Source organism: Ranitomeya imitator, chromosome 5 (genome assembly GCF_032444005.1).
Source record: "Ranitomeya imitator isolate aRanImi1 chromosome 5, aRanImi1.pri, whole genome shotgun sequence".
NCBI lineage: Eukaryota > Metazoa > Chordata > Amphibia > Anura > Dendrobatidae > Ranitomeya > Ranitomeya imitator.
In genome coordinates this window covers 315,768,357-315,912,535 of record NC_091286.1, presented here as the reverse complement: position 1 = coordinate 315,912,535, position 144,179 = coordinate 315,768,357, and the positions used below count along the sequence as shown (strand labels likewise).

At 43.5% G+C, this 144,179-nt stretch overlaps 1 protein-coding gene across 1 annotated transcript; it reads right to left on the bottom strand.

Moving 5' to 3' along the window:
* Window positions 1-27,326: 27,326 nt before the first annotated feature.
* On the bottom strand, window positions 27,327-94,486 carry FAXC (failed axon connections homolog, metaxin like GST domain containing). Its single transcript, XM_069726328.1, has 6 exons — window positions 94,049-94,486; window positions 65,779-65,914; window positions 44,166-44,362; window positions 43,753-43,970; window positions 40,711-40,827; window positions 27,327-28,703 (listed from the first exon to the last, which is right to left on the bottom strand). The coding sequence occupies exons 1-6, from the start codon at window positions 94,309-94,311 to the stop codon at window positions 28,414-28,416; spliced, it is 1,221 nt and encodes a 406-aa protein (XP_069582429.1). The 5' UTR covers window positions 94,312-94,486; the 3' UTR covers window positions 27,327-28,413.
* Between the last annotated feature and the right edge of the window lie 49,693 nt (window positions 94,487-144,179).

Genomic DNA, 144,179 nt, shown 5'->3' with positions numbered 1-144,179 from the left:
GTCCCCTCATATATTTATACATTAAAATAAGATCACCCCTTAGTCTTCGTTTTTCCAAACTAAATAGCCCCAAGTGTAATAACCTATCTTGGTATTGCAGACCCCCCAGTCCTCTAATAACCTTGGTCGCTCTTCTCTGCACCCGCTCCAGTTCAGCTATGTCTTTCTTAAACACCGGAGACCAGAACTGTGCACAGTATTCTAAGTGTGGTCGAACTAGTGACTTGTATAGAGGTAAAATTATGTTCTCCTCATGAGCATCTATGCCTCTTTTAATGCATCCCATTATTTTATTTGCCTTTGTAGCAGCTGCCTGACACTGGCCACTGAATTTAAGTTTGTCATCCACCCATACACCCAGGTCTTTTTCATTGACGGTTTTGCCCAGAGTTTTAGAATTAAGCACATAATTATACATCTTATTACTTCTACCCAAGTGCATGACCTTACATTTATCCCCATTAAAGCTCATTTGCCATTTATCAGCCCAAGCTTCTAGTTTACATAAATCATCCTGTAATATAAAATTGTCCTCCTCTGTATTGATTACCCTGCAGAGTTTAGTGTCATCTGCAAATATTGAAATTCTACTCTGAATGCCCCCTACAAGGTCATTAATAAATATGTTAAAAAGAAGAGGGCCCAATACTGACCCCTGTGGTACCCCACTGCTAACCGCTACCCAGTCCGAGTGTGCTCCATTAATAACCACCCTTTGTTTCCTATCCCTGAGCCAGCTCTCAACCCACTTGCACATATTTTCCCCTATCCCCATTATTCTCATTTTATGTATCAACCTTTTGTGTGGCACCGTATCAAAAGCTTTTGAAAAGTCCATATACACTACATCCACTGGGTTCCCTTGGTCCAATCTGGAACTTACCTCTTCATAGAAACTGATCAAATTAGTCTGACATGAACGGTCCCTAGTAAACCCGTGCTGATACTGGGTCATGAGGTTATTCCTCTTCAGATACTCCAGTATAGCATCCCTTAGAATGCCCTCCAGTATTTTACCCACAGTAGAGGTTAAGCTTACTGGCCTATAATTTCCGAGTTCAGTTTTTGTCCCCTTCTTGAATATTGGCACCACATTTGCTATACGCCAGTCCTGTGGCACAGACCCTGTTATTATGGAGTCTTTAAAGATTAAAAATAATGGTCTATCAATGACTGTACTTAATTCCTGCAGTACTCGAGGGTGTATCCCATCCGGGCCCGGAGATTTGTCAATTTTAGTGATTTTTAGATGCCGCCGCACTTCCTGCTGGGTTAAGCAGGTGACATTTAATTGGGAATTTTTATCACTAGACATTTTGTCTGCCATGGGATTTTCTTGTGTAAATACTGATGAAAAAAAGTCATTTAGCATATTGGCTTTTTCCTCATCCTCATCCACCATCTCACCCAGACTATTTTTAAGGGGGCCAACACTATCATTTTTTAGTTTCTTACTATTTATGTAGTTAAAGAATATTTTAGGATTATTTTTACTCTCTCTGGCAATGAGTCTCTCTGTCTCAATCTTTGCTGCCTTGATTTGCTTTTTACAGAATTTATTTAATTTTCTGTATTTATTTAATGCCTCCTCACTACCTACTTCCTTTAATTCTCTAAATGCTTTCTTTTTGTCACTTATTGCGCCCCTTACAGCTCTATTTAGCCATATTGGTTTCCTCCTATTTCTAGTATGTTTATTCCCATACGGTATATACTGTGCACAGGTCCTATCCAGGATGCTAATAAACGTCTCCCATTTTCTTTGTGTATTTTTGTGTCTCAGGATATCGTCCCAGTTAATTGCACCAAGATCCTCTCTCATCCGTTGGAAATTTGCCCTCCTGAAGTTTAGTGTCCTTGTAACCCCTCTACTACACATCTTTTTAAAGGATACTTGAAAACTTATTATTTTGTGATCGCTATTTCCCAAGTGACCCCCAACCCTTATATTTGATATGCGGTCTGGCCTGTTGGTTAATATTAGGTCTAGCAGTGCCCCCCTTCTTGTTGGGTCCTGAACCAGTTGTGAAAGGTAATTGTCTCTCATAATTGTCAAAAACTGATTACCTTTGCTGGAACTGCAGGTTTCTATTCCCCAATCTATTTCAGGGTAGTTGAAGTCCCCCATAATAATGACTTCTCCTTGAGTCGCAGCTTCATCTATTTGCTTTACGAGGATATTCTCCATTGCTTCCATTATTTTTGGAGATTTATAACAAACCCCTATCAGTAATTTATTATTTTTTCCCCCTCCCCTTATCTCCACCCACAGGGATTCTACATTTTCATTAAATTCACCTATATTATCGCGCAGGATGGGTTTTAAGGATGATTTTACATATAGACACACCCCTCCCCCTCGCTTATCTGTACGGTCATTTCTGAACAGGCTGTAGCCCTGCAAGTTAACAGCCCAGTCATGGCTCTCATCCAGCCACGTTTCAGATATCCCCACCATGTCATAATTATGCTCCAACAACATTAGTTCTAATTCGTCCATTTTGTTGGCGAGGCTTCTGGCATTAGTATACATGCACTTTATGTTCCTCTCTGTACTTCTATTTCTTAAATTATTAACTGTTCTGACCCCAACCCCCATGCCACCGCCACCCCCAACTTCCTTATTTGTGCCCAGGTCTCTGTCTGCACTATCTTCCCCTCCTATAAAATGTATACCCTCCCCCCCCAATTCCTAGTTTAAACACTCCTCCAACCTTCTAGCCATTCTCTCCCCCAGCACAGCTGCACCCTCCCCATTGAGGTGCAGCCCGTCCCTAGCGTAGAGCCTGTAGCCAACTGAGAAGTCGGCCCAGTTCTGCAGGAACCCAAACCCCTCTTTCCTACACCAATTCTTGAGCCACTTATTAACCTCCCTAATCTCCCGTTGCCTCTCTGGCGTGGCACGTGGTACCGGCAGTATTTCGGAAAATACCACGTTGGAGGTCCTTGCTTTCAGCTTGCAGCCTAATTCCCTGAAATCATCTTTAAGGACCTTCCACCTACCTCTAACTTTGTTATTAGTGCCAATGTGCACCATGACCGCTGGGTCCTCACCAGCCCCTCCCAATAATCTGTCCACCCAATCAGCGATGTGTCGGACTCGAGCGCCAGGTAGGCAGCACACCGTTCGACGATCCCTGTCTTTGTGACAGAGGATCTGTCAGCTCTCCTGTGTGGTGTAGTATATAGAGGATCTGTCAGCTCTCTTGTGTGGTGTAGTATATAGAGGATCTGTCAGCTCTCCTGTGTGGTGTAGTATATAGAGGATCTGTCAGCTCTCCTGTGTGGTGTAGTATATAGAGGATCTGTCAGCTCTCCTGTGTGGTGTAGTATATAGAGGATCTGTCAGCTCTCCTGTATGGTGTAGTATATAGAGGATCTGTCAGCTCTCCTGTATGGTGTAGTATATAGAGGATCTGCCAGCTCTCCTGTGTGGTGTAGTATATAGAGGATCTGTCAGCTCTCCTGTGTGGTGTAGTATATAGAGGATCTGTCAGCTCTCCCGTGCAGTGTAGTATATAGAGGATCTGTCAGCTCTCCTATGTGTTGTAGTATATAGAGGATCTGTCAGCTCTCCTGTGTGGTGTAGTGTATAGAGGATCTGTCAGCTCTCCTGTGTGGTATAGTATATAGGGGATCTGTCAGCTCTCCTGTGTGGTGTAGTATATGTTATGAAAGTAAATTCAGTACCACAATGGACATAGAGGTCAGCGCACATACAGTGACCTGGCAATAACCCAAAAAACAAGAACGAGCTCTGAGACGTGGGAACTCTGTTGACCGCAATCCCTAATCCTCTCCAACCACACTAAAGGCAGCCGTGGATTGCGCCTAACGCTCCCTATGCAACTCGGCACGGACTGAGAAACTAGCTAGCCTGAAGATAGAAAATAAGCCTACCTTGCCCCAGAGAAATACCCCAAAGGAAAAGGCAGCCCCCACATATAATGACTGTGAGTTAAGATGAAAAGACAAACGTAGAGATGAAATAGATTTAGCAAAGGGAGGCCCAACTTTCTGAACAGAGCAAGGATAGGAAAGGTAACTTTGCGGTCAACACAAAACCCTACAAAAACCACGCAAAGGGGGCAAAAAGACCCTCCGTACCGAACTAACGGCACGGAGGTACACCCTCTGCGTCCCAGAGCTTCCAGCAAGCAGAAAAAAAACAAATAGACAAGCTGGACAGAAAAAAACAGCAAACAAATAGCAAAGAGGAACTTAGCTATGCAGAGCAGCAGGCCACAGGAACAATCCAGGAGGAAACAGGTCCAATACTAGAACATTGACTGGAGGCCAGGATCAAAGCACTAGGTGGAGTTAAATAGAGCAGCACCTAACGACTTCACCACATCACCTGAGGAAGAAAACTCAGAAGCCGCAGTACCACTTTCCTCCACCAACGGAAGCTCACAGAGAGAACCAGCCGAAGTACCACTTGTGACAACAGGAGGGAGCTCTGCCACAGAATTCACAACAGTACCCCCCCCCTTGAGGAGGGGTCACCGAACCCTCACCAGAGCTCCCAGGACGACCAGGATGAGCCATATGAAAGGCACGAACAAGATCGGGAGCATGGACATCAGAGGCAAAGACCCAGGAATTATCTTCCTGAGCATAACCCTTCCACTTAACCAGATACTGGAGTTTCCGCCTTGAAACACGAGAATCCAAAATCTTCTCCACAATATACTCCAACTACCCCTCCACCAAAACCGGGGCAGGAGGATCAACAGATGGAACCATAGGTGCCACGTATCTCCGCAACAATGACCTATGGAATACGTTATGTATGGAAAAAGAATCTGGAAGGGTCAGACGAAAAGACACAGGATTAAGAACCTCAGAAATCCTATACGGACCAATAAAACGAGGTTTAAACTTAGGAGAGGAAACCTTCATAGGAATATGACGAGAAGATAACCAAACCAAGTCCCCAACCCGAAGTCGGGGACCCACACAGCGTCTGCGATTAGCGAAACATTGAGCCTTCTCCTGGGACAAAGTCAAATTGTCCACTACATGAGTCCAAATCTGCTGCAACCTGTCCACCACAGTATCCACACCAGGACAGTCCGAAGACTCAACCTGCCCTGAAGAGAAACGAGGATGGAACCCAGAGTTGCAGAAAAACGGTGAAACCAAGGTAGCCGAGCTTGCCCGATTATTAAGGGTGAACTCAGCCAAAGGCAAAAAGGACACCCAGTCATCCTGATCAGCAGAAACAAAGCATTTCAGATATGTTTCCAAGGTCTGATTGTTTCGTTCGGTCTGGCCATTAGTCTGAGGATGGAAAGCCGAGGAAAAAGACAAGTCAATGCCCATCCTACCACAAAAGGCTCGCCAAAACCTCGAAACAAACTGGGAACCTCTGTCAGAAACGATATTCTCTGGAATGCCATGTAAACGAACCACATGCTGGAAAAACAATGGCACCAAATCAGAGGAGGAAGGCAATTTAGACAAGGGTACCAAATGGACCATCTTAGAGAAGCGATCACAGACCACCCAAATGACTGACATCTTTTGAGAGACATAGAAGGAAAAAACTCCGGCACACTACAAAGTCCAAAGAAATTTGCTTGTAATTTATTTATCAGCAGTTTTCAGCAATGCACAACACACCATCGGGTTTCCAGAAAAAGAGACGTTTATAAATACTTTGCGTGGACAAATGTAATATCTTCCTCAACGTTTCGGCTAGACAAGCCTTTTTCAAGAGATTAAGATGTCCTTCTGAAATATATACAGGCATAAGTATAATGCAATCCAAAGACGGTAACAAAACCAAAATAAAAAGAAACTGCAGAAAACATTACCTCATGTTTCCCTTATATAATGTGACATGATATATATACAAAAAAGATGTCATCGAGCTGATTAGAAATTCTATAAACTCAATGAATAATACTTATATTATAGGCTTGCAAACATAAAAATACAACTAATACGCCTATGGAGAACCATCTAAAGAGTCACCATATATGTAACAAAATAGGAGTCTGACTCCCTATATGTGAAAAGATACTAGCATCTAGGTACCTGGAGAAGTAAGAAAATGAGCGCTAATATAAAGGGTGCCAATATACCACCACCATGTGTGTAGACCAAAAAAGGAAAAAAACCATACTTGCAATACAGGGAACCGGGTAGGGAAACCCACTGTAGAGAAATATGTACAAAACTTGTAAATGGAAGGCAAAACGAGAGGTGTCTCAACAGAAGACACAGAATGAGCGCTGGAACAATACCTTAGTAGAAGCCACAAGACGGCGTCGCATACAATGCAGGGGACCGGAAAGCTGTGACCGCTGTTACGGAGGCATGTGTGCAGAAACACGCGTGCGGTCGGCTTTTACCTGATCCGGTACGAGTACTTCCGGGTTAAGGTAAAAAGGATACCGTGCGTCAGAACGGAAGGTGAAGACCGAGTGAGAGGTGAGAAGAGCCGGAAAGTACCGAGGTAGTGCGCACGCGCAGAAGAAGTCACGGCCCTTGTTCTATACACCGCTCGAATGCTGGAAAGAAAGAAGAGAGACACCATATAAGCGCTAGACTATGTAATGTGATAGATAACAAACAATATACAGCCAGGTACTACTATATTAAATCCAAACGATATTGTCAGACAATATTATTGATAAATGACCAACGGAGGATATAGAAAAAATATATGAGTATCACAAATATTGTATGGTTTTAACCTAAGGATAAAACCCATACGGAGGATGATTTTAACCCGTAGTCATCTGGAGAAGACAAAGGATCACATCAGTATGTTAGTATGAAACTTCATACTTCCTGTTTAAACCATGTGGAGATAATGTCTGTAGCGTGTAAATCCAAAAGGATTCACGCTCTTTTAACTGTTTAATTCTGTCACCCCCCCTCCTGGCCAACGGTACATGGTCTATCACCTGGTATCTCAATTGTGCCACCGTATGATTATGCTGTAAAAAATGGGCCGGAATGGGTAAGAGGGACCTACCACAACGGATGGTGGATTTATGTTTTGAAATGCGGTCCCGGACATGCTGGGTGGTCTCCCCAACATATCCGAGACCGCAAGGACACTTGATTAAATATACCACAAATGATGAGTTGCAAGTAAAATGTCCTCTGATGGAAAAACGTTTTCCGGAGCGGGGATGTGTAAAAGAATCCCCCTTCCCAGTGTTGAAGAATACACTTGTTGATGAGAGAATTAAAAGGGTGAAACGTGCTAACGAATGCTAATCTAGGTGCTCGTAGTGACACATCGGAGCCCAGCGTGTTCTGTTTAAATTTAAGGACATGATCGGTGTAGCCCCTACTACGGAATTTGGCACTCATCTCTGAGTGTCTGAGGCGACTGGTATCCGGAAAACATTACCTCATGTTTCAAGTCCTATGCGGCCTATTGGCGTCGATACATAGATGACGTTTTTCTTATTTGGACTGGGGACGTTGATACACTTTTAAGTTTCCACACGTATCTCAATTCGAGTTTACCAGGCCTTACCTTCTCATTATCATATGATTACACTTCTATGAATTTTTTGGACACTACAGTCATCATTAATGCGAGTAGAAATATCGAGACGGACCTGTTTGTAAAATCTACCGATAGAAATAGCCTTCTTAAATACGACAGCTGTCACCCCCATCATATTAAAAGAGCCCTCCCCAAATCCCAGCATGATAGGGTCGATAGGATTGTATCCAATCCGGATACCAGTCGCCTCAGACACTCAGAGATGAGTGCCAAATTCCGTAGTAGGGGCTACCCCGATCATGTCCTTAAATTTAAACAGAACACGCTGGGCTCCGATGTGTCACTACGAGCACCTAGATTAGCATTCGTTAGCACGTTTCACCCTTTTAATTCTCTCATCAACAAGTGTATTCTTCAACACTGGGATATTCTTAAAAATGGATATCCACAGGTAAAAGAATTTAACGTGAAACCAATTATCCGCAACAAACGTTGTTCTAATATTAGAGATTGCCTGGTCAGGGCGGATGTGGGAGCTAGCATCAGTGGACCGATACAAAGAGTCTTATCCACACCACGTAATGGCACTTTTCCATGTTTAGGGTGTCACCAATGCTCCAACATAACAAAGGGGGATTCTTTTACACATCCCCGCTCCGGAAAACGTTTTTCCATCAGAGGACATTTTACTTGCAACTCATCATTTGTGGTATATTTAATCAAGTGTCCTTGCGGTCTCGGATATGTTGGGGAGACCACCCAGCATGTCCGGGACCGCATTTCAAAACATAAATCCACCATCCGTTGTGGTAGGTCCCTCTTACCCATTCCGGCCCATTTTTTACAGCATAATCATACGGTGGCACAATTGAGATACCAGGTGATAGACCATGTACCGTTGGCCAGGAGGGGGGGTGACAGAATTAAACAGTTAAAAGAGCGTGAATCCTTTTGGATTTACACGCTACAGACATTATCTCCACATGGTTTAAACAGGGAGTATGAAGTTTCATACTAACATACTGATGTGATCCTTTGTCTTCTCCAGATGACTACGGGTTAAAATCATCCTCCGTATGGGTTTTATCCTTAGGTTAAAACCATACAATATTTGTGATACTCATATATTTTTTCTATATCCTCCGTTGGTCATTTATCAATAATATTGTCTGACAATATCGTTTGGATTTAATATAGTAGTACCTGGCTGTATATTGTTTGTTATCTATCACATTACATAGTCTAGCGCTTATATGGTGTCTCTCTTCTTTCTTTCCAGCATTCGAGCGGTGTATAGAACAAGGGCCGTGACTTCTTCTGCGCGTGCGCACTACCTCGGTACTTTCCGGCTCTTCTCGCCTCTCACTCGGTCTTCACCTTCTGCTCTGACACACGGTATCCTTTTTACCTTAACCCGGAAGTACTCGTACCGGATCAGGTAAAAGCCGACCGCACGCTTGTTTCTGCACACATGCCTCCGTAACAGCGGTCACAGCTTTCCGGTCCCCTGCATTGTATGCAACGCCGTCTTGTGGCTTCTACTAAGGTATTGTTCCAGCGCTCATTCTGTGTCTTCTGTTGAGACACCTCTCGTTTTGCCTTCCATTTACAAGTTTTGTACATATTTCTCTACAGTGGGTTTCCCTACCCGGTTCCCTGTATTGCAAGTATGTTTTTTTTTCCTTTTTTGGTCTACACACATGGTGGTGGTATATTGGCACCCTTTATATTAGCGCTCATTTTCTTACTTCTCCAGGTACCTAGATGCTAGTATCTTTTCACATATAGGGAGTCACACTCCTATTTTGTTACATATATGGTGACTCTTTAGATGGTTCTCCATAGGCGTATTAGTTGTATTTTTATGTTTGCAAGCCTATAATATAAGTATTATTCATTGAGTTTATAGAATTTCTAATCAGCTCGATGACATCTTTTTTGTATATATATCATGTCACATTATATAAGGGAAACATGAGGTAATGTTTTCTGCAGTTTCTTTTTATTTTGGTTTTGTTACCGTCTTTGGATTGCATTATACTTATGCCTGTATATATTTCAGAAGGACATCTTAATCTCTTGAAAAAGGCTTGTCTAGCCGAAACGTTGAGGAAGATATTACATTTGTCCACGCAAAGTATATATAAACGTCTCTTTTTCTGGAAACCCGATGGTGTGTTGTGCATTGCTGAAAACTGCTGATAAATAAATTACAAGCATATTTCTTTGGACTTTGTAGTGTGCCGGAGTTTTTTCCTTCTATATATTTTGTTTTCTCCTGAGCACCTCCTGTTTTAGTGAGCATCTTCGTGATCGTGATATTATTATCTTTTGAGAGACGGGAAGATCTGAAATAAAATCCATAGAGATATGCGTCCAAGGCCTCTTCGGGACCGGCAAGGGCAAAAGCAACCCACTGGCACGAGAACAGCAGGGCTTAGCCCGAGCACAAATCCCACAGGACTGCACAAAAGTACGCACATCCCGCGACAGAGATGGCCACCAAAAGGATCTAGCCACTAACTCTCTGGTACCAAAGATTCCAGGATGACCAGCCAACACCGAACAATGAACCTCAGAGATAACTTTATTCGTCCACCTATCAGGGACAAACAGTTTCTCCGCTGGGCAACGATCAGGTTTATTAGCCTGAAATTTTTGCAGCACCCGCCGCAAATCAGGGGTGATAGCAGACACAATTACTCCCTCTTTGAGGATACCCGCCGGCTCAGATACACCCGGAGAGTCGGGCACAAAACTCCTAGACAGAGCATCCGCCTTCACATTTTTAGAGCCCGGAAGGTATGAAATCACAAAGTCAAAACGGGCAAAAAACAACGACCAACGAGCTTGTCTAGGATTCAACCGCTTGGCGGACTCGAGATAAGTCAAGTTCTTATGATCAGTCAAGACCACCACCCGATGCTTAGCTCCTTCAAGCAAATGACGCCACTCCTCGAATGCCCACTTCATGGCCAGCAACTCTCGATTGCTCACATCATAATTTCGCTCAGCAGGCGAAAACTTCCTGGAAAAGAAGGCGCATGGTTTCATCACCGAGCAATCAGAACTTCTCTGCGACAAAACAGCCCCTGCTCCAATCTCAGAAGCATCAACCTCGACCTGGAACGGAAGCGAAACATCTGGTTGACACAACACAGGGGCAGAAGAAAAACGACGCTTCAACTCTTTGAAAAGCTTCCACCGCAGCAGAAGACCAATTGACCAAATCAGCACCTTTCTTGGTCAAATCGGTCAATGGTTTAGCAATACTAGAAAAATTGCAGATGAAGCGACGATAAAAATTAGCAAAGCCCAGGAACTTTTGCAGACTTTTCAGAGATGTCGGCTGAGTCCAATTATGGATGGCTTGGACCTTAACAGGGTCCATCTCGATAGTAGAAGGGGAAAAGATGAACCCCAAAAATGAAACCTTCTGAACACCAAAGAGACACTTTGATCCCTTCACAAACAAAGAATTAGCACGCAGGACCTGAAACACCGTTCTGACCTGCTTCACATGAGACTCCCAATCATCCGAGAAGATCAAAATGTCATCTAAGTACACAATCAGGAATTTATCCAGGTACTCTCAGAAGATGTCATGCATAAAGGACTGAAACACTGATGGAGCATTGGCAAGTCCGAATGGCATCACTAGATACTCAAAATGGCCCTCGGGCGTATTAAATGCAGTTTTCCACTCATCGCCTCGCTTAATACGCACAAGATTATACGCACCACGAAGATCAGAGCAAACAAATCAGATAACAATGGCAAGGGGTACTGAAATTTAACCGTGATCTTATTTAGAAGGCGGTAATCTATACAAGGTCTCAGTGAACCATCCTTCTTGGCTACAAAAAAGAACCCTGCTCCTAATGGCGACGATGACGGGCGAATATGCCCCTTCTCCAAAGACTCCTTCACATAACTCCGCATAGCGGCGTGCTCAGGCAAAGATAAATTAAACAGTCGACCTTTTGGGAATTTACTACCAGGAATCAAATCGATAGCACAATCACAATCCCTATGCGGAGGTAGGGTATCAGACTTGGGCTCATCAAATAAATCCCGATAATCAGACAAGAACTCAGGAACCTCAGAAGGGGTGGATGACGAAATAGTCAGAAATGGGACATCACCATGTACCCACTGACAACCCCAGCTGGACACAGACATGGATTTCCAATCTAATACTGGATTATGGACTTGTAGCCATGGCAACCCCAACACGACCACATCATGCAGATTATGCAACACCAGAAAGCGAATAACCTCCTGATGTGCAGGAGCCATGCACATGGTCAGCTGGGTCCAGTACTGAGGCTTATTCTTGGCCAAAGGCGTAGCATCAATTCCTCTCAATGGAATAGGACACTGCAAGGGCTCCAAGAAAAACCCACAACGCCTAGCATACTCCAAGTCCATCAACTTCAGAGCAGCGCCTGAGTCCACAAATGCCATGACAGAATACGATGACAAAGAGCAGATCAAGGTAACAGACAGAAGAAATTTTGACTGTACCGTACCAATGGTGGCAGACCTAGCGAACCGCTTAGTGCGCTTAGGACAATCAGAGATAGCATGAGTGGAATCACCACAGTAGAAACACAGCCCATTCAGACGTCTGTGTTCTTGCCGTTCAACTTTGGTCAAAGTCCTATCGCACTGCATAGGCTCAGGTTTAAGCTCAGGTAATACCGCCAAATGGTGCACAGATTTACGCTCGCGCAAGCGTCGACCGATCTGAATGGCCAAAGACATAGACTCATTCAGACCAGCACGCATAGGAAATCCCACCATGACATCCTTAAGGGCTTCAGACAGACCCTTTCGGAAAATAGCTGCGAGCGCACCTTCATTCCACTGAGTGAGTACGGACCACTTTCTAAATTTCTGACAATATACCTCTATTTCATCCTGACCCTGACACAGAGCCAGCAAATTCTTCTCTGCCTGATCCACAGAATTAGGCTCATCGTACAGCAATCCGAGCGCCAGGAAAAATGCATCGATATTACTTAATGCAGGATCCCCTGACGCAAGAGAAAATGCCCAGTCCTGAGGGTCGCCACGCAAAAAAGAAATAACGATCCTAACTTGTTGAACTGGGTCACCAGAGGAGCGAGGTTTCAAAGCCAGAAATAGTTTACAATTATTTTTGAAACTCAGAAATTTAGTTCTATCTCCAAAAAACAAATCAGGAATAGGAATTCTCGGTTCTGACATAGAATTCTGAACCACAAAGTCTTGAATACTTTGTACTCTTGCCGTGAGCTGATCCACACATGAAGACAGACCTTTAATGTCCATTGCTACACCTGTGTCCTGAACCACCCAAATGTCTAGGGGGAAAAAAAGGCAAAACACAGTGCAAAGAAAAAAAATGGTCTCAGAACTTCTTTTTTCCCTCTATTGGGAATCATTAGTACTTTGGCCTCCAGTACTGTTATGAAAGGTAATTCAGTACCACAATGGACATAGAGGTCAGCGCACATACAGTGACCTGGCAATAACCCAAAAAACAAGAACGAGCTCTGAGACGTGGGAACTCTGTTGACCGCAATCCCTAATCCTCTCCAACCACACTAAAGGCAGCCGTGGATTGCGCCTAACGCTCCCTATGCAACTCGGCACGGCCTGAGAAACTAGCTAGCCTGAAGATAGAAAATAAGCCTACCTTGCCTCAGAGAAATACCCCAAAGGAAAAGGCAGCCCCCACATATAATGACTGTGAGTTAAGATGAAAAGACAAACGTAGAGATGAAATAGATTTAGCAAAGGGAGGCCCAACTTTCTGAACAGAGCGAGGATAGGAAAGGTAACTTTGCGGTCAACACAAAACCCTACAAAAACCACGCAAAGGGGGCAAAAAGACCCTCCGTACCGAACTAACGGCACGGAGGTACACCCTCTGCGTCCCAGAGCTTCCAGCAAGCAGAAAAAAACAAATAGACAAGCTGGACAGAAAAAAACAGCAAACAAATAGCAAAGAGGAACTTAGCTATGCAGAGCAGCAGGCCACATGAACGATCCAGGAGGAAACATGTCCAATACTAGAACATTGACTGGAGGCCAGGATCAAAGCACTAGGTGGAGTTAAATAGAGCAGCACCTAACGACTTCACCACATCACCTGAGGAAGGAAACTCAGAAGCCGCAGTACCACTTTCCTCCACCAACGGAAGCTCACAGAGAGAACCAGCCGAAGTACCACTTGTGACCACAGGAGGGAGCTCTGCCACAGAATTCACAACAAGTATATAGAGAATCTGTCAGCTATCCTGTGTGGTGTTGTATATAGAGGATCTGTCAGCTCTCCTGTGTGGTGTAGTATATAGAGGATCTGTCAGCTCTCCTGTGTGATGTAGTATATAGAGGATCTGTCAGCTCTCCTGTGTGGTGTAGTATATAGAGGACCTGTCAGCTCTCCTGTGTGGTGTAGTATATAGAGGATCTGTCATCTCTCCTGTGTGGTGTAGTATATAGAGGATCTGTCAGCTCTCCTGTGTGGTGTAGTATATAGAGGATCTGTCAGCTCTCTTGTGTGGTGTAGTATATAGATGATCTGTCAGCTCTCCTGTGTGGTGTAGTATATAGAGGATCTGTCAGCTCTCCTGTGTGGTGTAGTATATAGAGGATCTGTCAGCTCTCCTGTGTGGTGTAGTATATAGAGGATCTGTCAGCTCTCCTGTGTGGTGTAGTATATAGAGGATCTGTCAGCTCTCCTGTGTGGTGCAGTATATAGAGGATCTGTCAGCTCTCCTGTGTGGTGTAGTATATAGAGGATCTGTCAGCTCTCCTGTGTGGTGTAGTATATAGAGGATCTGTCAGCTCTCCTGTGTGGTGTAGTATATAGAGGATCTGTCAGCTCTCCTGTGTGGTGTAGTATATAGAGGATCTGTCCGCTCTCCTGTGTGGTGTAGTATATAGAGGATCTGTCAGCTCTCCTGTGTGGTGTAGTATATAGAGGATCTGTCAGCTCTCCCGTGCGGTGTAGTATATAGAGGATCTGTCAGCTCTCCTATGTGTTGTAGTATATAGAGGATCTGTCAGCTCTCCTGTGTGATGTAGTATATAGAGGATCTGTCAGCTCTCCTATGTGTTGTAGTATATAGAGTATCTGTCAGCTCTCCTGTGTGATGTAGTATATAGAGGATCTGTCAGCTCTCCTATGTGTTGTAGTATATAGAGGATCTGTCAGCTCTCCTGTGTGATGTGGTATATAGAGGATCTGTCAGCTCTCCTGTGTGATGTAGTATATAGAGGATCTGTCAGCTCTCCTGTTATGATAGGCAATTCAGGAACACAATGTACATAGCGATCAGAGCACACACAGTGATCTGACAACAACCCAAAATAACAGAACGAGCTCTGAGACCCGGGAACTCTGTAGACTGCAATTCCTAATCCTCTCCAAACACAACTAGAGGCAGCTGTGGATTGCGCCTAACGCTCCCTATGCAACTCGGCACAGCCTGAGAAACTAACTAGCCTGAAGATAGAAAAATAAGCCTACCTTGCCTCAGAGAAATACCCCAAAGGAAAAGGCAGCCCCCCACATATAATGACTGTGAGTAAGATGAAAAGACAAACGTAGGGATGAAATAGATTCAGCAAAGTGAGGCCCGATATTCTAGACAGAACGAGGATAGGAAAGATAACTTTGCGGTCTACACAAAACCCTAAAGAAAACCACGCAAAGGGGGCAAAAAGACCCTCCGTACCGAACTAACGGCACGGAGGTACACCCCTTGCGTCCCAGAGCTTCCAGCAAAACAAATAGACAAGCTGGACAGAAAAAATAGCAACAAATAGCAAAGAAGCACTTAGCTATGCAGAGCAGCAGGCCACAGGAATGATCCAGAGAAACACAAGTCCAACACTGGAACATTGACAGGAAGCATGAATCAAAGCACTAGGTGGAGTTAAGTAGAGAAGCAGCCAACGACCTCACCAGATCACCTGAGGGAGGAAACTCAGAAGCTGCAGTACCACTTCCCTCCACAAACGGAAGCTCCCAGAGAGAATCAGCCGAAGTACCACTTGTGACCACAGGAGTGAACTCTGCCACAGAATTTACAACAGTACCCCCCCCTTGAGGAGGGGTCACCGAACCCTCACCAGAGCCCCCAGGCCGACCAGGATGAGCCACATGAAAGGCACGAACAAGATCGGGAGCATGGACATCAGAGGCAAAAACCCAGGAATTATCTTCCTGAGCATAACCCTTCCATTTAACCAGATACTGGAGTTTCCGTCTTGAAACACGAGAATCCAAAATCTTCTCCACAATATACTCCAATTCCCCCTCCACCAAAACCGGGGCAGGAGGGTCAACAGATGGAACCATAGGTGCCACGTATCTCCGCAACAATGACCTATGGAATACGTTATGTATGGAAAAAGAATCTGGGAGGGTCAGACGAAAAGACACAGGATTAAGAACCTCAGAAATCCTATACGGACCAATAAAACGAGGTTTAAACTTAGGAGAGGAAACCTTCATAGGAATATGACGAGAAGATAACCAAACCAGATCCCCAACACGAAGTCGGGGACCCACACGGCGTCTGCGATTAGCGAAAAGTTGAGCCTTCTCCTGGGACAAGGTCAAATTGTCCACTACCTGAGTCCAAATCTGCTGCAACCTGTCCACCACAGTATCCACACCAGGACAGTCCGAAGACTCAACCTGTCCTGAAGATAAACGAGGATGGAACCCAGAATTGCAGAAAAACGGTGAAACCAGGGTAGCCGAGCTGGCCCGATTATTAAGGGCGAACTCAGCCAAAGGCAAAAAGGACACTCAGTCATCCTGATCAGCAGAAACAAAGCATCTCAGATATGTTTCCAAGGTCTGATTGGTTCGTTCGGTCTGGCCATTAGTCTGAGGATGGAAAGCTGAGGAAAAAGACAAGTCAATGCCCATCCTACCACAAAAGGCTCGCCAAAACCTCGAAACAAACTGGGAACCTCTGTCAGAAACAATATTCTCTGGAATGCCATGCAAACGAACCACATGCTGGAAGAACAAAGGCACCAAATCAGAGGAGGAAGGCAATTTAGACAAGGGTACCAGATGGACCATCTTAGAAAAGCGATCACAGACCACCCAAATGACTGACATCTTTTGAGAAACGGGAAGGTCAGAAATAAAATCCATAGAGATATGTGTCCAAGGCCTCTTCGGGACCGGCAAGGGCAAAAGCAACCCACTGGCACGAGAACAGCAGGGCTTAGCCCGAGCACAAATCCCACAGGACTGCACAAAAGTACGCACATCCCGCGACAGAGACGGCCACCAAAAGGATCTAGCCACTAACTCCCTGGTACCAAAGATTCCAGGATGACCAGCCAACACCGAACAATGAAGTTCAGAGATAACTCTATTCATCCACCTATCAGGGACAAACAGTTTCTCCGCTGGGCAACGATCAGGTTTATTGGCCTGAAATTTTTGCAGCACCCGCCGCAAATCAGGGGAGATGGCAGACACAATTACTCCTTCCTTGAGGATACCCGCCGGCTCAGATAAACCCGGAGAGTCGGGCACAAAACTCCTAGACAGAGCATCCGCCTTCACATTTTTAGAGCCCGGAAGGTACGAAATCACAAAGTCAAAACGGGCAAAAAACAACGACCAACGAGCTTGTCTAGGATTCAAGCGCTTGGCAGACTCGAGATAAGTCAAGTTCTTATGATCAGTCAATACCACCACGCGATGCTTAGCTCCTTCAAGCCAATGACGCCACTCCTCGAATGCCCACTTCATGGCCAGCAACTCTCGGTTGCCCACATCCTAATTTCGCTCAGCAGGCGAAAACTTCCTGGAAAAGAAAGCGCATGGTTTCATCACTCTGCGACAAAACAGCCCCTGCTCCAATCTCAGAAGCATCAACCTCGACCTGGAACGGAAGAGAAACATCTGGTTGACACAACACAGGGGCAGAAGAAAAACGACGCTTCAACTCTTGAAAAGCTTCCACAGCAGCAGAAGACCAATTGACCAAATCAGCACCCTTCTTGGTCAAATCGGTCAATGGTTTAGCAATACTAGAGAAATTGCAGATGAAGCGACGATAAAAATTAGCAAAGCCCAGGAACTTTTGCAGACTTTTCAGAGATGTCGGCTGAGTCCAATCATGGATGGCCTGGACCTTAACAGGATCCATCTCGATAGTAGAAGGGGAAAAGATGAACCCCAAAAATGAAACCTTCTGCACACCAAAGAGACACTTTGATCCCTTCACAAACAAAGAATTAGCACGCAGGACCTGAAAAACCGTTCTGACCTGCTTCACATGAGACTCCCAATCATCCGAGAAGATCAAAATGTCATCCAAGTACACAATCAGGAATTTATCCAGGTACTCTCGGAAGATGTCATGCATAAAGGACTGAAACACTGATGGAGCATTGGCAAGTCCGAACGGCATCACTAGATACTCAAAATGACCCTCGGGCGTATTAAATGCAGTTTTCCATTCATCGCCTTGCTTAATTCGCACCAGATTATACGCACCACGAAGATCTATCTTTGTGAACCAACTAGCCCCCTTAATCCGAGCAAACAGGTCAGATAACAATGGCAAGGGGTACTGAAATTTAACCGTGATCTTATTAAGAAGGCGGTAATCTATACAAGGTCTCAGCGAACCATCCTTCTTGGCTACAAAAAAGAACCCTGCTCCTAATGGCGACGATGACGGGCGAATATGCCCCTTCTCCAGGGATTCCTTCACACAACTGCGCATAGCGGTGTGCTCAGGTACGGATAAATTAAACAATCGACCTTTTGGGAATTTACTACCAGGAATCAAATTGATAGCACAATCACAATCCCTATGCGGAGGTAGGGTATCGGACTTGGGCTCATCAAATACATCCCGGTAATCAGACAAGAACTCTGGGACCTCAGAAGGGGTGGATGACGAAATTGACAGAAATGGAACATCACCATGTACCCCCTGACAACCCCAGCTGGACACCGACATGAATTTCCAATCTAATACTGGATTATGGACTTGTAGCCATGGCAACCCCAACACGACCACATCATGCAGATTATGCAACACCAGAAAGCGAATATCCTCCTGATGTGCAGGAGCTATGCACATGGTCAGCTGGGTCCAGTACTGAGGCTTATTCTTGGCCAAAGTTGTAGCATCAATTCCTCTTAATGGAATAGGACACTGCAAGGGCTCCAAGAAAAACCCACAACGCTTAGCATAATCCAAGTCCATCAAATTCAGGGCAGCGCCCGAATCCACAAACACCATGACAGAATATGATGACAAAGAGCATATCAAGGTAACGGACAGAAGAAATTTTGACTGTACTGTACCAATGGTGGCAAACCTAGCGAACCGCTTAGAGCGCTTAGGACAATCAGAAATGGCATGAGTGGAATCACCACAGTAGAAACACAGACCATTCAGACGTCTGTGTTCATGCCGTTCAACTCTGGACAAAGTCCTATCGCACTGCATAGGCTTAGGTTTAATCTCAGGTAATACCGCCAAATGGTGCACAGCTTTACGCTCACGCAAGCGTCGACCGATCTGAATGGCCAAAGACATAGATTCATTCAGACCATCAGGCATAGGAAATCCCACCATGACATCTTTAAGGGCTTCAGAGAGACCCTTTCTGAAAATCGCTGTGAGCGCAGCTTCATTCCATTGAGTGAGTACAGACCACTTTCTAAATTTCTGACAGTATACCTCTATCTCATCCTGACCCTGACACAAAGCCAGCAAATTTTTCTCTGCCTGTTCCACTGAATTAGGCTCATCGTACAGCAATCCGAGCGCCAGGAAAAACGCATCAATATTACCCAATGCAGGATCTCCCGGCGCAAGGGAAAATGCCCAGTCTTGAGGGTCCCCACGCAAAAAAGAAATAATAATTCTCACTTGTTGAGCTGGATCACCAGAGGAGTGAGGTTTCAAGGCCAAAAACAGCTTGCAATTATTTTTGAAATTCATAAACTTGACTCTATCACCAAAAAACAAATCAGGAATAAGAATTTTAGGTTCTAACATAGGCTTCTGAACCACCAAGTCTTGAATCTTTTGTACATTTATAACGAGATTATCCATTGAAGAGCACAGACCCTGAATATCCATGTCCACACCTGTGTCCTGAACCACCCAAATGTCTAGGGGAAAAAAAAGACAAAACACAGTGCAAAGGAAAAAAATGGTCTCAGAACTTCTTTTTTCCCTCTATTGAGAAACATTAGTACTTTTGGCTTCCTGTACTGTTATGATAGGCAATTCAGGAACACAATGTACATAGCGATCAGAGCACACACAGTGATCTGACAACAACCCAAAATAACAGAACGAGCTCTGAGACGTGGGAACTCTGTAGACCGCAATTCCTAATCCTCTCCAAACACAACTAGAGGCAGCTGTGGATTGCGCCTAACGCTCCCTATGCAACTCGGCACAGCCTGAGAAACTAACTAGCCTGAAGATAGAAAAATAAGCCTACCTTGCCTCAGAGAAATACCCCAAAGTAAAAGGCAGCCCCCCACATATAATGACTGTGAGTAAGATGAAAAGACAAACGTAGGGATGAAATAGATTCAGCAAAGTGAGGCCCGATATTCTAGACAGAACGAGGATAGGAAAGATAACTTTGCGGTCTACACAAAACCCTAAAGAAAACCACGCAAAGGGGGCAAAAAGACCCTCCGTACCGAACTAACGGCATGGAGGTACACCCCTTGCGTCCCAGAGCTTCCAGCAAAACAAATAGACAAGCTGGACAGAAAAAATAGCAACAAATAGCAAAGAAGCACTTAGCTATGCAGAGCAGCAGGCCACAGGAATGATCCAGAGAAACACAAGTCCAACACTGGAACATTGACAGGAAGCATGAATCAAAGCACTAGGTGGAGTTAAGTAGAGAAGCAGCCAACGACCTCACCAGATCACCTGAGGGAGGAAACTCAGAAGCTGCAGTACCACTTCCCTCCACAAACGGAAGCTCCCAGAGAGAATCAGGCGAAGTACCACTTGTGACCACAGGAGTGAACTCTGCCACAGAATTCACAACACTCTCCTATGTGTTGTAGTATATAGAGGATCTGTCAGCTCTCCTATGTGTTGTAGTATATAGAGGATCTGTCAGCTCTCCTGTGTGATGTGGTATATAGAGGATCTGTCAGCTCTCCTGTGTGGTGTAGTATATAGAGGATCTGTCAGCTCTCCCGTGCGGTGTAGTATATAGAGGATCTGACAGCTCTCCTGTGTGGTGTAGTATATAGAGGATCTGTCAGCTCTCTCGTGCGGTGTAGTATATAGAGGATCTGTCAGCTCTCCTATGTGTTGTAGTATATAGAGGATCTGTCAGCTCTCCTGTGTGATGTGGTATATAGAGGATCTGTCAGCTCTCCTGTGTGGTGTAGTATATAGAGGATCTGTCAGTTCTCCTGTGTGGTGTAGTATATAGAGGATCTGTCATCTCTCCCGTGCGGTGTAGTATATAGAGGATCTGACAGCTCTCCTGTGTGGTGTAGTATATAGAGGATCTGTCAGCTCTCCCGTGCGGTGTAGTATATAGAGTATCTGTCAGCTCTCCTATGTGTTGTAGTATATAGAGGATCTGTCAGCTCTCCTGTGTGATGTGGTATATAGAGGATCTGACAGCTCTCCTGTGTGGTGTAGTATATAGAGGATCTGTCAGTTCTCCTGTGTGGTGTAGTATATAGAGGATCTGTCAGCTCTCCCGTGCGGTGTAGTATATAGAGGATCTGACAGCTCTCCTGTGTGGTGTAGTATATAGAGGATCTGTCAGCTCTCCCGTGCGGTGTAGTATATAGAGGATCTGTCAGCTCTCCTATGTGTTGTAGTATATAGAGGATCTGTCAGCTCTCCTGTGTGGTGTAGTATATAGAGGATCTGTCAGCTCTCCTGTGTGGTGTAGTATATAGAGGATCTGTCAGCTCTCCTGTGTGGTGTAGTATATAGAGGATCTGTCAGCTCTCCTGTGTGATGTGGTATATAGAGGATCTGTCAGCTCTCCTATGTGTTGTAGTATATAGAGGATCTGTCAGCTCTCCTGTGTGATGTGGTATATTGAGGATCTGTCAGCTCTCCCGTGTGGTGTAGTATATAGAGGATCTGTCAGCTCTCCTGTGTGGTGTAGTATATAGAGGATCTGTCAGCTCTCCTGTGTGGTGCAGTATATAGAGGATCTGTCAGCTCTCCTGTGTGGTGTAGTATATAGAGGATCTGTCAGCTCTCCTATGTGTTGTAGTATATAGAGGATCTGTCAGCTCCCCTGTGTGGTGTAGTATATAGAGGATCTGTCAGCTCTCCTGTGTGGTGCAGTATATAGAGGATCTGTCAGCTCTCCCGTGTGGTGTAGTATATAGAGGATCTGTCAGCTCTCCTATGTGTTGTAGTATATAGAGGATCTGTCAGCTCTCCTGTGTGGTGTAGTATATAGAGGATCTGTCAGCTCTCCTGTGTGGTGCAGTATATAGAGGATCTGTCAGCTCTCCCGTGTGGTGTAGTATATAGAGGATCTGTCAGCTCTCCTATGTGTTGTAGTATATAGAGGATCTGTCAGCTCCCCTGTGTGGTGTAGTATATAGAGGATCTGTCGGTTCTCCTGTGTGGTGTAGTATATAGAGGATCTGTCAGCTCTCCTGTGTGGTGTAGTATATAGAGGATGTGTCAGCTCTCCTGTGTGGTGTAGTATATAGAGGATCCGTCAGCTCTCCTGTGTGGTGTAGTATATAGAGGATCTGTCAGCTCTCCTATGTGTTGTAGTATATAGAGGATCTGTCAGCTCTCCTGTGTGGTGTAGTATATAGAGGATCTGTCCGCTCTCCTGTGTGATGTGGTATATAGGATGTATCCTGTGTGGTATTTTTAAACGGCATGGTGGACCCCAAGAATGATTTTTCTCTGGTGGGCCCAAGGTTCTCCAGTCCGACGCTGGTGCCATCTCTCTTTTTTCAACATAGGACAAAATATGTGTATTTGCATTAATTTTTTGGGAGAAATACTTCATTTTCTGGAACAATTTCAAGGTTGCCAACACTTTCAGCAATGACTGTAATTTTTGCAGTATTGGGGTCACTGTTCCATGCCACAGAATGAGGAGTTTGTGTAGGTCGAGTGTAGGTGGGGACGGTGCTGGAACTGTGAGAAGTCATATATGTCTTTCTTATAAACTCTGCAGACGAGTCCTGGCTGGAGAAGTTGTCATGTCGGTCTGGACCAGATGGAAGGCTAGAAAAATAAACGACCCCAATCAGAAAGAACGTCACCTGTCAGTCACTATACTGTTTCTCGGTACTCTAATCATTTATATGGTTGGCAGGATTGGTATTTACCACTATATGGTCACTGTATGAGGGTGATATCGGTCTTTTTAATAGTGTGTTTTTTTTTATTGCGGAATAGTTAATTGTAGTTCAGTGTGTTGTTGTTTAGTAATGGTAATATCTTTTCACTATGCAGTGGTCACTGCATATTGGTATGATTTGGGCCTATACAGTAGTTATTTTGGTAATATTTATTCCTCATATAGGACTAAACAGCAACAGTGAAATACGATAACTATAATATGTACATATAGATTTTCATTTAAGTGGTGGGGGGAGACATGTACTTTAGGGCTTGGGCCCCTGATCTTTTAAGACCCCAGCATGCCCCTTCTATTTACTTTGTTTCTGAAATAATGCAACTCTTTAAGTTGTGGAATCTGACCAATCACAGGAGCAGAAATCGATCGCGTCAAGTTCAGCTGCCAATAGCCACTCCTAGGGGCCTATTTAATTTCCTGTTTCCTGTTAGCTCTGTCAGAAATTATATAGGTTTACCTTGCTTTAAGAATTGCTGCTCTGTGTTCTGATCAAACTGATTTTTATACATGTCTTCTATTTAGCCCCCTGATAGTGGTCCTCACTGGTTTCACCCTTGAGTTGCCTGACTCTTTTTTGTCTATTGTTTCTGATTGACCTTTTGAACTCTTTGCGGTTGTCCTTATGTATTTGTATTTGATTTTGACCTTGTTCCTAACTTTCTGGTTCTTACCTGGCTTGCTAGTTTTCATCATGCTCACTCTAGTGGTCAGTATCTATTCAGTAGATAGAGATTCTACAAATTTAGCCCAAATGCCTACATATGTCTTAATGAAAGAAAAAGACATCCCCTATAATGCACTAAGCCGAGTGGCTAGCACCACGACTAACCAAGGTGGTCGATTGTGATTTGGTGCCGGGTGGCTAGCACCACGACTAACCAAGGTGGTCCATTGTGATTTGGTGCTGAGAGTCTAGCACCACGACTGAATAAGGTGGTCCATTGTGATTTGGTGCCGGGTGGCTAGCACCACGACTGACCAAGGTGGTCCATTGTGATTTGGTGGATTTGTTACATATAAACCCTTTGATGGATCCAAAGCGGGTTTGGACTTGCCTACCACAGTGCCAGTGTATGTGGTGAACCTGGACTCTGAGCTCCAAAGATTTGGCAGATGACAGTTCTATTTTGCGCTGTCTTACAAGCCAACTAACACTAATGTCTATATCTTATTGGACGATTCACAAAAAAAACTGTGACCTTATTGATGATGAGATGATATATCCTGTATGTGAAATATTAGCAAAAAAGATTGGCATAAAGATAACAGAGGAGGTGTCAATGTGGAAGAAAAGCAGTTCTGAAAGCTAAATAGGAAAGGGTTCTTTACAGTTAGAGCAGTCAGACCGTGGAATGCCGACCACGAAAGGTAATAATGGCAGACACTATAGCAGCTTTTAAAAAGGCCTGGATGATTTCCTCACTACACATAATTGTGGTTTATAGAAAATTTAGTGGCAAAAAATGTATAATTGGTGGAGAAAAGTTGAACTTGATGGATGAAGGTCTTTTTTCAACCTATGTAACTATGGAATGTTCTGCACAAAGAGAAGGGTGGGCCCTCTAGATGATCAAAAGGATTTCAGCTGTTCCGCCAATCCAAAATTATGTAAAATAATGAGTAAATATTAACAATAATAAATCTTTTATTCATATAGGACTATCCATTTCTTTAAGCCAACAAAGTGATACAGGCATAATAAACATCTGTAAATTAAAAAAAAATCTCATCAATCTCATTCCCATTGCATAAAGAGTTGTATATAAAGTCTATAAGGTTCTCTTCTCAGTAGATAGTGCGAATATGTGACCACACACCATCTACGTGGTAGACTCCACTAAACCTCCATAATGTGTGTCCTTCTAAGAAAGCAAAGACCTTCAGTTATGCAATGACAAGCACCAAGGAGCAGCACAAATCTCTTTTTTCCCCCCATATGGTGCTTCGGTTTACACAGATGTAACTAAATTGGAAAGTGGTAAGCAGAACAAAATATATTTTGAGCTGGAGAACAAATCGATGTTATGGCAGAACAGAGGAAAGGTTTTTCTTAGCAAGCAATGGCAGACTTCCTCAAAGATGATGACAAACAAGGCATATCATGAAGGTCTCTGTGAAATAACCATGTTGTCCGCAGTCCTTGCTGGTTCTTGATGCAGTGATGTGTAGGTCTTCACTTTTGGGTCCTGCATGGTTCATGCACTCGCACAGTATAGGGTGTTTCAGGGAGCACATCCACACAAGGATATTACCAGCATCAACACACAAATGTGTCCCACGTATCTAAGAAATTCTCGAGGAATGGTGTATTTCTCTAGGAAGAGGCAGTTCTACAGCCACGTTCTGCACAAAACCTATCTTTCTGTTCCCACACCTAAGAGCACTGTTTATAGGGATGGCGGTGCTACAACAGAATGTAGGTATGCCAATCACTAGGTATGCTTCTGTGGTGCCCGAGCCCACAAAGATCTGTACTGGATCAACTAGGCTTATATCATACTACTGGGAGAAGGAGTCTCCTCTGTTTTTCTAAAAAAATAATTATAAGTAATTCATGGGGTTGTCCAGTCATATGACTTATGCTACCTTATATGTCACCAATATTAGATCTACATTTCAAAAACCTGACCTGCACATCCAAACATAGACTGAGTGTGAACAGGTGCTGAACCCAGAGTCGCCAACTCGTATATAGTTAAATAAATAGGGCAGCACACTGCAGCGCCAAAACATGCAAACTTGAAAAAACGAAATTTGAACTGCATTACTGCACTAGAAATATGAACAATGAGAGCTTTTAGCGCACAAAAATGGCCAATTTTATGTGTACCTCGTAGCCACGTTAAGGCATCTCTCTTATACGAGGTCCTACGTTTGACCTACCTCACTGAGAATAAACGTCTCCATCTGAATGGGTACATGTAAAAACCTCTTCTTGGACTCAAATTCTCTCTCTATGTGGAGGGGTATTGGACCTACTATAATTAAAACACCTGAAGCTAGGAGGCAGGGAGTGCACGATCAGAAGGCTAGAGAATACATTTCAAAAACCTGACCTGCACATCCAAACATAGACTGAGTGTGAACAGGTGCTGAACCCAGAGTCGCCAACTCGTATATAGTTAAATAAATAGGGCAGCACACTGCAGCGCCAAAACATGCAAACTTGAAAAAACGAAATTTGAACTGCATTACTGCACTAGAAATATGAACAATGAGAGCTTTTAGCGCACAAAAATGGCCAATTTTATGTGTACCTCGTAGCCACGTTAAGGCATCTCTCTTATACGAGGTCCTACGTTTGACCTACCTCACTGAGAATAAACGTCTCCATCTGAATGGGTACATGTAAAAACCTCTTCTTGGACTCAAATTCTCTCTCTATGTGGAGGGGTATTGGACCTACTATAATTAAAACACCTGAAGCTAGGAGGCAGGGAGTGCACGATCAGAAGGCTAGAGAATACATTTCAAAAACCTGACCTGCACATCCAAACATAGACTGAGTGTGAACAGGTGCTGAACCCAGAGTCGCCAACTCGTATATAGTTAAATAAATAGGGCAGCACACTGCAGCGCCAAAACATGCAAACTTGAAAAAATACCCCTCCACATAGAGAGAGAATTTGAGTCCAAGAAGAGGTTTTTACATGTACCCATTCAGATGGAGACGTTTATTCTCAGTGAGGTAGGTCAAACGTAGGACCTCGTATAAGAGAGATGCCTTAACGTGGCTACGAGGTACACATAAAATTGGCCATTTTTGTGCGCTAAAAGCTCTCATTGTTCATATTTCTAGTGCAGTAATGCAGTTCAAATTTCGTTTTTTCAAGTTTGCATGTTTTAGCGCTGCAGTGTGCTGCCCTATTTATTTAACTATATACGAGTTGGCGACTCTGGGTTCAGCACCTGTTCACACTCAGTCTATGTTTGGATGTGCAGGTCAGGTTTTTGAAATGTATTCTCTAGCCTTCTGATCGTGCACTCCCTGCCTCCTAGCTTCAGGTGTTTTAATTATAGTAGGTCCAATACCCCTCCACATAGAGAGAGAAATTGAGTCCAAGAAGAGGTTTTTACATGTACCCATTCAGATGGAGACGTTTATTCTCAGTGAGGTAGGTCAAACGTAGGACCTCGTATAAGAGAGATGCCTTAACGTGGCTACGAGGTACACATAAAATTGGCCATTTTTGTGCGCTAAAAGCTCTCATTGTTCATATTTCTAGTGCAGTAATGCAGTTCAAATTTCGTTTTTCCAAGTTTGCATGTTTTGGCGCTGCAGTGTGCTGCCCTATTTATTTAACTATATACGAGTTGGCGACTCTGGGTTCAGCACCTGTTCACACTCAGTCTATGTTTGGATGTGCAGGTCAGGTTTTTGAAATGTATTCTCTAGCCTTCTGATCGTGCACTCCCTGCCTCCTAGCTTCAGGTGTTTTAATTATAGTAGGTCCAATACCCCTCCACATAGAGAGAGAATTTGAGTCCAAGAAGAGGTTTTTACATGTACCCATTCAGATGGAGACGTTTATTCTCAGTGAGGTAGGTCAAACGTAGGACCTCGTATAAGAGAAATGCCTTAACGTGGCTACGAGGTACACATAAAATTGGCCATTTTTGTGCGCTAAAAGCTCTCATTGTTCATATTTCTAGTGCAGTAATGCAGTTCAAATTTCGTTTTTTCAAGTTTGCATGTTTTGGCGCTGCAGTGTGCTGCCCTATTTATTTAACCAATATTAGATCTGTCACAGTCCAACACTCGGCATTCCCACCAATCCATCCACCAGATGTAAACAGCAGAGCTGGGATGTGTAGCAGCAGCTGCCAGGTACAGTTTCTATCTGATATTGATGCCTATTCTCTCTAATAAGAGCTGATCTGCAGTACTCTGCAGCAGCCGCTACACATGTTCACCGCAGTTCCGATGAAAGTTTACATATGGTTGTCATTACCAGTTGGTCAGTGAAGGTGCTGGGTGTCGGACCCCCACCAATCTGTAATTGATGACCTGTCCTTGGGTAAAGATTATCACATGACTGGATAGCCCCTTTAACAATGACATTGATATACATGTGCATAAAACCAGCATTTGGATTCAAGGTACCTATTGCAACTCGTATAACTCATCTTTCTGGCAAACCAAAAAGTGCAAGCTACACATAGACTATGGACCACCATACTGACAGCACGCACATTCATTAGACGCTATCGCATTAACGTTTTTGGCTATGACGCTATAGACACTTCTGCTACAACAGTTTACTCGATTATCCACTGCAATGCCTGCACCGATGGCAGCAAGACATTTGGAATAGTTATGATCAAGTTTTAAAGGCAAAGATTGAGAATCGTTTTCATCTTGTGACAAGTAACACACGTATTCATATAATATTAATGTTAAACATCTTCAGCGGATTGTATGTTCTAGTCGCGTTGTCTGACAGATATAAGGCTTTTATAAACCAATGATGTGTGCAAAACCTGTACGGATACTATAATGTTAGGACAGGGCTCTCCCAAGTAACCCCCAGTAAAGGCTGTGTGCTTCACTTGCATTGCTCATGATCTGTAAAGTCATCCATTTCCATATCCGAGTCAAAGAGCGAATGTCCTGTAAAGTCAGTATCTGGTGTCTGAGAAATGCTGTTTTCTGTCCCCTCATCATCAAAAGTCCCTGTCCTTGAGTAAAAGCTGAAGTCTTGCAGGGGAGTATGTGTCTTGCTGTCTTCACCGCTGTCATCGGTTTCATATAGTGAGTTGTCATTGTCATCGTGCCACTCCGGCCAGAATTTCCTTCTTATTCTTTCACAGTACATGGCCAGATTGATGAGTTCCCCTATAGGAGAGAATAATACCATAAGAGTGTGTCAACAGATCTGTGCCAAGGTTGTATACAGTCTGTACCTATCCAGTGTCAGACAACATCAATGGGCCCAATTATTTGTCACGCTTCTTTTTATTGTCTTGTGGTATTTCTGGAACCACATGTTTTATGAATTTTGTGCAAAGTAAAAAAAAGGGAGGAAGGACGGAAGGAAGGAAGAATAAGGAAGGAAGAAGAATAAGGAAGGAGGGAAGGAAGAAAGAATAAGGAAGGAAGGAAGGAAGAATAAGGAAGGAAGGAGGGAAGGAAGGAAGAATAAGGAAGGAAGAAAGAATAAGGAAGGAAGAACAAGGAAGGAAGAAAGAATAAGGAAGGAAGGAAGAAGGAAGGAAGAATAAGGAAGGAAGGAAGAAAGAATAAGGAAGGATGGAAGAATAAGGAAGGAAGAAGAATAAGGAAGGAAGGAAGGAAGAATAAGGAAGGAAGAAAGAATAAGGAAGGAAGGAAGAATAAGGAAGGAAGGAAGAACAAGGAAGGAAGAACAAGGAAGGAAGAAAGAATAAGGAAGGAAGGAAGAATAAGGAAGGAAGGAAGGAAGAATAAGGAGGGAAGGAAGAATAAGGAAGGAAGAAAGAATAAGGAAGGAAGGAAGAATAAGGAAGGAAGAAGAATAAGGAGGGAAGGAAGGAAGAATAAGGAAGGAAGAAAGAATAAGGAAGGAAGGAAGGAGGGAAGGAAGGAAGAATAAGGAAGGAAGGACGAATAAGGAAGGAAGAAGAATAAGGAAGGAAGAAAGAATAAGGAAGGAAGAAAGAATAAGGAAGGAAGGAAGAATAAGGAAGGAAGAAAGAATAAGGAAGGAAGGAAGAATAAGGAAGGAAGAAGAATAAGGAAGGAAGGAAGGAAGAATAAGGAAGAGAGAATAAGGAAGGAAGAAAGAATAAGGAAGGAAGGAAGAGGAATAAGGAAGGAAGAAAGAATAAGGAAGGAAGGAAGAATAAGGAAGGAAGAAGAATAAGGAAGGAGGGAAGGAAGAATAAGGAAGGAAGAAGAATAAGGAAGGAAGGAGGGAAGGAAGGAAGAATAAGGAAGGAAGAAAGAATAAGGAAGGAAGGAAGAATAAGGAAGGAAGAAAGAATAAGGAAGGAAGGAAGGAAGAATAAGGAAGGAAGAAAGAATAAGGAAGGAAGGAAGAATAAGGAAGGAAGAAAGAAGAAGGAAGGAAGGAAGAATAAGGAAAGAAGGAGGGAAGGAAGGAAGAATAAGGAAGGAAGGAAGAATAAGGAAGGAAGGAAGAATAAGGAAGGAAGGAAGAATAAGGAAGGAAGAAAGAATAAGGAAGAAAGAAGAATAAGGAAGGAAGAAGAATAAGGAAGAAAGGAGGGAAGGAAGAATAAGGAAGGAAGGAAGAAGAATAAGGAAGGAAGGAGGGAAGGAAGAATAAGGAAGGAAGAAAGAATAAGGAAGCAAGAAAGAATAAGGAAGGAAGAATAAGGAAGGAAGAATAAGGAAGGAAGGAAGAATAAGGAAGGAAGAGGAATAAGGAAGGAGGGAAGGAAGAAAGAATAAGGAAGGAAGGAAGAATAAGGAAGGAAGGAAGGAAGAATAAGGAAGGAAGAAGAATAAGGAAGGAAGAAAGAATAAGGACGGAAGAAAGAATAAGGAAGGAAGGAAGAATAAGGAAGGAAGAAAGAATAAGGAAGGAAGAAAGAATAAGGATGGAAGAATAAGGAAGGAAGGAAGGGAGAATAAGGCAGGAAGGAAGAATAAGGAAGGAAGGAAGAATAAGGCAGGAAGGAAGGAAGAATAAAGCAGGAAGGAAGGAAGAAGGAAGGAAGGATGAATAAGGCAGGCAGCACTCAAAAATGGGAATCTGTCAAAAGTCCCATGAAACTTTTAATAATCAAAAAAAAATGGGAATCTGTCAAAAGTCCCGTGAAACTTTTAATAATCAAAAGGTGTAACAGATAACGTTTCGGCTCTATGCAGCACTTCTCAAGCTGAAAGAGAAGAGGCTCTGTAGAGCCGAAACATTACCTGTTCCACATACGGATTATTAAAAATTTCACTGGACTTTTGATAGATTCCCATTTTTGAGTGTCGCCTGCCTTATTTTTATATTATCTGCTTTTTGGACTGCAACCAAAGGGTTGGCATCTATCCTTAATTTTGAGGCTGGTTCTGTGTCCAGACTAGAATAGCCGATTAATAATGGAGTCTCATTAGAGAAAATGGTTCTTGGTGTGGCGTTGCCAAGAAGCCGTCATTTTATTGTCCCTGAATACTGGATACTGTCGTCATTACCAATTATATCTCCTCCTCTGAAATTGACCTTTCAGGGATACAAACTATATACAGTTAAAGTTGTTGCCCAGGCCCCACACCCCCTACTATTAAAAGAATGTATATCTTTTGCTGTGTATTGTAATGTAGTAGTATGCCGATACGCTAACTGACCATAAGTTAATTTCACAAATGGTGTTGTATTTTTATAATTGGACACTAGATGGCAGTATGCCATCATAAAATCAAATAGAAAATACAATGAGAAGCAGTTTACCAGCCTTAACCCCTTGTTCGATACATTATACATATTATACTGTATGTAAAACAAAAGATCGAAATGTAGTAAAAATAATGGCAGCGCTCCAAAATCTAGGTACAAAAAAGTGTAGATGCCTTTATTCTACAGTACAAATAAAGGGAAAAGAAAAAACAGTGAAGAATCTGCACTGCTGGTTAAAAAAAGGAAAATCCAAATTCACATTGGCATATATTAAAACGGTTTTTATTCAGTCTACGTGTTTCTAGGTACCTTCTTCCTCGGGACAAAAAAAATCTTATGACAACTAACAACTAACAGGATGCTGCTATATAATGTATATACTGGTGAGTTGTTGTTGTTTTTTTTTAAAGTCACATAATGTCAAAGTTTATCACATGCATTTCAAAATTGCAAATGGTTATATTTATTGAGGACAAGGATGAGACCCTGAGACTTGCACCTGCCAGTATTATGGTGCTGCTTCAAAGAAACGTTTTCTAGACAGAAACTGTTTTCTTTTTAGATCAAAGGGGTTTTCACACAAAGTTTATTTTAAAATTGTTTTTAATCTATAGATCTTGGAATAATAATAATAATTTCCACAATTGGATGTGTATAAATAAAATATTCCTGTGCTGAGATAATCTTATAAATGTGCCCCTGCTGTGTACTGTGTAATGGCTGTGTCTGAATGACTGAATGAATGAACAATTTTCAATGGCACGGGATCTCCCTCATTTTTGATAACGAGCCAAGCTAAAGCAGACAGCTGGGGGCTGGGAAGACCCATGGATATTGGCCCTCCCCAGCCTAAAAAATAGCAACCCGCAGCCGCCCCAGAAAAGGTGCATCCATTTGATGCGTCATTTCTGGTGCTTTGCCCAGCTCTTCCCACTTGCCCGGGTGTGTTGGCAAGCAGAGTAAGATTTTGGTGTTGATGTCAGTTTTGTATTGTCAGCTACCATCAAACCCAGGGGTTAGTAATGGAGAGACGTCTATCAGGCACTCCCATTCCTAAGCCTGCAAACAAAAGTAAGAAAGACACACACAGAGAAAAGTCCTTTAATTGAACAAAACACTCCCAAATCAGTCCCCTCTTTTTCCAATTCATTAACATAAAAATAAAAAATAAAAGTAATCCTCACCTGTCTGCCGATAATCCATAATGCTGATGTCCCACGATGAACACCAACTCTGCTACATCTGGTTGCATTGCTGAGTGATGACATCAGTAATGTGACCGCTCAGCCCGGCAGAAAGATGACACTGAGCTGAATGTGAGAACGCGGCTGCGTGTGACAGCTGGTAACCTTAGGCTAGGTTCCCATTGCGTTAATGGGAACGCGCTAACGGACAGCGTTGCACGGCGAAATTAACGCCGTTCAACGCGTCCGTTAGCGCGCCCATTCACGGCAATGGGAATGCGCAGCACTAGCGCGTGCCATGTTCGGCACGCACTAGCGACGCGCCGGTGTTTTCTGGCGCGCCGCGGACGCTGCTTGCAGCGTCCGAGGCGCGCCCGCGGTCCATTCCCCGCTCTCGCAGATCGGGGATCTGCGAGAGCGGGGACGTTACCGCGACCCCGGGACGCGGCCCCGTTAAAAACATTGCGTTAGTGCAATCCGTTTAGCGCTAGCGCTAGTGGATTGTGCTAACGCAATGTGACCCTAGCCTTAATGACGTCACTGCCGGTCACACGCAGCCGCATAATGTCACCGCTGAGCAATCAGATGCAGCATAGTTGTGGCTCATCGTGGGCCATCAACAATATGGATTATACATCCATAATCACATAATTACACATCTCAACGTTTGGGAGAAGTTGTGTAATAAATTTTGGCATCTACCTTCACCTATTAACCCTTATATAACTGACAAATTTGCAGTAAAACAAAAATTTTAATTTTACCACTAAAATTTTATATTTCCACTATGGATTCAAAATACTCACTACACTCCCAGATGAAATCCTTAAGCAGTGAACTTTCCAATATGGAACCTCCTGGAAGGGTTTCTGCTGTTCTGGCACCTCAGGGGCTCGGCTAACAGAGCCCACAATCTGCATTCTAAATGCCATGCAGCACTCCTTTCCATCCGATCCCTGCCATGTGCTTAGACAGTAGTGTACAACCACATATGGGGCTGTACGCTGAAATGTCTGGATGGGCGCATACCGTGGATGTAGCAAGTCATTCATGTCACATGTTCGGGTAACATCTGATTACACTTTACACACTTGGCATATGCTTATATTTGCAATCTTACTTATTTTTTTTGCAAGCTGCCTCCCTACATAGGGATTATTCTTGGACATAGTATTTTACTATTTTTCATTAGCACTTGCACTTTAGCACACATATTATTATTATTATTATTATTATTAATTTATATAGCACCATTAATTCCATGGTGCTGTACATGAGAATTGTACATATTGCTATCACATGTGCAAATAATGTTATGCCTTTGGAATTTAATTATATGAGATCTTGTCATTTATTGGAAATTATATTCTTGAGATATGAGCTAATATTTTGCTCTGCAAAAATTAAGAGACCACTGCAAAATGTTCGGTTTGTCTGATTTTTCTCTTTATAGGTATATTTTTGAGTAAAATGTAAATTGTTCATTTATTTTATAAACCTCTGACAACATGTCTCCGAAGTTCCAAGCAATAAATTTAGTATTTTTTTTTCTGACAAAGATAAATGGTCAAAATTGAAAAAACAGTGCTTTCAGACATCAAATAATACAAAGAAAACAAGTTAATAACCATTTAGAAACAGCAATACTAATGTTTTAACTCAGGAAGAGTTCAGAAATCAATATTTAGTGGAATAACCATGATTTTAATCACAGCTTTCAAGCGTCTTGGCATGCTTTACACTAGTCTTTCACACTGCTTCTGGCGCAGAAATGTAAGCAGTTCTTCTTTGTTTGATGGCTTGTGACTATCCATCTTCCTCTTGATTACATTCCAGAGGTTTTCAATGGGGTTCAGGTCTGGAGATTGGGCTACCCATGGCAGGGTTTTGATGTGGTGGTCTCTTAATTTTTGCCAGAGCTGTATAGACTATATAGAGGGGGGGCTGTAATGGGCGCAGCTTGATGGAAGCCCCCACATGACTGCGTGGCCAAGAAGGGGTTTGGGAGTTGGTTTGAATAAAAACAGGGGTCGTATGGGGATTGGTGGGAATTTTGAGTAGGGGGTGTTGTCAGGGGAGGAAGGAGGCGGGGGCCGGGAAAAGTGCGGGAAGGATCACTTGGGCGGTGATTCAAGAGGAGAGAAGACATGTACAGCTACTCACCATGGCCTCCGTAGACAGCCTCGTGGAGCAGCTGCGCAGGGAATCCAGGTCCAGGAGCGATGGATGGCTGGAGGAGCAGCTCACCAGGCTGCTGGGCGACTGCGGGAGCCGGGGCAGCAGGACCAGGAGGACACAGCCCCCAGAAAGGTTGTCCCCCAAAATTGCACCGTGCGGCAGGCGCAGGCCGCGGAGCCCCTCCGGGGACCCTGCGGGGGCTTTGGGACGCGGCGCGACCATCCCGCCCGCTCCCCCCTCCGGCAGGAATCCACCCGGCGGCTCTGCCGGCGCGAGTCGGCAGCGTGGAGTGGGGAACAGTCAGGCGCGGCCCGAGGCCAGGGCCGCACCGGAAGTGCGGCCTAGTCCGGGATCGAGCGGTAGTGCGGCGCCCTCTAGCGGCGCCAGGAGCAGCCGGACCACAGCTCGTACAGCGGCGGCAGCAGCGATGGTAAGAGACAGGAGTCCAGCGACGCCAGCGGGGATGGCCGCACCGGAAGTGCGGCCTAGTCCGGGTTCGAGTGGAAGTGCGGCGCCCTCTAGCGGCGCCAGGAACAGCCGTACCACAGCGCGGACAGCGGCGGCAGCAGCGACAGGAGGAGCCAGGAGTCCAGCAACGCCAGCGGTGATGGGGAGGTCCAGAGCAGCGGTTGCAGCGGCGGGCTCACCTTCCCCAGGTGGGCCTGGCAGAGGCACCGGACGACAGAGCAGGGCAACGGGCAGGCTGGCATCGGCGGTTCAGCTGGGCCCGGGACGCGGTGGTCGTGGGGCGGGTGCCGGTCGGTCAAGTATGCCAGGAGGCCGAAGTGGACTACAAACGGCCGCCAGGTCAAGATCCGCCAGGAGGTCCAGCGACAGGAGTGTTTCGCCAGTCTCGGTCCCCCCTGGTGATGTGGAGGCCAGGGGCGCGGGCCTGGGGCACCTCAGCGGCAGCGACGACCCCAGATCTGGGAGCGAGCATCCAGATCATGGCGAGCAGCGGGATTCCGGAGACACGGCTGGTGGGGACACAGCACCTGCGCAGCCTCGTGAGTATATGTCTATTCCTATTTCGGTGCCGGGTTCGGCAGGGTTAGTGGAGGGGGTAGGGGAGGCCGGTTCAGGTTTTCCTGGCGTTAGAGAGCTCTTGGCGGGTATGTCGCACATTTTGAGGAGATTGGATGCGGTGGCAGCAAGCAGTGTGGGAGGGTCACCCACTGGGGCTTGGTTGGTAGATTCTGGTAACGCAGCCAGGGGAGGGGTCCCTGGCGTTTTAGAGGGGTCTGGGGCTGCTGCGTCGGCTCAGGCAGCTGGGGTGTCAGTGTCGGTTCAAACGGAGACGGGTAAGAAGGATGAGGTAAAGCTGGACGATCGGGCGAAAGGGGAAGTTTATGTGTGCTTTGAGGGTCCCCTCGGTGCCCATCTAAAGAAGGAGGTGAAGGAGAAGATTTGGAAGGATGAATTTGTGGAGATTTTCTCCCTCCTCCCTTTGGAAAAATTTAATTTGGACAAAGGGAAGAAGGATGATAGCAAAAAGGAGGAGGAAGAAAAAAGGCATTGGGGCTTGATTCCGCAAACGTTTGTAAATTGGCAGCAGGCTTTTGCTATCTTGGCCAGTGTGATAGGAGAAAAATTCCCGGAGAATTGCTCGGGTCTTTTCTGTTATTTTGATTCTATTGGGGAGGCACATCGTACGTATGGAGGCCAGGCTTAGCTGCGGTACGATGAACAATTTAGGCAGCGGAAGGCGGTGAGGCCCGAGATAAAATGGGATCAAAAGGATATTGGGTTGTGGCTGAAGGTGATGGCCCCTGTGAGGTACGGGCAGTCCTTTCAAGGGGGCGGGGGGGTAGTAGTCAGCAGTCAGGACAAGGGGGAGGAGGAGGACAGGGGTCACAGGGGGCAAAAGAAAAAACGGGCACGTGCTGGCAGTTCAATGACGGCCAATGCAAGTATGGCAATACCTGTAGGTTCAAGCACCTATGCTCCCATTGTAGCGGAGCCTCACACGGGGCTTCAAAATGTTTCAGAAAAGCAAGGGGCAAGCCGGGGGTGGGTAGCGGTCATGGGGGTGATGCCGGTGAGGCTTCAATAGATGGCCCCTTATCTAAGTAGATACCCGGACCGGTCGAAGGCGGTGATTATCAGGGACGGTTTTGCTGAAGGTTTTAGGATTCCTTGCCCGAATCATGTGGTCCCTTTTTCTACAAAAAATCTTAGGTCAGCAAGTTTGCATGCGGATGTTGTTTCAAGTAAGTTAGCAAAAGAGGTGGAGTTAGGGAGAATGGCGGGCCCGTTTGGTTCGTTGCCTATGGAAGGGGTGATCGTTTCTCCGTTGGGGGTGGTGCCCAAGAAGGCGCCGAATAAGTTTTGTCTAATCCAGCATCTGTCGTACCCAAAAGGTTGTTCTGTGAACGATGGCATTGCGGAGGAATTATGCTCGGTTGTGTACACGTCGTTCGACGCTGCAGTGGAATGGGTTCGTATGTACGGAGCGGGGGCCTTGATGGCAAAGACAGACATCGAGTCTGCCTTTCGGCTTCTGACGGTGCATCCGGAGAGCATTCCGTTGCTAGGTTGCTTTTGGAATGGAGGTTTTTATTTGGATAGGTGTTTGCCGATGGGCTGTTCGATTTCTTGCTCGTTGTTTGAAACCTTCAGTACCTTTCTGGAATGGGTGGTTAGAGACGTTTCTGATGTTCCTTCGGTCATTCATTACTTGGATGATTTTTTGTTTGTGGGTCCCCCAGACTCTGCGGTGTGCGGCAATTTATTGGCCACTATGGAATGGGTGGCCGGGCATTTTGGGGTCCCTTTGGCGCAGGAGAAGACAGAGGGCCCATGTACGGTTTTAAGTTTTCTCGGGATTCTTATTGATTCTAGTAAGATGGAGTGCAGATTGCCCGATGACAATTTGTTGTTGCTGAAGCAGGAGGTATCCAGAATCGGAAAGTTGAGAAAAGTGACTTTGAAGGAGTTGCAGTCGTTGCTAGGTCGCCTGAATTTTGCGTGCCGTATCATGCCCATGGGCCGGATTTTTTGCCGAAGGTTGTCCAGGGCTACGGTGGGTGTCCGTGCAGCTCATCATTTCATACGCCTGAGCAGGGAGCACAGGGATGATCTGTTGGTTTGGCAGCGTTTCTTGGAGAATTATAATGGCAGGGCATTGATTCAGCAGGAGGATTTGAATGCCTTCGATTGTGAAATTTATACGGACGCAGCAGGGGAGCCGGTTATGGGGCCTACTGCGGAGGTAAATGGAGTGTCGGAGTGTGGCCGGAAGAGTGGCGGCAAAACGGGCTTACCAAAAATTTGGCATTGTTGGAGTTGTTCCCAATTGTGGTGGCAGCGTTTATTTGGGGCGACATTTTTAAGGATCGCCGGGTACGCTTTCATTGCGATAACTTGAGTGTCGTGTCAGTTATCAACAGTTTATCTTCTTCTTCTCCCCCCGTAATCAGGTTGGTTAGGGAATTGGTGTTGAGGTGTTTGGAATTGAATTCGTGGATTTCGGCGGTGCATGTTCCAGGTGTCCAAAACACTATAGCCGATGCTTTATCTCGTTTGCAGTGGGATCGATTCCGGGAACTGGCGCCAGATTCGGAACCTACAGGAGCGGGATGTCCTTCGCATATGTGGCAGATTGTTGCGGACGGGGAGGTCGTTTGATACAGGCCTCATTGTCGAGCCGGACGTGGTCGGATTATGAAGCGGCATGGGAGATATGGGAAGGTTAGTTGGTCCAATGCGGCCCGGTTGAGTCTGACGGCGATAGGACTATGGCTTTGCTGGCATTGATGGGTAAGGCGGCTGAATGGGGATGGTCTGTGTCAAGGTTAAATAAAGTTATTGCGGGTCTGGCCTTTGGTTTTCGTTTGCAAGGTTATGCGGACGTGACAAAAGATTTTTTAATAAGACAGGCGTTGAAGGGTTTCAGGAAAGGCAATGTGTCTTTTGATAAACGCAGGCCGATTTCTTTTGGGATGCTGGAACGGCTCGGGGAGGCTTTGGGCGGTATTTGTAGTTCTCAGTTCGAGGTTTTATTGTTTCGGTTAGCTTTTTCTCTAGCGTTTTTTGGGGCTTTGCGCTTGGGGGAGTTGGTTTCCCCGAATAAAGATAAGGCGGGTGGTCTGTTAGCGGAAGATGTTGACTTTTGGGCAGGGGGCATAGTTTTTTGGATCAGGCGTTCTAAGACTGATCAGCTCGGTAAGGGTAGGCGAGTGGTGCTGGGAAGAGTTGGAGGTTGCGGGATGTGCCCGCAGCACTGTTTTGAGTCTTATTGGCGTCTGTGGCCGCTGAGGGCAGGCCCTTTGTTACGACACCAGAACGGGGAATTCTTGTCACGCTTCCAATTTACGGCTCTATTGAAGAGGGGTTTGGGATCGCTGGGTGTTGACCCGAGGAATTTCGGGTCGCACTCGTTTAGAATTGGTGCTGCGTCCGAGGCTGATGATCTGGGCTTGGGCGCGGATGTGATTAAGAGAATAGGCAGATGGAGCTCGAATCGTTATCTGTCTTATGTTAAGCATTAAGTCTGGGGGTGATGGTGGCGAGATATGTATGGTGTTAATCATTGTTATATTTTTTCAGGTCGATCCTCCCTCCTGGCCTGGATTATCGGACATTCATTTGTTCACTGGGGTGCGCTTCGGGCGGATGACAGGCCAAATGGTAGGCAATTAGGCTTTGCACGGGATTCGGTGGTTATTAGATGGTTGGGCTTTCGGGGTATGTTATGGCGGAGGTTGTTGGTGGAAGTTTCCAATGCCGCCAAGCTTGATCGCCCCCCGGACATTTTGGTGGTTCACCTTGGAGGAAATGATTTCGGTATGAGGCCAATGAGGGAGTTGATTAGAGACATACGTTTTGATTTTCTAAGGTTGTGGGTTTCTTTTCCTGGTGTTCTGACGGTTTGGTCGGACATTGTGCCACGGCGTAAGTGGCGGGATGCACGTTCCCATAAAGGGATTAATAGAGCCCGGGTGAAATTGAATAGGGCGGTGGCGGGTTTTGTGTCTCGGAACGGGGGTATTGCCGTGAGACATTTGGAGCTGGAGGCTGGGGTTGGCAATTATTGGAGGGATGATGGAGTGCACCTTAATGATGTTGGTATGGACTTATGGGCGCTCGGGCTACAGGAAGGAGTTGAAAGAGCTTTGGTGGTGGTGGGGCACTCACGAGCCTGAGGTGGTCAGGGCTGTTCGTGTGTGGCGGGGGGTGGGGTTCTTGGAGGTGGTAGTGACGTTTTACGGGGTTTGATCTGGCTTTTGTTTACGGGCTCTGGACGGGGAGTTTACCTCGGGAGCTTTGGGGTTTTGGTTTGCCCGAAATGGGTTACATGGTGCCCTTGAGCTGGTGGTTACGGCTGAGGGTAAAGAAGTGTTTGGTTTTTCAAGTTTTGGTGGTGGCTTTATGCCTATTTTTGAGCCAGATTTATAACCCCAAGAACCCTCCCCTCAAGGTTTTTTACATATGGTATATATGTTGTTATTCATGTTATTGTTTGTTTTAATAAAATGGCCGCTGTGGCCAAATTATCCAAAGAAATTTATGTGTTGTGTGTTAATTTAATGTCGAACAGGAGGAGGGGTGAATGATGTACTGGGTACGGGGGGATTTAGGAGGATGGGGTACGGAGAAGACCCAGTTTTGGCGATACGCGGTCAGAGACATTTTGCAATTACAGTATCTACCCCAGATGGAAACCAATATACCGTTTTGCTTACTGTATTTGTATTTGCACTTTAATATTTCTATTTTTTTCTTGCACTATCTAGAATTATTTTATATACTACTTTCATGATATGTGCCGTTTGAAATTTCTTTGCATGTCCATTGATGACAATAATGAAATGTAATTTGTTAATATTAATATGACCACATCTCAGTTTGTTCTCTCTGTGATCCTTATTTAATTTTTACTGAGGGTCTTTCATTATATCTCATCCAACACACATATGTACATAATCTTCTAAGATATATGCTATTATTTATCTTTAATGTTAATAACCTCTACATGTAGGTGTATATGTATGTATGTATACGTTTGTCCTCTGAAATCCCATTTTAATCATTGGTATTAAATAAATAAATATATGTATATGGGAGATAATGGTTACATATTGTAACATTTGTCCATAATCACAGAATGTAACACTGCAGTTGACATATTTTACTTCGCTCTTGAATTTACCTTTTATTAGTCTTTCTGGTCTTGTTCCCGGTAACGTCCACATTGCCTGAGCCAAATGTCCAAAAACAGTAGCATCTAAGCTTGAAAATTTTGGTCCCATGAGGTACTTTTTATCACCTAGAGAAAATCAAGTATTTCTTTAAGAATTTGTCTTTAAATGGAAACTCATAGCTGATTTAGCCTTGAACCACGAGCTAGCATGAATTAAAGTCTCCATCATTTCAATAAGGTATGTTTCTGGTTTATCATAGAAAAGCCTCCTGAGGACCTCAAGTCTCAGATGACTAGTCCAAGAGGCTGGTCCCCGCCCCACTCTCCTACACAAATGTCTCGCAATACACACATAAAGAGACCAGTTACTCAAGGGGAGCATGGCAGGAGGAAGATGCTTAGGACAAGCCACCATGGTCTGCCTTTTAATATATGTGTGACTCTAGTCACTACTCAGGGACATGCCATGAAGCAGGGTAGTCAAATGTTCCGGGGTCAGATACCAAGAGAGCAAGTTGCAAACTAAAGGGGAAAGACAAAGGTGTAGTCAGGTCACGGTCAGAGGTCAGAATACTAGGGAGATAGTGGATCAGAGCAAAAGGGCTAGGCAAACGTATGATCAGATGAAAGGTCCAATGGTTAAGAAGTAAAAGATCAACAAAGAGAGCACAAGAATAGAAGGCAAACATACACCACCTGGCAAATGGTACGATTGGCAGTGATGTGGAAATTCAAAAACTGAAAAGTGGGGTGTGCCATATTATTCGGATCCACTAACTTAATACTTTGTTGCGCCACCTTTTGCTGCGATTACAGCTGCAAGTCGCTTGGGGTATGTCTCTATCAGTTTTGTACATCGAGAGACTGAAATTCTCGCCCATTCTTCCTTGGTAAATAGCTTGAGCTCAGTGAGGTTTGATAGAGATCGTTTGTGAACAGCAGTTTTCAGCTCTTTCCACAGAATCTCGATTGGATTGAGGTCTGGACTTTGACTTGGCCATTCTAACACCTGGATACGTTTATTTGTGAACCATTCCACTGTAGATTTTGCTTTATGTTTGGGATCATTGTCTTGTTGGAAGACAAATCTCCATCCCAGTATCAGGTTTTTTGCAGACTCCAACAGGTTTTCTTCAAGAATGATCCTGTATTTGGCTCCATCCACCTTCCCATCAATTTTAACCATCTTCCCTGTCTCTGCTGAAGAAAAGCAGGCCCAAACCATGACGCTGCCACCACCATGTTTGACAGTGGGAATGGTGTGTTCAGGGTGATGAGCTGTGTTGCCTTTATGCCAAACATATCGTTTGGCATTGTTGCCAAAAAGTTAGATTTTGGTTTCATCTGGGCAGAGCACCTACTTCCACATGTTTGATGTGTCTCCAGGTGGCTTGTTGCAACTTTAAACAAAACTTTTTATCGATATCTTTGAGAAATGGCTTTCTTCTTGCCACTCTTCCATAAAGGCCAGATTTGTGCAGTGTAGGACTGATTGTTGTCCTATGTACAGACTGTCCCATCTTAGCTGTAGATCTCTGCAGTTCATCCAGAGTGATCATGGGCCTCTTGGCTGCATCTCTGATCAGGGTTCTCCTTGTTTGAGATGAAAGTTTAGAGGGACGACCGGGTCTTGGTAGACTTGCAGTGGTATGATGCTCCTTCCATTTTAATATGATCGCTTGCACAGTGCTCCTTGGGATGTTTAAAGTTTTGGAAATCAGTTTGTATCCAAATCCAGCTTTAAGCTTCTCCACAACAGTATCACGGACCTGCCTGTTGTGTTCCTTGGTCTTCATGATGCTCTCTGTGCTTCAAACAGAACCCTGAGACTATCACAGAGCAGGTGCATTTATACGGAGACTTGATTACACATAGGTGGATTATAGTTATCATCATTAGGCATTTAGGACAACATTGGATCATTCAGAGATCCACAATGAACTTCTGGAGTGAGTTTGCTGCACTGAAAGTAAAGGGGGCGAATAATATTGCACGTGCCACTTTTCAGTTTTTGAATTTCCACCAAAATTTTAAATAACCAATAAATTTAATTCAACTTCACAATCGTCTTCCACTTGTTGTTGATTCTTCACCAAAAATTTACATTTGGTATCTTTATGTTTGAACCATCATATGTGGGAAAAGGTTGAAATCTTCCAGGGGGCCGAATACTTTCGCAAGGCACTGTACCTAGTGTACTCACGCAGCCAGACCCTGGCTCATGCTGCCGGTGGTTTGGGCAGCATGAATTGCGAGACAGGTTCCCTTTAACGTTTCTATTTTTATAGATATGATTATAGAATTATGTAAAATGATAGGCCAAATTTGATGGCAAATAATAGTACTCATGGCTGAAAGTTGCTTCTACTATACACGTTAATAGGACATTTAATATTTAATGATACTCTTTTAGACCTACTCGTTCCTGGGCAGAGAGGCAAGATATCCTGACCTGCAAACTCCAGGACAAACATTGTCACAATCGCCCAAATATGTGTATTAAATGTTCACTTAAACACTGCTCATCTCAATGGAAGATTAAATGAAAAGTGATATTCCACAGTGCCGAGCTGTAAATGAATGACCAGGTGCAATTCAGCATAGACAGCAGTGATCTGAGCTATCATAGCGTGTTCTATCCTACACTTTCAAATACTTTATATCTAATAAGGCTAGGTTTCTAACTACCCTGTCCATATCACAAGGCATCTTTCTGCATCAGTTCAGGTAGGTGCTGTATATTTAGAGGATTAATTCATCATTTTTCTGTGAAAGAGCTACATGTACATATAAATTGTTTGTGGGGTGAAATCCTGCTGACAGATTCCCTTTAAGTAAAAATTCCTTTTATCTCTGATCCCAAAAGATAAGGAGACAAGGGAAACCAAAATGATCAGGCAAGCAGCAATAGCAGTCAGTTATCGCACATGGTGACCTTAAAAACAACTGATTACAGGACTTTTTATAGTATTACTAACGACTGCAGACATTCTGAAATCCTAACACAGACAACCAGATGCTAGGAAAAACATGTGATTATGAGAATATTACCCAGAAGTCCAGCTAGCGATCTCATATCTTTCTCCATTAACCTATAAATCTCTTCTTCTGAGAAGCGTCCAATACCCTGTCCATACATTTCACGTTTCACAATGCCCTTAGTCAGGTGGCACAAAATCCACTTCAACAAGTCACTAAGTGGTCCAGGAATGGTGATCATTTTCTCAGTCTCGTGTAGATTATCCACCCACTGGCAATAGGCTAATGTCCTGCAACAAAAAAAATGAAACAAATAAACTGATGCAAATCTGTAACAGACCCCCACATCCTATGTGCCATTTATAAATCTGGTGACTTACGTGGCAGAGGGGTTTTTGGGCTCCATCAGGCGCCAATACCTTACTGCACCTGTACCTTTGTCACCCTTATAGCCATGCGCAACTGACAGAATCCCAAAGACTCACCAATAGAAATGGTCTTCAACCATTTTTGTCACTGCTCTGGAAACTGCTCTTTCATGTGGATTGAGGTTTTTGTTCAAATTGACTCCAAGTTTTTCCTCTAAAAAGTCAATAATAAACTCAGTCCCAGAAACCCTTGTATGGTTGTATTCTATCCATGGCATTTTCCCCTGAGGTGACAGCTTCCCATCAAAGTAGTTCTAAAACGGAAAAAATGCATTAAATTATTCAACATGAGTCTCTTAACATTATAAGGGTATTCCCAACATGAAAATGTATAGCATATCAATGTCTGAAAAACGTCTGTCCCACCTCACAAAGTGGTCTGGAGATACCCAATCTGGAAATATGGGACCTGTACCAATGTGAAGAATGAGGGGTCCCTAGACCTGCTTTGTGAGGTAGAATTCACACATTTTAAGACATTCATGCCATAAAATTCCAAGTTGGAAATATTATATAGCCAAAAATGAACTTTTCATAAGTTAAGTCCTGGTCCTAAAAAACTGTGCCAATGTAAACTTACAACATAAGAAAAGGCATGTGAGAGGCATTTGTAAGTGAAAACTGCAAATCTCTGGACAGCATATCATCAATTAGGCTTTTGAAATTCTGCCATTTGCCTGCATTTATCATTACAGACTGTGTTGGAGCATGATCATGTCTTAATAGCGGCCATTAGAGCACCGTTCACAATGGAAGCATATATCAGTCCTGCATGCTGATAAAGTTGGGAGAGAGAGCTACTGATCACAAGTGAAAGAGTCAGGGAAAAATGTTAGGATTACATCTGTCATAAACCCATGTAATGCAACATTCTCTTTTTACTAGATGGAGGCCCGATGCTATCGCATCGGGAGGGCGGTAATATCACGATGGGGGCAGGCTTTCCAGCATTGAGAATCCCCCCACCATGTGCTCACCCACCTATCCACTCTCTCTTTCCCCATGTGCTGACTTCTCCCATCTGTGCTCTCTTCTTTGACCTGTCTACCCCATGTGCTATCCCCCTTGGCTTCTGTCTTTCTCCTTCCTGTGCTGTATTCTCCCCTCATGTGCTGTCCCGTTTGAGCTGTCTCTGTCTCTCTCACCCCTGTGCGCTTTCTCTCTCCCCATCCGCTGTCTTCTCCTCTCATGTCATCTCTTCTTTGACCTTTGTACCCCATGTGCTCTCGTACATGGTCAGTTCTTGGGAAAACCCCTTTAATGTGACCGGCTTTCTCTGCCTGCAGATACGTCATGCATTTGCCACCGGGATCAGCTGAATGATTCACTGCACCTGCACGGAATTCACGCAGGTGCAGTAAATCAGACCGCCACCATCTTTGTGCAGACAGATAGCAGCAGTCACATTAAAACTGCGCATGCACAAAATTATAATGCTTTTCCTATCCCAATCTGACATCTTAACAACTATATCTTTAACCACCCTTCCTACAGCTCTCATGTTCTCCTTGCTATTAAGCACTATTTTGATCTAAATGATAACCACGAAGTCTCAGATACGACTCTCTGGTGTGCTCATAAAGCTAACCTAAGGGGCCACTTTATTAAGCAAGCTGCTCACAACAATAAAACTAGACAAATGCTCTATACAGATATTTCAAGCAAATTAACCTCCCTACATAGGCTTCATAAGCAGGTCTTCTTCAAAGATAGTGCACAAGAGAATACTCTTCTCCATCAACAACTCCATGAACTAAATCTTTATAAATATGAACAAGTGCTAAAGAAATTAAAAATGTCCTACGACTGGCAAGGGAATAAAACAAGTGCTCTACTAGCCAAACAAATAAAATCTCAGAATTCTAAATCTCGTATACCCTTTATAAGAAACTTTGATAATATTAAAGTAATGAATCCTCAAGACATTGCTAACGAATTTGCAAATTACTATCACAAGCTATTTAATTTAGAAACTGACCCAATGACCCCACAACCAAACATGGATATGATTACATCTTTCCTTGATAAGTTAAACTACGTTGTCTTAGTTCGGCTCACTTAGCTGCACTTTCCCACTCCTTCACAATTGATGAAGTCTCTAAAGCAATTGACTCACTTAAGTTAAATAAAGCTCCAGGCCCTGATGGGTTAACAAATGAATATTATAAAAAATATAAAAGTTCCTTGTCTCTGTACCTGACAAAATTACTTAATGAAATCATTAAATCAGAAACCTTTCCTACGGAAATGCTCAAAGCATTGATTTACCTTACCCAAATATGGGAAAACTCCAGATACCCCTTCTAATTTTAGACCAGTCTCTGTTATATTCAGATTTAAAATTATACGCTAAAGTTCTTTCAATTAGACTACTCGATATTGTGCCCTTACTTATCCATAGAGATCAAGTGGGGTTGGTTAAAAACCGCTCGCCACTTCATTAATATCATATTGGAAGTGGATCGTCAAGGAATGCCCTCTCTGCTCCTCACGTTGGATGCGGAGAAGGCATTCGACCGAGTACATTGGGGATACCTCAGGGAAGTGTTGAGGAAATTTGGATTTGCTGGCCCTATTCTGTCTTGTATCATGGCTTTATACACCTGCCCTTTAGCACAATTATATTCTTCAGGAGTTCTGTCCAATTTGTTTTCAATTGCTAATGGTACAAGACAGGGGTGCCCATTGCCCTCTTTGATTTTCACCCTAATATTAGAACCTTTTGCCCAGGCCATTCATTCCGCCCCTAATATTACAGGTATAAGGATAGGAAAAACAGATAATCGAATAGGGCTGTTTGCGGATGACGTGATCTTAAGTATAGCAAACCCACTGGAGTCATTAAGAGGCATAACTCAAATTATTAAGGACTTTGGAAATGCTAGCTACTATAAAGTTAATGCTTCTAAATTGACGATTTTGGATATTGGTATTCAGCCTAGCCTCAAAAACTCATTAAAGCAGATATTTCCCTATAGTTGGGCAGAAGAGGCTATTCCATATCTGGGTATTTCGCTCACTTTCCCAATCAAGAATCTGGAAAGAGAAAACTTTCATGCATTAATACATACTATAGCTGGGGAAATCAAGAAATACAGTAAATTTCCAAAATCATGGATTGAAAGAATTTCGGTGGTAAAAATGATGTTGCTTCCTAAGATACTATATTATTTCCGGAACATGCCTATATTGGTTCCAGCACATACGTTGATGTTGTTGCAGAGTTTGATATTGAGATTTATCTGGAACGCTCAAAAGTCCAGAATTTCGGCAAACATTATATATTTGCCACTAAAAAAGGGGGGTTTGGGATGTCCAAATATACAAAGATACTACCGGATTCTTTGCTAGATCAACTAAGGTGCTGGTGGAATAACGACACTTCTAAGCCTTGGGTAGATCTAGAATCCATTATAGTAGAACATGAGAAAATGCCCCACTTCCTATGGCACCTAAGATTATCAAGGAATTTCTCTCCCAACACTTTCCCTACAATTGTAGCTAGAATAAACGCTTGGAGGAATAAAAATATAGGATATAAACTGGTCCACTTTAGATTGGATAATGTTCCGCTTGAAACACTGCAGTATGCCATTCCATTCCTTAAGCTAGATGATTGGATAGAAAGAGGAATAACTCGATTGGGGAACTTGATGCAAGCTAATCCTCTGTCTCCATTTTCTTCACTGGTGGATAAATATAGCATTAATAAGAGAGACTTTTTCAAATATCTTCAAATTAGACATTTTATGAACAGTGTGAATAATGGGTCAGAAAGCTTAAAATCTGACTATGAATACTATTTTTCTATTAATAGGGACTCTTCTAAAGGGATTTCTAGAGCATATGAAGCTATAAATTCTTTCACTGAGCTTAAATCTTTGCCTTTTGTTACAAGGTGGGAAAGAGCCTTAGGCTGTACTTTTACCCAGGAAGAATGGTCTCAGGCATACCAGATAGACAAAAAGTCTTTACATTGGATAAACCATTTGGAAACCTCTAGGAAGATCTTGTACAGGTGGTATTTCACCCCGTATCGTCTCAAAAAGATATTCCCACAAACATCAGCTTTATGCTGGAGGTGTCAATCAGAGGTGGGGGATTTGTTGCATATTTGGTGGTCATGTCCCCTAATCAGCACTCACTGGTTACACATTTATAGTATGAATTCAGAGGTACCAGGATACGACATAGTGTGGGATCCTGCAACAGTTTTATTATCTCTGAAATTGGTGTGACTCCAATACGAGGATGCAGTAATTACAAGCCACATCCTTACAGCTACAAGAGTCAATATAGTAAAGAATTGGAAAAGTGTTACAATTCCTTCACTTTAGGAGACAATGAGAAAAATTCATTATAATTGTATTATGGAACACATGATAGACAGTCACCTGGGCAGGGTTAAACAATTTAAAGTTATCTGGGAAAAATAGTTTATTTCCTTGAAGTACTCTTGTGATTGATAGAAATTAACACTCCTAACATAAATATCCATTATAATCCTTTGTTTACAATTAGGCAGCATAGAATACCCGAATTTTGTTATGCGACATTATAAATTGTCAAGGTAAGAACTTCATAACTGACATTACCAAAAAGCAATTACCGTATATACTCGAGTATAAGCCGACCCCCCCCTAATTTTGCTATAAAAAACTGGGAAAACTTAATGACTCGAGTATAAGCCTAGGGTGGAAAATGCAGCAGCTACCGGTAAATTTCAAAAGTAAAAATAGATACCAATAAAAGTAAAATTAATTCAGACATCAGTAGGTTAAGTGTTTTTGAATATCCATATTGAATCAGGAGCCCCATATAATGCTCCATAAAGTTTGATGGGCCCCATTAGATGCTCCATATTAAAATATGCCCCATATAATCCTGCATAAAGGGTAATAATGGCCCCATAAGATGCTCCATAGAGATATTTGCCCTATATAATGCTGCATAAACGTTATGGCCCCATAAGATGCTTCATACAGACACTTGCTCCATATAATGCTGCACAAACGTTATGGCCCCATAAGATCATCCATACAGTCACTTCCCCCATATAGTGCTGCACAAGCGTTATGGCCCCATAAGATTCTCCATACAGTCACTTGCCCCATATAATGCTGCACAAGCGTTATGGCCCCATAAGATGCTCCATACAGTCACTTGCCCCATATAATGCTGCACAAGCGTTATGGCCCCATAAGATGCTCCATACAGTCACTTGCCCCATTATAGTGCTGCACAAGCGTTATGGCCCCATAAGATGCTCAGTACAGTCACTTGCCCCATATAATGCTGCACAAGTGTTATGGCCCCATTAGATGCTCCATACAGTCACTTGCCCCATATAGTGCTGCACAAGTGTTATGGCCCCATAACATGCTCCATACAGTGACTTGCCCCTTATAGTGCTGCACAAGTGTTATGGCCCCATAAGATGCTCCATACAGTGACTTGCCCCTTATAGTGCTGCACAAGTGTTATGACCCCATAAGTTGCTCCATACAGTGACTTGCCCCTTATAGTGCTGCACAAGTGTTATGGCCCCATAAGATGCTCCGTTCAGTGACTTGCCCCTTATAGTGCTGCACAAGTGATATGGCCCCATAAGATGCTCCATACAATGACTTGCCCCTTATAGTGCTGCACAAACGTTATGGCCCCATAGCCCCATAAGATGCTCCGTACAGTGACTTGCCCCTTATAGTGCTGCACAAGTGTTATGGCCCCACAAGATGCTCCATACAGTGACTTGCCCCTTATAGTGCTGCACAAGTATTATGGCCCCATAAGTTGCTCCATACAGTGACTTGCCCCTTATAGTGCTGCACAAGTGTTATGGCCCCATAAGATGCTCCGTTCAGTGACTTGCCCCTTATAGTGCTGCACAAGTGATATGGCCCCATAAGATGCTCCATACAATGACTTGCCCCTTATAGTGCTGCACAAACGTTATGGCCCCATAGCCCCATAAGATGCTCCGTACAGTGACTTGCCCCTTATAGTGCTGCACAAGTGTTATGGCCCCATAAGATGCTCCGTACAGTGACTTGCCCCTTATAATGCTGCACAAGTGTTATGGCCTCATAAGATGCTCCGTACAGTGACTTGCCCATTATAGTGCTGCACAAGCGTTATGGCCCCATAAGATGCTCCATACAGTCACTTGCCCCATATGCTTTTGCTGCGATAAAAAAAAAATCACATACTCACCTGTCTTCGCTCAGGACCCCCAACACTTTCAATATTTACCTGCTCCTCGTGCGGCTCCGTCTTAAGCACTGACGTTCAGCAGAGGGCGCGCACTGACTACGTCACCGCGCCCTCTGACCTGAGCGTCACAGCCAGAGAAAGATGAAGATGGAGCCGCACCGGAACGAGGAGCGGTGAATATCGCGCATCGCTGCGCTCCCCTCCCCAAATACTCACCTACTGCTGGCGCTGTGAAGTCCCTGCTTTTTCCAGCGCTGCATCTTCTTCCTGTATTGAGCGGTCACAGTTACTGCTCATTACAGTAATGAATATGTGGCTCCACCTCTATGGGAGGTGGAGCCGCATATTCATTACTGTAATGAGCGGTACCATGTAACCGCTCAGTACAGGAAGAAGCTGCAGCGCTGGAAGAAGCAGGGACCGCGCCAGCAGTAGGTGAGTATAATTAGACAGCCCCCGCCCCCCCTCATCTGCCGACCCCTGGGTATGACTCGAGTATAAGCCAAGACGGGGACTTTCAGCCCCAAAAAATGGGCTGAAAATCTCGTCTTATACTCGAGTATATACGGTATTTGTGTTATTTGGCTTATATGTGTAAGTCTGGGTTATTGTTATAGATTCTCGGGTTCCTTGTAAGGAAGTAGTTTGGAATATTGACCAAATCTTGTACTATTGGTTAATGATTGCAATTATTTGAATGGCTGTTGTCAATGTACCTTCTTACTCTGGAACCAATAAAGTTTATGTTATAAAAAAAAACTGCGCATGCGCTCCTCCTGTACGAAGATGGCGGCGGTCAGTGAATCATTCAGCTGATCCCGGCGGCGGCATGTTCACAATGGCGTTCTGCTGGTGTTCCCGCGCAAATGGCCGCGTATGGCATATACAGTGTGTGTGGTGCATACAGCGTATACAATGTGTGTGGTGTGTACGGCATTTACAGTGTGTGTGTGTGGTGCATATGGCGTATACACATTTCTAGAGACCAATCCTAGATCCTCCAGTATCTCACCCCACTCTTCTGAGAAAATAGGATCATTCCTCTGTGCATAAGGCAGATAGAGGTTATGCCCACCCAATATCCCACCAAAGTACTGGAATCTTGGGGAACACAGCCCCATGTCATGATTTAATCGATCAAGATCATTGATTATCTTAATATACAGTGGGGCAAAAAAGTATTTAGTCAGTCAGCAATAGTGCAAGTTCCACCACTTAAAAAGATGAGAGGCGTCTGTAATTTACATCATAGGTAGACCTCAACTATGGGAGACAAACTGAGGAAAAAAAATCCAGAAAATCACATTGTCTGTTTTTTTAACATTTTATTTGCATATTATGGTGGAAAATAAGTAATATATCCTTTGTTGGCAATGACAGAGGTCAAACGTTTTCTGTAAGTCTTCACAAGGTTGCCACACACTGTTGTTGGTATGTTGGCCCATTCCTCCATGCAGATCTCCTCTAGAGCAGTGATGTTTTTGGCTTTTCGCTTGGCAACACGGACTTTCAACTCCCTCCAAAGGTTTTCTATAGGGTTGAGATCTGGAGACAGGCTAGGCCACTCCAGGACCTTGAAATGCTTCTTACGAAGCCACTCCTTCGTTGCCCTGGCGGTGTGCTTTGGATCATTGTCATGTTGAAAGACCCAGCCACGTTTCATCTTCAATGCCCTTGCTGATGGAAGGAGGTTTGCACTCAAAATCTCACGATACATGGCCCCATTCATTCTTTCATGTACCCGGATCAGTCGTCCTGGCCCCTTTGCAGAGAAACAGCCCCAAAGCATGATGTTTCCACCACCATGCTTTACAGTAGGTATGGTGTTTGATGGATGCAACTCAGTATTCTTTTTCCTCCAAACACGACAAGTTGTGTTTCTACCAAACAGTTCCAGTTTGGTTTCATCAGACCATAGGACATTCTCCCAAAACTCCTCTGGATCATCCAAATGCTCTCTAGCAAACTTCAGACGGGCCCGGACATGTACTGGCTTAAGCAGTGGGACACGTCTGGCACTGCAGGATCTGAGTCCATGGTGGCGTAGTGTGTTACTTATGGTAGGCCTTGTTACATTGGTCCCAGCTCTCTGCAGTTCATTCACTAGGTCCCCCCGCGTGGTTCTGGGATTTTTGCTCACAGTTCTTGTGATCATTCTGACCCCACGGGGTGGGATTTTGCGTGGAGCCCCAGATCGAGGGAGATTATCAGTGGTCTTGTATGTCTTCCATTTTCTAATTATTGCTCCCACTGTTGATTTCTTCACTCCAAGCTGGTGTTAAGGACTGGCGGAACGCACCAAGTAAAAGATGAAATGGAACTAGGTGCGTTCGCAGTCCGAGGTCCACCGTGCAGGTAAAAACCCTGCTGCTAGTAAGACGGACTATATGGCGGTACTATAAGAATACACGCACGAGTTAACTTCACCCTGCGTGAAGGAAGCGATCCTGTTGCGTCACAGGACCGCGGTACCGCACATAGAGCACGAGCAAGAAGTCAGCGAACTCAACCCCAACTAGGATTGAAGTCCGATTAGACACTTGCTGGCACAACACCGCAACTGGGTGAGTAAGGAAACTAAATAATAATATAAAGGCACAAGAGTGCGTGCGGTGCCGCACTGACGGATGCCACTAACCACCCAGGCTTGGGTCAGGAAAGCGCAGAGCAAGCGCACGGCGCCGTACAGGCGGACACAGCAGTAGGTAGCTGTAATGTGTGTTACGTGCTGTTGGATAAGTCGGGCGCTAGATAGCAAACATACACCTTCCGCGAACAATCATTCAATAGGGAGGGTTATTTAAAGAGCGACTTTCACTCACAACACACACACATATTTACAAGACAATACTAGCGCATGGCCGTGCGGTCATGCGCAGTTTATATAGCTGCAGCACAGGAAACAGCTACAGAAGTTTTGCCCTTTCAGGACCTGCCAAAAGGACCAATGGGATGTGGTGCAGTACCTGAGCATGTGACCCTCGATCTCCAACGGGAGATCCTGCCCTGGGCATGCTCAGACAGAGAAAAGCAGGACTTAGATCCAGAAACGTCCACTCGCCGCTGCCCAGCACTGGCTTCAATGGCAGAAGCAGGAAAAGCAGCAGTAACTCTTCGCACAGAGTCAGACTGAGCGAGACGCTGGGATCGACGTCCCTGCTGAGCAGACTCCACTGCGGCTGGAGAAGAATGGGAGACCGCAGCGGAGACGGATCGAGATTCCCCCTGTGCAGCAGAGGAAACTCGACTCCTAACAGCTGGTTGGCTATTGCAGATTCAGTCTTCCCAGCCTGGTGCAGGGCTACAATTTTGTTTCTGGTGTCCTTTGACAGCTCTTTGGTCTTCACCATAGTGGAGTTTGGAGTCAGACTGTTTGAGGGTGTGCACAGGTGTCTTTTTATACTGATAACAAGTTTAAACAGGTGCCATTACTACAGGTAATGAGTGGAGGAAAGAGGAGACTCTTAAAGAAGAAGTTACAGGTCTGTGAGAGCCAGAAATCTTGATTGTTTGTTTCTGACCAAATACTTATTTTCAACCATAATATGCAAAAAAAATTATAAAAATACAGACAGTGATTTTCTGGATTTTTTTTTTCTCAGTTTGTCTCCCATAGTTGAGGTCTACCTATGATGTAAATTACAGACGCCTCTCATCTTTTTAAGTGGTGGAACTTGCACTATTGCTGACTGACTAAATACTTTTTTGCCCCACTGTATACTTACTTGTAATGTCTTCATATCCTGTTCCGTCCAGATGTGTCCGGATCCCAGAATTCCAAGAGGTGGAAGTTCACCAACCTCCATATTGGGACACCCAAGTGATAGGTGTCTCAATATGGAAACTGCTGGTGGCACCAACCTCTTGTGTGGTACCACCAGCGGAACACCGTCGCACCTCACACACACTCTATATGCCGTATGCACCACACACACACACAGTATACGCCGTACGCAGCCTCTTGCGCTGTACCACCAGTGGAACACCATCGCGAACACGCCACCGCCGGGATCAGCTGAATGATTCACTGACTGCCACCATCTTTGCACAGAAGGAGCGCATGCGCAGTTTCAATGTGACCGATGCTATCGGTCTGCACAAAGATGGCGGCGGCCTGATTTACTGCGCCTGCGCAGGCGCAGTCATTCATTCGGCTGATCCCGGCTGCAGATGCGCGATGTGTCTACAGGCAGAGGAATTCATTTTAAAAATTGTCTGTGTCTGACCGTGTACGAGAGCACACGGGGTACACAGGTCAAAGAAGAGATAACATGAGAGGAGAAGACAGCAGATGGGGAAAGAGAAAGCGCATAGGGGTAAGAGAGACAGAGACAACTCAAATGGGACAGCACATGAGGGGAGTACACAGCACAGGAAGGAGAAAGACAGCAGACAAGGGGGATAGCACATGGGGTAGACAGGTCAAAGAAGAGAAACCACTTGAAAGAAAGATATATATAATACCAAAATTAATCACAAAAACAAGTATGTTCAAAATATAAATAAGTTTATTAAAGACACCAATCCAATTTAACACACAAAAAATAATAAAAACACAAGTGACAAATCTAAAAAATAAGGGGAACAGAGCACCACCAGTAATCCGGGCAGATTGCCATAATCAGCATATAATGTTATACAAATCCGACTGTCATAAATAGGGAAGCATACATTTCATATTATCAATCTCATAATATCAATAAAAATACCTAGCAATATATATTAAATCCAAGTGATGACGTCACTCCCTGACGAAGCAACGTGTGAAACGCCTGTTGGAGTGTGGGGCAGCAGCACCACGAGGGAAATGAATCCCGGTTAGTATATGGATGTGTTCATTTTACTTTGGTTATTCTCCTCTTAAGGATCACTTTAGATAATCTACTATGTGCACTTTATAATCCATTTGGGGCTATATGTACCCTGCTACTTATGCACTTTATGGTATACTACTTGGATTTAATATATATTGGTAGGTATTTTTATTGATATTATGAGATTGATAATATGAAATGTATGCTTCCCTATTTATGACAGTCGGATTTGTATAACATTATATGCTGATTATGGCAATCTGCCCGGATTATTGGTGGTGCTCTGTTCCCCTTATTTTTTAGATTTGTCATTTGTTTTTTTATTATTTTTGTGTGTTAAATTGGATTGGTGTCTTTAATAAACTTATTTATATTTTGAACATACTTGTTTTTGTGATTAATTTTGGGATTATATATATCTTTCTTTCAAGTGGTTTTTCTTTGGTATATTATGTTGTTGTCTACTTGAATTCTATTAGATTATGTGATAGGTTCTTTTTTGCTCCTATTTTTTGGCTTAAAGGTCAAAGAAGAGAGCACAGACGGGAGAAGTCAGCACATGGGGAAAGAGAGAGTGGATAGGTGGGAGAGCACATGGGGGAGAGATTCTCAACGCTGCAAAACCTGCCCCCATCGTGACATCACCGCCCTCCCGATGCGATAGCATCGGGCCTCCATCTAGTTGCAGATAATTGTCCTCGTAAATGTGCTTTGCATTCATTCACACTTAGCACAACCATGCTATGCTGTCCATGCTCTGACCATTATACCAAATTGTGGGTCTTCTTCCCTTAGCTAACAGTCTAAGGGTATGTGCCCGCGCTGTAGATTTTCCTGCGGATTTTTCCGCAGCGGATTTGGAAAATCCGCAGTGCAAAACCACTGCGGTTTTCACTGCGGATCTTCTTGCGGTTTCTTCTGCGGATTCTTTTGCGGGTTTTCATCAGCACTTTCCTATTGGTGCTGGTTGAAACCCGCTGCGGAATCCGCACAAACAATTGTCATGCTGCGGAAAATAATCCGCAGCGTTTCCGCGCGGCTTTTTCTGCAGCATGTGCACAGCGTTTTTTTTTCCCATAGGTTTACATTGTACTGTAAACTTTGGGAAAACTGCTGCGGATCCGCAGCGGCCAAATCCGCTGCGGATCCGCAGCAAAATCTGCAGCGTGTGAACACAGCCTTACAGGCATATGTGAAGCTATTAGTTTAGCTCAGAAGAATCACGGCCAGACAAAATAAAATGTGATGTATTCAGGTTCAACTTGGATGTCCTGCCAAATTCTCTGAAACGCCTTTGGAGATGGCGTATGGTAGAGAAATGAACATTAAATTCATGGGCTACAGCTCTGGTGGAAATTGTGGCCACCCTAAGGCACCTGTGCAATAATCATGCTGTCTAATCAGCTCTGGATATATCAACCTGCGAGGCGGATGATTATCTCAGGAAAGGAGAAGGACTCACTAAGGCTGGTTTCACATTTGCGTTTTTTTTTTTTGCGTATAAAAACGCATGCGTTTTTTTCCCTATACTTAACATTAAAAACGCATGCGTTTTTTTGCATGCGTTTTGACGTGTTTTGACAACGCATGCATTTTTTCTCTGCATGCGTTGTGTTGCAGAAATGCAACATGTAGTAATTTTAGCTGCATTTTTTTGCTGCAAAAAAACGCATGCTTTTTTTGCGGCAAAAAAAATGTATTGATGTCTATGTAAACGCATGCGTTTTTAAGCACATGTGTTTGCATGCGTTTTTATAGAAAAACACAAGAATACACACTGAACAGCCACCCCCAACCCTAACCCTAAGGGATCCTAACCCTAACTCTAAGGGTTAGGGTTAGGATCCCTAGGGTTAGGGTTAGAGTTTGTGTTTTAGGGTTAGGGTTAGAGTTTGTGTTAGGGTTAGAGTTTGTGAGTTTGTGTTAGAGTTTGTGTTAGAGTTTGTGTTAGGGTTAGAGTTTGTGTTAGGGTTAGGGTCCCTTGGGTTAGGGTTGGAGTTAGGGTTAGGGTTAGAGTTTGTGTTTTAGGGTTAGGATAAAAAAAAGGGATTTTTTATACATTCAGGAAGCCATAATGGCACAACGTAAATAAAATACGAAGATTAGGACTGCCCCATTATGAGATTGCCGTGAAGTGGCGGGGTAGCTCAAAGAATTGATCAATTGTTTGCTAAATGTCTCATATTTGAAATACAGTTAGAATTTATGTGCAATTGCACTTCAGTTATTGCGTTCTGACCATAAGCAGTACTGGCTTCTTCCCTTTTTTTTTGCTTAGGGTTAGGATCCCTAGGGTTACTAGGGATCCTAACCCTATCCCTAACCCTAACCCTAGGTATTTCTGTTTATAGTGGGTTTTCTAGTTGATTTTGATGATTGGCAGCTGTCACACACTTATCATGCGTTTCAAAAACGCAAACGCAGGAAAAAACGCATGTAAACGTGTCAAAATGCCGCATTTGTGTTAAAACATGCAAAAACGCATGTGCCTAAAAAACGCAGCGTTTAAACGCGTTTTTTCACCAAATGCGTTTGCGTTTAAAATGCTGCGTTTTTAAACGCAAATGTGAAACCAGCCTAACACAGATTTAGACAAATTTGTAAACAATATTTGAGAGAAAAAGGCCTTTTGTGAACATAGAAAAAGTTATAGATCTTTGACATCAGCTCATGAAAAATGGAAACAAACACAAAAGTGTGTTTATAGTGTGTTTTATATTTTTGTTCAGGGTATAAATATAGAAAAAACATCTCCAATTGACCTTTGAAAGACATAATATTGAATAGAAAAATAGAATTAAAAATAAAATAAATAAATACACATAACACAAAAGCCACAGTAAATTGTCCAAACATGACAACCCATTTAAGGACTTGTGCACACTAACTTTTTTTTTATCTGAGTGCTACCCGTAAAAAAATGCATCATACTTGGACCAATATTATTCAATGGAGCCGTACAGGTGAATGATATTTTTCACTGACCGAATCTGAAAAATATGAATGCCATATGAAGCCACAGAAGTCCCACTTTGCTGGATGAAACTGTGAACGGTCTTGTGAACCGGGCCTTTGGTTGACAAATATTTATATTGATAACCCTGACAAATGAAGAAAATTTATATACATACAAACGGCACCGCGCTTGGGTTGCTAAAATGACCTCCCCTGATAGCAGGGGTGCAATAGTCCCAAGTAAACTGATGGACACGTATGTCACACTGAAAACAAAGCACCGGGAGTCGCGCTATTGGTGAGGCGCTGCACCGGTATGTGCCAGAAATGTTACTACGAACCTAAATAACGAAAGTGGATCTCTTACCGTGGGTAATGAAAAAGAGACCCTCCGCTGCTGGTGGATGTAAGTGCGGCTGTGATCCCAGATGTGCAAATGGCAATGACCGGAGGGTGGGCGTGCAGGAGCACATGCGGACGAGAGCGGTATAGAACGCCGCTACCAAGTGCAGAGCCAGGGAACGTCCCGGCCGGAGGCGTCCCTGGTTACACTGGAGAAACAAAGATGGCCGACGCTGACACGCAGCGTGTGACGACACGGGCCTACGGAAGCACCCAAAGACCAAAAAGGTAAACCGACGCATTTCAAAGGGAGAACGCCCTTCTTCATCAGGGTTATAATTACGTTGTACCATATAGTATATGCAGGCAAAACCTTGCTGTAAAAGAAAAGCTTAGCATTCAGTCATATTGATATATAGTTTTTCATAGATTCCCTAACTCCCACATAACCACCATAATCTCATGCTCTATAACATTACTTCATCTATTATTCATGGCCGCTGATAATTTGGAAAGTCCATTAGCTGCTCCTCCTTTTGATCTGTTTTCATAGATTTATCTGATCTGAGGACATTATGCAGTCAGGATGCCAGTGCTAATTTAAAGATGTCTGTGTCCCCCTGCTATCTTTAGTGTCTTCCTGGTTCTGTAGAGGGTTTACTAATAAGTATCCAAAATAGGGAAACCATCTATGGCTTCCCTCATAAAACTCAGCATTCTACATAATATTCATTTGTGTAATTAAATACTGCATGGCATACATGACTTATTGCCATTTGGGAGCCACACAAAAAGGCTACTGACTGTAAAAGAGTCATAAACTGTACAGAAATCTTCACAGATATTGTCATATAGTTCTTGTAAAAACAATTTATTAAAATTTGCAAACATTCTTGAGATATTAAAGAAGCACCCCCATCTAAATATTCACCCTCTTAATATATTGCAGTCATCATATATATAAAACTGTGCACCTACAACTGCTTATTTTGCCCTTCTACCCAGTTATTTCTTCTCGTTTCCATTAGGTCTATGACATCACGTGATTAAAAACTGACTAGCTGCTTCCTTCTAAACTATGTAGAAACAGGAGGTCAATTTTCCCTGTAATGAGTCATAAGTTACTGTAAAAGTCTATGGCAGGGAGAAGAGGGAGCAGCCGGGTCAGGAGGTGAAGAGGGGAATGCAGGAACAAGACACTTCATGTTACTACATAGAGCAGAGAAAAGAGTTAACTAGGTATCAGAAAGGCAAGAGGAGCAATTGTAAGTACTCAGTGCCATATAACAAGACTGCAATATATTAAGAGGATTACAACTTTGATGGGAACGCTTTCTTAACACTTTTATTTTTACAGTTCATTGCCTAAGAGAGACCAACCACCACTGTTAGGCCAAACATGCACAGTGCTTACAAACTCTTTACCAATGAGCTTGTAAGCATTGATTTGAAGCTAACTGGGATTACTGGAGCATACTGGTAGCTCTGAATCCCAGTCAGCCTTACTAGAGTGCTTAGAAGCAAGACAAGTGATCGGTCGACTGCACAACGATCTCTAAGCAAAAAGAAAATTGTTGCCCTTTCAAGAACAGCTGCAAGTTTTAACAAACTGCATATTTTAAAAGTGATTGTATTTACATTTACAAATCAACAATAAGACAGCATGGCGGCTCAGTGGTTAGCACTGCAGCCTTACAGCACTTGTGCTCTGGGTTCAAATCTCACTAAGGACAATATCTGCAAAAAATTTGTATGTTCTCCCTGTAGGAGCCATTTTCCCAACTTAGGGGTCACTGCTCCAAGTGCTCCTATCACCACTGGAATCACTGTTGCCTTCACCTTCCACGTCTTCTCCAGTTCTCCTTTGAGGCTCTGGTATTTCTCCAGCTTCTCATATTCCTTCTTTCTGATGTGGCCATCACTTGGCACTGCCACATCTAATATCATTGCTATGTTCTGATCTTTGTCTACTATCACAATGTCTAATAAAAAACAAAAAAAGGAGTAAAAAAGTCCAACAGAACATAATAGCAACTAAGAAGACTTATCGAAACAAAAATCACATATAAATAAATCAATCAATAGAACACTAATATTGCACATACAGAGAGGAAATGTGTCTTCTTAGTTGCTATTATGTTCTGGGGGACTTTTTTACTCAGTTTTTTTGTTTTTTATATTTCTTGGAGTTGTCCTGTTAACCCAGTGATTTGGGGTGTTGATGTTGGGAGAGTTATACTTCTTCACTCTCGGCCACAATTTAATGTTATGCTTAATTATATTGTTCTGAGCATCACAATGTCTGGTTGGATTAGCCAACACCTGCTTAACAGTCTGGATCTTGAAGTCCCACAGGATTTTAGCCCTTTCATTCTCCACCACTTTTTCTGTGGTCTCCCACCAGGACTTAGGGAGACTTAGCCCATATGCTGTGCAGATGTTCCTGTATACAATCTCCGCTACTTGGTTGTGGCATTCGGTATATGCTGTTCCTGCTTGTATTTTGCATCCTGCCACTATGTGCTGGACTATTTCTGAGGTTTCTTTTCATAGTCTGCACCTTGGGTCTTGTCTTGTCTGATAGATTCCTGCTTCTATGGATCTGGTACTTAGTGTTTGCTCTTGTGCCGCTATAATTAGTGCCTCTGTGCTGTCTCATACATGGACAAGGCAAGAGAAACTGGAAAGGAAATATATATACTGCTCAAAAAAATAAATGGAACACATAAACAAAAGAATATAACTCCAAGTAAATCAATCTTTTGTGAAATCAAACTGTCCACTTAGGAAGCAACACTGTTTGACAATCAATTTCACATGCTGTTGTGCAAATGGAATAGACAACAGATGGAAATTATTGGCAATTATCAAGACACACTCAATAAAGGAGTGGTTCTGCAGGTGGGGACCACAGACCACATCTCATTACCAATGCTTTCTGGCTGATGTTTTGGTCACTTTTGAACATTGGTTGTGCTTTCACACTCGTGGTAGCGTGAGATGGACACTACAACCCACACAAGTGGCTCAGGTAGTACAGTTCATCCAGGATGGCACATCAATGCGACCTGTGGCAAGAAGGTTTGTTATATCTGTCAGCATAGTGTCCAGAGGCTGGAGGCGCTACCAAGAGACAGGCCAGTACTGGACCGCAGGACCGCTACTGGCAGCAGGACCGCTACCTCAGCCTTTGTGCAAGGAGGAACAGGAACTGCTGTTGGCTGATTTGGAAGTGACGAATGAATGACAAGCAGTAAATGCGAATGGCGTTTATATACATTTACTGCTGATTAAAGCAATGAACGCCTGGGTGAGTTATCCCCTATTAATGAAAATCACATGATAGCACTTAAAGATTTTAATAAATATTATGCACTTTGGAATGTATATCTTATAGTAATATGATATGTAATAGCACTGGCACTTTCTAATGGATGTATTAATGGCACATATTGTATGATTATGTCTGAATATTTTCTTGTTAATTTGTATTGATTATAATTCACGTATGACCTATAAACAGTATATGTGTATACACATGGTTAATTCACTGCTTGAGAAAGATTTTTGAAGCCGAAACGTCGCCACGCCATGTGGACCCAATAAAGTCCACCTTGTTTTGAAAATTTTGGAGTACTGCTTTCCATTTTTCTTTTTGATTATTGGCAAGTATGGATTAATTGCTGGGAGGCCTTGCACCCATCTATTATAAGTGCTGTTTTTTTCTATCTATCCATCTATCCATCTATCTATCTATCTATCTCTATCTATCCATATCTATCTAATCTCTATTTATCTATCTATCCCATATCTACGGTATCTATCTATCTATCTATCCCATATCTATCTATCTATCTACCTATCTATCTATCTATCCCATCTATCTATCCCATATCTATCTATCTATCTATATATCTGGAACGCCCCCAGACACAGGGCCACAGGTTACTCGGTACCGGTCCTTTCTGTCTCAGTTCTGGGGTTGTCACGGTGGCTGGACTCGGTCCGTGACCCAGCTAAGGGGCGTCCAATCAAAGGTGATAGGAGTCTGTCAAGGTTTCGTGATGCCACCTGTGGTGTTCGGTCAGGGTGACCGACGCTGCTGTGGGGTCCGCTGGGGTGATGGAATGGCAGCTAGATGGTATACCTTCCCACAGGTGAAGATGGTGTGAGGTGCAGACAATAACGAGGACACAGGGTTGCAGTCTCTTTACCTCTTTACTGAAGACTTCAGGATCCACAATCCAGAGCACAGTTAACAGGGCTGTCTGAGACCGGCCGCTCCGATGGGCACATCCAGAGTTCCCTTTGCAGGTGGAAATCAGTGCCTACCACTAGCGCCTGTGTGTTGTAGTGCTACCCTGCTGAGCATTCGGACTAGTCCTCACAACTGCTGTTCTCGTTCGTTCTTTCTAATTCTCTCTTGCTTGTTCCAGATGTTACTAGTTTTTCGTCCCCCGGGTATGTTATGGCTAGGACGCACCCGTATGACGGGAAGGCTCGGGGCTCTTCCGGGACCCTAGAGACACCCCTCTCCACGCGTTGCCCCCTCCGTCTGCATAGGAAATTTAAGGTAGACAGCCAACCTATAATTAACTGTCCTGCGGAGTTTGAAGTAAGGCATAGAGTCAGTTACTTCCTCGGTGTTCCGGCTACGCACCTCAGTAGGATGTTGCCGTTCTTGGGGCACGAATTCTACTGGTTCTCCTTTGTGCTTGATCTCGTTTCTCACTGTTCCACAATATCCTTCGCTTCGTGTCTCTTTCTTAGGATACCGCCGCAAGGTAGTGCAGGCGTTGTTCCGTAACGTTCTGTTCGCTAGGTACCTGCCAGGTTCCCACGCCTGACAGGCACCCCCCTGAATCTTCTCCCTGCAACACCCCCTGCCACGGGATGTTGCCTGAATCCAACCCAATCAGCTTCTGACTAACTTCTTATCCAACCCCTAGTTTTACCAGTGTGAGGAGTGACCCAATAAATAAAGCCTTTTTCTCCCCCTGGTGGCCGGAGTGTGAAGTGTAATGTGTGCTGGTGATACCTGGTCAGTAGAATTCCTTCAGTGCCATTAGACGTACCGCTGCTAACCCTTAGCGGCAGAGTGTCATACTGCAACGACCAGATCTCTGGGGCGCTGCATATCTCTCTCTCTATCTATCTATCTGTCACGATATGGTATGAAATATCATATAAGTAGCTTCTCTTGCTCAAGGCTGTGGGCTAACACTCAGCCAAGAGCTGCTTTGCCAATGTAGATGGGGGAAGAAGAGTTTATTACCTCTAGCTCGGAGAGCACAAGTATTTACGACCGGCATTTCCTGTGTAAGCTCTTGTCCAGCTATAAGTGAACTAGAAACTTCGAGGATCCATGAAAGATTCTATGTTTAGTTTTTGTAAGATATTAGGCAAACGATTTAAGCTAGAAATAGGAAAAATATATATTCCTTAACGTCACTCGGAGAAGCTGTCAACCGCTGTAAACATGAACTTCTAACTCCATCTGGTAAAGAAGTAGGGATTTCTCTGTAAATATGTATCCCAGATAGGACATATTTGATCTCATTAGAATGCCCACGTTAATCCGAGATCAATGATGGGTTTGTTATGACTATGACATGTTTTGTAGCGAAGTTATAGAAATTAGAGAGAATAGTTTTAAGTTTAGTCAGAATGTAGAGAGAGGAGGGTCTGGATAAACCAGCCTTTCTGTGATGTCACAGCCTTAAGGTTTTAAGTGTCTGGAAGGCTCTGAGGAGTCTCTTTCTTCTTCCTGCTTGCTTGCTTGCTTCTTCTTTTCCTGGAAGAGCTGAGCACGTCCCATGAACTGGGACGTATGGAAAACTGCACTAGCCTGGGTGCCTGCCATGCTTTGAACATGTGAGTGTTACTTTTTCTCATTTAATCCCTGTTTATTTCATAATTACCCTTGTACATATTTGCAATTGTCTCATTTGTAACATCTTTATAAAATATTTTTGATAAAGCACTGCCTAATTTTTTATGGGATATAATATTATATGTTAGTTCATTCTCCATGCTCTAAACGTACCCTGTCTCTTGAAGAGAATTACGCTACTGTGTTGGGTTAGCTTCGGACCCGTTTAATCGAAGCTCGTGGCAGCGATAGTGTGCAGACTGTTGAGTGATGCTGTAGCGACTGCTGCGTTGATAATTGTTCCTGCCTGAGTGGGAGTAGTTATCGCGTCGCTGCAGCGTGCCCAATAGCCAGTACATAGCAGGCAGCCTTTCTGGCGACTAATTACCCAGGATGCAGTACCTAATCTGACCTGAGAGTAAGGGGGCGCCAGAGAGCTGCAAGTGTTAAGTGGAACTGTAAGCGGGATATACATAAATCCCTGCAGTTTGTGGTATATTGAAAGCAGTGGGATACCTAGAATAAGCCACTGCTGGAAACTAAGAGGTCAATAGCCTTGTGTGTGCTTTCTCATCACATTGTTAGCAGTGGAGGGATAACTAAGATAAGCCCCCCTGCACATGTGACAGCCGTCTGTTGGCCTAAAGTCACCCCAACCCGTGACGTAGGGGTGACGGTCACAGTGTGAATCGTGACAAATTGATGGCAGCGGTCAGGGGAATCCTGACAAATTGGTGGCAGCGGTCAGGGGAATCCTGACACTATGTATCTATCCCATATCTATCTATCCAACTATCTATCTATCCATCCCATATCTATCTATCTATCCCATATCTTTGAAAAATTCTCAACATGAGTTGAAATGTCGCTGAGATGAGCTATTAAACTAAGAACTTTTGTCTTGGACTCTGCATGGTGTGCTGTCTCCCTTTTTTGAATACTACATAAGGTTTGGTTTGTGCCTGGGCGCTTGCACCCACATTGTGAATTTTTTGTGCTGTTCTCATTTGTTCTGTTTCTATCTATCTATCTATCTATCTATCTATCTATCTATCTATCTATCTTTGCACATATAACACGTAAACATCTGTCATTTCTATTCTGTATTTTATTCCAGTATGAGTCACACAGACGGCACACGGATGCTGCATGGATTGTACACATGGAATAACGGCTACTGAAAGCACTGATACTGCTTTTTCCATTTCCGAACACATCAAGATGTGTGAAGAGGGCCTTACCATTACTAAAGCATTATTGTCTATCCTTGGCAAACCTATATGCAAACGTTTAGGCCATGCCTCTGGCCTAATAGACAAGTGGAGCTATTAGGTCTGGGGCAATGATAAGGACCCCTGGCATTCTTAGAAACAAACAACCAGTATTTGCATTGCAAGGCACCCATTGGACAAAAGGTTTTCATTTTCAAAAATTGACTAGCACGCAATATAGAGTATAATATTATGCAGTTTACCTGATATGGTAAGTCAGCCATTCTAAGGTAAGTTTCCATTTTCAGGCAGAATGGAGATAAACTAGGTACACCGTTGTTTGGCCTTGAAAACTGGTGTAATATAATAGCATCTTTGGAATCAATTTCTTGCTCTTTCCTGAAAAAATATATACATATAAATTAAACCAAGAAGAAAAATATATGGACCTAAGGCAGCCACAGCATCGATAGACATGTTACTGATATGCAAATAATGTTAAAATGGAAACAAAATGTTCCATGTCGAGTATGAGCACACACACACAAAATACACGCACTTACACACATGCCATGCTATCAATGAGGTTATTTATGATTTTCTGAACAATGTGCTGCCATGCTCAATGCATTTTTGCAAATCATCAATATCTGCTGCTGGCAGCTTCCTTAGCAATTTCCAATAAATCATGTCCTATATGTACTCGATGGGAGACAAGTCCGGAGTCCATTTTTTCATCATTTGCATATCATTAACATCTCTATCATGTACTGACAGCAAATACAAGTAACTTGGATAGGAGGACACACTTTTGCTATTGGCTGTTTCCATAACCTCCACATACTAGTAGCATATGTGTAGCTTGGGTATATCTTTCACAAATGGTTTCCCCTAAAAAGAAGACAATCACCTACCAAAAAATACAAACAATGTAATTTTAGGTAGAAGTACAACAGGCTTATTGATTTCAACATTCAGAGAAGACACAAATCTTTCAAGTGAGCCTGTCACCAGGATTTCCCAGTATAAAATATGGCTACTACCCTTAAGGCCTTTCTTACAGTATTCTAGTAAGCTGCATGTAACTCACCTATAATCTCTGCATTGCACAAAAAAATACCTTTTCATATCCCACCATACAGTGTAGTCCGGTACAATGGGCTTCAGTGTCTTCTCTCCTTGCAATTACTGTCCTCTTGCTTGCTTCATGTCGATGACGCGTCCTACGTCATCCACAGTGTCCCACAATCGCGGTACTGCACCAGTGTACTTTGCTCTGCCCTGCTGAGGTCAGAGAAAAGTACTGTAATGCGAATGGTCAGTAGAGGCCAAAGAGCCCAATGACCCAGAAATAAAGCAGGCGCATGTGCATTACAGTACCTTTCTTTGCCCTCAGCAGAGCAAAGCTTGCCTGTGCAGGAGCGCACGGGGACATTGTGTGGATACATAGTTACATACATAGTTACATACATAGTTATTAAGGTTGAAGGAAGACTATATGTCCATCTAGTTCAACCCATAGCCTAACCTAACATGCCCTAACATGTTGATCCAGACGAAGGCAAAAAAAACCCATGTGCAAAGAGTAAGCTCCACATTGGGGAAAAAAATTCCTTCCCGACTCCACATACGGCAATCAGACTAGTTCCCTGGATCAACGCCCTATCAAGGAATCTAGTGTATATACCCTGTAACATTATACTTTTCCAGAAAGGTATCCAGTCCCATCTTAAATTTAAGTAATGAATCACTCATTACAACATCACACGGCAGAGAGTTCCATAGTCTCACTGCTCTTACAGTAAAGAATCCGTGTCTGTTATTATGCTTAAACCTTTTTTCCTCCAACCGCAGAGGATGCCCCCTTGTCCCTGTTTCAGGTCTATGATTAAAAAGATCATCAGAAAGGTCTTTGTACTGTCCCCTCATATATTTATACATTAAAATGAGATCACCCCTTAGTCTTCGTTTTTCCAAACTAAATAGCCCCAAGTGTAATAACCTATCTTGGTATTGCAGACCCCCCAGTCCTCTAATAACCTTGGTCGCTCTTCTCTGCACCCGCTCCAGTTCAGCTATGTCTTTCTTATACACCGGAGACCAGAACTGTGCAGAGTATTCTAAGTGTGGTCGAACTAGTGACTTGTATAGAGGTAAAATTATATTCTCCTCATGAGCATCTATGCCTCTTTAAATGCATCCCATTATTTTATTTGCCTTTGTAGCAGCTGCCTGACACTGGCCACTGAATTTAAGTTTGTCATCCACCCATACACCCAGGTCTTTTTCATTGACGGTTTTGCCCAGAGTTTTAGAATTAAGCACATAATTATACATCTTATTACTTCTACCCAAGTGCATGACCTTACATTTATCCCCATTAAAGCTCATTTGCCACTTATCAGCCCAAGCTTCTAGTTTACATAAATCATCCTGTAATATAAAATTGTCCTCCTCTGTATTGATTACCCTGCAGAGTTTAGTGTCATCTGCAAATATTGAAATTCTACTCTGAATGCCCCCTACAAGGTCATTAATAAATATGTTAAAAAGAAGAGGGCCCAATACTGACCCCTGTGGTACCCCACTGCTAACCGCTACCCAGTCCGAGTGTGCTCCATTAATAACCACCCTTTGTTTCCTATCCCTGAGCCAGCTCTCAACCCACTTGCACATATTTTCCCCTATCCCCATTATTCTCATTTTATGTATCAACCTTTTGTGTGGCACCGTATCAAAAGCTTTTGAAAAGTCCATATACACTACATCCACTGGGTTCCCTTGGTCCAATCCGGAACTTACCTCTTCATAGAAACTGATCAAATTAGTCTGACATGAACGGTCCCTAGTAAACCCGTGCTGATACTGGGTCATGAGGTTATTCCTCTTCAGATACTCCAGTATAGCGTCCCTTAGAATGCCCTCCAGGATTTTACCCACAGTAGAGGTTAAGCTTACTGGCCTATAGTTTCCGAGTTCAGTTTTTGTTCCCTTTTTGAATATTGGCACCACATTTGCTATACGCCAGTCCTGTGGCACAGACCCTGTTATTATGGAGTCTTTAAAGATTAAAAATAATGGTCTATCAATGACTGTACTTAATTCCTGCAGTACTCGAGGGTGTATCCCATCCGGGCCCGGAGATTTGTCAATTTTAGTGATTTTTAGACGCCGCCGCACTTCCTGCTGGGTTAAGCAGGTGACATTTAATTGGGAATTTTTATCACTAGACATTTTGTCTGCCATGGGATTTAACATAGACATAGGATACATCATCCTCATGAATCAAGCAGGAGGACAGTGATGGCAACGATAGAGGAGGTACTGGATCAAGACCAGTGACGACCATCAGACTGAGCACTGTATGGGGTATTTTTGTGCCATGCAGTGGAGTTTGGAGACTTACATACAGCTTACTTAAATACTGTAAAAAAGGCCTTAAAGGTGGTAGCCGTACTTTATATTGGGAAAACCTGGCGGCAGGTTACCTTTAACCCCTATCTGACCTTGGACGGGATAGTACGTCCAAGGTCAGATCCCCTGCTTTGATGCAGGGCTCCGTGGTGAGCCCGCACCAAAGCCGGGACATGTCAGCTGTTTTGAACACCTGACATGTGCCCGTAATAGGCGCGGGCAGAATCGCGATCTGCCCGCACCTATTAACTAGTTAAATGCCGCTGTCAAACGCAGACAGGGGCATTTAACTACCGCTTCTGGCCGGGCGGCCGGAAATGACGTCATCGCCGACCCCCGTCACATGATCGGGGGTCGGCGATGCGTCTGGATGGTAACCATAGAGGTCCTAGAGACCTCTATGGTTACTGATTGTCGGTGGCTGTGAGCGCCACCCTGTGGTCGGCGCTCACAGCACACCTGCATTTCTGCTACATAGCAGCGATCAGCAGATCGCTGCTATGTAGCAGAGGCGATCGCGTTGTGCCTGCTTCTAGCCTCCCATGGAGGCAATTGAAGCATAGCAAAAGTAAAAAAAAAAAAGTTGAAAAAAATGTAAAAAAAATAAAAAAAATATAAAAGTTTAAATCACCCCCCTTTCGCCCCAATCAAAATAAATCAATAAAAAAAATATCAAATCTACACATATTTGGTATCGCCGCGCTCAGAATCGCCCGATCTATCAATTAAAAAAAAGCATTAACCTGATCGCTAAACAGCGTAGCGGGAAAAAAATTTGAAACACCAGAATTACGTTTTTTTGGTCGCCGCGACATTGCATTAAAATGCAATAACGGGCGATCAAAAGAACGTATCTGCACCAAAATGCTATCATTAAAAATGTCATCTCGGCACGCAAAAAATAAGCCCTCAACCGACCCCAGATCACGAAAAATGGAGACGCTACGAGTATCGGAAAATGGCGCAATTTTTTTTTTTTTTTAGCAAAGTTTGGAATTTTTTTTCACCACTTAGATAAAAAATAACCTAGTGATGTTAGGTGTCTATGAACTCGTACTGACCTGGAGAATCATAATGGCAGGTCAGTTTTAGCATTTAGTGAACCTAGCAAAAAAGCCAAACAAAAAACAAGTGTGGGATTGCACTTTTTTTGCAATTTCACCGCACTTGGAATTTTTTTCCCGTTTTCTAGTACACGACATGCTAAAACCAATGATGTTGTTCAAAAGTACAACTCATCCCGCAAAAAATAAGCCCTCACATGGCCAAATTGATGGAAAAATTAAAAAGTTATGGCTTTGGGAAGGAGGGGAGTGAAAAACGAACACGGAAAAATTAAAAATCCCATGGTCATGAAGGGGTTAAGCAGGGGCGTACATGCAAATCATGGGGCCCCATAGCAGAAGTTTTAATTGTGTCCCCCATTAAAAAAAAATAAATAAATTCAGAGATGGCACAGAAGAGCATATCTTACAACTTTGCAGCCGCTACATAGTAATCTTCTTCCCACTAATTTCCTGGATTACCCTTTCATTGCACCCATAAAGTATGAAGCCAACAAAAGTGCCACACAAACAGTGTATGATTCTCACACAGTGAACTTCTCCACAGTACCCACCACATGCACAGTAGGACACTACTGTACCCCACGGCACAGCATGAGTCCCAACTGAGACTCCCACACAGCCCTCCATGCAGTATAATGGACGTACATACAGTATAATTGCCCAACACCTCACCACACTGAATAATGGCCCCTAGTAGCCCTCCAAGCAGTTTAATGGCCCCAAACACTTCTCCACACAGCATGATGGCCCAAACATAGCCTTCCAAATATTATAATAGCCCTCACATAGTCCTCCATATAATATAATGTACTTCTCATAGTCCTCAATATAGTATAATACCCTCCATAGTCCTTCATATAGTATAATGCAACCTCCATAGTCCTCCATACAGTATAACGCACTCCACATAGTCCTCTATATAGTATAATGCACCCCATAGCCCTCCATACAGTATAATGCACTCCCATAGTCCTCCATATAGTATAATGCACTCCCATAGTCCTCCATATAGCACACTCCCTGACAGAAGTTATGTCGCTTATCCATGTTATGTAAATAAAAGCTTATAACCTGACGTTAAATCCATCCAATGGTTTAACAAATTATTCTTTTGAAAGCTGAAACCCTCCAAAATGTGGTTTAGGTTAAGAAAATAAATTGGCATCAATGCAAAAATATTGATCAGTTAATGGACACAGAATGGTCAGATTTTGGCAAGACAAAAGTTTTGTCGCCTGGTCATATAATGCACCCAATCTTAGTTTACATCCTCACCTGGGCTCAGTAAATGATCGGTTAATTAGTGTGTGTGTATAAAAAGAAACCCAGCACCCCAGACCTTCACTTGAACTGCAACTTTAGCTCTGACAACATGCCAAAAAATCAACCCTGCAATCAAAGCCTGGATTATCAAGAGGCTGAAGACTAGATCCACTGCAGAGGTGGCTAGCACCTTTAATGTGTCTCAGCGTCAAGTACAAAGAATTAAAAAAAATTTGAAGAGACTGGAGATGTGTTTGACAAGCCCAGGTCCGGCAGACCACGCAAGACAACTGCTCAGGAGGAACAGTTGTTGGTTAGAAAATTCAAAGCAAACCCCTCTTCCACTGCAGCAGAGCTCCAACAGGCCTGGTCACCTCAAGTCCCTATGTCAACTAGAACAGTTTGTAGGATTCTGTCTCGAAATGGCCTCCATGGTCGAATCAGTGCCCAGCAGCCAGCACTAAACAAAAGGCAAATAAAAAACTGTGTGGCATTTGCTAAACAGGTGGACACTGGAAAAGTGGCAGAAGGTGGATTTCTCTGATGAATCTTCAGAACAATTACACCACAGCTGCTGCAAATACTGCAGGAGAGCTACTGGAGCCCGTATGGATCCAAAATACACCCAGTTACATTTAGAGGTGGAAAGATCATGGTCTGGGGTTACATTCAGTATGGGGATGTGCGAAACATTTACAAGGTGGAAGGCAATATCTATAGTCTAAAATATCAAGAAGTATTAGCTACTTCTTATATTCCAAATCATAAAAGGGGTCAAATTCTGCAGCAGGATGGTGCTCCATCTCATACATCCATCTCTACAACAAAGTTCCTCCAGGCAAAAAAGATCAAGGTGCTCAAGGACTGGCCAGTCCAATCACCAGACATGAACATCACTGAGCATTTTTGGGGTAGGATGAAAGAGGAAGCTTGGAAGACAAAACCAAAGAATCTAGATGAACTCTGGGACTGCATTCTTTGCTATTCCTGATGACTTCATTAATTGTATGAATCATTGTTGAACCGCATGGTTGCAGTCCTTCAAGCTCATGGAAGTCACGTCATTCACCAATGGTATGCAATATATATTTGTATTTTAAGTTAATTATTTATTTGAATATCACACATTGCTTTCTGTTTGTGACAAAATTTTATCTTGCCAAAATCTGACCATTCTGTGTCCATTAACTGAACAATATTTCTGCATTGATGCCAATTTATTTTCTTAACCTAAACCACATTTCGGAGGGTTTCAGCTTTCAAAAGAATAATTTATACAACCAGTGGATGAATTTAATGTTAGGTTATAAGCTTTTATTTACATAACATGGATAAGCGACATAACTTCTGTCAGGGAGTGTATAATGCACGTCCCATAGTCTACCATATAGTATAGTGCACTCCCCATAGTCCTCTATACTGTATTATGGTCACCACAATGTACTCACTAATTTAAAAATAAAAGCAAGAATCAACCAAATCCTTAAAACCCATTTTAACTTTACCAGACTGTATTTCTTCACAGAGGCATGATGCATTTTCCGCTTTGTATCACAACACTTTAACCAAGAGGCCCAATTCCTTTTTTGGGTTCAAACTTCATGGCATCGTGGACCCATGCTCCTGAGTTCCGCCCTTTTTTAATGAGGCCCTGGTCTTAACTATCTTGCCTCTCTTGTCTCACATTCTGTCTTCAAAAACACAATTAGTTTACACCTAAACCCTTAATTTCAGGGGATTTAACTGGACTTAACTCCTTAAGTGTCCCAGAACAGTATGCCCAATTTTTTTTAGGGACACCTCGATTCGGTCATGCATTCCTCAAAACTGGACTTTCAAACAACACTTCAAAGCTCTACCATAACTCCTCTGTAGTCTAGAACCTGCTTATTTCACTGGACTGACTGGACCCAGTTATAGGATTCCTACAGCTTGAGTTCAGCACAACTAGCTCTTTTCTCGTTCTCCCCAATCTGGCATATCTCCACAGCCACGCATCACCATAGAAAACCCCATGTAGACTGCCCGTACACTCACTCTATTCAGCTTCAGCTCTGGACTGGACAAAATGCTGCCAATCACCCTCCTTCTTTAACTATCCCCATCTTTGGCAGTGTAATGTGCAGTGAACAAAGTGTTCTGACATTAGCCTCACCTGCGTACTGCGCTTGTGGCTAATTCTACCAAAGCTGGCTTGCGATAGCACATCCCAGGCTGTGGAATGTCAATCAAACCTGGACTGCATAACTTGTAGACCCAGACAGACCCACAACAGAGCTGGGGAAGGAGGTTAGTCTTCCACATCTTTGTGGTCTACCCTTCTTCCAGTGCTCTTAGGTATGCAGTTTCTATGCAATCAGAAGAGACCATGTTCACTTCTTTGTTGTGGCCTCCTACTGACCTCAGCACTCATCTTCTTTCCTCCAGATCGGAGGCTCTTTAGTAGCTCTCCTTTAAGTGATATCAGACTGTAGGGCCAGAAAAATGACAACAGAATATGATAACATGAAGTAGGTTCATTATCTGGCTCTTTTTCAGCTGTCACCTGATAATAGAGATATTTTCCAATGGGACTCCATTTAATTTCTACTAGATACTTTGACATCCACGTTGCTGACCTTGGTTAATCTCAAATACTTTCATCTAGGTTTTCCCTTGGGTTGTATATTAGTTATTGAATTTTTAGTGTTTCGACATTGGTTTCCTTCTGACCTTGATTATACTACATAAATGAAGCTATACTCATCTCCTGCCACTATCATCAGTGACAGATAGTTATCTCTGCATGCACACTTAAGGTACCGTCACACTGAGCAACTTTTGAACGATAACGATAGCGATCTGTGACGTTGCAGCGTCCTGGATAGCGATCTCGTTGTGTTTGACATGCAGCAGCGATCAGGATCCTGCTGTGACATCGCTGGTCGGAGCTAGAAGGCCAGAACTTTATTTTGTCGTCAGGTCACCCGCTGTCATCTCTGGATCGGCGTGTGTGACGCCGATCCAGCGATGATTCTCCGGGTAACCAGGGTAAACATCGGGTTACTAAGCGCAGGGCCGCGCTTAGTAACCCAATGTTTACCCTGGTTACCGTTGTAAAAGTAAAAACAAAAAACACTACATACTTACATTCCGGTGTCTGTCACATCCCTCGCCCTCAGCTTCTCGCACTGACTGTGAGCGCCGGCCGTAAAGCACAGCAGTGACGTCACCGCTGTGCTCTGCTTTACGGCCGACGCTCACACAGTCAGTGCGGGAAGCTGAGGGCGAGGGACATGACAGACACCGGAATGTAAGTATGTAGTGTTTTTTTTTTTTTTACATTTACAATGGTAACCAGGGTAAATATCTGGTTACTAAGCGCTTAGTAACCCGATGTTTACCCTGGTTACCCGGGGACTTCGGCATCGTTGGTCGCTGGAGAGCTGTCTGTGTGACAGCTCCCCAGCGACCACACAAGGACTTTCCAACGATCACAGCCAGGTCGTATCGCTGGTCGTGATCGTTGGAAAGTCGATCAGTGTGAAGGTACCTTTATACAGAGACAGCTGTCAGTCACTGATAAGACCGCCCACTGGATATTTTGAAGAAGTGCAGTGTTTGTGGAGGGTATTATACGCAGGAAGCACAGTAAGGGCCAATTCTTTCTTCAGGGGCAGAGCATGGGACATATTTTTCTTTATGGAGCCGAGTAATGCTGCTTTTTTTAAGGTCACCATGTTGGGATTTGCTGCTGAAAGTGGTAATAAGGAAAGTCTGGGGAGATGAGGTCTGGGCATGAAATTTCATCATGGCATCTGTGCTACATGGAGGCAAAAGACATGGGAATTACTCCAATCCAAGGAGATGTCACTTATAAAATACCTGGATGTAAATGTTTCTTGTGATACTGACTACATCTCATCAGTGCTGTGGTTCCTTCTATATGACTGCATGCTTAGGTAGCTTTCATTAAACCAGATAGCATAGGTATGATGATTGCCTACAAGCTTAGATTAATTATTGAATATTGAGATATAATTGTCCCTGATATGGGCTCTTAACATTGTATACTACATATTACAACTCAGTGTCCCCCCTAGTTAGGGCACTCTTGTACTCTATTGTATTGTCCTATACACTTATTGTTTTTAAAAATGTTATTAATAAAGCATTCAATATTTTAATTAACTTTCTGGATCTCTTCATTTGGCAATCTTTATATAAGTCCGAATATTATGATTATTTGATTTGAAGTGCCAGCCATTAGTATATTTGGACACCTATGGGTTTATTTATGCAATACAAATGTATATGGGGCTGACTTGGCATAAGAATTGATCACTGTACTAAGCTTGGCGCTGCATTCAAATACTGATAGAGTTTCTGGCTCTGCATTCATGTACTAACGATGTTTCTTTTGCTGCAGTCATGTACTGACGGTGGTTCTAGTGTTGAATTCATGTACTGACAGTGGTTTTGGTGCTGCATTAATGTACTGATGGTAGTTCTGATGCTGCATTTATGTACTGATGGTGCTTCTGGTGCTGCACTTGTGCTTATGCAGCGCCCCAGAGACCTGGTCGTTGCAGTATGACGCTCTGCCGCTAAGGGGAGTGATGGTACGTCTGATGGCACTGAAGGAGTTCTTCTGACCAGGTATCACCAGCACACATTACACTTCACACTCCGACCACTAGGGGGAGCAAAAGGTTATATTTACTAGGCCACTCCTCACACTGGTAAAACTAGGGGTTGGATAGGAAGTTAGTCAGAAGCTGACTGGGTTGGATTCAGGCAACATCCCGTGGCAGGGGGTGTTGCAGGGAGAAGATTCAGGGGGGTCCCTGTCAGGCGTGGGAACCTGGCAGGTACCTAGCAACTAGAACAGAACGTTACGGAACCGCGCCTGCACACCCCGCGGCGGTATCCTAAGAAAGAGACAGGAAGCGAAGGATATTGTGGACAGTGAGAAACGAGATCAAGCACAAAGGAGAGCCAGTAGGAGTCGTGCCCGGAGAACGGCAACATCCTACTGAGGCGCGTAGCCGGTGGCCGGAACACCGAGGAAGTAACTGACTCTATGCCTTACTTCAAACTCCGCAGGTGTTATGAATAGGTAATTCAGAACCACAATGGACCTTGAGGTTCAGAGCACACAAGTGACCTGACAAAAACCACAAAACATAGGACGAGCTCTGAGACGTGGAAACTCTGCTGACCGCAATCCCTAAACCTATCAAACCACACTAGAGGTAGCCGTGGATTGCGCCTAACGCTCCCTATGCAACTCGGCACAGCCTGAGAAACTAGCTAGTCCTGAAGATAGAAAAATAAGCCTACCTTGCCTCAGAGAAATTCCCCAAAGGAAAAGGCAGCCCCCCACATATAATGACTGTGAGTAAAGATGAAAAATACAAACACAGAGATGAAATAGATTTAGCAAAGTGAGGCCCGACTTACTGAATAGACCGAGGATAGGAAAGATAGCTTTGCGGTCAACACAAAAACCTACAAACAACCACGCAGAGGGGCAAAAAGACCCTCCGCACCGACTAACGGTACGGAGGTGCTCCCTCCGCGTCTCAGAGCTTCCAGCAAGCAAGCAAAAACAAAAAAGCAAGCTGGACAGAAAATATAGCAACAAAAGAAACACAAGCAGAACTTAGCTTATGCTGAGCAGACTGGCCACAGGAACGATCCAGAAGGAAGCAAGACCAATGCTAGAACATTGACTGGAGGCCAGGATAAAAGCACTAGGTGGAGTTAAATAGAGCAGCACCTAACGACTTAACCTCATCACCTGAGGAAGGAAACTCAGAAGCCGCAGTACCACTCGTGACCACAGGAGGGAGCTTGATCACAGAATTCACAACAGTACCCCCCCCCTTGAGGAGGGGTCACCGAACCCTCACCAGAGCCCCCAGGCCGACCAGGATGAGCCATGTGAAAGGCACGAACAAGATCGGCACCATGGACATCAGAGGCAAAGACCCAGGAATTATCTTCCTGACCATAACCCTTCCACTTAACCAGATACTGGAGTTTCCGTCTCGAAACACGAGAATCCAAAATCTTCTCCACTATATACTCCAACTCCCCCTCCACCAAAACCGGGGCAGGAGGATCAACAGATGGAACCACAGGCGCCACGTATCTCCGCAACAATGACCTATGGAATACGTTATGGATGGAAAAAGAATCTGGAAGGGTCAAACGAAAAGACACAGGATTAAGAACCTCAGAAATCCTATACGGACCAATCAAACGAGGCTTAAACTTAGGAGAGGAAACCTTCATAGGAATATAACGAGATGACAACCAAACCATATCCCCAACACGAAGTTGGGGACCCACACAGCGTCTGCGATTAGCGAAACGTTGAGCCTTCTCCTGGGACAAGGTCAAATTGTCCACTACATGAGTCCAAATCCGCTGCAACCTGTCCACCACAGTATCCACACCAGGACAGTCCGAAGACTCAACCTGCCCTGAAGAGAAATGAGGATGGAACCCAGAATTGCAGAAGAGCGGTGAAACCAAGGTAGCCGAGCTGGCCCGATTATTAAGAGCGAACTCAGCCAACGGCAAAAAGGACACCCAATCATCCTGATCAGCAGAAACAAAACATCTCAGATATGTTTCCAAGGTCTGATTGGTTCGTTCAGTCTGGCCATTTGTCTGAGGATGGAAAGCCGAGGAAAAAGACAAATCAATGCCCATCCTAGCACAAAAGGCTTGCCAAAACCTCGAAACAAACTGGGAACCTCTGTCAGAAACGATGTTCTCTGGAATGCCATGTAAACGAACCACATGCTGGAAGAACAATGGCACCAAATCAGAGGAGGAAGGTAATTTAGACAAGGGTACCAAATGGATCATCTTAGAGAAGCGATCACAAACTACCCAAATGACCGATATTTTTTGAGAGACGGGGAGATCCGAAATAAAATCCATAGAGATGTGTCCAAGGCCTCTTCGGGATCGGCAAGGGCAAAAGCAACCCACTGGCACGAGAACAGCAGGGCTTAGCCCGAGCACAAATCTCACAGGACTGCACAAAAGAACGCACATCCCGCGACATAGACGGCCACCAAAAGGATCTAGCCACCAAATCTCTGGTACCAAAGATTCCAGGATGACCAGCCAACACCGAACAATGAACCTCAGAGATAACTTTATTCGTCCACCTATCAGGGACAAACAGTTTCTCTGCTGGGCAACGATCAGGTTTATTAGCCTGAAATTTTTGCAGCACCCGCCGCAAATCAGGGGAGATGGCAGACACAATTACTCCCTCTTTGAGAATACCCGCCGGCTCAGGCAAACCCGGAGAGTCGGGCACAAAACTCCTAGACAGGGCATCCGCCTTCACATTTTTAGAGCCCGGAAGGTACGAAACCACAAAGTCAAAACGGGAGAAAAACAGCGACCAACGAGCCTGTCTAGGATTCAACCGTTTGGCAGACTCGAGATAAGTCAAGATCTTGTGATCAGTCAAGACCACCACGCGATGCTTAGCTCCTTCAAGCCAATGACGCCACTCCTCGAATGCCCACTTCATGGCCAGCAACTCTCGATTGCCAACATCATAATTTCGCTCAGCAGGCGAAAACTTTCTGGAAAAGAAGGCGCATGGCTTCATCACCGAGCAATCAGCACCTCTTTGCGACAAAACAGCCCCCGCTCCAATTTCAGAAGCATCAACCTCAACCTGGAACGGAAGCGAAACATCTGGTTGACACAACACAGGGGCAGAAGAAAAACGATGCTTTAACTCTTGAAAAGCTTCCACAGCAGCAGAAGACCAATTGACCACATCAGCACCCTTCTTGGTCAAATCGGTCAATGGTTTAGCAATACTAGAAAAATTACAGATGAAGCGACGATAAAAATTAGCAAAGCCAAGGAACTTTTGCAGACTCTTCAGAGATGTCGGCTGAGTCCAATCATAAATGGCCTGGACCTTAACAGGGTCCATCTCGATGGTAGAAGGGGAAAAAATGAACCCCAAAAATGAAACCTTCTGAACACCAAAGAGACACTTTGATCCCTTCACAAACAAAGAATTAGCACGCAGGACCTGGAACACCATTCTGACCTGCTTCACATGAGACTCCCAATCATCCGAGAAGACCAAAATATCATCCAAGTATACAATCAGGAATTTATCCAGGTACTCTTGGAAGATGTCATGCATAAAGGACTGAAATACTGATGGAGCATTGGCAAGTCCGAATGGCATAACTAGGTACTCAAAATGGCCCTCGGGCGTATTAAATGCAGTTTTCCATTCATCGCCCCGTTTAATACGCACAAGATTATATGCACCACGAAGATCTATCTTGGTGAACCAACTAGCCCCCTTAATCCGAGCAAACAAATCAGATAGCAACGGCAAGGGGTACTGAAATTTGACCGTGATTTTATTTAGAAGGCGGTAATCAATACAAGGTCTTAGCGAACCATCCTTCTTGGCCACAAAAAAGAACCCTGCTCCCAATGGCGATGACGACGGCCGAATATGACCCTTCTCCAAGGATTCTTTTACGTAACTCCGCATAGCGGCGTGCTCAGGTACAGATAAATTAAACAGTCGACCCTTAGGAAACTTACTACCAGGAATCAACTCGATAGCACAATCACAATCCCTATGTGGAGGTAGGGCATTGGACTTGGGCTCATCGAATACATCCCGGTAATCAGACAAGAACTCTGGGACCTCAGAAGGGGTGGATGATGAGATAGACAGAAATGGAACATCACCATGTACCCCCTGACAACCCCAGCTGGACACAGACATTGATTTCCAATCTAATACTGGGTTATGGACTTGTAGCCATGGCAACCCCAACACGACCACATCATGCAGATTTTGCAACACCAGAAAGCGAATATCCTCCTGGTGCGCAGGAGCCATGCACATGGTCAGCTGGGTCCAATACTGAGGTTTATTCTTGGCCAAAGGCGTAGCATCAATTCCTCTCAATGGAATAAGACACTGCAGGGGCTCCAAGACAAACCCACAGCGCCTAGCAAACTCCAAGTCCATCAAATTCAGGGCAGCGCCTGAATCCACAAATGCCATGACAGAATAGGAAGACAAAGAGCAGATCAAAGTAACGGACAAAAGAAATTTCGACTGTACCGTACCAATGGTGGCAGACTTAGCGAACCGCTTACTGCGCTTAGGACAATCGGAGATAGCATGAGTGGAATCACCACAGTAGAAACACAGCCCATTCTGACGTCTGTGTTCCTGCCTTTCAGCTCTGGTCAAAGTCCTATCGCACTGCATAGGCTCAGGTTTATGCTCAGATAATACCGCCAAATGGTGCACAGATTTACGCTCACGCAAGCGTCGACCGATCTGAATGGCCAAAGACATAGACTTATTCAGACCAGCAGGCATAGGAAATCCCACCATGACATCTTTAAGGGCTTCAGAGAGACCCTTTCTGAAGATTGCTGCCAAAGCACATTCATTCCATTGAGTGAGCACAGACCACTTTCTAAACTTCTGACAATAAATCTCTATCTCTATCTCTATCTCATCCTGACCCTGACACAGATCCAGCAAATTTTTCTCTGCCTGATCCACTGAATTAGGTTCATCGTACAGTAATCCGAGCGCCAGAAAAAACGCATCAATATTACATAATGCAGGATCTCCTGGCGCAAGGGAAAATGCCCAGTCTTGAGGGTCGCCACGTAATAAAGAAATAATGATCTTAACTTGTTGAACTGGGTCACCAGAGGAGCGAGGTTTCAACGCCAGAAACAGTTTGCAATTATTTTTGAAACTCAGAAATTTAGCTCTATCTCCAGAAAACAAATCAGGAATAGGAATTTTAGGTTCTAACATAGGATTCTGAACCACTAAATCTTTAATATTCTGTACACTTATAGTGAGATTATCCATCAAAGAGGACAGACCCTGAATGTCCATGTCCACACCTGTGTCCTGAACGAACCACCCAAATGTCTAGGGGGAAAAAAAGGCAAAACACAGTGCAAAGAAAAAAAAATGGTCTCAGAACTTCTTTTTTCCCTCTATTGAGAAGCATTAGTACTCTGGGCCTCCAGTACTGTTATGAATAGGTAATTCAGAACCACAATGGACCTTAAAGTTCAGAGCACACAAGTGACCTGACAAAAACCACAAAACATAGGACGAGCTCTGAGACGTGGAAACTCTGCTGACCGCAATCCCTAAACCTATCAAACCACACTAGAGGTAGCCGTGGATTGCGCCTAACGCTCCCTATGCAACTCGGCACAGCCTGAGAAACTAGCTAGTCCTGAAGATAGAAAAATAAGCCTACCTTGCCTCAGAGAAATTCCCCAAAGGAAAAGGCAGCCCCCCACATATAATGACTGTGAGTAAAGATGAAAAATACAAACACAGAGATGAAATAGATTTAGCAAAGTGAGGCCCGACTTACTGAATAGACCAAGGATAGGAAAGATAGCTTTGCAGTCAACACAAAAACCTACAAACAACCACGCAGAGGGGCAAAAAGACCCTCCGCACCGACTAACGGTACGGAGGTGCTCCCTCCGCGTCTCAGGGCTTCCAGCAAGCAAGCAAAAACAAAAAAGCAAGCTGGACAGAAAATATAGCAACAAAAGAAACACAAGCAGAACTTAGCTTATGCTGAGCAGACTGGCCACAGGAACGATCCAGAAGGAAGCAAGACCAATACTAGAACATTGACTGGAGGCCAGGATAAAAGCACTAGGTGGAGTTAAATAGAGCAGCACCTAACGACTTAACCTCATCACCTGAGGAAGGAAACTCAGAAGCCGCAGTACCACTCGTGACCACAGGAGGGAGCTTGATCACAGAATTCACAACAGCAGGGCAGCTAATTTTAGGTTGGCTGTCTACCTTACATCACCTACGCAGACATAGGGGGCAACACGTGGAGAGGGGCATCTCTAGGGTCCCGGAAGAGCTCCGAGCCTACCCATCAAACAGGTGCATCCTAGCCATAACATACCTGGGGGACGGAGAACTAGAAAGATCTGGAACAAAATAGAAAGAACGAACGAACGAGAATAGAAGTTGTGAGGACTATTCCGAATGCTCAGCAGGGTAGCACTACAACACACAGGCGCTATTGGTAGGCAACGATTTCCACCTGCAAAGGGAACTCTGGATGTGCCATCGAACCGGCTGGTCTCAGACAGCCCTGGTAACTGTGCTCTGGATTGTGGATCCTGAAGTCTTCAGTACAGAGGTAAAGAGACTGCAACCTTGTGTCCTCGTTATTGTCTGCACCTCACACCATCACCATCCACCTTACTGGGAAGGTATACCATCTAGCTGCCATTTCATCACCCCAGCGGACCCCAAGCAGCGTCGGTCGCGCTGACCGAACACCACAGGTGGCGTCACGAAACCTTGACAAACTTTCATCACCCCTTTTATTGGACGCCCCTTAGCAGGGTCATGGACCGGGTCCAGCCACCGTGACAACCCCAGAACTGAGACAGAAAGGACCGGTACCGAGTAACCTGTAGCCCTGTGTCTGGGGGCGCTCCACTTACAGAGGTTCTGATCTTTAACACTTGTAGCAATCCATAATGTGTTTCATGGCTATGTTAAAACTTAAAAATTGTCAAAACTTGAACTCAGTTTAAGTTAGCGTGTGTTCACATTGATTTTTTTGGAGCAGAAACTCTTCAAATCATTCTCAAATACGCAAAATGTGGTTCTGGTGATGTATTAATGCAATGATAGTGTTTCTGATGATTTATTCATGGAACTATCCCTTCCAAAAACTTTGCGGCTCTTCGGATTGGTTCAGTATGGCAATGTGGACCTTGGACTAAAAAATGTCCAATGCCACATCAAACAGCATGACCATGGACATAATGCCCTGTAGATGCAAAGTACTTCATCTCCTCAATTTTAGCTGTATACAATTAACATAAGATTTAACCCAATTAGTGAGTCCAAAGATTTTCATCCAAGTTCTAGTATGTAATTATGTTTTATGAATGCTTCAAATATGTTGTGACTAGGGATGAACAAACATAAATGGTAAAGTTTAGGGTCTGTATCGAACATCGACTTTTTACTGTACACCTAGTTTCCTGTTCGGGTTCGTCAGTCTCATAAAGCTTGTTCAAAGGCTGCAGCACGGCCAATTAACAAACATTTAGACTGTGGGCACTTCCGGAGCCATCACAGCCATGTCATGAAAACCAGATCAGGAGTGATGCCACCATTATGCTCTCATTAGTGTAAGGAGAGAATGCAGCTGGAGTGAGGGATAGATTCTGACTGCACACTCTTCAAAAAAGCTGTTATGTGTACTGTGCAACCCATATCTGTGGACGTACTGTTCCAAAAAGCCACTGTGTGTACTCAGCAACCTATATCTGTGGAAGTACTGTGCCAAAAGCAGGTGTGTGTACTCTGCAACCTTGTCTGTTGGAGTACTGTTCCTTTAAGCCACTGTGTGCATTCTGCACCCCCCTGTCTGTGGAAATACTGTTCCTTTAAGCCACTGTGTGTATTCTACACCCTCCACCTGTGGGAGTACTGTGCCAAAAAGCCATTGTGTGTACTCTGCCCTCCCCCATTTTGGGAGTACTGTGCCTTTAAGCTGCTGTGTTTTCTAGTAGTCTTGGAAATAAATAATTGTCAGCAACTTGTTGCCATTGCTAGGCCAAGCAAATAATTTTTCAAGACCGATGTATGTTTTTTAGTAGTTGTTGCAAATAAATAATTGGCATCAGCCATCTTTTTGCCTTTTGTAGGCTAAAGAAATAATTTTCCTAAACCAGTGTGTGTTTTATAGTAGTCTGGGAAATAAATAATTGTCATCGGCCAGCTCGTTGCCATTTATAGGCAAAATAAATATTTTTTCAGCACCGCTGTGTGTTTTCTAGTGGTGTTGAACATAAATAATTGGCATCACCCATCTCATTGCAATTTGTAGGTCAAACAAATAATTTTTCTGTACCACTGTCTTTTCTAGTAGCATGGCAAATACATAATTGGTAGCAACCTTCTTGTTGCCATTTCTAGGCCAAATAAATAATTTTCCTAAACATGTGTGTGTTTTATAGTAGTCTGTGAAATAAATAATTGGTAACAGCCATTTCGCTGCAATTTATAGGCCAAAGAAACACATTTTCTATAACCCTGTGTGTAACCCCTTTTCTCATGTACAGCACCATGGAATTAATAGTGCTATATAAATAAATAATAATAATTTTCTATACCGCTGTCTTTTTTAGTAGTGTGGCAAATACATAATTGACAGCAACCATCATGTTTCTATTTCTAGGCCAAAGAAATAATTTTCCTAAAAAGGTGTGTGTTTTACAGTAGTCTGGGAAATAAGTAATTGGCACCAGCCATTTCATTGCCATTTCTAGACCAAATAAATATTTTTTATAAACCAGTGCATATTTTCTAGTAGTGTTGCAAATAAATAATTGGCATCAGCCATCTCATTGTCATTTCTAGGCCAAAGAAATAGTTTTCCTTAACTGGTCTGTGTTTTCTCGTAGTCTGGGAAATAGTTGGCATCAGCCATAATCGTTGCCATATATAGGCAAATAAATATTTTTCTGTACAACTGTCTTTTCTATTAGTGTTGCAAATAAATAATTGGCATCTGCCATCTCTTTGCCATTTGTAAGCCAAACAAGTAATTTTTCTGTACCACTGTCTTTTCTAGTAGTGTGGTAAATAAATAATTGGCATCAGCCATCTCGCTGTCATTTCTAGGCCAAATAAATAGTTTTCCTTAACTGGTGTGTGTTTTCTCATAGTCTGGGAAATAAATAATTGACATCAGCCATAATCGTTGCCATTTATAGACCAAATAAATAATTTTTCTGTACCGCTGTCTTTTCTAATAGCGTGGCAAATAAATAATTGGCATCAGCCATCTCAATGCCATTTTTAGGCCAAAGAAATAATTTTTCTGGACAGCTGTATTTTCTAATAGTCTGGCAAATAAAGAATTGGCATCAGACAGCTCGATGTCTTTTATAGGACAAAGAAATATTTTTTTCAGGACCGCTGTGTATTTCCTAGTAGTTTTGCAAATAAATAATTGGCATCCGCTATCTCGTTGCTATTTATAGGCCAAATAAGTAATTTTTAAGGCTGCTGCGTGTTTTCAAGTAATGTTGCAAATAATTAAATCTACTCTTCCCCATCTCTTTGCCAGAAGAATTTAGAAAAACCACTTCCAAAATGAGAACATCAAATAGGGGATGTGGACTTGGTGGTGCAGGTGGAGCTGCTGATGTGATGTAGATGATGCAGGGAGAGGACATGGTCGTTCTGGAACTGCTACGTGCCCAAATACAACACCTTCCTCTGGTGCACACCGACGACAGAATGTTATTCGTCCTTTCGTATGCCCGAATACCTCTGCATGAATGGTGAGGCCACAATATTTTGAAAAGGTGTTAGATTAGTTGGCTGAGAGCGGCTCCAATTCCTTTGCATTATCTTCTGCCCGGTGCACTGCTGAAAGTGCACAGTTGGCACCTGAGGACTATGGTCATCCGCTTTTCCACCTCACCCCATGGGCCCTGCACCTGAAGTGAAAGTGACTGACTGCACTGATGCCCAACCACTTGTAATGTTGGAGGATAGGTACGTGGGAGGGTTAGTGCACACGGTCAGTGGACCACCGCAGGACAAGTTTGATGATGATGAAACTCAGATGCCAACTGCAGCAGGAGGAGGGCAGGGTTGAGGAGTTAGTGGAAGATGATGCAGGAGATGATGAGATCCTAGACCTCATATGGAGCAGAGGTAATCCTAGTGTCATGCGCAGTTTGGAAGAAGAGGAGGTGGCCACACTGCCACAGCAGCAAAGCAAAAGTAATAGCAGGGTGCAAAGGCACAGCAGGCGACACCTAACCAGTACTTTGGCTCCAAGTGCACACTGTTCTGCTGAAATCAGCCCACCAAAGACAGCTCAAAAGAGCTCCCTAACATGGCATTTCTTCAGGGAATGTGCTGCTGACAAGTGACAGGGGGATTGCACGCTGTGCCGTCAGACCCTGAGGCGAGGCATAAATGTTCTGAACCTGAGCACCACCCATATGACAAGGCATCTGAATTCAAAGCACAAGGACAGATGACAGAGTTGAGCCTCCTTCTACTTCCTCTTCTGCTGCAGTCCTGGCCTCGTCCTCCCGCTCACGATCAACAGGGCCACCTGCCTCCCCGCAAAGAGAGGATGTTACAGCATTACCCCCATCAGTGTCACTGACAATCTCCACATCATCCCATGTTCAGCTTTCCATCCCCCAAACCCTCTAGAGAAAGAGGCGATACCCCTCAGCCACCCACACGCCCACCCACTCGTCTTTGAAAAGCTGCTATTCCGGATGGTGGTCACTGTCCAGCAGTATGTTGTTCCATGCCTTACTTTTCCAGGCGGGCCATCTCTACCCTGCACAAACATGTTGCAGACTAAATCAGGCTTGCACTGTACAATGCAATGAGTGGCAAGGTATACATAACCATCGATACGTGGACCAGTAAACACGGCCAGGGACATTACAGCTCTCTAACTCTCCACTGGGTAAATGTAGTGGCATCTGGGAGGGACAGAGGCAGTAACCCATATACTACAATCACCGAGGAAGCCCACGTGAAACGCGCGTTGGAGCTGCCACAGGACGCAAACTGACAGATACTTACGGTACATGGGTGAGCCCAGTAATCCTTAAAGGGATACTTTCTTATACTTTGTAGTGAGTTCGCAGGTTAGAATGAGAGTCGAGGAACATCTCATGCCTGGTGCACATATGGATGAGCATTTTTTGGATTAAGTGCAATATATATATATATATATATATATATATATATATATATATATATATTGTGCATTATGCACCTTACTAAAATTCTTGCTACAACACTTGTCATGGATTGTGCCCTTGCGGCTTGCTGGCCATCCTTCTCTGTTACTACAGTAGTTGTGCCCTTCCACACATGAATTTTTGTATGTGCCTTGTCTGTTTTTGCTTACTCAGTTTCTGATGTTAAGTTAATATATATGTTAATAAAATTATTGGCATTTAAAAAAAAAAAACATTTTTGTTTGGACTTGTACTCCGTTTTTCTGTGTAGGATATATGATTTTTTCGGAGTGTCAGTATTATTTATATCTCATCTACAAAACTGGCACTTGGCCATTTAGGATATTTTTTATATGAGTCAGTGGGTTTCTTATCTATTAACCACTGAGGATTGCTGGACGTCTATCTGTTGAGGTTGCCTCTTTATCCTACTCTACCACCAACTTCAGCACAGCAAGGGGAAAACAACAGCAGACTGTCCTGAAACTCATCTGTTGGGTGCGACAAATCCCATAACGCGCAGGAGCTGTGGAATGGAATCAAACATCAGACAGATGAGCGGTTGGTGACAGTGAACCTCAAGCCCGGCCTGGTGGTGTGCGATAACGGGCAAAATATCGTAACTGCTTAGGGCTTAGCTGGTTTGATGCATATCCCTTGCCTGTCGAATGTGCTGAACTTGGTGGTGCAGAGCTTCCTGAAAAATTACCTACACATGTTGGAGCTGTTGCTGAAAGTGCAGACAGTGTGTGCGCACTTTCTGCCTGTCTACACTTCAGAGTCACTTCTGCCATTCCACTCAGTGACTGTTATGCGACGTACCAACAAAGTGGAACTCTGAAAAAAGTGTGCGAGCAGCAGGCAATAGTGGAGTTTCAGCTGCAGCACACACGGCTGAGTTGCTCTGCAGAACTACACCACTTTAACACCAATTATGCCGTCATCATTACTATACCACTTATATGCCTGCTGGAAAAAAACAATTCAGGCTATATTGGATGAGGTGGTGGAACCGGAGGAAGAGGAGCAGGGCCAATTTACACTGTTATTAGGTCTGTCATCCAAATATATCTCGGAGGGTGAGTTACTGTCCCAACAGCAGCCGCGTACCCAACTGTACAGCCAAGGGCAGTTTGGGAGGATGATGAGAAGGAGGATGAGGAAGAACAACCGTGTTCAGAGCAGGGTGGAACTCCGATCAGCTCACGGGCATCACTGGAGTGTGGCTGGGGGGAGATACAGAGTACCCAGACAATACACCTCCCATATTTTACTGTACATGCGCAATATGCAGAAATGTTTCCAAAATAGTGATCTGTGTGTAATCCGTAGGCAGGGTGTGGCAGCGTATTTTGTGCATGTAAACCTCCGTATGTAATCCATATGGCATCCGTACAGCGAGATTTTCTCGCCGGCTTGCAAAACGGACATACAATGGATCCATGGGCTCAAATATTCATGAAAACATTTATACAGTCTATATATACAGACTATATATATATATATATATATAATGTCAGTGAGACACATATAAATATGTATATACAGTACAGACCAAAAGTTTGGACACACCTAATTTTAAAGATCTTTTGGACACATCTTCTAATTTAAAGATTAAATAATTTTACAAGCAGGAGCCTGCTAATGTAGCCGCCCCTGCCTGTAAAAACTGGGGAATGAAGAAGAAGGGGAACGTAGCTACCTAGACTTGCGGTGCTGCGCCCCCTGCTGGTTTAACTTCAGATGAACTCGAGCGTGAGAAAATATTCCGAAAAATTCCCATGCTCAAGTTCATATGAGTTTATACCAGCAGGGGGAGCAGCACCGCAAGTCTAGGTAGCTACGTTCCCCTTCTTCCCATTCATTCCACAGTTTTTACAGGCAGGGGCGGCTGCATTAGCAGGCTCCTGCTTGTAAAATTATTTAACCCCTTCAGATGGATTTACAGCATGGGACATGACTGTACCAGCGGAAAGGTATTGGATATTGTTGTTTTTTTATTTTTCCTTTTTTACAGAACGAGGGTCATCATTTGGATTGAGAGTATAATAAACTATTACAACACCCTGTGTCTTTATTTCAATAAAATACTTTTTTTCTAATGTGTGTGTGTTTTATTAACCATTTACTACTATTGGATTAATAATAATGAATAGGTGTCTTATTGACATCTCTCCATTATTAACCAGGCTTAATGTCACCTTAAAATAGCAAGGTGGCATTAACCCTTTATTACCCCATATCCCACCGCTACACGGGAGTGGGAAGAGAGTGGCTAAGTGCCAGAATAGGCGCATCTTACAGATGTGCCTTTTCTGGGGTGGCTGGGGGCAGATGTTTTTAGCCAGGGGGAGGGCAATAACCATGGTCCCTCTCTAGGCTATTAATATCTGCCCTCAGTCACTGGCTCTCCCACTCTGGCGGAGAAAATTGCGCGGGAGCACATGCCAATTTTTTCCATGATTTAACCATTTATTTTAACAGCTAGAGCCCCCAAATTTTGCACACAGACACTTGGAACATTATTAGTGAGGAATATGTAAAAAAATAAGGGCTATGAAATGATTTACTGTATGTAAACCATTTCATATCCTGTCGGGTTTGGGAAGGAGATAGCAATAGCCGGTAATTGAATTACCGGCTTTTCTGCTATCTAGCGCTGTATGAAATATAAATATATATATATATATATGTGTCTCAATGAGATATATATATATATATATATATATATATGTATGTATATACCCCTATACTATGTGTAGACATTTATTTTAGCTGTTCTATTCTAACCTGTCAGTGTGATTTTACTGTACACCGCACTGAATTGCCGGCTTTTCTATAGAACACCGTTGCGTATTTCTCGCAAGTCACACTGTTGGTCCGTGTCTAATCTGTAATTTTCTTGCCCCCATAGACTTTCATTGGCAGATTTTTTGTGCAATACGCTGACAAACGCAGCATGCTGTGATTTTATCAGCCCGTAAAATACGGCTGCGAAATATACGGCAGATAGGAGCTTCCCCATAGAGAATCATTAGTCCGTGTGCAATGCGTAGTTTTTGCGCCTCTCATATGTCCGTAAAACTCTCTAGTGTGACGCCGGCCTAATTCTCATCCAAGTTGGTTTCCTACTTCCAACTGTCCCATTTAGTCTTGCTATGCTTTTGCCTTTTAACCCATCCAGGCCTCTCATCCTGACTCTTATCCTCCTGCTAATGGCAGGTATTACTTATAATCTAATTTCCCTTTGCCTGCAAACATCACCCATACTGGTGGATCCAGGATAATGAGACCTCAACTGTTTTTACTGCTTCAAGAATGTTCAAAGTGTTTTTATATAGGGATTAATTAAGGGATAACCAAGTTATGCCAAGGTCCTGGTACCAACAAAATACCAGCAATGTAACAAACATCTGTTTTAAAATGGTGCTGAGAGATAAATGGCATAAGCTAATGGTGTTTTTATTAATATTATTATTATTTCACATCTCAATATTCAGAAACTGTATAGTAATATATACAAGAACTCTTGTAATGTCTATCAGTCATCGAGGTGTTTAATTCAAGAAACAAAGAAATTAGGCATTGAAAAACACAGGAAAGTTGTTAAATATCACATTTCAACAATGGTTCAATAATTAAAAAGAATAATTGTTGTGTTTTTGCACTGATAATGGAACTACTAGAAAGCTGAACTGGATACTGTCAACAGGATTTCCGTTATTAAACTAAAGCCACCAGCACCTTTCAGAGGGTAAGTAAAATGGTGACTAGTCATGGCTTCATTACCACCCAGATGAGTAATAGGCAGTGCATGACGATTTTATAACTTCAATCTTCCTATCCTCAGGAGACTGTAGAATTCCACAGGGGAACCTCTTACTTATGCCACAAAAACAGCTCTGACAAGTTTATGCATAGACTTTGTAAGCTCTCTGATGATGTCCTGTTGTATCTTGCACTAAAACCTTACTGCAGATACTTTAAATCCTGTTAGTTGGTGAGTTAGGGCCCCCATGGCTCAGACCTATTTTCCTAGCAGGTGTTTCTGATGCTTGGTAATGGACATCTGGAGAAATTGAAGGTCAAGTGAACAGACTGAACTCTTTGTCTTGTTCCTCAAACCATTGCTGAACCATTTCCATAGTTTGGGTATTTCCTTTTTGTAGGTACTGACCACTGCTGGGAACAACCCTCTAGACCTGCTGTGCTTAAGATGTTCTGACCCAGTAATCAAAATGTGTCCCTCGTCAAAGCAGCTTAGATCCTTATTCCCTTTTCTTCTGCTTGTAACATATCAACATCGAGATCTGACTTTGCACTTGCTTCCTAACATTTCCCACTCAATGACTGGTTCCATCCTCAAGAGATAATCAATATAATTTACATCAACTGTTGTTATTGACATCACCTGTTATGGAGGATGGATGGATGATGGATGGATAGACAGATAGATATGAGATATATACATAGATGGATAGATAGATAGATAGATAGATAGATAGATAGATATGAGATAGATAGATATGAGATAGATAGATAGATAGATAGATATGAGAGAGATAGATAGATAGATAGATAGATAGATAGATAGATAGATAGATATGAGATAGATAAATAGATAGATAGATAGATAGATAGATAGATATGAGATAGATAAATGGATAGATAGATGGATAGATAGATAGATAGATATGAGATAGATAGATAGATAGATAGATAGATAGATATGAGATAGATATGAGATAGATAGATAGATAAATGGATAGATAGATGGATAGATAGATAGATATGAGATAGATAGATAGATAGATAATAGATAGATATGAGATAGATAGATAATGATAGATAGATAGATAGATAGATATGAGAGAGATAGATATATATGAGATAGATAGATAGATATGAGATAGAAAAATAGATAGATATGAGATAGATAGATAGATAGATAGATAAATGGATAGATAGATAGATAGATATGAGATAGATAGATAGATAGATAGATATGAGAGAGATAGATAGATATGAGAGAGAGATAGATAGATATGAGATAGATAGATAGATAGATAAATAGATAGATAGATAGATAGATAGATAGATAGATATGAGAGAGATAGATAGATATGAGAGAGATAGATAGATATGAGAGAGAGAGATATATATAGATAGATAGATATGAGATAGATAAATGGATAGATAGATAGATAGATAGATAGATAGATAGATAGATAGATAGATAGATAGATAGATATGAGATAGATAGATATGAGAGAGAGAGATAGATATGAGAGAGATAGATATGAGAGAGAGATAGATAGATAGATAGATATGAGAGAGATAGATAGATATGAGAGAGATAGATAGATATGAGAGAGATATAAAGATAGATAGATATGAGATAGATAAATGGATAGATAGATAGATAGATAGATAGATAGATAGATAGATAGATAGATATGAGATAGATAGATATGAGAAAGATAGATAGATATGAGATAGATAGATAGATAGATATGAGATAGATAGATATGAGATAGATAGATAGACAGATAGATATGAGATAGATAGATAGATAGATAGATAGATAGATAGATAGATAGATATGGGATAGATAGATAGGTAGATATGATATTCCCTGGACCTCTATATGCCCCCCTCCCCCACCCCCGCATTTCTACCATATGTTTTGGCAATGCTAACATGTACTTAGTCCTGCCAATAAAGCTCATTTGAATTTGAATTGAAATAAAGCTCATTTGATATGGGATAGATAGATAGGTAGGTAGGTAGATAGATAGATAGATAGATAGATAGCGTCATATTGCCTGAAGTCAGAAGAACAATTCATTCTCAATTCCTGCATCAATTATTTACAGATATAATTTGTTTCAGTCTAGTCATCACTTTCATCCCTGTTGCCTGCAGTCCATAACTGATCAGTGTTGACAATTGACAGCGAGACTAGTAAAGTTGCTCTTTACTGACAAATAAAAGCAGTTATTGCTACTTCCAAGCTTTCCATACAAGCACTATTCCCACTGGGGCTTACAATCTAATTTCCCCATACTTACACACAAACACTGCAGGGCACACACATCAACCTAACTGTAGGTTTTAAGATTTGAGTAAACCATTGTACCTGGGGGAAATCCCAAAATGTATGGGGGCTGCATACAAACCTCCTGCTTCTAGTCTAATATAGGCCAGTTATAAAAATGACTTCTTTATCCCTCCAATAATACCCCAGCAGTGCCAGTGTCTGTAGTGGACTCTATTAGCAGAGTATAGACTGCTGTAAACAGAATTGGGGTTCACAAAGCATAGGTGATAAGAATGCCCTCGCTGGCCCCCAATCGGTTACATTATTGTCATTATGTCATCCTCTCCTGTAATATCATAGGAAAAGACACTGCAGCTACAGAACACTTATTGATGGTAATTATACTAATTCTTGGCAGCACCTTTGTGTTTGGCTATATACATAGTTGTATACTGCAGTAATATGCCATCCTATGTATTTATCACACTAGTATTGACATTATGGCTACAAACATGTAACATAATGGAACAGGGAAGCCCCCGCTGCTAGTCCATAATGGGGTCCACACCTAATGTTGTTTACAGCAGGAGCAGCAAAGCCCAAGCCTGGTGATAGGAAACACTAGAAAAACCCAACCCTTCATGAGAAGAGGCAGAAATGATTGCAATGTACAGAAATGCAGCATGTTAGACCCCCAGGAAACCTCATTGGTCATGGTCTCCAGAGCCATGTTGGGAGATTAACAATATTAAGTGAAAGTGCTTCATTGTATCTAGAGAGGATTGCTGCTCCTTGTAGGATCCAGGGATAAGCACTATCAAGGTGGGCTGGACCCAAGGACTGTAGGACAGAGAACACTGGTGGTGGGCCAGGGCATCCTCAGGTCCTCCTGCATGCCATGTATGTGGGCAGCCTTACCTGATGGCCAGCAGCTCATGAAGAAGGTAAGCAGCAGCTGCCAGCAGGGCTCCTCCAGTTAGGTAAAGGGTTTTCTTCCACCAGGAGTCAGATCCCAGTCCTGACATAACGCCACCGTAATCCTGCAATGGGAAAGCGACGATGTCCCCATAAAAGGAGTAGTTGTCCTCCGCTCCAACACAGCAGCACAGGGTGAAGCTCTGATTCCTGCTCAGATCAACCACACAAGATCTGGAGGAGACTAGACCAACACCCCAGTGCATACTGTGTGGCCTGTCCTCTTCCCCCGCACCCTGATAGATGCATTAAAGGACAGACCCCAAGGAAGGCTACATAGACCGAGAAGGAGCAGGCAGTGGGTGATGATGATGATGGGCAGGGAGGAGGCAGCAGCATGTAGGCTGGGATGTGCCTCTCCTCCTCCTCCTCCTCACTGGTGCCTGATCTTAGCTTCCTCTTTGTGTGCTGCTGATGTCATGCTCCATCCTCACTGATGATGCTTCTGGGAAAATGCTGGAGGCTGTGACTGCAGATATATAAGCTTGTATACATGCTGGGATACAGGAAAACTGCACACTGTACTTCTACTGTGAAGGAAATAGAAATCACCAGTAAATATATGTCCTTCATGTGCCCTTGTATTATTTATCATACTATAATTCTGTATATTTACTTTATATTTAATGTTGCTCCTTCACTTTCTACTTTCCAACAGCCAGGAACGTACATCTAAACCAAACTTTCACAGGCACCCGAATGGCAGAGCTGAAGGTTTAGGTCAATACATAGATAAGGATAAGCTCACATGTCTTTTTCCTACATTCAACGGGTGAAATAAGTATTGAACATGGCAACAATTTTCTAAGTAAATACAGGTGCATCTCACAAAATTAGAATATCATCAAAAAGTTAATTTATTTCAATTCTTCAATACAAAAAGTAAAACTCACATATTATATAGAGTCATTACAAACAGAGGGATGTGTTTCAAGTGTTTATTTCTGTTAATGTTGATGATTATGGCTTACAGCCAATGGAAACCCAAAGTCAATATCTCAGTAAATTAGAATATTTTATAACACCAGCTTGGAAAATTATTTTAACAACCGAAATGTTGGCCTACTGAAATGTATGTTCAGTAAATGCGCTCAATACTTGGTCGGGGCTCCTTTTGCATCAATTACAGCATCAATGCGGCATAGCATGGAGGCGATCAGCCTGTGGCACTGCTGAGGTGTTATGGAAGCCCAGTTTGCTTTGATAGCAGCATTCAGCTCGTCTGCATTGCTGGGTCTGGTGTCTCTCATCTTTCTCTTGACAATATAGATTGTCTATGGGGTTAAGGTTAGACGATTTTGCTGGCCAGTCAAGCACAGTGATACCATTGTTTATAAACTAAGAATTGTTACTTTTGGCAGTGTGGACAGGTACCAAGTCCTGCTATAAAATGAAATTTCCATCTCCAAAAAGCTTGTTGGCAGAGTGAAGCATGAAGTGCTCTAAAATTTTGTGTACCTACACCAGCAGATGACATGGCTCCTGAAACCATCATTGATTGTGGATACTTCACACTAGACCTTAGAAGTCAAGGTCCCAGAGACTGGAGGAAGAATGTTGAGGCACACAATCCAAGCTGCTTGAGGTCTAGTGTGAAGTTTCCACAATCAGTGATGGTTTTAGGAGCCATGTCACCGGCTGCTGGTATAGGTCCACTGTGTTTTATCAAGACCAAAGTCAGCGCAGCCGTCTAAAAGGAAATTTTAGAGCACTTCATGCTTCCCTCTGCAGACAAGTTTTTTGGAGATGGAAATTTCATTCTCCAGCAGGACTTGGTAGATAATCTATGGGATATTGTCAAGAGGAAGATGAGAGACACCAGACCCCCCAATGCAGACAAGCTGAAGCCTGCTATCAAAGCACCATGGGCTTCCATAACACCTCAGCAGTGCCACAGGCTGATCGCCCCCATGCCACACCACATTGATGCAGTAATTGATGCCAAAAGAGCCCCGACCAAGTATTGAGTGCATTTACTGAATATACATTTCAGTCATCCAACATTACAGATTTTAAAATAATTTTTCATCTGGTGTTATAAAGTATTCTAATTTACTGAAGATAATGAGTTTTGGGTTTTCATTGGCTGTAAGCCATAATCATCAACATTAGCAAAAATAAACACTTGAAATAGATTACTCTGTTTGTAAGGACTCTAATAGATGAGTTTCACTTTTTGTATTGAAGAACTGAAAGAAATTAACTTTTTGATGACATTCTAATTTTGTGAGATGCGCCTCTATGTTTGTAAAGGTGCTGAACATCCCTGTGTCGGTCGTGTGATCTGCTCTCACGTAGCTGGGTATGATAGAATTCAGTGAGTTTTACTGTATACAGCAATGCTGTGGTAGTGTTAGGCAATCGCAGCTTCAAGTTCCCTAAGGGGATCAGGACATACAGTAAAGAAAAAAAAAAGTTCAAATCATGCCATTTTCCCCAGTTAATGTGAAAGTGTGAAAAGAAATATACATATTTGTTATCAACGTGTCCAGAAAAGTCCGATCTATCAAAATATAAAATTGATTAATCCAATAGGCAAACACTGCAAAGAGAAAAAAAATGTCTAAACTGCAATTTTTTGGCTACCGAAACTCCAAAAAAATGCACTAAGAAGTAATCAAAGTGTCGCATTGACACCAAAATAGTATCAATAAAAATATCATGCCACCATGCAAAAAGAAAAACTCTAAAAGACTATGTTTTTCCTTTTTCCGGTAAACCGTATGATAAAATCATTTGTGCTATTCAAAAGTACAACCCAAATAATCCCTCAATGGACTTTGTCAGACGGAAATTTAAAAAAACATTAAGGCTATGGGAAGAAAGGGAGTGAATTATGAAAGCGTGAAAACGAAAAATTGCTTGGTCCTTAAAAAAGTTGTCCACTACTTTGACAACTCCTTTTCATAGCACACGCCTAGCCTTTTCAGTTTTTGAATTTCCAAAAAAATTTAAAATAACCAATAAATTTTGTTCAACTTCACAATTGGGTTCCACTTGTTGTTGATTCTTCACCAAAAATTTACATTTGGTATCTTTATGTTTGAAGCAGGATATATGGGAAAAGATTTAAAAGTTCCAGGGGGCCGAATACTTTCGCAAGGCACTGTAGATCAAGAAGGAGTTGTCCTAGTAGTGGACAACCATTTTAACGGGTCAGTTGATCCATCATTTGTGAAAAATGTATCCTTATGGTACATTTTCATCCTTTTGCACTTTATTAAAAATTACGCCACTTTTTCAAAGGCAAACTACATTTAGGTGCACTGTAGTCTTCTAAGTGTTGTGCCACATTGGGGAATAGGCTCCATGCACTACATTCAGCTCTACAGCATTCATTAAAAAAAATAGTAAGGCTCTGTGTACACCTGCAATGTGCCTTTCATTTTTCAAGAGCATCTGTCAGTAGGAGCTACCCTCCTAAGCCATCTACTGTATGTGGGCATGCAAGTCATAGAAAGTTGAATAAAATATCTTGATGTCTGGGATCTGATGTGATTTGAGAGAAATCCACATTTTACTTATATGCAAATGAGCTATTGAGAGCTATGGGCCTGACACTGATCTGCATGAGAATCTGTCTCTAGAGCAGTGTTCCCAAACTCCGGTCCTCAAGAGCCACCAACAGGTCATGTTTTCAGGATTTCCTTAGTATTGCACAGATGATGGAATTATTGCCTGTGCAGGTGATCCAATTATCACCTGTGCAATAATAAGGAAATCCTGAAAACATGACCTGTTGGTGGCTCTTGAGGACCGGAGTTGGGGAACACTGATCTAGAGCATATCTTACATAAAAGGGGGCATTACTAGGGTGAAACATGTAATTACTGACAGTCTACTCTCATAATCACACACAGCTCTGCAGTGAAATCAGAACACAGTACAGCAGAAGTAAACTTTTTCTCATTCCAGCACATTTCCATTATAGTTGTCTTCTAAGAATGCTGTCAGATCTGCTGTAGAGCTGTGCCTGATTATAAAGAACACAGCACAGCAAGATGAACTTGGTCTTATTACAAACATAAACACATTTGCAGTTGTCCTCTCATAGTGTTTCAGCTTTGATTTCACAGGCAGCCAGTGTGGGGTGGAGAAGTACAGCAGTGCTGAGAGCGCTGTGGGAGGACAACTGCAAATGTGTTTGCAATGAGACAAAGTTTAGCACTGATGTACTGGATTTGGTAAGACCTCACTGCAGAGGTGTGTGTGAATATGTGATCAAAGAGAATTTATGCCGCATTCAGATTCATTTTTTTACTATTAAATTTGACGATGAAGATATAAACAACCAAGTCAGAAGATGCATCACCTACACACATGGTCAAAATTGTTGTTACCCTTCGTTTAATGACCCACAATGGTCACAGAAATAACTTGATATCATCACTTCCCTGCACGATCACCGCCAGAGCTTGGCTCAGCTGAAAACCGAGCTCCTGCGGTAATAGCCAAGGTCTGTGTCCGCACCGCCCCTGCGTAATTAACTCTCCAAATGCCACGATCAATAGCAATCACAACATTTGGAAAGTTGTGAGAGGGAGTGGGCTCCCTCTCTCACCCCATCAGCACCCCAGTGACTTAATCACGTGGAGCTAATGCTTGTCATGGCACCCAGAGGTCAAACAATGACCTCCTGGTGTGCCAGGTACGGTGGCCAATTAGACCAGTGATTAGACTAGCACAGCTTTTTTTTTTTTCCAATTGATTTACATTGTACTGTAAATCACTGTGCAGAACTGCAGCGTTTCTGCGCGGAAAAATCCGCTGCTGATCCGCACTATTTCCGAATCGTGCGCATACAGCCTTATTGTTTAGAAGCGACAAAACATAAAAATGATATTTATGGGGTGTTGCTGTGACCCGAAGAATAAAGATGTCTTTCCCCTTTTACCACACGGTGAACGGCACCAAAAAAAAACTAAAAAACAATCTCTAAGTTACTGGTTTTTATTAATTCTGCTTCCTATAAATCAAAATAGAAAGCAAGAAAAAATATCATGCGCTCGAAAATTGTACAAATAAAGACGTCAACTCGTCCTGCAAGAAACAAGTCCTCACATGCCTCACTTTTTCATGTAGTGATTCATACGTTTTTAATGTTATTAACAAATGTTTAATAAAAATTTGTATTTTTATTGTACCATTGTGAGATCATTGGGTCATTCTTTGATCACACCTTTTGTGATAGCTGTTTTGTTTATGGTACCAGTAGCCCCCTGTTTTGGGGGAGCAATATCTTGTTTATTGTAGAGCAAAAAGTTGTGAAAACATTATTGCATTGGCTGTTGTTTAAACAGAGCTCATATTGATGGATTTCAAGGCCAAGGAAAGCTCCTGGCAAGTGAAAGCAACAAGTATGTTCAAAAAGGGTGCAGGTCCTCTTCCGACTTCCTCATCTTATAACCAACAAGAGAATATCAAAAAATACAAGAATGCAGTGCACAGAAAAATCAAGATTTGGTGGACTAAAATTACCTTGGAAAATTATGTTTCACAACAAATTGTTCCTAGAGGTCTACGGGTACATTTGTTCCCCACATTCAATCTGGAAGATGAATCCCTTAAAGAAAGATGGATTAAAGCCGCGAATGCATGTTCCGTCGAGTTCATGAAAATCATAATTGAGAATAATATTAACACCTTAAAAACTTTTGAGACGGAAATTGAGTCCCTGCAAAGGACGCTACAGCAGGACCTCAATGGTGATTCCTTTCAGGAAATGATTGGGAAGCTGGACAAAGAAATTGAGAAATGGGAAGGAGTCATATCTCATAATAAACAGAAGAAATATGAGAGGGACCTAGCAGACTTTGAAACCAATAGAATATTTAAATGGCAAATTAATAAGACACCTACAAGAAAAAGTACATCAAGGAGTTCATCCATAGCCTCGGGGTCGTCCATGAGTGAAGGGGGGGACTCCACGTATAGTGGATACAATGGACCTAAAACCCGTCAGTTCACCAAAAAAGGATCTGCCCAAGGTAGTCACAATCATAAAGGAGATCATGTGAAGGTAATAAATTTATCTGCGCCTATGTTGACTACAGCCCAGGAAAGGGTATTGCAGAAGGGTTTGAACTTTTCCCCATCTTCTCACCTAGATTCGTTCATAACTATTAAAGATCTTCACCTCTTTGCGAGGAAGCTTGTATTGAAAAAAGTGCATCACAGAGACAATCTAGGGGGGACTATGGAGGATAATGGAGAACAAGAGGCGTTGGATGCGCTCATGGCCTTGCTTGAGGAAAACAGCACTGACATCAGTAAGTTTCCTATTGATTTAATTAATAAGTCTAATAAATTTCCACCACTTACACTAGTTCCAGCGGTAGACACCTTTACCAAAATGGTTGCCAGCGAAATTGAGGATATGAAGTCCAAACCCAGTCAGTTTCACGTGGAGAATCTCACTAGAGAGGAGAGAGTGGCGTTGGGAGAATTAAAAAGTTGGGATGACGTTGTCTTCAAAATTGCAGACAAAGGGGGCAATGTCATCATATGGCCTAACCATATGTACGAAGCCCAGGCAAAAAAATTATTATCAAACATCAGTGAATATAAAACTCTTGCCTATAATCCCATGGTTGGGTACAAGGAGGAATTAATAGACATCCTTACAAATGCAGTAGAGGGCAACGTCATCCCAAAAAAACTCCTAGACACATACATTAAGTTACACCCAAGATTGGCGACTCTATATTTAGTGTTGTGAATTCTGTGGCAGAGCTCCCTCCTGTGGTCACAAGTGGTACTTCGGCTGATTCTCTCTGTGAGCTTCTGTTGGTGGAGGGAAGTGGTACTGCGGCTTCTGAGTTTCCTCCCTCAGGTGATCTGGTGAGGTCGTTAGGTGCTTCTCTACTTAACTCCACCTAATGCTTTGATCCTGGCTTCCTGTCAATGTTACAGTGTTGGACTTGCTTTTCCCTGGATCATTCCTGTGGCCTGCTGCTCTGCATAGCTAAGTTCTTCTTTGCTATTTGTTTGCTATTTTTTCTGTCCAGCTTGTCTATTTTGTTGCTGGAAGCTCTGGGACGCAAAGGGTGTACCTCCGTGCTGTTAGTTCGGTACGGAGGGTCTTTTTGCCCCCTTTGCGTGGTTTTCTTTAGGGTTTTGTGTAGACCGCAAAGTTACCTTTTCTATCCTCGATCTGTTAAGAAAGTCGGGCCTCACTTTGCTGAATCTATTTCATCTCTACGTTTGTCTTTTCATCTTAACTCACAGTCATATGTGGGGGGCTGCCTTTTCCTTTGGGGTATTTCTCTGAGGAAAGGTAGGCTTATTTTCTATCTTCAGGCTAGTTAATTTCTCAGGCTGTGCCGAGTTGCATAGGCAGAGTTAGGCGCAATCCACGGCTGCCTCTAGTGATGTTTGGAGAGGATTAGGGATTGCGGTCTGCAGAGTTCCCACGTCTCTGAGCTCGTTCTATGATTTTGGGTTATTGTCAGATCACTGTATGTGCTCTGACCGCTATGTCCATTGTAGTACTGAATTGCCTTTCATAACAGTACAGGAAGCCAAAAGTACTAATGATTCTCAATAGAGGGAAAAAAGAAGTTCTGAGACCATTTTTTTTTCTTTGCACTGTGTTTTGCCTTTTTTTCCCCCTAGACATTTGGGTGGTTCAGTACACAGGTGTAGCGATGGACATTAGAAGTCTGTCTTCATTTGTGGATCAGCTCTCGGCAAGAGTACAAGAGATTCAAGACACTATTGATCAGAAAGCTATGTTGGAACCAAGAATTCCTATTCCTGATTTGTTTTTTTGGAGATAGAACTAAGTTTCTGAGTTTCAAAAATAATTGTAAATTATTTCTGGCCTTGAAACCTCGCTCCTCTGGTGATCCAGTTCAACAGGTTTTGATTGTTATTTCTTTTTTGCGCGGCGACCCTCAGGACTGGGCATTTTCTCTTGCGCCAGGAGATCCTGCATTGAGTAATATCGATGCGTATTTCCTGGCGATCAGATTGCTGTACGATGAGCCTAATTCTGTGGATCAGGCAGAGAAAAATTAGCTGGCTCTTTGTCAGGGTCAGGATGAGATAGAGGTATATTGTCAGAAATTTAGAAAGTGGTCCGTGCTCACTCAATGGAATGAATCTGCGCTGGCAGCTATGTTCAGAAAGGGTCTCTCTGAAGCCCTTAAGGATGTCATGGTGGGATTTCCTATGCCTGCTGGTTTGAATGAGTCTATGTCTTTGGCCATTCAGATCGGTCGACGCTTGCGTGAGCGTAAATCTGTGCACCATTTGGCGGTATTACCTGAGCTTAAACCTGAGCCTATGCAGTGCGATAGGACTTTGACCAGAGTTAAACGGCAAGAACACAGACGTCTGAATGGGCTGTGTTTCTACTGTGGTGATTCCACTCATGCTATCTCTGATTGTCCTAAGCGCACTAAGCGGTTCGCTAGGTCTGCCACCATTGGTACGGTACAGTCAAAATTTCTTCTGTCCGTTACCTTGATCTGCTCTTTGTCATCGTATTCTGTCATGGCATTTGTGGATTCAGGCGCTGCCCTGAATTTGATGGACTTGGAGTATGCTAAGCGTTGTGGGTTTCTCTTAGAGCCCTTGCAGTGTCCTATTCCATTGAGAGGAATTGATGCCACGCCTTTGGCCAAGAATAAGCCTCAATACTGGACCCAGCTGACCATGTGCATGGCTCCTGCACATCAGGAGGTTATTCGCTTTCTGGTGTTGCATAATCTGCATGATGTGGTCGTGTTGGGGTTGCCATGGCTACAAGCCCATAATCCAGTATTAGATTGGAAATCCATGTCGGTGTCCAGCTGGGGTTGTCAGGGGGTACATGGTGATGTTCCATTTCTGTCAATTTCGTCATCCACCCCTTCTGAGGTTCCAGAGTTCTTGTCTGATTACCGGGATGTATTTGATGAGCCCAAGTCCGATGCCCTACCTCCGCATAGGGATTGTGATTGTGCTATCAATTTGATTCCTGGTAGTAAATTCCCAAAAGGTCGACTGTTTAATTTATCCGTGCCTGAGCACGCCGCTATGCGCAGTTATGTGAAGGAATCCCTGGAGAAGGGGCATATTCGCCCGTCATCGTCACCATTAGGAGCAGGGTTCTTTTTTGTAGCCAAGAAGGATGGTTCGCTGAGACCTTGTATAGATTACCGCCTTCTAAATAAGATCACGGTTAAATTTCAGTACCCCTTGCCATTGTTATCTGATTTGTTTGCTCGGATTAAGGGGGCTAGTTGGTTTACCAAGATAGATCTTCGTGGTGCGTATAATCTGGTGCGAATCAGGCGAGGAGATGAATGGAAAACTGCATTTAATATGCCCGAGTGTCATTTTGAGTATCTAGTGATGCCATTCGGACTTGCCAATGCTCCATCAGTGTTTCAGTCCTTTATGCATGACATCTTCCGAGAGTACCTGGATAAATTCCTGATTGTGTACTTGGATGACATTTTGATCTTCTCGGATGATTGGGAGTCTCATGTGAAGCAGGTCAGAACAGTTTTTCAGGTCCTGCGTGCTAATTCTTTGTTTGTGAAGGGATCAAAGTGTCTCTTTGGTGTGCAGAAGGTTTCATTTTTGGGGTTCATCTTTTCCCCTTCTACTATCGAGATGGATCCTGTTAAGGTCCAAGCCATCCATGATTGGACTCAGCCGACATCTCTGAAAAGTCTGCAAAAGTTCCTGGGCTTTGCTAATGTTTATCGTCGCTTCATCTGCAATTTTTCTAGTATTGCCAAACCATTGACCGATTTGACCAAGAAGGGTGCTGATTTGGTCAATTGGTCTTCTGCTGCTGTGGAAGCTTTTCAAGACTTGAAGCGTCGTTTTTCTTCTGCCCCTGTGTTGTGTCAACCAGATGTTTCGCTTCCGTTCCAGGTCGAGGTTGATGCTTCTGAGATTGGAGCAGGGGCTGTTTTGTCGCAGAGAGGTTCTGATTGCTCAGTGATGAAACCATGCGCTTTTTTTTCCAGGAAGTTGTCGCCTGCTGAGCGAAATTATGATGTGGGCAACCGAGAGTTGCTGGCCATGAAGTGGGCATTCGAGGAGTGGCGTCATTGGCTTGAAGGAGCTAAGCATCGCATGGTGGTATTGACTGATCATAAGAACTTGACTTATCTTGAGTCTGCTAAGCGGTTGAATCCTAGACAGGCTCGTTGGTCACTGTTTTTTGCCCGTTTTGACTTTGTGATTTCGTACCTTCCGGGCTCTAAAAATGTGAAGGCGGATGCTCTGTCTAGGAGTTTTGTGCCCGACTCTCCGGGTTTGTCTGAGCCGGCGGGTATCCTCAAGGAAGGAGTAATTGTGTCTGCCATCTCCCCTGATTTGCGGCGGGTGCTGCAAAAATTTCAGGCTAATAAACCTGATCGTTGTCCAGCGGAGAGACTGTTTGTCCCTGATAGGTGGACCAATAAAGTTATCTCTGTGAAGGAAATAGAAATCACCAGTAAATATATGTCCTTCATGTGCCCTTGTATTATTTATCATACTATAATTCTGTATATTTACTTTATATTTAATGTTGCTCCTTCACTTTCTACTTTCCAACAGCCAGGAACGTACATCTAAACCAAACTTTCACAGGCACCCGAATGGCAGAGCTGAAGGTTTAGGTCAATACATAGATAAGGATAAGCTCACATGTCTTTTTCCTACATTCAACGGGTGAAATAAGTATTGAACATGGCAACAATTTTCTAAATAAATACAGGTGCATCTCACAAAATTAGAATATCATCAAAAAGTTAATTTATTTCAATTCTTCAATACAAAAAGTAAAACTCACATATTATATAGAGTCATTACAAACAGAGGGATGTGTTTCAAGTGTTTATTTCTGTTAATGTTGATGATTATGGCTTACAGCCAATGGAAACCCAAAGTCAATATCTCAGTAAATTAGAATATTTTATAACACCAGCTTGGAAAATTATTTTAACAACCGAAATGTTGGCCTACTGAAATGTATGTTCAGTAAATGCGCTCAATACTTGGTCGGGGCTCCTTTTGCATCAATTACAGCATCAATGCGGCATAGCATGGAGGCGATCAGCCTGTGGCACTGCTGAGGTGTTATGGAAGCCCAGTTTGCTTTGATAGCAGCATTCAGCTCGTCTGCATTGCTGGGTCTGGTGTCTCTCATCTTTCTCTTGACAATATAGATTGTCTATGGGGTTAAGGTTAGACGATTTTGCTGGCCAGTCAAGCACAGTGATACCATTGTTTATAAACTAAGAATTGTTACTTTTGGCAGTGTGGACAGGTACCAAGTCCTGCTATAAAATGAAATTTCCATCTCCAAAAAGCTTGTTGGCAGAGTGAAGCATGAAGTGCTCTAAAATTTTGTGTACCTACACCAGCAGATGACATGGCTCCTGAAACCATCATTGATTGTGGATACTTCACACTAGACCTTAGAAGTCAAGGTCCCAGAGACTGGAGGAAGAATGTTGAGGCACACAATCCAAGCTGCTTGAGGTCTAGTGTGAAGTTTCCACAATCAGTGATGGTTTTAGGAGCCATGTCACCGGCTGCTGGTATAGGTCCACTGTGTTTTATCAAGACCAAAGTCAGCGCAGCCGTCTAAAAGGAAATTTTAGAGCACTTCATGCTTCCCTCTGCAGACAAGTTTTTTGGAGATGGAAATTTCATTCTCCAGCAGGACTTGGTAGATAATCTATGGGATATTGTCAAGAGGAAGATGAGAGACACCAGACCCCCCAATGCAGACAAGCTGAAGCCTGCTATCAAAGCACCCTGGGCTTCCATAACACCTCAGCAGTGCCACAGGCTGATCGCCCCCATGCCACACCACATTGATGCAGTAATTGATGCCAAAAGAGCCCCGACCAAGTATTGAGTGCATTTACTGAATATACATTTCAGTCATCCAACATTACAGATTTTAAAATAATTTTTCATCTGGTGTTATAAAGTATTCTAATTTACTGAAGATAATGAGTTTTGGGTTTTCATTGGCTGTAAGCCATAATCATCAACATTAGCAAAAATAAACACTTGAAATAGATTACTCTGTTTGTAAGGACTCTAATAGATGAGTTTCACTTTTTGTATTGAAGAACTGAAAGAAATTAACTTTTTGATGACATTCTAATTTTGTGAGATGCGCCTCTATGTTTGTAAAGGTGCTGAACATCCCTGTGTCGGTCGTGTGATCTGCTCTCACGTAGCTGGGTATGATAGAATTCAGTGAGTTTTACTGTATACAGCAATGCTGTGGTAGTGTTAGGCAATCGCAGCTTCAAGTTCCCTAAGGGGATCAGGACATACAGTAAAGAAAAAAAAAAGTTCAAATCATGCCATTTTCCCCAGTTAATGTGAAAGTGTGAAAAGAAATATACATATTTGTTATCAACGTGTCCAGAAAAGTCCGATCTATCAAAATATAAAATTGATTAATCCAATAGGCAAACACTGCAAAGAGAAAAAAAATGTCTAAACTGCAATTTTTTGGCTACCGAAACTCCAAAAAAATGCACTAAGAAGTAATCAAAGTGTCGCATTGACACCAAAATAGTATCAATAAAAATATCATGCCACCATGCAAAAAGAAAAACTCTAAAAGACTATGTTTTTCCTTTTTCCGGTAAACCGTATGATAAAATCATTTGTGCTATTCAAAAGTACAACCCAAATAATCCCTCAATGGACTTTGTCAGACGGAAATTTAAAAAAACATTAAGGCTATGGGAAGAAAGGGAGTGAATTATGAAAGCGTGAAAACGAAAAATTGCTTGGTCCTTAAAAAAGTTGTCCACTACTTTGACAACTCCTTTTCATAGCACACGCCTAGCCTTTTCAGTTTTTGAATTTCCAAAAAAATTTAAAATAACCAATAAATTTTGTTCAACTTCACAATTGGGTTCCACTTGTTGTTGATTCTTCACCAAAAATTTACATTTGGTATCTTTATGTTTGAAGCAGGATATATGGGAAAAGATTTAAAAGTTCCAGGGGGCCGAATACTTTCGCAAGGCACTGTAGATCAAGAAGGAGTTGTCCTAGTAGTGGACAACCATTTTAACGGGTCAGTTGATCCATCATTTGTGAAAAATGTATCCTTATGGTACATTTTCATCCTTTTGCACTTTATTAAAAATTACGCCACTTTTTCAAAGGCAAACTACATTTAGGTGCACTGTAGTCTTCTAAGTGTTGTGCCACATTGGGGAATAGGCTCCATGCACTACATTCAGCTCTACAGCATTCATTAAAAAAAATAGTAAGGCTCTGTGTACACCTGCAATGTGCCTTTCATTTTTCAAGAGCATCTGTCAGTAGGAGCTACCCTCCTAAGCCATCTACTGTATGTGGGCATGCAAGTCATAGAAAGTTGAATAAAATATCTTGATGTCTGGGATCTGATGTGATTTGAGAGAAATCCACATTTTACTTATATGCAAATGAGCTATTGAGAGCTATGGGCCTGACACTGATCTGCATGAGAATCTGTCTCTAGAGCAGTGTTCCCAAACTCCGGTCCTCAAGAGCCACCAACAGGTCATGTTTTCAGGATTTCCTTAGTATTGCACAGATGATGGAATTATTGCCTGTGCAGGTGATCCAATTATCACCTGTGCAATAATAAGGAAATCCTGAAAACATGACCTGTTGGTGGCTCTTGAGGACCGGAGTTGGGGAACACTGATCTAGAGCATATCTTACATAAAAGGGGGCATTACTAGGGTGAAACATGTAATTACTGACAGTCTACTCTCATAATCACACACAGCTCTGCAGTGAAATCAGAACACAGTACAGCAGAAGTAAACTTTTTCTCATTCCAGCACATTTCCATTATAGTTGTCTTCTAAGAATGCTGTCAGATCTGCTGTAGAGCTGTGCCTGATTATAAAGAACACAGCACAGCAAGATGAACTTGGTGTTATTACAAACATAAACACATTTGCAGTTGTCCTCTCATAGTGTTTCAGCTTTGATTTCACAGGCAGCCAGTGTGGGGTGGAGAAGTACAGCAGTGCTGAGAGCGCTGTGGGAGGACAACTGCAAATGTGTTTGCAATGAGACAAAGTTTAGCACTGATGTACTGGATTTGGTAAGACCTCACTGCAGAGGTGTGTGTGAATATGTGATCAAAGAGAATTTATGCCGCATTCAGATTCATTTTTTTACTATTAAATTTGACGATGAAGATATAAACAACCAAGTCAGAAGATGCATCACCTACACACATGGTCAAAATTGTTGTTACCCTTCGTTTAATGACCCACAATGGTCACAGAAATAACTTGATATCATCACTTCCCTGCACGATCACCGCCAGAGCTTGGCTCAGCTGAAAACCGAGCTCCTGCGGTAATAGCCAAGGTCTGTGTCCGCACCGCCCCTGCGTAATTAACTCTCCAAATGCCACGATCAATAGCAATCACAACATTTGGAAAGTTGTGAGAGGGAGTGGGCTCCCTCTCTCACCCCATCAGCACCCCAGTGACTTAATCACGTGGAGCTAATGCTTGTCATGGCACCCAGAGGTCAAACAATGACCTCCTGGTGTGCCAGGTACGGTGGCCAATTAGACCAGTGATTAGACTAGCACAGCTTTTTTTTTTTTCCAATTGATTTACATTGTACTGTAAATCACTGTGCAGAACTGCAGCGTTTCTGCGCGGAAAAATCCGCTGCTGATCCGCACTATTTCCGAATCGTGCGCATACAGCCTTATTGTTTAGAAGCGACAAAACATAAAAATGATATTTATGGGGTGTTGCTGTGACCCGAAGAATAAAGATGTCTTACCACTTTTACCACACGGTGAACGGCACCAAAAAAAACCTAAAAAACAATCTCTAAGTTACTGGTTTTTATTAATTCTGCTTCCTATAAATCAAAATAGAAAGCAAGAAAAAATATCATGCGCTCGAAAATTGTACAAATAAAGACGTCAACTCGTCCTGCAAGAAACAAGTCCTCACATGCCTCACTTTTTCATGTAGTGATTCATACGTTTTTAATGTTATTAACAAATGTTTAATAAAAATTTGTATTTTTATTGTACCATTGTGAGATCATTGGGTCATTCTTTGATCACACCTTTTGTGATAGCTGTTTTGTTTATGGTACCAGTAGCCCCCTGTTTTGGGGGAGCAATATCTTGTTTATTGTAGAGCAAAAAGTTGTGAAAACATTATTGCATTGGCTGTTGTTTAAACAGAGCTCATATTGATGGATTTCAAGGCCAAGGAAAGCTCCTGGCAAGTGAAAGCAACAAGTATGTTCAAAAAGGGTGCAGGTCCTCTTCCGACTTCCTCATCTTATAACCAACAAGAGAATATCAAAAAATACAAGAATGCAGTGCACAGAAAAATCAAGATTTGGTGGACTAAAATTACCTTGGAAAATTATGTTTCACAACAAATTGTTCCTAGAGGTCTACGGGTACATTTGTTCCCCACATTCAATCTGGAAGATGAATCCCTTAAAGAAAGATGGATTAAAGCCGCGAATGCATGTTCCGTCGAGTTCATGAAAATCATAATTGAGAATAATATTAACACCTTAAAAACTTTTGAGACGGAAATTGAGTCCCTGCAAAGGACGCTACAGCAGGACCTCAATGGTGATTCCTTTCAGGAAATGATTGGGAAGCTGGACAAAGAAATTGAGAAATGGGAAGGAGTCATATCTCATAATAAACAGAAGAAATATGAGAGGGACCTAGCAGACTTTGAAACCAATAGAATATTTAAATGGCAAATTAATAAGACACCTACAAGAAAAAGTACATCAAGGAGTTCATCCATAGCCTCGGGGTCGTCCATGAGTGAAGGGGGGGACTCCACGTATAGTGGATACAATGGACCTAAAACCCGTCAGTTCACCAAAAAAGGATCTGCCCAAGGTAGTCACAATCATAAAGGAGATCATGTGAAGGTAATAAATTTATCTGCGCCTATGTTGACTACAGCCCAGGAAAGGGTATTGCAGAAGGGTTTGAACTTTTCCCCATCTTCTCACCTAGATTCGTTCATAACTATTAAAGATCTTCACCTCTTTGCGAGGAAGCTTGTATTGAAAAAAGTGCATCACAGAGACAATCTAGGGGGGACTATGGAGGATAATGGAGAACAAGAGGCGTTGGATGCGCTCATGGCCTTGCTTGAGGAAAACAGCACTGACATCAGTAAGTTTCCTATTGATTTAATTAATAAGTCTAATAAATTTCCACCACTTACACTAGTTCCAGCGGTAGACACCTTTACCAAAATGGTTGCCAGCGAAATTGAGGATATGAAGTCCAAACCCAGTCAGTTTCACGTGGACAATCTCACTAGAGAGGAGAGAGTGGCGTTGGGAGAATTAAAAAGTTGGGATGACGTTGTCTTCAAAATTGCAGACAAAGGGGGCAATGTCATCATATGGCCTAACCATATGTACGAAGCCCAGGCAAAAAAATTATTATCAAACATCAGTGAATATAAAACTCTTGCCTATAATCCCATGGTTGGGTACAAGGAGGAATTAATAGACATCCTTACAAATGCAGTAGAGGGCAACGTCATCCCAAAAAAACTCCTAGACACATACATTAAGTTACACCCAAGATTGGCGACTCTATATTTAGTGTTGTGAATTCTGTGGCAGAGCTCCCTCCTGTGGTCACAAGTGGTACTTCGGCTGATTCTCTCTGTGAGCTTCTGTTGGTGGAGGGAAGTGGTACTGCGGCTTCTGAGTTTCCTCCCTCAGGTGATCTGGTGAGGTCGTTAGGTGCTTCTCTACTTAACTCCACCTAATGCTTTGATCCTGGCTTCCTGTCAATGTTACAGTGTTGGACTTGCTTTTCCCTGGATCATTCCTGTGGCCTGCTGCTCTGCATAGCTAAGTTCTTCTTTGCTATTTGTTTGCTATTTTTTCTGTCCAGCTTGTCTATTTTGTTGCTGGAAGCTCTGGGACGCAAAGGGTGTACCTCCGTGCTGTTAGTTCGGTACGGAGGGTCTTTTTGCCCCCTTTGTGTGGTTTTCTTTAGGGTTTTGTGTAGACCGCAAAGTTACCTTTTCTATCCTCGATCTGTTAAGAAAGTCGGGCCTCACTTTGCTGAATCTATTTCATCTCTACGTTTGTCTTTTCATCTTAACTCACAGTCATATGTGGGGGGCTGCCTTTTCCTTTGGGGTATTTCTCTGAGGCAAGGTAGGCTTATTTTCTATCTTCAGGCTAGTTAATTTCTCAGGCTGTGCCGAGTTGCATAGGCAGAGTTAGGCGCAATCCACGGCTGCCTCTAGTGATGTTTGGAGAGGATTAGGGATTGCGGTCTGCAGAGTTCCCACGTCTCTGAGCTCGTTCTATGATTTTGGGTTATTGTCAGATCACTGTATGTGCTCTGACCGCTATGTCCATTGTAGTACTGAATTGCCTTTCATAACAGTACAGGAAGCCAAAAGTACTAATGATTCTCAATAGAGGGAAAAAAGAAGTTCTGAGACCATTTTTTTTTCTTTGCACTGTGTTTTGCCTTTTTTTCCCCCTAGACATTTGGGTGGTTCAGTACACAGGTGTAGCGATGGACATTAGAAGTCTGTCTTCATTTGTGGATCAGCTCTCGGCAAGAGTACAAGAGATTCAAGACACTATTGATCAGAAAGCTATGTTGGAACCAAGAATTCCTATTCCTGATTTGTTTTTTTGGAGATAGAACTAAGTTTCTGAGTTTCAAAAATAATTGTAAATTATTTCTGGCCTTGAAACCTCGCTCCTCTGGTGATCCAGTTCAACAGGTTTTGATTGTTATTTCTTTTTTTGCGCGGCGACCCTCAGGACTGGGCATTTTCTCTTGCGCCAGGAGATCCTGCATTGAGTAATATCGATGCGTATTTCCTGGCGATCAGATTGCTGTACGATGAGCCTAATTCTGTGGATCAGGCAGAGAAAAATTTGCTGGCTCTTTGTCAGGGTCAGGATGAGATAGAGGTATATTGTCAGAAATTTAGAAAGTGGTCCGTGCTCACTCAATGGAATGAATCTGCGCTGGCAGCTATGTTCAGAAAGGGTCTCTCTGAAGCCCTTAAGGATGTCATGGTGGGATTTCCTATGCCTGCTGGTTTGAATGAGTCTATGTCTTTGGCCATTCAGATCGGTCGACGCTTGCGTGAGCGTAAATCTGTGCACCATTTGGCGGTATTACCTGAGCTTAAACCTGAGCCTATGCAGTGCGATAGGACTTTGACCAGAGTTAAACGGCAAGAACACAGACGTCTGAATGGGCTGTGTTTCTACTGTGGTGATTCCACTCATGCTATCTCTGATTGTCCTAAGCGCACTAAGCGGTTCGCTAGGTCTGCCACCATTGGTACGGTACAGTCAAAATTTCTTCTGTCCGTTACCTTGATCTGCTCTTTGTCATCGTATTCTGTCATGGCATTTGTGGATTCAGGCGCTGCCCTGAATTTGATGGACTTGGAGTATGCTAAGCGTTGTGGGTTTCTCTTAGAGCCCTTGCAGTGTCCTATTCCATTGAGAGGAATTGATGCCACGCCTTTGGCCAAGAATAAGCCTCAATACTGGACCCAGCTGACCATGTGCATAGCTCCTGCACATCAGGAGGTTATTCGCTTTCTGGTGTTGCATAATCTGCATGATGTGGTCGTGTTGGGGTTGCCATGGCTACAAGCCCATAATCCAGTATTAGATTGGAAATCCATGTCGGTGTCCAGCTGGGGTTGTCAGGGGGTACATGGTGATGTTCCATTTCTGTCAATTTCGTCATCCACCCCTTCTGAGGTTCCAGAGTTCTTGTCTGATTACCGGGATGTATTTGATGAGCCCAAGTCCGATGCCCTACCTCCGCATAGGGATTGTGATTGTGCTATCAATTTGATTCCTGGTAGTAAATTCCCAAAAGGTCGACTGTTTAATTTATCCGTGCCTGAGCACGCCGCTATGCGCAGTTATGTGAAGGAATCCCTGGAGAAGGGGCATATTCGCCCGTCATCGTCACCATTAGGAGCAGGGTTCTTTTTTGTAGCCAAGAAGGATGGTTCGCTGAGACCTTGTATAGATTACCGCCTTCTAAATAAGATCACGGTTAAATTTCAGTACCCCTTGCCATTGTTATCTGATTTGTTTGCTCGGATTAAGGGGTCTAGTTGGTTCACCAAGATAGATCTTCGTGGTGCGTATAATCTGGTGCGAATCAGGCGAGGAGATGAATGGAAAACTGCATTTAATATGCCCGAGTGTCATTTTGAGTATCTAGTGATGCCATTCGGACTTGCCAATGCTCCATCAGTGTTTCAGTCCTTTATGCATGACATCTTCCGAGAGTACCTGGATAAATTCCTGATTGTGTACTTGGATGACATTTTGATCTTCTCGGATGATTGGGAGTCTCATGTGAAGCAGGTCAGAACAGTTTTTCAGGTCCTGCGTGCTAATTCTTTGTTTGTGAAGGGATCAAAGTGTCTCTTTGGTGTGCAGAAGGTTTCATTTTTGGGGTTCATCTTTTCCCCTTCTACTATCGAGATGGATCCTGTTAAGGTCCAAGCCATCCATGATTGGACTCAGCCGACATCTCTGAAAAGTCTGCAAAAGTTCCTGGGCTTTGCTAATGTTTATTGTCGCTTCATCTGCAATTTTTCTAGTATTGCCAAACCATTGACCGATTTGACCAAGAAGGGTGCTGATTTGGTCAATTGGTCTTCTGCTGCTGTGGAAGCTTTTCAAGACTTGAAGCGTCGTTTTTCTTCTGCCCCTGTGTTGTGTCAACCAGATGTTTCGCTTCCGTTCCAGGTCGAGGTTGATGCTTCTGAGATTGGAGCAGGGGCTGTTTTGTCGCAGAGAGGTTCTGATTGCTCAGTGATGAAACCATGCGCTTTTTTTTCCAGGAAGTTGTCGCCTGCTGAGCGAAATTATGATGTGGGCAACCGAGAGTTGCTGGCCATGAAGTGGGCATTCGAGGAGTGGCGTCATTGGCTTGAAGGAGCTAAGCATCGCATGGTGGTATTGACTGATCATAAGAACTTGACTTATCTTGAGTCTGCTAAGCGGTTGAATCCTAGACAGGCTCGTTGGTCACTGTTTTTTGCCCGTTTTGACTTTGTGATTTCGTACCTTCCGGGCTCTAAAAATGTGAAGGCGGATGCTCTGTCTAGGAGTTTTGTGCCCGACTCTCCGGGTTTGTCTGAGCCGGCGGGTATCCTCAAGGAAGGAGTAATTGTGTCTGCCATCTCCCCTGATTTGCGGCGGGTGCTGCAAAAATTTCAGGCTAATAAACCTGATCGTTGTCCAGCGGAGAGACTGTTTGTCCCTGATAGGTGGACCAATAAAGTTATCTCTGAGGTTCATTTTTCGGTGTTGGCTGGTCATCCTGGAATCTTTGGTACTAGAGAGTTGGTGGCTAGATCCTTTTGGTGGCCGTCTCTGTCGCGGGATGTGCGTGTTTTTGTGCAGTCCTGTGTGATTTGTGCTCGGGCTAAGCCCTGCTGTTCTCGTGCCAGTGGGTTGCTTTTGCCCTTGCCGGTCCCGAAGAGGCCTTGGACACATATCTCTATGGATTTTATTTCTGATCTTCCCGTTTCTCAAAAGATTTCAGTCATTTGGGTGGTCTGTGATCGCTTTTCTAAGATGGTCCATCTGGTACCCTTGTCTAAATTGCCTTCCTCCTCTGATTTGGTGCCATTGTTCTTCCAGCATGTGGTTCGTTTACATGGCATTCCAGAGAATATCGTTTCTGACAGAGGTTCCCAGTTTGTTTCAAGGTTTTGGCGAGCCTTTTGTGGTAGGATGGGCATTGACTTGTCTTTTTCCTCGGCTTTCCATCCTCAGACTAATGGCAAGACCGAACGAACCAATCAGACCTTGGAAACATATCTGAGATGCTTTGTTTCTGCCGATCAGGATGACTGGGTGTCCTTTTTGCCTTTGGCTGAGTTCGCCCTTAATAATCGGGCCAGCTCGGCTACCTTGGTTTCGCCATTTTTCTGCAATTCTGGGTTCCATCCTCGTTTCTCTTCAGGACAGGTTGAGTCTTCGGACTGTCCTGGTGTGGATACTGTGGTGGACAGGTTGCGGCAGATTTGGACTCATGTAGTGGACAATTTGACCTTGTCCCAGGAGAAGGCTCAACGTTTCGCTAATCGCAGACGCCGTGTGGGTCCCCGACTTCGTGTTGGGGATCTGGTTTGGTTACCTTCTCGTCATATTCCTATGAAGGTTTCCACTCCTAAGTTTAAACCTCGTTTCATTGGTCCGTATAGGATTTCTGAGGTTCTTAATCCTGTGTCTTTTCGTCTGACCCTTCCAGATTCTTTTTCCATACATAACGTATTCCATAGGTCATTGTTGCGGAGATACGTGGCACCTATGGTTCCATCTGTTGATCCTCCTGCCCCGGTTTTGGTGGAGGGGGAATTGGAGTATATTGTGGAGAAGATTTTGGATTCTCGTGTTTCTAGACGGAAACTCCAGTATCTGGTTAAATGGAAGGGTTATGCTCAGGAAGATAATTCCTGGGTTTTTGCCTCTGATGTCCATGCTCCCGATCTTGTTCGTGCCTTTCATGTGGCTCATCCTGGTCGGCCTGGGGGCTCTGGTGAGGGTTCGGTGACCCCTCCTCAAGGGGGGGGTACTGTTGTGAATTCTGTGGCAGAGCTCCCTCCTGTGGTCACAAGTGGTACTTCGGCTGATTCTCTCTGTGAGCTTCTGTTGGTGGAGGGAAGTGGTACTGCGGCTTCTGAGTTTCCTCCCTCAGGTGATCTGGTGAGGTCGTTAGGTGCTTCTCTACTTAACTCCACCTAATGCTTTGATCCTGGCTTCCTGTCAATGTTCCAGTGTTGGACTTGCTTTTCCCTGGATCATTCCTGTGGCCTGCTCCTCTGCATAGCTAAGTTCTTCTTTGCTATTTGTTTGCTATTTTTTTCTGTCCAGCTTGTCTATTTTGTTGCTGGAAGCTCTGGGACGCAAAGGGTGTACCTCCGTGCCGTTAGTTCGGTACGGAGGGTCTTTTTGCCCCCTTTGCGTGGTTTTCTTTAGGGTTTTGTGTAGACCGCAAAGTTACCTTTTCTATCCTCGATCTGTTAAGAAAGTCGGGCCTCACTTTGCTGAATCTATTTCATCTCTACGTTTGTCTTTTCATCTTAACTCACAGTCATTATATGTGGGGGGCTGCCTTTTCCTTTGGGGTATTTCTCTGAGGCAAGGTAGGCTTATTTTCTATCTTCAGGCTAGTTAGTTTCTCAGGCTGTGCCGAGTTTTGGAGCAGAACAATATTGTATCATACAATTATTAGGTTCTGTAGAAGGACGTAGATCTGGGTATTTATTATGATGGAATATAGGCTGAACTGGATGGACAAATGTCTTTTTTCGGCCTTACTAACTATGTTACTATGTTACTATGAGTTGCATAGGCAGAGTTAGCCGCAATCCACGGCTGCCTCTAGTGTTGTTTGGAGAGGATTAGGGATTGCGGTCTGCAGAGTTCCCACGTCTCTGAGCTCGTTCTATGATTTTGGGTTATTGTCAGATCACTGTATGTGCTCTGACCGCTATGTCCATTGTAGTACTGAATTGCCTTTCATAACAATTTAGTACCCAAAGTCCACAAAAACCCGGAGGATCCTCCGGGTAGACCAACTGTGGCGGCAAACGAATGGTTGTGTGAGATTATCTGCAATATAGTGGAACATTATTTGAAACCACTAGTTACACAATTACCGTCATATATCAGGGATACCACCGCTGCCCTTGGACATCTTGAGGGCATACAACTCACTGACGATATGATCTTGGTCACGGCCGATGTGGAGGCCTTGTATTCCAGTATTAGACATATAGACGGCCTACAAGCAGTAGGGAAATACCTCTCCCAGAGTAATATTGATAAGGAGACATCTGGGTTCATTTTAGAACTATTAAAATTTATCCTCACACATAATGCCTTCATGTTTGCAGGGAAGGTGTACTTGCAATTGCAGGGTACTGCGATGGGGGCCTCATGTGCCCCCTCGTACGCCAATCTTTTTATGGGTGCCTGGGAAAGGTCCATCTTCCAGGAAAATGAGATTGAGGGAATGGAGCGAGTCCATAATTGGATTCGCTTCATAGATGATATTTTGTTCATCTGGGAAGGCCCGGTGAACGAACTAGAAGCCCTAATGAGCAAACTAAACCAAAACGATAGGAACATCAGATTGACGTATAAGTATGGACGAAAAATTGAATTCTTGGATTTGCTCATTTCAGCATCCATAGAGGGGCATCTATCTACCACTGTATTCCGCAAATCCACCGCGACCAATTCCTTGTTGCACGCATCATCACTACATCCCAAAACAACAACAAACAGCATACCGATTGGTCAATTTCTTCGGATCAAAAGAATCTGCTCGGAGGACGAACAATTTGAAGAACAGGCTAAATTATTAAGAGGCAGATTCCAGGATAGAGGCTATAACCGGCGTGTCATACAAAGGGGATATTGGAGGGCAAAAAACACCCCAAGACAACATCTACTATATAAAAATCAATCCCCAACAACAAGTAAAGAACAAGATAATCAGGTAAGAATTACTGATTTCAGTATCGAATGGGACGGTCTACGTGAAATAATACAAAAACATTGGAAAATCCTATTCACGGACCCTATTCTGAAAAAAATCTGAGAGACATGCTGGTGCATAGCACGTATGATCCTAAGAGGAAGGCCAGCAATGATAAAATTACCAATAGGAAGGGTTTCTTCCCGTGTGGCATCTGCAAGGGCTGTGCCAATATGAAAAAAAGTACCACCTTTAAAAATCATGATAATTCAAGGACCTTCGACATTAGAACGCATATTGCATGCTCAACCAAGGGCATTATATATCATGCTGAATGCCCTTGTGGGAAGGTCTATATTGGAATGACGAGCCGTGAATTCAAAATTAGGGTGCGGGAGCACTGTTTGGATATAGATAAGGCTAAAACTGCCACTGAAGACCCTTCCTAGACATTTCAAGCGTTACCATCAATGCAATTCCAGATTATTAATATTTAAAGGAATTGACAAGCTGGATTTGGGACCCAGAGGGGGTGATGTAGGCAAAAGATTGGCTAAAAAAGAATGCCAGTGGATTTACCGTCTGGGAACATTGGTGCCTCAGGGTTGAAACGAGAGCTTTGGTTTTGGTGCATATTTGTAATTAGTTGAGGAAGGAGATAGGCAGGGGGTTCTATTATACCGTGGGGTGTTTAATTCACACGAGGTATATGTTTTTTATGTATGTTTGTCGGTTCTTTTATTCATTTTAATTTTTATGTCTTGCTACTATTTAGATTTAGATCTTTATTTTTGACTACCGTCTTGAGTGGTGGAGTATGGAGGCCTGTATTGGCACTGTGAAACAGAAACATCTGTAATTACTGAGGAAAAGCGGCATACACGTCTAAGAACATAGAGACAGGATCAAGATCAAGATGGGGACTCTCTCTGGGGGGGTGGGGGTTTGGTGGTTGTTTATTGTATTGATTTGTATATAAGTGCCTATCGGTTATTGATGGTTTATATATTATGAGGAGTTCATGTGCCCTTGTGTGCTTCCTCTCTTTATACCAAATAGTTTTGCATTGGTCTTTTTATGCTTTACTCCATATTGTACATGGTATATATATATTTATGATATTTTATGTATAATTATAGAACATGTTTAAATATGTGGAGTATAAAGTTTATGATATTTTTGTAGATCTATTGTATGTATTTAACCCCTTTCTGACATCGGACGTACTATCCCGTCCATGTGGGGTGGGCCCCTATGACCATGGACGGGATAGTACGTCCAGCGCGATCGGCGGCGCTCCGCCCCCAGCGCGATCGGCGGCGCTCACGGGGGGAGCGCCGCCGATCGCGGCCGGGTGTCAGCTGCCTATCGCAGCTGACATCCGACACTATGTGCCAGGAGCGGTCACGGACCGCCCCCGGCACATTAACCCCTGGCACACCGCGATCAAAGATGATCGCGATGTGCCGGCGGTGCAGGGAAGCACCGCGCAGGGAGGGGGCTCCCTGCGGGCTTCCCTGAGCCCCCCGCAGCAACGCGATGTGATCGCGTTGCTGCGAGGGTCTTACCTCCCTCCCTCCCTGCTCGAGCCCCGGATCCAAGATGGCCGCGGATCCGGGTCCTGCAGGGAGGGAGGTGGCTTCACAGAGCCTGCTCAGAGTAGGCACTGTGAAGCAGCCTGCACTGCTCTCAGATCGGTGATCTGACAGAGTGCTGTGCAAACTGTCAGATCACCGATCTGTGATGTCCCCCCTGGGACAAAGTAAAAAAGTTAAAAAAAAAAATTTCAAATGTGTAAAAAAAAATAAAAAAAAATATTCCAAAATAATGAAAAAAAAAAAATATTATTCCCATAAATACATTTCTTTATCTAAATAAAAAAAAAAAAACAATAAAAGTACACATATTTAGTATCGCCGCGTCCGTAATGGCCCGACCTATAAACCTGGCCCACTAGTTAACCCCTTCAGTAAACACCGTAAGAAAAAAAAAAAAAAATGAGGCAAAAAACAACGCTTTATTATCATACCGCCGAACAAAAAGTGGAATAACACGCGATCAAAAAGACAGATATAAATAACCATGGTACTGCTGAAAACGTCATCTTGTCCCGCAAAAAACGAGCCGCCATACAGCATCATCAGCAAAAAAATAAAAAAGTTATAGTCCTGAGAATAAAGCGATGCCAAAATAATTATTTTTTCTATAAAATAGTTTTTATCGTATAAAAGCGCAAAACATAAAAAAATGATATAAATGAGGTGTCGCTGTAATCGTACTAACCCGAAGAATAAAACTGCTTTATCAATTTTACCAAACGCGGAACGGTATAAACGCCTCCCCCAAAAGAAATTCATGAATAGCTGATTTTTAGTCATTCTGCCTCACAAAAATCGGAATAAAAAGCGATCAAAAAACGTCACATGCCCGAAAATGTTACCAATAAAAACGTCAACTCGTCCCACAAAAAACAAGACCTCACATGACTCTGTGGACCAAAATATAGAAAAATTATGGCTCTCAAAATGTGGTAACGCAAAAAATATTTTTTGCAATAAAAAGCGTCTTTCAGTGTGTGACGGCTGCCAATCATAAAAATCCGCTAAAAAACCCGCTATAAAAGTAAATCAAACCCCCCTTCATCACCCCCTTAGTTAGGGAAAAATTAAAAAAATGTATTTATTTCCATTTTCCCATTAGGGCTAGGGTTAGAGTTAGGGCTAGGGTTAGGGCTAGGGTTAGGGTAAGGGCTAGGGTTAGGGCTAGGGTTAGGGCTAGGGTTAGGGTTAGGGCTAGGGTTAGGGCTAGGGTTAGGGCTAGAGTTAGGGCTAGGGTTAGGGCTAGGGCTAGGGTTAGGGCTAGGTCTAGGGTTAGGGTTACGGCTAGGGTTAGGGCTAGGGTTAGGGCTAGGGTTAGGATTAGGGCTAGGGCTAGGGCTACAGTTTGGGTTGGGGCTAAAGTTACAGTTAGGGTTTAGATTACATTTACGGTTGAGAATAGGGTTGGGATTAGGGTTAGGGGTGTGTCTGGGTTAGAGGTGTGGTTAGGGTTACTGTTGGGATTAGGGTTAGGGGTGTGTTTTGATTAGGGTTTCAGTTATAATTGTGGGGTTTCCACTGTTTAGGCACATCAGGGGCTCTCCAAAGGCGACATGGCGTCCGATCTCAATTCCAGCCAATTCTGCGTTGAAAAAGTAAAACAGTGCTTCTTCCCTTCCGAGCTCTCCCGTGTGCCCAAACAGGGGTTTACCCCAACATATGGGGTATCAGCGTACTCAGAACAAATTGGACAACAACTTTTGGGGTCCAATTTCTCCTGTTACCCTTGGGAAAATACAAAACTCGGGGCTAAAACATATTTTTTGTGGGAAAAAAAAATATTTTTTATTTTCACGGCTCTGCGTTATAAACTGTAGTGAAACACTTGGGGGTTCAAAGTTCTCACAACACATCTAGATTAGTTCCCTGGGGGGTCTAGTTTCCAATATGGGGTCACTTGTGGGGGGTTTCTACTGTTTAGGTACATTAGGGGTTTACATTAGGGGTTCTGCAAACGCAATGTGACGTCTGCAGACCATTCCATCTAAGTCTGCATTCCAAATGGCGCTCCTTCCCTTCCGAGCTCTGCCATGCGCTCAAACGGTGGTTTCCCCCAACATACGGGGTATCAGCGTACTCAGGACAAATTGGACAACAACTTTTGGGGTCGAATTTCTCCTCTTACCCTCGGGAAAATACAAAACTGGGGGCTAAAAAATAATTTTGGGGGGAAAGATTTTTTTTTTTTATTTTCACGGCTCTGCGTTACAAACTGTAGTGAAACACTTGGGGGTTCAAAGCTATCACAACACATCTAGATGAGTTCCTTAGGGGGTCTAGTTTCCAAAATGGTGTCACTTGTGGGAGGTTTCTACTGTTTAGGTACATTAGGGGCTCTGCAAATGCAATGTGACACCTGCAGACCATTCCATCTAAGTCCTCATTCCAAATGGAGCTCCTTCCCTTCCGAGCCCTCCCATGCGCCCAAACAGTGGTTCCCCCCCACATATGGGGTATCAGCGCACTCAGGACAAATTGGACAACAAATTGTGGGGTCGAATTTCTCCTGTTACCCTCGGGAAAATACAAAACTGGGGGCTAAAAAATAATTTTTGTGGGAAAAAATTTTTGTTTTATTTTTACGGCTCTGCTTTATAAACTTCTGTGAAGCCCTTGGTGGGTCAAAGTGCTCAGCACACATCTAGATAAGTTCCTAAGGGGGTCTACTTTCCAAAATGGTGTCACTTGTGGGGGGTTTCTACTGTTTAGGTACATTAGGGGCTCTGCAAACGCAATGTGACACCTGCAGACCATTCCATCTAAGTCTGCATTCAAATTGCACTCCTTCCCTTCTGAGCCCTCCCATGTGCCCAAACAGTGGTTCCCCCCACATATGGTGTATCATCGCACTCAGGACAAATTGGGCAACAAATTTTGGGGTCCAATTTCTCCTGTTACTCTCAGGAAAATACAAAACTGGGGGCTAAAAAAATAATTTTTGTGGGAAAAAAATTTTGTTTTATTTTTACGGCTCTGCATTATAAACTTCTGTGAAGCACTTGGTGGGTCAAAGTGCTCACCACACCTCTAGATAAGTTCCTTAGGGGGTCTACTTTCCAAAATGGTGTCATTTGTGGGGGGTTTCAATGTTTAGGCACATCAGTGGCTCTTCAAACGCAACATGGCGTTCTATCTCAATTCCTGTCAATTTTGCTTTGAAAAGTCAAACGGCGCTCCTTCCCTTCCGAGCTCTCCCATCCGCCCAAACAGTGGTTTACCCCCACATATGGGGTATCAGCGTACTCAGGACAAATTGTACAACAACTTTTGGGGTCCAATTTCTTCTCTTACCCTTGGGAAAATAAAAAATTGGGGGCGAAAAGATAATTTTTGTGAAAAAATATGATTTTTTATTTTTACGGTTCTACATTATAAACTTCTGTGAAGCACTTGGTGGGTCAAAGTGCTCACCACACCTCTAGATAAGTTCCTTAGGGGGCCTGCTTTCCAAAATGGTGTCACTTGTGGGGGGTTTCAATGTTTAGGCACATCAGTGGCTCTTCAAACGCAACATGGCGTCCCATCTCAATTCCTGTCAATTTTGCATTGAAAAGTCAAACGGCGCTCCTTCCCTTCCGAGCTCTCCCATCCGCCCAAACAGTGGTTTACCTCCACATATGGGCTATCAGCGTACTCAGGACAAATTGTACAACAACTTTTGGGGTCCAATTTCTTCTCTTACCCTTGGGAAAATAAAAAATTGGGGGCGAAAAGATAATTTTTGTGAAAAAATATGATTTTTTATTTTTACGGTTCTACATTATAAACTTCTGTGAAGCACTTGGTGGGTCAAAGTGCTCACCACACCTCTAGATAAGTTCCTTAGGGGGTCTACTTTCCAAAATGGTGTCACTTGTGGGGGGTTTCAATGTTTAGCCACATCAGGGGCTCTCCAAACGAAACATGGCGTCCCATCTCAATTCCAGTCAATTTTGCATTGAAAAGTCAAATGGCACTCCTTCGCTTCCGAGCTCTGCCATGCGCCCAATCAGTGGTTTACCCCCACATGTGGGGTATTGGCATACTCAGGACAAATTGTACAACAATGTTTGGGGTCCATTTTCTCCTGTTACCCTTGGTAAAATAAAACAAATTGGAGCTGAATTAAATTTTTTGTGAAAAAAAGTTAAATGTTCATTTTTATTTAAACATTCAAAAAATTCCTGTGAAGCACCAGAAGGGTTAATAAACTTCTTGAATATGGTTTTGAGCACCTTGAGGGGTGTAGTTTTTAGAATGGTGTCACACTTGGGTATTTTCTATCATATAGACCCCTCAAAATGACTTCAAATGAGATGTGGTCCCTAAAATAAAATGGTGATGTAGAAATGAGAAATTGCTGGTCAACTTTTAACCCTTATAACTCCCTAACAGAAAAAAAATTTTGGTTCCAAAATTGTGCTGATGTAAAGTAGACATGTGGGAAATGTTACTTATTAAGTATTTTGTGTGACATATCTCTGTGATTTAATTGCATAAAAATTCAAAGTTGGAAAATTGCGAAATTTTCATAATTTTCGCCAAATTTCCGTTTTTTTCACAAATAAACGCAGGTACTATCAAAGAATTTTTACCATTGTCATGAAGTACAATATGTCACGAGAAAACAATGTCAGAATCACCAGGATCCATTGAAGCGTTCCAGAGTTATAACCTCATAAAGGGACAGTGGTCAGAATTGTAAAAATTGGCCCGGTCATTAACGTGCAAACCACCCTTGGGGGTAAAGGGGTTAAAAAAAGAATAGGTTGCGTTTTGATCATATCGTCACCTTATCATTATGGGACTTTCCAGTAGGCATTATGGCATATATTCATAGAAATAACCACATTAGTCTTTTTATAGACACTCTTTCCATATGCAGATCCATTATACACTTCTTTTTCCCCGCTTTTTGGTCAGGATGTGCGCATGACCAGATGGGGGACTGGCGGTGAGGTCGGCTAGCGGACCATTGGAGGACGGAGTTGTGGGTCGGACTTGGACGACCACACGCTCCTAACTCCCGGTCCGTGAACCGACTCACCACTATAGCTGGGTCTGTTCATCTGAGCATGCGCCGCTTGGTCCTGTCGTACTAACATTAGCTTTCCGTACAGCGCCTGGCTCTTGAGCACTTCCGGCATTTCCGGTTTTCGTACAGCTGCTCAGAGCCGAGGCGCTTGTACGGCATCAACATAAGGGATCGCTGTGTGGCACTTCCGGTCTCCGTACAAGGGACGGAAGTGGTCATAGTTCCGGCGCACAGCGGCAGCCCATCTACCACACATTCCTCTGCACAGCTGCAGCAGGTTCCACCATTATGATTGCCCAATGAACGGTAGGCTCATATGTATATATACCGGCTTACCCCCTGCCCTGACACGCCTCCAGAAGAAGCTACTGCGAAACGCGCGTCGGGGCAGAGGGACGCCGAGGAGCACACACCAGGTCTATATAGAGGTAACATACCTGTCCATATATGCTGTCAGATCTTTATATATAAGATTGGGGGTTAAAACCAAGATAGGGGACCTCACATTTCCCTATTGGGGATACTCCATTATGCATGGGCAATTACATTGAGATTCATAGAGGATTCCATGTTAGGATAGACCATATAGGTTAATTCCTCCTGCTTTATATTTAACAGCATGATGTGACTTATTGTCTAAATTGTGTATTTGGCCTGGTATAGTGGTGTTCAACTCAGGCTATACAGTCCCTCTTATTGTCGAGGATTTGCACCTTTTTCATGTAGTGATTCATACGTTTTTAATGTTATTAACAAATGTTTAATAAAAATTTGTATTTTTATAGTACCATTGTGAGATCATTGGGTCATTCTTTGATCACACCTTTTGTGATAAATGCATATAAGTTGTTTTTGTTTAAAAAAAAAAGTGTCTTTTAGTGTGTGAAAGCAGCCAAAACATAAAAAAGATATAAATCTGTTATCGCTGTAAAAGCACCGACCCGAAGAATAAAGTCGTCTCATCACTTACAGTGAAGGAAATAAGTATTTGATCCCTTGCTGATTTTGTAAGTTTGCCCGCTAATAAAGGCATAAACAGTCTATAAGTTTAACCCCTTAGTGACAGAGCCAATTTGGTACTTAATGACCGAGCCAATTTTTGCAATTCTGACCACTGTCACTTTATGAGGTTATAACTCTGGAACGCTTCAACGGATCCCGCTGATTCTGAGATTGTTTTTCGTGACATATTGTACTTCATGTTAGTGGTAACATTTCTTCGATATTGCTTGCGATTATTTATGAAAAAAACGGAATTATGGCGAAAATTTTTAAAATTTTGCGATTTTCAAACTTTGTATTTTTATGCCCTTAAATCAGAGAGATATGTCACGAAAAATAGTTAATAAATAACATTTCCCACATGTCTACTTTACATCAGCACAATTTTGGAAACAAAATTTTTTTTTGTTAGGGAGTTATAAGGGTTAAAAGTTGACCAGCAATTTCTCATTTTTACAACACCATTTTTTTTTAGGGACCACATCACATTTGAAGTCATTTTGAGGGGTCTATATGATAGAAAATAATGAAGTGTGACACCATTCTAAAAACTACACCCCTCAAGGTTCTCAAAACCACATTCAAGAAGTTTATTAACCCTTTACGTGCTTCACAGGAACTGAAACAATGTGGAAGGAAAAAATGAACATTTAACTTTTTTTTGCAAACATCTTAATTCAGAACCATTTTTTTTATTTTCACAAGTGTAAAAACAGAAATGTAACCATAAATTTTGTTATGCAATTTCTCCTGAATATGCCAATACCCAATATGTGGGGGTAAACCACTTTTTGGGCGCACCGCAGAACTTAGAAGTGAAGGAGCGCCGTTTGACTTTTTCAATGCAGAATTGGCTGGAATTGAGATCGGACGCCATGTCACGTTTGGAGAGCCCCTGATGTGCCTAAACAGTGGAAACTCCCCACAAGTGACACCATTTTGGAAACTAGACCCCTTAAGGAACTTATCTAGATGTGTGGTGAGCACTTTGAACCCCCAAGTGCTTCACAGAAGTTTATAACGTAGAGCCGTGAAAATACAAAATCGCTTTTGTTTACACAAAAATGATCTTTTCGCCCACAAATTCTTATTTTCACAAGGGTAACAGGAGAAATTAGACCACAAAAGTTGTTGTGCGATTTCTCCTGAATACGTCGATACCCCATATGTGAGGGTAAACCACTGTTTGGGCGCACCGCAGAGCTTGGAAGTGAAGGAGCGCCGTTTTACTTTTTCAATGTAGAATTGGCTGGAATTGAGATTGGACGCCATGTCGCGTTTGGAGAGCCCCTGATGTGCCTAAACAGTGGAAACCCCCCACAAGTGACCCATTTTGGAAACTAGACCCCTTAAGGAACTTATCTAGATGTGTGGTGAGCACTTTGAACCCCCATGTGCTTCACAGAAGTTTATAATGTAGAGCCGTGAAAAAAATAATCCGCATTTTTTCTACAAAAATGATCTTTTTGCCCACAAATTTTTATTTTCACAAGGGTAACAGGAGAAATTAGACCACAAAAGTTGTTGTGCGATTTCTCCTGAGTACGCTGATACCCAATATGTGGGGGTAAACCACTGTTAGGGCGCGCCGCAGAGCTTGGAAGAGAAGGAGTGCCATTTTACTTATTTAATGTAGAATTGGCTGGAATTGAGATTGGACGCCATGTCGCGTTTGGAGAGCCCCTGATGTGCCTTAACAGTGGAAACCCCCCACAAGTGACACCATTTTGGAAACTAGACCCCTTAAGGAACTTATCTAGATGTGTGGTGAGCACTTTGAACCCCCAAGTGCTTCACAGAAGTTTATAACGTAGAGCCGTGAAAAAAAAAATTGAATTTTTTCTACAAAAATGATCTTTTTGCCCACAAATTTTTATTTTCGCAAGGGTAACAGGAGAAATTAGACCACTAAAGTTGTTGTGCAATTTCTCCTGAGTACGTCGATACCCAATATGTGGGGGTAAACCATTGTTTGGGCGCACCGCAGAGCTTGGAAGAGAAAGAGTGCCGTTTTACTTTTTCAATGTAGAATTGGCTGGAATTGAGATCGGACGCCATGTCGCGTTTGGAGAGCCCCTGATGGGCCTAAACAGTAGAAATCCCCCACAAGTGACCCCATTTTGGAAACTAGACCCCCCAAGGAACTTATCTAGATGTGTGGTGAGAACTTTGAATGCCCAAGTGCTTCACAGAAGTTTAGAATGCAGAGTCGTGAAAATAAAAAATATTTTTTTTTTCACAAAAAAGATATTGTAGCCCCCAAGTTTTAATTTTCACAAGGGTAACAGGAGAAATTGGACCACGAAAGTTGTTGTCCAATTTATCCTGAGTATGCTGATGCCCCATATGTGGGGGTAAACCACTGTTTGGGAGCACGGCAGAGCTCAGAAGGGAGGGAGCACCATTTGACTTTTTGAGCGCAAAATTGGCTGTCGTGTTTGGAGACCCCCTGATGTACCTAAACAGTGGAAACCCCCCAATTCTAGCTCCAACCCTAACCCCAACACACCCCTAATCCTAATCCCAAACTGATCCATAATCCTAATCACTAACCCTAACCATAATCACAACCCTTACCCCAAAACAACCCTAATGTCAACCCTAACCATAACCCTAATCAAAACCCTAAATCCAACACACCCCTAATCCTAATCTCAACCCTAACTTCAAACCTAACCCTAATCCCAATACACCCCTAATCACAACCCTAACCTTAACCCTAATCCCAAACCTAACCCTAATCCCAAGCGTAACCCTAATGCCAACCCTAACCCTAATATCAACCCTAATCCAAACCCTAACCCTAATCCCAACTCTAACCCTAACTTTAGCCCCAACCCTAACCCTAGCCCTAAGGCTACTTTCACACTTGCGTCGTTTGGCATCCGTCGCAATCCGTCGTTTTGGACAAGAAACGGATCCTGCAAATGTGCCCGCAGGATGCGTTTTTTGCCCATAGACTTGTATTGCCGACGGATCGTGACGGATGGCCACACGTCGCGTCCATCGTGCACTGGATCAGTGTTTTGGCGGACCGTCAGCACAAAAAAAACGTTAAATGTAACGTTTTTTTGTACGTCGCATCCGCCATTTCTGACCGCGCATGCGTGGCCGTAACTCCGCCCCCTCCTCCCCAGGACATAGATTGGGCAGCGGATGCGTTGAAAAACTACATCCGCTGCCCACATTGTGCACAATTTTCACAACGTGCGTCGGTATGTCGGGCCGATGCATTGCCACGGCCCCGTACCGATGTAAGTGTGAAAGAAGCCTAACCCTAAATTTAGCACCAACCCTAACTCTAAATTTAGCCCCAACCCTAACCCTAAATTTAGCTCCAACCCTAACCCTAAATTTAGCCCTAACCCTAACCCTACCCCTAACCCTAGCCCTAACCCTACCCCTAACCCTACCCCTACCCCTAACCCTACCCCTAGCCCTAACCCTACCCCTAACCCTACCGCTACCCCTACCCCTAACCCTACCCCTAACCCTACCCCTAACCCTACCCCTAACCCTAACCCTACCCCTAACCCTTCCCCTAACCCTACCCCTTTCCCTAACCCTACCCCTTACCCTAACCCTACCCCTAACCCTACCCCTAACCCTTCCCCTAACCCTAATTTTAGCCCCAACTGCTCTTTTCCTGCCGGCCGGCAGATGGAGACAGATGGCGGGCGCACTGCGCATGCGCCCGCTATTTTCTTTTCCCCAGAAGACGCCGGCGGCCAGGAGGAGCAGCAGGAGGACCCAGGGACACCGGTAAGTATAGCAGGGTCCCCGAATCCCCCTATTTCTCTGTCCTCTGATGTGCGATCACATCAGAGAACAGAGAATTACACTTAGCTTTTTTTTTTTTTGCGGTCGCCGGTAAACAGTTAATTACCGGCGATCGCAAAACAGGGGTCGGTAAAACTGGCCCCGATCATGCTCTTTGTGGTCTCGGCTACCCCCGGTAGCCGAGACCCCAAAGATTCTCCCGGGGCCGGCCGGCGGGCGCACTGCGAATGCGCCCGCCATTTTGAAGATGGCGGCGCCCACCGGGAGCCACGAGGAGCATCGGGGGAGACAGGTGAGTATCGGGGGGCTATCTGGGACCCCTTTTCTCCCCTTTTCTCTGTCCTCTGATGTGCGATCACATCGGAGGACAGAGAAATTAAAAAGAAATCGCGTTTTTTTTTTTTGCGATCGCCGGTAAACGGTTAATTACCGGCGATCGCAAAAGCGGGGTGGGTAAAACCCCCCCCCCGAATCGTGTTCTCTGGGGTCTCGGCTACCCCCGGCAGCCGAGACCCCGGAGAAAATCCGACTCTGGGGGGCGCTATTTACTTTTTCCACAGCGCCGTTAATTAACGGCGCTGTGGTTTAAGTACCCTTAGCGGCCGCCGTTAAAAGGCGTATCGGCAGTCGCTAAGGGGTTAAGGGTAGGTTAATTTCAACATTGAGAGATAGAGTATCAAAAATAAAATCCAGAAAATAACATATATAAATTATATAAATGTATTTGAATTTTGCAGTGAGAAATAAGTATTTGATCCCTCTGGCAAACAAGACTTTATACTTGGTGGCAAAACCCTTGTGGGCAAGCACAGCAGTCAGACATTTCGAATTTTTTTCTCGCCACACTGTTTAGCGATCAAGTTAATGATATTTCTTAATTGATAGATCGGGCGATTCTGAACGAGCCTATCCTAAATATGTGTAGGTTTGATTTTTTTTATTGTTTTATTTTGAATGGGGCAAAAGGAGGGTGATTTAAACTTTAATATTTTTTTCATATTTTTTTAAACTTTTTTTTTAACTTTTGCCATGCTTCAATAGCCTCCATAGGAGGCTAGAAGCTGGCACAACTCGATCGGCTCAGCTACATGGGAGCAATAATCAGATGCTATGAGCACCGACCACAGCAATACGGCATCAGCAACCATAGAGGTCTCAGGGACCTCTATGGTTACTATGCAGATGCATTGCTGACCCCCGATCATGTGACGGGGTCGGCGATGCGCTCATTTCCGGCCCGATGGCCGGAAGCGCCGGTTAAATGCCGCTGTCAGCATTTGACAGCGGCATTTAACTAGTTAATAGATGCGGGTGAATTGCGATTTCACCCGCCGCTATTGCGGGCACATGTCAGCTGTTGAAAACAGCTGACATGTCCCGGCTTTGAGGTGGGCTCAGCGCTGGAGCCCACATCAAAGCAGGGGATCTGACCTCCGCAGTAATAGTACGGTGGAGGTCATGAAGGGGTTAAGGTATGGAGACTGGCTAGGCCACTCCATGACCTTAATGTGCTTCTTTTTGAGCAACTCTTTTGTTGCCTTAGCTGTATGTTTTGTGTCATTGTCTTGCTGGAAGACCCAGCCACGACCCCTTTTAATGTCCTGGCAGAGAGAAGGAGATTGTCACTCATGATTTTACGGTGCATGGCTCCATCCATTCTTCCATTGATGTGAAGTAGTACTGTGCCCTTAGGAGAGAAACACCCCCAAAACATAATGCTTTCACCTCCATACTTGACAGTGGGGATGGTGTTCTTTGTGTCATAGGCAGCATTTCTCTTCCTCCAAACACGGCGAGTTGAGTTAATGCCAAAGAGCTCAATTTTTTGTCTTATCTGACCACAGCACCTTCTCCCAATCACTTGCGGGCACTGCAGGATTTTAAACCTTTCCGGCGTAATGTTTTACCAATGGTTTTCTTAGTGACTGTGGTCCCAGCTGCCTTGAGATCATTAACAAATTCCCCACCATGTAGCTTTAGGCTGATCTCTTACCTTCCTCATGATCAAGAATAACCCACGAAGGTGAGATTTTGCATGGTGCCCCAGATCAATGTCGATTGAGAGTCATTTTGTATTTCTTCCATTTTCTTACTATTGTACCAACAGTTGTCTCCTTCTCACCCAGCGTACTACATATGATTTTGTATCCCATTCCAGCTTTGTGCAGGTCTATGATCTTGTCCCTGACATCCTTAGAAAGCTCTTTGGTCTTGTCCAGGTTATAGAGGTTAGAGTCTGACTGATTAATTGAGTTTGTGGACAGGAGTCTTTTAAAAAGGTGACTATGTAAGACAGCTGTCTTTAATGTAGGTAACAAGTTGATTAGGAGCGTCTAAAAGGTCTGTAGGAGCCAGAACTCTTAATGGTTGGTAGGGGATCAAATACTTACCGTATATACTAATTTTGCCACAGAAAACTGTGTAAGCTTATTGACTTGAGTATAAGCTGGGTAAACATTGCACCCTCATCCTTGTTCTGCTATGCATGGCTTCCCCATCCTGTCCTGCTATGCGTGGCTTCCCCCATCTTGCCCTGGTATGTGTGGCAACCCCGTCCTGTCCTGGTATGTGGCTCCCCCGTTTTGTTCTGGTATGTGGCTCCCCCGTTTTTTCCTGGTATGTGTGGCAACCACATCCTGTCCTGATATGTGGCTTCCCCATTTTGTTCTGGTATGTGTGGCTCCGCCGTTTTGTCCTGGTATGTGGCTCCCCCGTTTTGTCCTGGTATGTGTGGTTCCCCCTGTTGTATGCATGGCTCCACGGTCCCGCATGGCACCCAGGGTTCCGCATGGTTCCCAGGATCCCACATGGCTCCCATGGTCCCGCATGGCTCCCACGGTCCCGCATGGCTCACACTCACCCATTCTACTCACACTCCTCGCACGTCCCTGCATCTCTTTCCCGGAGCCGGCAGCTCTTCCTTGTTCCTGTGCTCAGCAGTCAATTGGTACAGCTCATTAAAGTAATGAACATTCGCTCCACGCCTATGGGAGTGGAGACGCGAGCATATTCATTACCTTAATGAGTGGTACCACCTGACCACTGAGCACAGGAATAGGAAGAGCTGCCGGCGCCGGGACAGATGCAGGGACTGAGATGCAGCGACGGAGGGTGAGTATTGATGTCTTCTGGAAGCCAGCAGCTGCAGCTGTCACTGTTCTACAGCCGCCGGCTCCCCGCTTCCCCTCCCCGCCGGCTTTCTGGACAATGAGTCGTGTATAAGCTGAGGGGGGGGGGGTTTCAGCCAAAAAAATGTGCTGAAAATCTCAGCTTATACACGAGTATATACGATATTTCTCACTGCAAAATGCAAATAAATTTATATAATGTATACAATGTGATTTTCTAAATTTTATTTTTGATATTCTATCTCTCAATGTTAAAATTAATCTATCCTTAAAATTATAGACTTTTCATGTCTTTGTCAGTGGGCAAACTTTCAAAATCAGCAAGGGATCAAATAATTATTTTCTTTACAGTATACCGCATGAGGAACGGCATACAAAATAAATAAAAACAATTCTTCACCTGCTGTTGATTTGTTTATTCTGCCTCCCAAAGATAGCAGTAAGGCTCGGCTCACATTTATCCTGCACTCTACGCCAAGCGCTAACACCGTGATTTCTGTGTAAATCTCTGAAATACGTGATTCAGATGAACTTAGGCTATAATGAGGCAGATGGAGGCACTGTCATCTGTTATCAGAAAAATAGGGAGCTTCCACATTACTGGTCGCACAAATGCTTTGGAAAAGTGAGCGGCCCCCACCAAAATAAATCCAGCAAAATCTGCGCATCCAAATCTCCCTCTTCCTGAGCCCCACAGCGTGCCGTGGACATTTTATGTCCATATGTTTATTGTAGAGAGAAGAGCCCATTTAATTTATGGGATGCGTGTCTCCAGGAGCATGAGTTGGGTGCAATGTAACAGGCACTACTATGGCACATTTGTATTTTCACTTAACAACATCCATTGCTAGCAAAAACATAATTTCACCTGCAGATGAATTCCCAGAGGGGTGGAATTTCCAAATTGGGGTTGATTTAGTGGGATACTTTGCTCTTCTGGCACTTAGGAGCTCTGTATATGGAGTCCGAAAACTATTCTACAAAAAATGTGTTCTCCAAGAGTCAAATAGCGCTCCGTTCCACTTGAGTCTCGCCGTTTGGTTAAACAGTACTATACACTGTGTGCAGAATTATTAGGCAAGTTGTATTTTGATCACATGATACTTTTTATACATGTTGTCCTACTTCAAGCTGTTCAGGCTTGAGAGCCAACTACCAATTAAGTAAATCAGGTGATGTGCATCTCTGTAATGAGGAGGGGTGTTGTGTAATGACATCAAAACCCTATATAAGGTGTGCTTAATTACCGTATATACTCGAGTATAAGCCGACCCGAGTATAAGCCGACCCCCCTAATTTTGCTACAAAAAACTGGGAAGACTTATTGACTCGAGTATAAGCCTAGGGTGGAAATGCAGCATTTACCGGTGAATTTCAAAAATAAAAATAGATCATTATTTCCCCATAGCTGTGCCATATACTGTAGTGCTCTGCACCGTTCATTTTGTCCCATAGCTGTGCCCCATATAGTGCTCTTCACCATTCATTTTGTCCCATAGCTGTGCCCCATACTGTGCTTGGCACCGTTCATTATTGCCCCATATCTGTGCCCCATATATGCTCTGCACTGTTCATTTTGTCCCATAGCTCTGCCCCATACTGTGCTCTGCACCGTTCATACTGCCCCATAGCTGTGCCCCATACTGTGCTCGGCACCGTTCATTATTGTCCCATATCTGTGCCCCATATCTGCTCTGCACCGTTCATTTTGTCCTATAGATGCTCCACATAAATCTGTGCCGCCGCCGCTGCTGCTGCAATAAAAAAAAAAAAAACACATACTCACCTCTCTTGCTTGCAGCTCCCAGCGTCCGGTCCCGGCGCCTCCATCTTCCCGGCGTCTCTGCTCTGAGTGATCAGGCAGAGGGCGCCGCGCACACTATATGCATCAGAGCGCAGACGCCGGGAAGATGCAGGCGCCGGGAAGATGGAGCGACGCCCGGCGGCTGGAACGCGGACAGGTGAATATAAAATACTTACCTAGTCCCAGCGATCGTGACGCTCACTCTGCCTGTCACAGCTGGTCTTCGGTGCCGCAGCCTCTTCCTCTATCAGCGGTCACCGGCACCGCTGATTAGAGAAATGAATACGCGGCTCCACCCCTATGGGAGGTGGAGCCGCCTATTCATTTTTCTAATGAGCGGTCCCACGTGACCGCTGGAGAGGGGAAGAACTGCAGCACTGAAGACCGTGGGACGGCAGGGACAGCGCCAGGATCGCTGGGACTAGGTAAGTATGCCTCAGCGCCCTCTCCCCCTCACCCGCCGACCCTGCCACCCACCTTGACTCGAGTATAAGCCGAGAGGGGCACTTTCAGCCCAAAAATTTGGGCTGAAAATCTCGGCTTATACTCGAGTATATACGGTATTAGGCAACTTCCTTTCCTTTGGCAAAATGGGTCAGAAGAGAGATTTGATGGGCTCTGAAAAGTCCAAAATTGTGAGATGTCTTGCAGAGGGATGCAGCAGTCTTGAAATTGCCAAACTTTTGAAGCATGATCACCGAACAATCAAGCGTTTCATGGCAAATAGCCAACAGGTCGCAAGAAGCGTGTTGGGCAAAAAAGGCTCAAAATAACTGCCCATGAATTGAGGAAAATCAAGCGTGAAGCTGTCAAGATGCAATTTGCCACCAGTTTTGCCATATTTCAGAGCTGCAACGTTACTGGAGTAACAAAAAGCACAAGGTGTGCGATACTCAGGGACATGGCCAAGGTAAGGAAGGCTGAAAAACGACCACCTTTGAACAAGAAACATAACATAAAACGTCAAGACTGGGTCAAGAAATATCTTAAGACTGACTTTTCAAAAGTTTCATGGATTGATGAAATGAGAGTGACTCTTGATGGGCCAGAGGCTGGATCAGTAAAGGGCAGAGAGCTCCACTCCGACTCAGACGCCAGCAAGGTGGAGGTGGGGTACTGGTTTGGGCTTGTATTATCATAGATGAACTTGTAGGACCTTTTCGGGTTGAGGATGGAGTGAAGCTCAACTCCCAGACCTACTGCCAGTTTCTGGAAGACAACTTCTTCAAGCAGTGGTACAGGAAGAAGTCGGTATCGTTCAAGAAAAACATGATTTTCATGCAGGACAATGCTCCATCACAAGCCTCCAACTACTCCACAGCGTGGCTGGCCAGTAAAGGTCTCAAAGAAGAAAAAATAATGACATGGCCCCCTTGTTCACCTGATCTGAAACCCATAGAGAATCTGTGGTCCCTCATAAAATGTGAGATCTACAGTGAGGGAAAACAGTCCACCTCTCGGAACAGTGTCTGGGAGGCTGTGGTGGCTGCTGCACGCAATGTTGATCGTAAACAGATCAAGCAACTGACAGAATCTATGGATGGAAGGCTGCTGAGTGTCATCATAAAGAAAGGTGGCTATATTGGTCACTATTTTTGGGGGGGTTTGTTTTTGCATGTCAGAAATGTTTATTTCTAAATTTTGTGCAGTTATATTGGTTTAGGCCTGTTTCACACGTCAGTGTCTCCGGTACGTGAGGTGACAGTTTCCTCACGTACCGGAGACACTGACACACGTAGACGCATAAAAAACAATGCATCTGTGCAGATGTCATTGATTTTTTGCGGACCGTGTCTCCGTGTGCCAAACACAGAGACATGTCAGTCTTCGTGGGAGCGCACGTATTGCACGGACCTATTAAAGTCCGTGTGCAATCCGTGTGACGTGCAGGAGACAGCGCTACATTAAGCGCTGTCCCCCCCACTGGTGCTGAAGCCGCGATTCATATCTTCCCTGCAGCAGCGTTTGCTGCAGAGAAGATATGAATAATGGTGTTTAAAATAAAGATCTATGTGCCCACCGCCCTCCCACCCCCTGTGCGCCCCCCCACTGTTCTGAAAATACTCACCCAGCTCCGTCGTTGGCTGTCGCTGCTTCCTGTTCTGGCCGTTTCTTCTCCTGTATGCGGTCACGTGGGGCCGCTCATTTACAGTAATGAATATGCGGCTCCACCTCCCATAGGGGTGGAGCCGCATATTCATTACTACAACAAATATATCTAGCATATTCATTACTGTAATCGGCGGCCCCACGTGACCGCATACAGGAGAAGATGCGGCCAGAACAGGAAGCAGCGCCAGCGAGGGAGCGAGCCGGGTGAGTATTTTCAGAACAGCGGGGGAAGGGGGGGGGGATGGGGGGAGGCGCACAGGGGGTGGGAGGCGCACAGGGGGTGGGAGGGCGGGGGCACATAGATCTTTATTTTAAACACTATTATTCATATCTTCTTTGCAGAACACGCTGCTGCAGGGAAGATATGAATTGGGGCTTCAGCACCAGATGCTGATACATGTGGTACCCAGCACGGTGCGTGAGGTACCCAGTGGGCACACAGGCGGCGCACGTGTGCCACACTGATGTGCCACAGAAACGTAGGGGCACACGGACACGGATAATTCCGGTACTGATTTTTTCCGGTACCAGAATTATCTGGACGTGTGAAACCGGCCTAACCTGGTGAAAATAAACAAGTGAGATGGGAATATATTTGGTTTTTATTAAGTTGCCTAATAATTCTGCACAGTAATAGTTACCTGCACAAACAGATATCCTCCTAAGATAGCCAAATCTAAATAAAAAAAACATTCCAACTTCCAAAAATAATAAGCTTTGATATTTATGAGTCTTTTGGGTTGATTGAGAACATAGTTGATCAATAATAAAAATAATCCTCCAAAATACAACTTGCCTAATAATTCTGCACACAGTGTATAGCCACACATGAGGTATTGCCACGTTCACAAGAAATTATGTAACACATTATGTGGTCATTTTTACCTATTTACCCTTGTGAAAATGTAAAATCTGGGGCTAAAACAACATTATAGTGGTAATAATTTAATTTTCTTTCTTCAACGCTCAATGTTATAACATTTTGTGAAACACATGTGGTGTCAATATGATCACTGGGGGCAGAGGGGGCCATTGCCCCGGGCCCAGTCACCTGAAGGGGCCCACCAGGAGATCCACTGCCGAGTCTGAGGTGTCAGGGAGAGAGCAGCAGTGCAATGTGGTCTCACCCGAGAAGTCTCTTCCTGGTGGCAGCAGCAGCTGCAGTTACTTTCTGGCTGTGCACGCTTGGTTTGGCTGAGTCACGCTGGGTCCTAGTGCCCTCCTTGCATCTAGCTGGACACTTCCTGGTTCTCCTCACTGCCTGAAAACTTCATCAGTAAGTGGGGATGGAGTTTATTAGAGTAATTCGGTTTAGGCTTATCATGGTCACTGAGGGGGTGAATGTGAGAGGATTGTGGTATTGTAGGGGCTGAAGTGGGAGAGGAGGAAAGGGCACTGTGGGGTAAATGTGAAACGATGGGGGTTATTGTGGGTGTGCAGGGGGACCAGGCACTGTGGGGGTGAATGAGAGAGGGGGGTGGTATAGTGGGAGGGAGACAGGGCACTGTGGGGGTGAATGGGAGAGTTTGAGGGTATTATGAGGGCTGACGTAGGTGAGGGGGCAATGGGGGGCTGATTATTATTATACTGTTTAATGTTATGAGCTATTCACTCCATCATGTGTGAGGGTATGTGTCCTTGAGGTGTATTGGCAGCGCTTTGGACGCAGCAGATACCCCGCTCCGCCTAAAGCGCTGCCCCCTGTTGTACGCGCGGTGATTCTGCATATATTCATTGAACACAGGTGGAATCACCGCATCCTATTCATAGACTGTTTTATTTATCTTGTGGAGACGGAACATCTCCACAAGATCAATAGAGATGTTGCTGTCTAGAAAAACGCGCCACATGTCCGGTTACGCAGGTCTGCCACCTGCGTCTGTGTACGCATAGTGGAGATGGGATTTCATAAAATCCCCTCCACTATACTGTAACATCTGGAAGCTGCGGTTTTGACGCTGCGGATGTACACAGCATCCAATCCCCAGCAAAACCCCAAGCAATACGCCCCTTGGAAACATACCCTAATAGTTGCTGTCTTGGGGGCTGGAGATGGGGAGCTGGGTCTTTTATAAGTATTAGTAAAACAAGCATAGCAAAGAAGGTTAACTATAACAAGGATAAGTATTAACATAAGGGTGTAGACAGACACTGTATAACTCATGCGACGATCACATTGCAATCCTCGGACTGGCCCTGACACCTCTCCTGACATTACCTTGACAGCGTGATAAATTACTATGCAGCTGTCAGCCTCAGGTCAGGAGAGCCGACAGTCAGTCTGAGGATTGCGATGCGATCCTCACATGAGAAATATGTCCGTCTGTCTGTCCCCTAACAAGTATCACAATACAGTAACCACGGGCTGCATTCTATGTTATAAGAATAAATTGGTTATAATTAAATTATTAAAGGGAACCTGTCACACACCCCCAGGCATATTAATACAGCCAGACCCCTTCAGCAGCACTAAGGCTGCATTCTGTGAAGGTGGCTCTTAGGTTTTTGTTCCCTAATAACGCTGAAATATTCACTTTTATAAATTGCGTGCCATACCTGTATTGAATCTGGGGGGTACATCTTTTGTCCCCAGACACAACCGCCTCCCAGCCGTCCATCATCCCACTGGGCGCCGATGCCTGGGCTCTAATTTTTCGGGCATGCGCCGTGTGCGCTGCCCTGGAACCCACATCAGCTGATGTACTGATATCGCGCTTGCGTGTAGCGGAGGCCCGAGATCCCGCCCCGCAGTGTGTTATGATTTATTCACACTGCGGGGCTGAGAATCTGGCGCTGTGCGCAGGTGCGATCTACTTACATCACTTGATATAAGTTCCAGGACAGCGCGCACTGCGCATGCTCGAGAAATAATTGCAGAGCGCCGGTGACGGCACAAGACAGAGAGGAGGCGGTGCTCGGTGGGATGATGAACGGCTGCGAGGCGGCTGAGTCAGGGGGAGAAAACGTACCCCCCGGACTCAATACAGGTATGGCGCACAATTTATAAAAGTGAATATTTCAGCGTTATTAGGGATCAAAAACATAAGAGCCACCTTCACAGAATGCAGCCTTAGTGCAGAAGAAGGTGGCTTTTTTACCTTAATAGGCCCTGGGGGGGGGGTGACAGGTTCCCTTTAAGTTATTAAAGGCTTGGGATAATTGTCTGCAGTCACTCTACAGACTGCCAAATCATGATGGGGTGCACCTGCCGTCATGAGACCCCAAGACCACTGGAGTGATCAGGCAGTCATGCGACCACGTTTGCTATTTGCACGTGTTGACTAGACAAGTTTGACTTCTCTCAATAGAAGAAAATTGTCACATGACCTCCTGCTCTCATCAGCGATGCTGGGGCCATTATTACTGGACATAGGGGGACTCCTAAATATTAAGTAGGCACTTACCAAGCATTGAAGCCTAACTACTGGGTGGCAGATAGTGCTGTACCGGCTGTCAGTCTGTCCCGGGGCATCACTTACAGTCGCCGCTGTCTATGCACAGAGCGGTGACTGAAAAATGTGGAAGTAATAGTATACACAGATGGGAAAAGTGAATGGCTCCACCGGAATGAACGTCCTCTGTAAGTCACCATCTACAACTGTACTGTGATCTGTCTATGTCATGCAGGACTGGTCTCTACCACTATATGGTATTACCGTATGGCGGTAATATCAGTGCTGGTTATTGTATAGAGATTTATTTTGTCTGTGGACACAGACAGAAAAGGGCCTATGTGCAAGAACAATATATGGGCCCTTTGCAGCCCAAGAACTTCTAAAAATACAAAATTGCACCTTATTTCGAGGTAGAAAAGGCCCCCTTAACTCTTGGGCCCATGTGCTGCCGCATAGTTGGCACTAATGATATCTCCGCCTGTTAGGGGCCCACTCACATGTTTCTTCCCCCTGAGCTGAACCCCTAGCTACGCCTCTGACTGCACCTCTAGATTAATTCATTAACAGGTGTAGTTTGTAAAATTGGTATTCACAGATTGTCAAAGGAAAATAACCCTATTTAAAGACCATAAAAATTAACTTTTAAGCAGACTATTTAATGGAATAAAACTTTTAAAATCTACTTAGTCAGTATATGTTTCAGAATATCCGTATACTACGTATTGTATTGAAATTATATTCACTGTCCTAATAACAATATATTCTTTTTGGATTATGGTATATTGCTGAGGCTGCTACCTACATTAACCCATTTGACAACAACCCATAGATGCACTGACTAGCTACTAAAAAAAGCTCCTAAGCCTCCCCAACATGTTTCACCAGTTAGGCTTCATCAGGGGGTTGAGGCTATAATAGCCATTTCTCGTGCGGTATAAGTTATTAGGCGACTTTATTCTTCGGGTCGGTGCGATTACAGCGATACCATATTTATATCGGGTGTTTATGTTTAGCTGCTGTCACACACTTAAAGACATTTGTTTTTTTCCCAAAAACTAGTTTTTGCATCACCATATTTTCAGAACTATACTTTTTCCATATTTCTGCTGACAAAATTATCTGAGGGCTTGTTTTTTGTGGGACAAGTTGTTGTTTTTATCTGTACCATTTTCGGGATCATGACATTTTTTGATCACTTTATATTCCGATTCTTGGGAAGAGAACAAGAAACAGCAATTCAGGATTTTTTTGATTGATGAGACAACTTTATTTTTCAGGTCAGTACGATTACAGCGATATCCCATTTATATATTTTTTTTTTGTTTTGGTGCTTTTACACAATAAAAACTGTTTTCGAAAAAATAATTTTTGCATCGCTTTATACTGAGAGCTATAACTTTTTTATTTTTAGGCTGGACAAGATCACGTTTTCAGCTATACAATTTTTATTTACATTTGTCTTTTTTATCGTGTTTTATTCCACTTCTTGTTTGGCGGTATGATGGCACAACATTGTTTGTTGCCTCGTTTTTTTATGGTGTTCACTAAAGGGGTTACCTACTGGGACAGTTTTATAGGTTGGGTCATTCCGGACACACCAATACCAAATTTGTGTACTTTTATTGTTTTTTTTTCTAATAATGTTTATTTATGGGTAAACTAAATACAGGTGCTTCTCACAATATTAAAATATCATCAAAAAGTTAATTTATTTAAGTTCTTCAATACAAAAAGTGAAACTCACATATTATATAGAGTCAATGCAAACAGAGTGATCTATTTAAAGTGTTTATTTCTGTTAATGTTGATGATTATGGCTTGCAGCCAATGAAAATTCAAAAGTTATTATCACAGTAAATTAGAATAATTAACAAAAAACACCTGCAAAGTCTTCCTAAGCATTTAAAAAGGTCCCTTAGTCTGTTTCACTAGGATCCACAATCATGGGGAAGACTGCTGACTTGACAGATGTCCCGAAGACAGTCATTGACACATAGACAATCTTGGATTCCCATCTCTTCATCATCTTTGCGATGGCAGCTCAGTGTAACCCATTCTCGTGCAATTCCATCATCGTGGGTCTGCAGTCTTTTCAATAGTAGTAAGCACACAACCCAACCACGTGAGCATGATTGCCCACATTTTTCCCACTTATTACCTGGATAAGACCCTATTGCTCTTTTTGTCCTCCTAGTTTTCCACTTCAACTATAATACTAGGCAACCACCCCCTCCATGAATTGGTAGGTGTGTGAATGGTTGCTTTTTCAATATTTTGCACCTGTGTTGCCTTCACATTTATTTAGAGGGGCTACTGCATCTTGCTTTAGTGCATTCGTTTTCTGACCTGTGTTGGTAAATAAGGCTGCCTTTTTTCCATTTATATAAATTTGGCTGGAATATATTGTGGATGCCATGCTGCATTTGCTGAGACCCCGATGTGCCAAAACAGCAAAAAAAAAAAAAAACCCTTCACAAGTAACCCCAGTCATCGTTTCCTACCTCCTGCTCAATGCATAATTCACTAAACCATCTCAGACAGATGTCTGTCCAGCCTCTGTTTGAAGACTTCCATTAAAGGAGAACTCACCACCTCTTGTGGCAACCTGTTCCACTCATTGATCACCTTCACTGTCAAAAAATTTTTTCTAATATGTAATCCATGTCTTTTTTCAGTTTTGTTCCATTGCTTTTCATGTTTCCATGTGGAAATGAGAATGAGGATGATCCCTCTACACTGTGACATCCCTTCAGATATTTGTAGACAGCTATCAAGTCTCCTCTTAGCCTTCTTTTTTGTGAACTAAACATTGCCAGAACCTTTAACCGTTCCTTGTAGGACAGTTTGCATTCTGGTAGTTCTTCTCTGAATGTTCTCCAGTTTTCAGTCTGTTTTAAAATGTGCTGCCCAGAAGTGGACACAGTATTCCAGATGGGGAATTCATAAACAGAGGTTATGACCAACTTGATGCTTCACATGATTTTATATTGGGCCATGAAAAGTACATATTACATTTTTTCCACAAACATGTTGCTCTAGCACCAATTTTTTTTTCACAAGAGAAATTGCACTACAAAGTGAGGGCCCACAACCCAACCCCCCACCCCCACGTGACCCCATTTTGGAAATTGCACATCTTAAAGAATTTATCTAGTGAACATATTACACCAACAGGTGATTTACGGAATTTTATAACTTTCTCCCAAGAAAATTAAAATTTAATTTTTTTCCCATGAAAATGTTGCTTTAGCCCAAGGTGCCAAAACAGAAGGAACTGTCCACAGGTGACCCCATTTTTGAAATTACACCTATAGGGATTAATCTACGGGTATGGTTTGCATTTTGACCCTTCCGGTGTTTTCACAGAATTTTATAATATTGGGATGTAAAAATGAAATACTTTTTTTTTTGCTTTAGCCCCAAATTTCTCATTTTTACAACAGCAGCAGGAAAAAATGGACCTCACAATTTGTTGTGCAATTTTTTATTTTTTGGATTATAAGACGCACTTTTTTCCCCAAAACTTTGGGGGAGGAAATGGGGGGTGCATCTTATAATGCGGATTTACCTAATACTGTTGCTACAGGCCGCAGGCAGGGATAAGGAGGTGTCCAGTGGTGGTGTGGGTGCCCGGCGGTGCTGCATGGGTATCCGGTGCTACTGCGGGGGTCTCCGGCGCTGCTGCGGGGGCTCTACCGACATTTTGTGAAAGGCCAGAGCCACCACAGTTCCATGGTTTCAAATGCGGTGGATTCCAGGAAAATGGCCACCGTGTGCGGCGCATGCGCAGATGGAGATCTCGGCACCAAGATCTCGGGAGATGAGATCTCTGCGCTGAGATCTCATCTCCTGAGATCTTGGCGCAGACATCTCCAAAGAAATGCCACCCCACTGCCAAACCGGTCATTCTGAAGGATGTTGCAGGCAGATCGCTCTCCACGGCGTCTCCAGACTCTGTCACATGTGCTCAGTGTGAACCTGCTTTCATCTGTGAAGAGCAAGGGCGCCAGTGGCAAATTTGCCAATCCTGGTTTCTGTGGCAAATGCCAAGTGTCCTGCACAGTGTTGGGCTGTGAGCACAACCCTTATCTGTGGATGTAGGGCACTCAGACCATCCTCATGGAGTCAGTTTCTAACCGTTTGTGCAGACACATGCACATTTGTGGCCTGCTGGAGGTTATTTAGCAGAGCTCTGGCAGTGCTTCTCCTGGTCCTCCTTGCACAAAGGCTGAGGTAGCGGTCCTGCTGCTGGGTTGTTGCCTTCCTACAGCCCCCTCCACGTCTCCTGGTGTACTGGCCTGTCTCCTGGTAGTGCCTCCAGCCTCTGGACACTACGCTGACAGACACCGCAAACCTTCTTGCCACAGCTCGCACTTATGTGCCATCCTGGATGAGCTGAACTACCTGAGCCACTTGTGTGGGTTGTAGAGTCTGTCTCATGCTACCACGAGTGTGAAAGCACAAAACATTGAAAAGTGACCAATACATCAGCCAGAAAACATTGGTACTGAGATGTGGTCTGTGGTTCCCACCTGCAGAACCACTCCTTTATTGAGTGTGTCTTGATAATTGGCAATAATTTCCATCTGTTGTCTATTCCATTTGCACAACAGCATGTGAAATGGATTGTCAAACAGTGTTGCTTCCTAAGTGGACAATTTGATTTCACAGAAGTTTGATTTACTTGGAGTTATATTCTGTTGTTAAAGTGTTCTCTTTACTTTTTTGAGCAGTGTAT

Coding starts and splice junctions, on each gene's coding strand:
- FAXC (XM_069726328.1), bottom strand. CDS start 94,311: ATGCACTGGGGTGTTGGTCTAGTCTCCTCCAGATCTTGTGTGGTTGAT. Junction 65,915..94,048: donor CATGAGCTGCTGGCCATCAG/GTAAGGCTGCCC, acceptor ATATTTTTTCAG/GAAAGAGCAAGAAATTGATT. Junction 44,363..65,778: donor TGGCTGACTTACCATATCAG/GTAAACTGCATA, acceptor TTTCCGTTTTAG/AACTACTTTGATGGGAAGCT.